The sequence below is a fragment of the Gordionus sp. m RMFG-2023 genome, chromosome 1, assembly GCF_954871325.1.
Source record: "Gordionus sp. m RMFG-2023 chromosome 1, tfGorSpeb1-WG-v2, whole genome shotgun sequence".
Lineage (NCBI taxonomy): Eukaryota > Metazoa > Nematomorpha > Gordioida > Chordodea > Parachordodidae > Gordionus > Gordionus sp. m RMFG-2023.
In genome coordinates, this window is record NC_088775.1 from 34,730,229 (window position 1) to 34,874,407 (window position 144,179).

At 26.7% G+C, this 144,179-nt stretch overlaps 8 protein-coding genes and 2 long non-coding RNA genes across 15 annotated transcripts; 7 read left to right on the forward strand and 3 right to left on the reverse strand.

The window, feature by feature from the left end:
- Window positions 1-8,477: 8,477 nt before the first annotated feature.
- LOC135931736 (selenoprotein F-like) lies at window positions 8,478-26,668 on the reverse strand. The gene is made up of 5 exons (XM_065469013.1): window positions 26,574-26,668; window positions 26,335-26,529; window positions 15,800-15,863; window positions 14,431-14,658; window positions 8,478-8,791 (listed from the first exon to the last, which is right to left on the reverse strand). The coding sequence occupies exons 1-4, from the start codon at window positions 26,607-26,609 to the stop codon at window positions 14,435-14,437; spliced, it is 519 nt and encodes a 172-aa protein (XP_065325085.1). The 5' UTR covers window positions 26,610-26,668; the 3' UTR covers window positions 8,478-8,791; window positions 14,431-14,434.
- On the forward strand, window positions 11,164-11,583 carry LOC135924611 (uncharacterized). The gene has a single exon (XM_065459705.1). The coding sequence runs from the start codon at window positions 11,164-11,166 to the stop codon at window positions 11,581-11,583; it is 420 nt and encodes a 139-aa protein (XP_065315777.1).
- On the forward strand, window positions 11,588-12,703 carry LOC135924621 (uncharacterized). Its single transcript, XM_065459713.1, has one exon. The coding sequence runs from the start codon at window positions 11,588-11,590 to the stop codon at window positions 12,701-12,703; it is 1,116 nt and encodes a 371-aa protein (XP_065315785.1).
- LOC135924631 (uncharacterized) lies at window positions 12,708-14,042 on the forward strand. Its single transcript, XM_065459724.1, has one exon. The coding sequence runs from the start codon at window positions 12,708-12,710 to the stop codon at window positions 14,040-14,042; it is 1,335 nt and encodes a 444-aa protein (XP_065315796.1).
- A 684-nt stretch (window positions 26,669-27,352) lies between the features above and the next one.
- LOC135931006 (uncharacterized) lies at window positions 27,353-27,633 on the forward strand. Its single transcript, XR_010572907.1, has 3 exons — window positions 27,353-27,417; window positions 27,458-27,520; window positions 27,564-27,633. It is a non-coding gene; the product is annotated as an uncharacterized LOC135931006 (long non-coding RNA).
- An 860-nt stretch (window positions 27,634-28,493) lies between these two features.
- LOC135922222 (uncharacterized) lies at window positions 28,494-29,127 on the reverse strand. Of its 2 annotated transcripts, none has more exons than XM_065456634.1 (5): window positions 29,045-29,127; window positions 28,797-28,937; window positions 28,687-28,752; window positions 28,598-28,646; window positions 28,494-28,555 (listed from the first exon to the last, which is right to left on the reverse strand). In XM_065456634.1, coding segments are annotated over exons 1-5 (330 nt in total). In that variant the 5' UTR covers window positions 29,118-29,127; the 3' UTR covers window positions 28,494-28,554. The 2 variants fall into 2 exon arrangements, 1 of the variants encoding a protein (XP_065312706.1); XR_010570791.1 differs by having other exon boundaries at window positions 28,495-28,555; window positions 28,797-29,000; window positions 29,045-29,115.
- Window positions 29,128-29,180: 53 nt separating this feature from the next.
- Window positions 29,181-85,291, forward strand: LOC135931175 (conserved oligomeric Golgi complex subunit 7-like). Of its 4 annotated transcripts, none has more exons than XM_065468089.1 (16): window positions 29,181-29,334; window positions 29,375-29,419; window positions 29,459-29,599; window positions 30,271-30,486; window positions 30,531-30,663; window positions 32,580-32,674; window positions 33,368-33,508; window positions 33,842-34,031; window positions 36,546-36,682; window positions 36,844-37,002; window positions 37,474-37,679; window positions 38,124-38,340; window positions 57,199-57,393; window positions 60,328-60,469; window positions 65,068-65,214; window positions 71,084-71,667. In XM_065468089.1, the coding sequence occupies exons 1-16, from the start codon at window positions 29,251-29,253 to the stop codon at window positions 71,260-71,262; spliced, it is 2,427 nt and encodes an 808-aa protein (XP_065324161.1). In that variant the 5' UTR covers window positions 29,181-29,250; the 3' UTR covers window positions 71,263-71,667. The 4 variants fall into 4 exon arrangements, with proteins under 4 accessions (XP_065324161.1, XP_065324162.1, XP_065324163.1 ...); XM_065468090.1 differs by lacking the exon at window positions 71,084-71,667 and adding an exon at window positions 85,204-85,291 and having other exon boundaries at window positions 29,182-29,334; XM_065468091.1 differs by lacking the exons at window positions 29,181-29,334; window positions 29,375-29,419; window positions 29,459-29,599 and adding an exon at window positions 30,176-30,226.
- Window positions 65,873-86,919, reverse strand: LOC135931176 (syntaxin-6-like). 2 transcript variants are annotated; one of them, XM_065468094.1, is made up of 4 exons: window positions 86,707-86,919; window positions 86,552-86,658; window positions 73,015-73,109; window positions 72,495-72,813 (listed from the first exon to the last, which is right to left on the reverse strand). In XM_065468094.1, the coding sequence occupies exons 1-4, from the start codon at window positions 86,860-86,862 to the stop codon at window positions 72,740-72,742; spliced, it is 432 nt and encodes a 143-aa protein (XP_065324166.1). In that variant the 5' UTR covers window positions 86,863-86,919; the 3' UTR covers window positions 72,495-72,739. The 2 variants fall into 2 exon arrangements, with proteins under 2 accessions (XP_065324167.1, XP_065324166.1); XM_065468095.1 differs by lacking the exons at window positions 72,495-72,813; window positions 73,015-73,109 and adding an exon at window positions 65,873-66,122.
- Window positions 86,920-102,026: 15,107 nt separating this feature from the next.
- Window positions 102,027-113,525, forward strand: LOC135931756 (small ribosomal subunit protein uS2m-like). The gene is made up of 4 exons (XM_065469044.1): window positions 102,027-102,168; window positions 102,210-102,404; window positions 104,371-104,531; window positions 113,067-113,525. Exons 1-4 carry the CDS (start codon window positions 102,099-102,101, stop codon window positions 113,316-113,318), a joined length of 678 nt encoding a protein of 225 aa, XP_065325116.1. The 5' UTR covers window positions 102,027-102,098; the 3' UTR covers window positions 113,319-113,525.
- LOC135931757 (uncharacterized) lies at window positions 110,004-110,349 on the forward strand. The gene is made up of 3 exons (XR_010573147.1): window positions 110,004-110,066; window positions 110,113-110,172; window positions 110,216-110,349. It is a non-coding gene; the product is annotated as an uncharacterized LOC135931757 (long non-coding RNA).
- Window positions 113,526-144,179: the final 30,654 nt, after the last annotated feature.

A 144,179-nucleotide genomic window follows, 5' to 3' on the forward strand; every position in this document is an offset into this window, starting at 1 on the left:
AACTTTTGATTGATAAGTGTCGGTCATAATTTTTATGAACTTTAGTATATTGTCATTTTACAACATTTTTATAAAATATTTAAAGCTTATAAATTGAAAAATTAAATCCAAAATATTATTATAAATGACACATCAAATCTGATATCATATTGGCAGTGCCGGCTACCCAAGTTAGTATGGAAAGATGTTTTTTAACAATTAAATTTATACTATCTCCTTATAGATGTAATTTGAGTGAGACGAATTTTGAAAATATATTAATTGTGCAGCTAAATAAAAAAAATTTAAGTAAAAAAAGGTAAAATATTGTTCATATTAAAATTAATCATTGATATTTATTTTTATCAGAGTTGTTAAACGCTATTTTTAAAAGTAGCGCGCTACCGCTATAGCTATTTGTCAAAAAAAGTAGCCGCTACTTTTAAGCTACTTTTTAAAAAAAAAATTTAGAAACAAATGAAACAAATTTTTTTTATGACCAGTTTAGTAAAATTTTATAAATTTTTTAGCTTTAAACATTAAGTTAGAATAAATCTTCAGTCAAAATCAAAACAATATAAATTTTATTTACCTTCTCTCAATGCCTTTTAACAGAGAGTCTACTAGGGGCTGGCATAAGATTAGATTATTCAATCTCTTTAATTTGGTATTTAGGATACTTAAAGTGGGAACATAATACCCCATCTCCATATTATCCTCACCTTCCAAAATTTCAAGGGAAACAGCAACATATTGCATAACCTAAAAAATTAAAATGATATGGAAATGAATCATTATTAATTAGAATTACTTCTGTATACTCTTTTATAAAATATGCTCTTCATCGTTAATACATTCAATTTCAACAAGATCACAGAGATAATTAATCTCTAATCTTCTTTCCTCCAGAAAAAAAGCGATTAGTTTTATTGCTTGGTATACAGAATTCCATCTTGTACGATTAGGGGTTAATAAATACCTCCCTAATTTTTTTTTAAACATTTCAGAACTTTTAGGAGATTTGTTCTGCTTATTCCATAAAGTTTGACATTTATAAAATGTCGTTCTTGATACCCTTTTAACATCTTCATCATTTAAAGCTCCTTCAGCATCTACTGTTACTATCAAATTTAAATTATGACAGGAGCATCTCTATGGCTGGGTAACATTGTGGAGTTAGTTGAAGATCCTATAGAATATTGATTAGATTAACATGTATTATAAAATAATTTAAACCTTCTTCTAAGATCTCATTAATATCATTGGCATCAACACCTATTTCCTCCTCTTCCAATACATGTTGACTTTCATTCTGTATCTCATCTTCAGCATTATCCTCACCAAATATTCTATATTCATATTAAATAGGACAAATTAAATTATTCATCAGTAAATGTCTAGTAATATTTATCAAAAATGGAGTGGAAAAATCAATTCTTAGTATTCTAAATTTTGAACATCAGGAATTATAATGTAACTAAGCAAAAATATTTTATCAAATGAATACATTGAATGAATTCCCTGTACTGATGGCAATTAATCAATAAGAAATAAATATAGTAAAAATTTAATCATCCATGAAATATTCAATAACCATTTCTTATTAAATGTTAGATTAGCTCAATGACACTGTACAATAAAAATTAATGAAATAATCCACCTCTGTTTTATATTTTATTAGTTAATTTCACTAATTTTATTTATAATTTGATATAAATTATGATAATCATAATATTACCAAAATATGTGTGTATTTAGTTAATAAAAATTCTATAAATAACGTGAAATATTAAAATACTAAATATTTAATAGATTAAATAATAACCATTCCATTATGATTAATTTACTGCCCAAAAAATCATAACTTAAAATAAATATTTAAATAAATTTGTGATATAACCTAAATGCCTTCAGGTAGTTAGACCAATTATCAGTAACCATCTTGCAAACTTTATTATGAATCCTAAAACTTGTGGATGTCAATAATTTTATTTGCAAGTACGTCATATGTCTGGCATCTAGTGTTGTTAATCGGCTTAGCCGAGTCGGCTCGAACAGAGCTCACCCAAATTTTGGGTCGTTTTTTTCGACTCTAACTCAAAGTTTTGGTCGTTTTTTACGACTTCGACCCGAGTTTAAGCCGAAAAAAACGACTTCGACCCAAAATATGGGTCGTTTTTTTCGACTCCGACCCAAGTCCAAGCCGAAAAAAACGACCTCGACCCAAAATATGGGTCGTTTTTTACAACTCCGACTAAAAATTTGGGTCGTTTTTACGACTCCGACTAAAAATTTGGGTCGTTTTTTTCGACTTCGACCCAAAATATGGGTCGTTTTTTACGACTCAAACTTGAAGTTTGGGTCATATTTTTCGACTCAAACTTGAAGTTTGGGTCGTATTTTTCGACTCCAACTCAAAGTTTGGGTCGTTTTTCTGACTCAGACTCAAACATCGGGTCGTTTTATTCAATCCGACCCAAAATATGGATCTTTTTTTTTAAAGTCGACTTAAAGTTAGGGTTGCTTTTTTTCACCCTTAACCCAATATCTAGATCATTTTTTTTGACCAAAAGTCAAATAACATTTAGTATATATTAATATTATAGGCGGGAAAGTTACTTAAAGCTTCTTTAAATTATAATACTCTGGATTAACTATTCATCATAGTTTTTTAAATTTTTAAGTGAAAATGCACCATAGAAAAGAGCCATTTGTTATGATGGTTATTTTTGAACTTTTTTAAATGAAATAGATAAAAATATATATTGTAGACATGTTAAATCAAAATTTCAGTGAAGATGTACCATAGATAAGTGACAATTGTCATAATCGCCATTTTTGAGCCTTTATCCTATAATCCTTTTAAGGTCTAAGGCTACAGATCTTCTTTTTAAAGTCCTAGGATCTAACCAATGGCCTGTGATTCCCAAATAAGCTCTAAAAATATTTAATCAGATCAATTTATAAATATAAATAAGTTTTTACCTTCTGTTATGTGTCCAACTATCTGCCGTGGTACATACATAAGATATATCTGATAACTCTACTATTAGAGCATCTTTCATCACTTTGAAGTTGTCGGCTATTTTATTCTAAGTGTCTGGCGACATAAAACTGTTGTGCCAGGGGATAAAGTTTTAATCATCATAGTAAATGATGGATTATCAACCAAGGACAATGGCTGAACTGTTTCAATAATAAAATCAACAATTACTTTATCAGCCAATTTTTGTGAAATATTGGCATGTTTATTATCTGCTAATTTGGTTTGGATAGTATTTGATTTTTTGAATGAAGATTCTCCGATACCAAAATTTTTTATATGTTTCTCTATTTCCTTATAGCAATTGGCGTGAACAGTCTAATAAAATAAATAATATTCTAATGTAAAAATAACAATTTACCTTTAGGTGTTTCTTCAGGTTATAGCTACTCGATTGATTTGATGATATATTTTTTTTACATTTTAAGCACAGGAATTTGAATCCAGATTTTGTTTTAATATTTATTTAAAAAAATTTTTCAAATCTAGGGAATGGGAAATCGTTATTAGAAAGTACATTTTCTTCCAATGAATCTTCCATGTCTGAATCACTTTCAAGGATTTGGATATCCATGGGCGATGCCATTTTAGATTATTAACACAGATTGAAAATATAAATTAAAAATATATTTAAATTTCAAAATTAAATAATAAATTATAATTAATTATGATATTATATTTAAATTTTCATGTTTATACTTACATTCATTATATTTTTTAAAAGTAGCGAAGTAGCGCGCTACTCAGGGGCGTCGCTAGCCTTTACAATCTCAGGGGGCTCAACTAAAAAAATTTTATGGGGGCTTCGCCCTCCATGCCCCCTAATTTGCGGGCCTTCGGTCCGCTTTTGCCCGGCCTTCGGCCGGGTTATATATTAATATATTTTTAAAAATTACTAAACTCTTGAAGGATTATTCTTATTTTCATATTTTGTTTTTTATTATATTATACTACAAAATAAACTAGAATATAAATAATTAAGACTAGAATATAAATATCATTAAGACTAGAATATAAATATCATTAAGACTAGAATATAAATAATTAAGACTAGAATATAAATAATTAAAACTAGAATATAAATAATTAAAACAATACATTTCTACAAATTTTTCAATACAAAATCGATTTACTACAGTATAAAGTATTTTAAATTGCTGATATAAAAAATTTCACGTCTAAAGAATTACAAGTGATAAAACCGATTAATTAATTCATACATATGCCTCAATTGTTAATGTTTTTAAAAACCCATAAGGCAATATAATTCTAAGCAACTAACATTAACAAAAGGTCATGAAACTAATATAACTCTCTCTTACCATTTTAGACAAAGTTTTATAGAATGGACTAATAAGAAAAAATTTATAGGCCTAACCAAATCACAATTCTTGAAGAAGAGAATATAAACGACCAATCCAAATCATAAAACTATATGGTGGTTAGAGCTTCCTCTTAGATGACATGATGGAAGCTAGATAAGTAATCGAGAAAATTATTGTGAGATATTAAATTTCTAAAAGATTATCTTCCATTTTTAATCCTATATAAACTACTGGACAGTTGATCATTGTTGCTCATCTTAATTATGCAATCATATGCTCTCAGCAGCTGTAGTAATAATCTTAAATTACATAGCCACACAAATAATAGATGCTGGTTAATTTGCAGTCATAGCCATGACATACACGATGTTAACTCATATCAAAATCTAGTATGTTAGATATATTGATAAAGCAAAAACACCTAAAATCTTGGAAAATTATGCAAATATATTGAAGCCTTGAGTTATTTACAATTTAAGTGTGCCAAATTAGAAATAAATAATTTGGGAGCTAGAAAATAAGTACCATAGTGATATGATGAAAGCAATTAAGATCTTATATATTATTGTATTGTCAATGTATTCAAATATTTTTAATTAAATTTTTCAGAAACTTTGGTCATATCAAAAGAAAGAATTTACTGCTTTTTTCTGATTTTTTCCTATCTCAAAAAGAATTTTTTTATAAGCACCATGTCTTTTAGCTAATTTTGGATATGAAAAAAAAATTTATAAAATAAATATTAAAATTTCTTTTCAGTGTATTTATTTTTGTAAATATAATATATAAAAAGTAATATTCCATATTATAGTGTCCATTTTTCAAAAATATATATAAATAAGCAAACTATTCTAAATTTATTTAGCATTTTTATTAAAATATAGTTTATTATTAAGTTAGGATAAACAAATAAATATATAATTATCAAATTATGAAAGAATGATTGAGTAAACAATTTAGCCAATATTATCTTTATTAATGTAAAAAGAACAATAGTGTATGATTTTTTAAGATATTGACTATTTATATAGAAAATATTTACTATGTTTTATTTAGCTAATATTTTGACATCACCTTATGTGATTATAATAGAAAAACTTAAAAAAAATTCTCCATTTCTAGTGTCCTGCTCCTGAAAGGTGAAAATATATTGTAAAGCAATTTTTGCTTAACTTGAAAACTAAAGAAATCAATATTGTTTAATACTCTGGTGAAAATGACTTAAATAGAAATTCTATAGAAATTAGGCAAATTTGGGAGGAAATAGGAAAAACATATAACTTCAATTATGATCAAGTGAAAAAGAAACCTTCCATTAAAATAGATAATTAACTAATAAATTTTTATTTTTTAAAACTTAAATATCCAAAGTGTTTTGTTATTAATTTGTGAAAATTTTAAGGATTTTTTCAAAACATTTTGGACAGACTTATATATAAATTTATTTAACTATTTTCTTTCTTTTAACATTTTTGTCTTCAATATTTATATCTTTTAAAACTACAATTAATCGTCTTTCAACTATCAAAGTTTGAATTTTAAAAACTGTATAAAATATACTTTGTTCATCACCAGCTTTATTATTGAATCCTCTTCTTTGGTCCTCAAGATTATTGCTACTTTTATCTTTAGTTTTTTTCATAAAGTCTTTAATGCTTAAATTTTTAAATCGCAAAGTCATTTTATTTAAATAGTGATTTTAAACTCGGCTTACAATATTAAATTTGTTAATTTTCAATTAATAAATCTTTATATTTATTTAATTAGGGTTATATAATAATTTAATTAATAAAAATCAATTAAATTTCAACTGTTAATGCTAAATTGATATTTAAACATTATGCATGGTATTGATATTTTATTTTTAACAAAGAATTTGATTGCAAGCTGACATAGTGAAAATATAATTTATATGTATTAATCTAATCTAATAAAATTTAGATAGTCTTATTAATTTTTAAATAATAAAATTAAATCTATATATTACTTAATAGAATTATAATAAATAGGGGACAATCAAAAAAAGTTCTTTTTAGTTTAAGGGATATTAAGGAACCATTAAAAAAAATAATTTTTTTTGCTTCAGGGGGCTATTCAAATTTTTCAGGGGGTTTGAGCCCCTGCGCCCCCCCCCTAGTGACGCCACTGGCGCTACTTAGCTACTTTTAAAAAGTAGCGCGCTAAAAAATTAAATAATTTTAAAATAAGTAGCGGCTATTGGCTATAGCTACCAAAAAAGTAGCGCGCTACTTTAACAACTCTGATTTTTATATTTATAAATTAAATATTATTTTCTAATGTGCAATTAATAAAAAAGAAGGTTTTATACATGCGTTTTTTAAATTAATGATAAAATAAAAAAATATTTTCCCTATATATAATTCGAATGTAGGTTTGGATACAAAAGTTTTCAAATCGGTTCTTAGAGATTCGAACCGAACTGATATTTTAATTTTTTACGAATCGAACCTGAACCTTGAAACGTTATTTTTATCTGAACCTGAAGCGATATTCGTTTCGGTTTAGATCCCTGGGTTAGAGTTTAAAATTAATTCATCTATCAGAGGATTTTACTAAAGCTGACCTCATGCTACGAATTATCACACTTTAACTTTAGAAAATAATTGAGATATAGCGAGCGTGCCCTGCTTTATTGATTATCCATTTAGCCACATGAAATTTGATTTTAATTGTTTTAAAATATAGTTGAGAACTAAAATTAAAAATTCCTTATATATTTCTCATTGACATACTCCTCCCACTAATTATTTAAACTAGAGATCAGTAATGGGCGGTTTCTTTATAAAAATTTAACGTAACCACACATAATTTTTAAAAAATGGTCCACCCATTTATTTTGCTAAGCCCACTCGTTGGCTTTAAGAATTTTTTAATTGGGTAGTTTTGTTCAAATATTTTCACTAACTTATAAAATATTAGAAATAAAAAATTAATATAAGCCCGCCCTGCTCATTTTGCCCGTAAAAATTTAAAAATGCAATATAATTTATCTTTTCTATTTTTTTCAATACCTTTTAATTGTCATGTTTTTAAGCTGAAATTGAATTATTTTATTCATTTGAGAATCACTGTTCTTTTAATAGAATAAATATTATGCTATCTATCTTGTAGAAATAATTATTTCGGATTTCAGTAGTAGTAGTATATAAATTAGTTAGAATAAAAAAATAATTTTCTAGGGAAGGGAAGATGAGAGGGTATGGGTAAAAAAATTAAGGAAGGGGGGGGGTCGTCAACGGCTTAGAGGGGGTAGAAAACATTAATGAATAATGATTCTCATGTTATCGCTGAAATTATTTGATTTAATTATAATTGGCACAAAAAAATAAAAAAATTTTGACAAAAATGACTCATTCATTTTGTATTGCAGGTTCATATTATACCTCGAAGCGAATTTTTTTAAATCTATTTTTATTTAACTTAAATTACCAGCAAATTCACGAAATAGACTCATCTATCACGATTATTAGCCTCTTTTTTCTGCGTGATCATATTTAGTTCATACTACCTTTGTTTTGATTGTGAAAACATATTCAGGTATATTATAATCGCTGTTATGTGTTGTTTTTGTCGTAACCAATTTGGATTCAAAAGATTAAGAGCATGAACGTTTCAATGTTTTCAAATCGTTTTTATACATTAATATAAAAATGCTCATATGATTCAGTTAGGGAAATCTTTATTTCCTATTACATCTGTATTCAACTCAATATCTTAATATATATCGTCTCAAAGCTATTCCTATCTTTCCTTATAGCATATCTGATAGACATAACAAATATTATGTATATGCTTTAGTATTAATTAAGAATTAGGATCGGCACAAATAAATGTTGCCCTAAATAGGATTTAAAAAAATATATAATTTAAATTGGTTTCGATTTTGACATTTTACAAAAATAACTTGGTGCTAAAACATTTAACTCTGGCTAACCCAAAAAAAATGATGTAGTCAAATCTCTTTATCCTAAATAATTAGTCCCCATTATCATATCATGCTATCTGTTTCCTATGCGATTTTAAAACTTAGTAAATATTTAATTTTCGCTTATCTCAATCTCAAGGTTTGACGTTGAATATAATAGAATTTTTATTTCGAATAACAAAAAACATTAATTATTAACAAAATATATGCATATAGAATGTTAAATAAACTGTTAGGTATTTTATAAATCAAATCAATGCTTCTAGGATAAAATATAATTCATAAATTTTTATATAATAAATAATATCCATTATCATTCAATTCAAGAAAAAAAAAGTGGATTGGGTCAGATGGAGGACCGTTTCTCTGATTTTCTAACAAGTAGGAAAAAAAGAAGAAAATAAAATAAATTTTTGTACGGTCTTCATATCGTCATAAGTTTTTTTCTCTCTCGAATTTGAATCAAGCATGTTTTATAATTTTCCTCGTTAAGAATACCTATTAAAGAAAATAAGATATAATTCAGAATAAACAATGCTTCGAAGATAATTAAATCAAGACGAAGATTTAATTAGCCATATAAATCAATTCGAAAAACACTGTTCCACAAAATAACCATAAAAACATTTAATTTTTAAATTCTTCATAAATATTCGTTATTATTGGATCAAGACAAATTTCAAGTTTTTAATATATCGAATATTTATTTAAAAAATAAAAATTAACTATATAATCTCATCACCATAAATTGTGAAAATAAAACAATTAAAACATTCAAAACTCTACCAAATTTTTAATGAAATGCAAGGCATATATTTTAAAAGTTTCCCTCTTTCTTAATTCTGTCACATCCAACCCCCCCCCCCCCCCTTGTCATCTCTTTATCATATAAAAAGATTAACACATAAATTAAATTACTATAATTATTCAATTCCTCCCTTTTTTAATTCTATTTAATTTATCGATCTAACAAATTACTTATTTATTCTTTAGATTTTTTGTTCTTACTTCGTTTCTCGCCTTTAGCCGTGCCTTTTTTAATTATCTATTATCGCAGAATCATTCACGATATATATATACTCTTTTATGATTGGTTTTTAAATCAACCCGAAAATTCGCTTAAATATATAAATAACTTGATCCATTTCTTAAAATCTCACTATATCTATAAGTCCTATCATTCTGACTAAATTGGTAGAAAATTTTCTACTATGCATTTGCATATTCTGTTCTACAATCATTAATCATGTATTACCCCATCTCATTGATATTAGACCACCCTTAATTTTGTGATTACATTAATTTTCAAAATTAAAAATTAAATTTTCAAGGAAAATATAAATGTTTTAAAAATTGTCATGCATAGATTATCCAAATGCTAAGCTAAGATCACCAAAATGTTCACCCATGTTAATTTATACGTCTCATTTTTATTAACTATCGTCTGCTCATTTTTTTCAAATATAACATAATTTATAAAATTTTGACCTTTTAAAATTTTTTTATATCCAAATTCGTGAGATCGTTATTAATTCATTTAAGAGAGTAAATTTTTGCAAAAATTTGGCAAACCAATTAGCAATAAGTGGATATATCAGTAGATTTATATTACGTAAATATAAAATAATTATCAAGCTTACTCAAAATGGAGGATGTCTAAGGCTAATTAATTCGAAAGAGAGTATTTCAGAAAAATTGTTCTTAAAATATAATTTGATGAGATTTCTGCAATTGAGAGTCGAAAAATAATTATTTTATATAGTCTAAGAAGAAACTATTTTTAACAACATTGCAAAGGGAGAACCGATTAAATTGGACTTTTAAAATAAGTAGATTAGACAAAAGAGCAATAGGAGAACAGAATACAGCAATGAATCATAATTAAAAGTATTTTTTGTACGGTACAGGGTTCCCAAGCAGAGAAGGCTTCCATATTGATGGTGAATGGTTATGCTACCTGGTATGGGAATGCCAGAGGTCTAAAATGTATTTCTTATAAGTAATATAATAAATGGTGTTAAATATCAGATATTCTAAACGAAGTACTGATCCCATCAATCCAATTATTAGGATATGCAAATTTAATTCTCCTTCATATGCTGAATCTATAAAGATATACTTTATCCTTGTATTACCCTTCTCCAGATTTTAATCCCATTTAAAATATATGTGGTTTACTCAGACGAGAGCTGAGAAAGTCGCGACATAAAACAAAGGACTTAAAGAATAAATTAGTTTATATGGATATCGATATCCCAGAATATGTGCCAAATTTTAGGGTTAGGGTAAGGTAAAGGTAGATATACCACAATTTTAATATAAACGAGCTAAAATTATAATATTTTAGCATAGTAGAGCCATACTCTCCCAAAATCCTACCTTCAGCCTCATCGTGGCGGGGGAGTGGCAACGTCTTTTGGCGGCAAATGGAGGTCTAAAAGGTTCCCTGTGATCTGGGTCTAGAATAGGATCACCGTCTCCTCGACGGGGTGTAAAAACCACTTAAAGAGGTTGATGTCAGGAAGGGCATCCGATTGTAAAAACCATGCTAGAAAAATTTCCCTATGGTTACAACAAAGCATGGGCGGGGTACAGCCCAAAGTACCCCGTGGGCCTCCTCATCCGCCTACGACAAAAAGAAGGATGGGAAACCTGGTGGAACCACTATTCATGAAAATGAAACCTATGACGGCCATAAACGACCTAATAAAAAGTGGAGAAACCAGTTTGCGGGTGATCGAGTTAGGGTCGCGACATGGAATGTTGGGAGTATGACGGGAAGAGCGGGAGAAGTCGTCGATGTATTGCACAGAAGACATATAGATGTGTGCTGCATACAGGAGACTAGATGGAAATGAAATGGGACCAGAATGATTGGCAAGACTAGCGAAAAGTATAAATTCTTTTGGCAAGGAGGTAATGATGGTAAGGCTGGAGTTGGGGTATTGGTTGCGGAGAAATTGGTAGACAAAGTAGTCGAAGTGAGAAGGCTAGACAACCAGATAATGGTTATCAAGATGATTATTGGTAGAAAGCTATATAATATGATCTCGGCATATGTTCCTCAGGTTGGAAGAAGTGAAGAAGAGAAAGATGTATTTTGGGACAGTCTATTGGGGGTGACATCGAGACTGGCAAATGAAGAGGGGATTATCCTGGCTGGCGATCTGAATGGACATGTGGGAGCGAGTAGTGAGGGTTATGAAAGAGTACATGGAGGGTTCAGTTACGGCATGAGAAATTTGGAAGGAGAGAGGATTTTAGAATTTAGTGATGCTATTTGTTTGTAATACAATGTTTAAGAAAGAATCAGAGAAGCTGGTGACTTATAAGTCGGGTAGTACCAAAAGTGTTGTGGATTACTTGTTATTAAGGAGATGTGATCGATGTATAATAAAAAATGTGAAAGTGATACCGGGAGAGGAATGTATAAATCAGCATCGACTAGTTGTAGGAGATCTCACTCTTAAAGGTGCCAGGGTCACTAAAAGAAAGTTTGTCCCAAGGCTGAAGGTTTGGAAATTGAAGGAGGAGAATGCTAGACGTCAATTCAATATGGCATTGGCGATTAGGGAGGCGGAGGTGGCACAAGCATCTGGGGTGAATGACAAGTGGGAAGCCATGAAGAAAGCTTGGGTAATGACAACTGAGGAGGTATGTGGATGGACAAAAGGGCCGCCTAGACATAAGGAGACTTGGTGGTGGAGCCCAGAGGTAGCGAAAGCCGTGGATGAGAAACGGAGGTGTTTCAAAGTATGGTATAATAGCAAAGAAAATAATGATATTTACAAGATGGCTAAAAGAAATGCTAAGAAATTAATAGCGAAGGCTCAAGAAGAAAAAAGACACGAGTTTGCTAAAGAAATGAAATGCGCTGATGGAATTGGAAATATGGTTAGAATGGCAAAACAGATGTCAAAAAAGAGGCAGGATGTGATAGGTGTAAAGTGTTTGAAAAATATGGAAGGAAAAATGACGATTGATAGTAGTGGTATTAAGAACACCTGGAAGATTTACATGAAAGGACTTTTGAATGAAGAAAATGAATGGAATAATAATATTAGTTGTGCAAAGGTAGAAGGTCCAGGGTGTAAATTTGGCAAGGACGAGATAAGGAGAGCAGTGAAAAAGATGAAGAAAGGGAAGGCATCGGGTTTAACGATGGTGGTATCAGAGATGTTTAAAGGTTCTGATGATTTAGGGATTGAATGGTTAATGAATTTAGCAAATCAGATTGTCACAGAAGGTACTATTCCCGAGGACTGGCGAAGAAGTATAATTATCCCAGTATACAAGGGGAAAGGTGATCCTTTAGATTGTGGGTCTTACAGAGCTATTAAACTCTTGGAACATGCAATGAAAGTATTTGAGAGTGTTAGAAAAGCGGATAAGGGAACAAATCAAAATTGATGAAATGCAGTTTGGTTTTACATCGGGAAAAGGCACGACAGATGCAATTTTTGTGGTGAGACAAATTCAGGAGAAGTATCCGAAGGAAAAGAAACTCTATTATGCGTTTGTTGATTTGGAGAAAGCATTTGATAGGGTGCCGCGTGAGATTACAAGATGGGCCTTGAGAAAATCCGGTGTGGAGGAATGGTTAGTTACCGCAGTGATGGCAATGTATGTTGGAGCACAAACAGCAGTACGGACGGATCATGGTGATAGTGACAGCTTTGAGGTGAAGGTAGGACTTCATCAAGGATCCGTGCTGAGTCCATTATTATTTATCTTAGTAATGGATGTGGTGGCTAGAGAAATGCGTGAAGGACTTCCCTGGGAGATATTATATGCAGATGACCTTGTATTAATGGCAAACAGTGAGGGAGAATTGAGGGATAAAGTTAGTAAATGGAAGATGACTATGAAAGCAAAGGGCCTGAAAATGAATGCATCAAAAACAAAGGTGATGATTGGTGGGGAAAATCTAAAGATAGAAGAATCAGGTAAGTGGCCTTGTGGTGTATGTGGGAAAGGAGTTGCTAGAAATTCTATCCAATGCACCAGATGCCAGAAATGGGTACATAAAAGATGTAGTGGGAAAAAAGGCAGTTTGATGTTAGAAAGAATGACCTTTATTTGTAAAACATGCATGAAAGGGATACATAATAATGATAACCTAAAAAATGGTGGTCTGGATATTGGCAATGGGTTAACCCTAGAAAAAGTGGATAAGTTTTGTTATTTAGGTGATATGCTAAACGCAGATGGTGGTGTAGATTCTGCTGTTGTTGCAAGGATCAGACAAGCTTGGAAGAAGTTCAGAGAGATGTCATCTATTCTTACAAATAAAAAAGTTTCTCTGAAGTTAAAGGGGAAAGTTTATGTAAACTGCGTGAGGAGTTGTTTAGTTTATGGCGGTGAAACATGGGCAATGAAAGCAATTCACGAAGCCAAATTAGAAAGAACAGAGATGAGGATGGTTAGATGGATGTGTGGGGTATCTCTGAGAGAGAGAAAAACTAGCAAGGAATTGCGAGCAAGATTAGGTATAGAAATGATTGGTATGGTAATGCGACGAAATAGACTAAGATGGTTTGGGCATGTGGAACGTATGACAAGAGATGACTGGGTAAAGAGATGCACAATGATGGAAGTAGGAGGATCAAGACCTAGAGGAAGACCCAAGATGACGTGGACAAATGTGATAGCGGCGGATATGAGAAGCTTGAATCTTACAAGTATTGATGCTCAGGACCGTCAAAAATGGAAAAGAAAAATCAGAGGGAAAACTGGCCTACCCGGGTAAACCTGGAAATCGCCATAAAACGGAGAAGAAGAAGTAGAGCCATAATTTTATTTTACAAATTTTATATAATATATATTTTATTTTAATAACTTCTTAAATATAATAATTTATATTAATTTTTGTTCATTATAAATTAAACCTTTATAATAACAAAGGCTTAAAAAAATGAGTGATCATGATTATTTAAATTTAATAAAGATTTTTTAAAAAAATAAGAGTGGGGTAATGTATCAATGAGATGTGGTAGTACATATAACTTTTTTAGTCGCATCATAGCCTTTTTCAGTCGCACAGTGCCCTTCTCTCGTCTAATAAACATTGAAAAAGAACATAATGTGGCAGAAAATGGTTACGATGTGACTAAAAAAGGTATAGAAGGATTATATACCTATTTACAGTTCCGTCTTCTCTTCAGTCTCTTCCGCCGAATCAAGTATATTACCTGCACCAATGTGGGCGAGCAAAAAGGTTTCGAGTTTATCGGTGGTCCAGGCCTCAATGCCAAAACTTTTGACAGTTCCGTCCATTTCAACTAACTTCAGGGTAGGGTCGGCCCCTCTCTCGTAGATTATTTCAAGGGAAGGATATTTTTGGACCGGGTCACTTTGTATGAAGGCTAAGAAAAAGTATATGGATTAATGTTCTTCGTGGAAGCAATCGAGATTTTAAAAAATCGGGAAATATTAATCAACTTTTTATATTTTATCCCTCAACTTGTGAAATATTTTTGATGCAAATATTTGAAAATATATCAAACATTATGCAATTAGAAACCGTAGCAAGCAACAGTTAGTACAAATTTTACAAATTATTTTTAGTATTTCATAAAAATAATGTTATAAATAAAATATATAAATATTTATTTCAAAGTTAATCAAATTAACCCATTAATTGTTAGCGTAAATGTACCATTACAAAAATGATTAAAATAAAATATTTAGAAAAATTAAGTAACGAAGAAGCTAGCTAATAAATATTTTCACATTTTTGCCCAAACAAATTATTAAATAATGAATTATAATAATTTAAATCATATTATAAAATTTCTATCAACAAGATATTAAAACACTATGTTTATCTAATAAATTGATTTTATTTAGTATTTTAAAAAAAATATCGGACCGCCCATATTTTTTAATTAAATTTTTTTATTATTTTATGATGAACCTAAATTGAATTGTTTAAAAAAACCAACTTATTTCAAAAGATAGAGTAGCTTAAAATTGGATATAATTTTTTGTTATATTATCTATAACAAGAAAGGGATTTTAGATCTAACGAGTCACATTTAGTTAGTGTGGTAAAACGGACACAGTTGATTTTTAAAAACTAGTAACTAAAGATTTTAGCCAAAACTATACCCAAGATTAGAAAATTTTCCCGTAGATTACAGAAAGGTCTGAAGATTCATTGAAAAAATTTCGACGCTTAGGTAATGTTTTGGCTAAAATTTCGCCTTTTTTTAATCGGTTAATTAGAACCGGCGGTTTAAGCGATAAACATTGCCCATATTTTAAATGAGATGATTAATTTTTGGAAAATAAAAAAACAAAATGAATTTAATCATTCAATATAAATATCAGATAGGTTTGGTAGTAATATCGAAAAAAATCAGATCAGATCGGTGAAAATTTATGGATCGGCTTAGCCCTTAGTTAATATCAAAATAACATCTATTTAAAATTGATAAAAAACCAAATATATATTGTATTGTAAAATTAGTTATTTTCCAAACATTCATTTTGTAAAACATATACCTTGAATCTGAGGAAAACTTCGAATTTTTCATCCACAAATGACTAATTGAGCGGATCGATATAACTAAATTGTTTGTTAATAAAAAGTGTATATATATATATATATTAAGATCTAATCTTGTAAGTGTAACCCGGGGGCATCATCGCAAATGACCCTCCAAATAAACCCTGGAGAGGAATTCATTTAGAATTTGCAAGACCCATTAATGGAGAGATATATTTAGCGATAATAGAAAGTTTCAGCAAGTGGCCAGAAATACAAAAACTTTCTACAAATGTTACGGAAGTAGGAATTGTATTATACATTTAGCCACTTTGCACACCCAAATACTATTGTTATAATAGTCGATAAATAATAATGTTTGCAAACAATTATTAGTATAGTGATGTGTATCCCCGAGATCAAATTGAGAGGTGAAGCGCTTAGTACAAACTTTGAAAAGTTTTTGAAAAAACAAAGATGTAATATTTTTGATATTATCTGAACACTCCTTAAATAACGCATAAACAATTTCCATGTTAAATTATGCTTAAAAATACCATTATAATTACTAAAACCTATTTACTTACATCCCTGCATACCATTACCAGGAATTTCAAAATGTGAATGGGAAAATATAAGTGAAAGATTTAAAAATAACTGGGGAACAGGTATGGTCGTTAAAGAACAGAACCAATGAAGTTTTTTGCGAAAACAAATTAATAGTTATGGAGAAGACATTACCAATATTAAATATCGGTACAAAGGGCCGACATTGAACTTTTAGAAAATATATCAGATCGGCCAATATTTTAAAAAAATTTGACCTATACCGAATTTATACACATTTTTATTTATTTTTGAACTAATCTTTAAAACTATAAAAAGTGTGAAGGGGCGCCACTTATAAAATAGAGTTTTTTTTTAAATTTTTTAACGATAAAGTATATTAATATACAAATATAAAAGAAGATTACCCAAAATATTTGTGCATTTTGTTATTCCAATGTTTTTATAAAGAACTTATAGTAAATAAAAATCAATTTTTTATTATTAGCTGTGGTATAACTTTATTAATTATAATATATTATTATATTTTTATCTATATCAGAGATCTGGAATAATTTTATTCTCTTATGTTTATAAAGAAAAATATCTAATATATAATTTTATTAATTGATATTGAATTTTTTAAAATAAAGATATTATAAGTTTGTTATATATAAAATTTAATATGAATATATATAAATGTATATGGTGTACTAGCATCTAAATTTATACTTATTTGCATTAAGGCTAATATATAAGTGAAAATTCTGATCATCATCAAAAAAAATAATAAAATAAAAACTAGGGATGTACCGATATTTTTTATCGGATCGGGCCGATATTTTACCCATTTTAAAATATCGGTTATCGGCAAATATTATAAAATTTTCCGATCATATCCAATAAAAAATGGCGTTTTTAACAAAATAAAATATTATAAAATTTTTAAAAAAAGTTATATATCTAAAATACCATTTATTTTTATAAATAAAATCGAAATTCATTTGTTTAATTTTTTAATAATAATAATTAATTAACATTCTGCTATATTGTTATTTTTTTTGCCCATTCTGTGTATAAAAGTGTGCGATAATCTCTTCAGAATCTATTTTTAGTGAAATTGACAGTCCGCATCGCCGCAGACTGACCTCTGATAAATTGGAAATTTTGGTATTTCTAAATAAAAATCTTCGATATACTTACTATGTTAATAGATTAATGTTATTACCTATTATATAAATAAGTGATTTATAAAAATATTTTATATACTTTTAGAATTGCAATTGAATTGAATATAAACTATAACTGATCATTATAATATATTTAAATGACATGTTATGGTATAGTTAGATGTTATACTAATAAAAAGTATATTAAAAATTAAAACCATTGGTATCTTTACAGAATACAAAATTAGATATGATATCGGATCGGCAATCGGCCGATATCCATTTAATATCGGATCGGCTTTTAAAAAGCGGTATTGGTACACCACTAATAAAAACCTTTATCTACAAATTTGAAAATCAGAAATAAACGCTTTTTTAAAAAATTTATACAGAGATTTTTATTTTTTCCTTATCCTATATTATATAAAATAATGAGAAAAATGTAGATATTGGTATGAGGGCTGTTTGAAATATATATTGACAAATATTGGATCGAATTGGTGAAAAAATTATGGATTGATGCAGCCCTAATATTAATCATTGGTACATAGATTCAACAATTATGAAATAATTATTCAGGAGAGGAAGTACCAATTGAAACAATGCAAAACAGACCTTCAATAAAGTATCATCAAACAATGAAATTATTCATACTCAAATCTAAATAGCCAAAGACATTTCATACATTACAATAACTGAAGAAGAAACAATAAATCAATACAAATTTACCTATAGTAGTAGAAAACGAAAGTAGATGTTGTTATTCAAAAAAGATAAGAAAACAATTTATCTCATTTCAAATTGAGAAATAAAAGAAGAGGAAAAAAGAATGTATGTAATAGATTGAAATGAATTAAATTAATTGATTAATTTACATTGTCTAGATTAGATAAATAATCTTTTATATGATTAAATAAGTAATTAGTTGTAATGTAACAAAATATATACATATACACTTATGTCAAATTGAAATATAAAACAATCAAAATAGCAAAATTAGTAAATATTAGATGATAATTATATAAATCTGTAAAAATGGGAATAACTATAATAAAAAAGATCCTTATTTTGTATTGTAAAGATATCATTTGGTTTAAAAAATAATTATGAAGGAAACAAGTTAATTTTGAATTTTAAATTAATTTTATTTCTTCTTTTAAAAAATCAAATAATAATAATAATATGTAAAACAATCAACTGGTATATATAATAAAACATTTCAATAGATATTCAAATTAATACTCAATTAACATTAAAATAAATTATTTCAACTGATCACAAATTTAAATTAACTATTGACAAACAAAATTAGCTCCCATAAAAATACTAGTTTCCCTTTCATATCTATGCTAAGAATGGACAAATACTAATATTAAAATGCCTTATTATAATTAACTATACATATATATATTATGTAATTATTTTTACTTAGAACAATTAAAATAAATTATTAACTGGCTATATAGTTATACATATTATATAATATAAAATAATTAATGTTACAATCAGATGTCTTTTTAAATTGGAGCTTGAAGATGTTGACACTGATATAATACTTTTTGGTCACATTTTACATTTGGTAACTATTGAATTACCTTTTGATAAAACAGTGAAATATTTTTGATATTTGGGCCATGGTAATTCTAATTCATCTAATATTGAATTTTGATTTTCAGAATCTGATGATGAAATATTTATATCCATGCAAATGCTAATCTATTAAATTAAAATATAAAATATTCAAATTAATAAACTTTAATCTTATCTTCTCTAGCAGTAGCACGTTATGGTACGTTAATTGCAATATGAAAGAGGAAAAAGTAAAAACAGCTGATTAAAAAATATAAGACTTTTTTGTTAAAAAATTGGATTAAATATTAATTTTTCAAATAAATAAAAATATAAGACTTTTTTGTTAAAAAATGCGGATTAATATTAATTTTTCAAATAAATAAAAATAAAAGTGTTTTTAAAATTTAACGAACGTAAAATTGAACGCGTTCATCAAAGAAAAGGAACGCCGTTCATCACCTTTTTTCAAAAAAACGAACTTCACAACACTACATATTATTATTATTATTATTTGATTTTTTAAAAGAAGAAATAAAATTGATTTAAAACTCAATTTAACTTGTTTCCTTCATGGTGCCCCGGCACGTTTTTGTAAAAATAAAATAAAATTTTCCTTAAATTAAAAAAAAAGTAAAAAGAAAATTAAATTCGAAGGATATTTTTTTTTTTTAAAAAAATAGTCAAATATTATTCTGATATATACATATTCAAAAGGTAAAAAAGTTTGAATTTAAGGCGATTAATTTGCCGGACACTATTTTCATCGCACAATGCTCGTGATATGTGTGGTTGTGATGCTACGCACTTATATGTTAATGAATGGGAGACCGCATATTATTCAAGATAAGAACTTTATGTTCATAGATTGCGTGATCACAAAATGTTAAAACTTACAATTTTACGCCAATTTATATTTTGATACGCTTATTATGCTACAAATTATAGTATATAAATTGAATACGAATTACACATTTTTTCATGTTATAGTATTTTCTGATCTATTTTGATAATTTAAATATAAAGACATATTATCTGATTTTCTTTTATAACTTAAAATTAGAGATTTAGAATAATCTAGTTTTCTTTAAAAACTTAAATTTAAAGAATTATCCAATTTCCTTTGACGACTTAAATTCGATGGGATTGAATTATCTAATTTCCTTTGACGACTCAAAATTAAAGCATAGGATTTTTTTTGATTTGCTTTGACGATATAAAATTTAAAGACATAGAATTATTTAATTCCGTTTAACGATGAACATAATTTTTTTGTTCGATATGAAATTCATAACTTAAAACATATAGTATTTTCTTAAAGTAAAATTTTTATTATGGACAAACTTAATGCTAATTATGGACAATAAACTTACTGCTATATGCGATCCGTATCTCAGATTTCCACAACTTTTTGAAGAGACGGACACATGATATGGTTGAGACATACTTTGAGGATTACATTGCATCTGACGCATCTAAGGCTAGGACCTTATTAGGTAACTTATCAATTGACATTTATGACAAAATTACATCCGTGTGTTCAAAGGCACAATTAAAAGATTATAAGGTTGTTTTTAATAAACTCAAGTTATTAATTCCGAGGGAAGATATAAATTTAAGTATAAAAAATTTTAACTTAGCGATACAACGTGACGACGAGTCTTTTTATACATTTTTCTATAGAATACATAAATTACATAAGAAGTGCAATTTCCTAGATGACAGTAGAATTAAGGAGAAATTGATAATGTGTACTTTAAACGATCATATCAGAAGGAAGTTGAATAAGCATAAGGACTGGACTGTAGATGAGATGATGAAATTAGGAGTTGAGTTAGATAGTAGCAATATTTAACCAGACGTTAGCGATACAAATTATGTAGACAATGATAAAAAATTGGATAAAAATAAAAAAATTTCTAATTCAAATATTGAATGCAAAAGTACTTTTAGTAATAATGAGAATAATTCTAATGATAATGAACGTAATAATTTTAGAGAAAATAATTTTAATTGTAATGGGCGTAACACTCATAGGGAAAATTTTGATTTTAGGCCTAATGATAATGCTAGCCGAAACTATCAAAACAATAATTTTCGAGACAGTGAGGGTAACTCTAGTTCGTAATAACCAATCTTCGAACAACAATTCAAACTATAACGGAAGAAACTCCATGTGGCACAATAACAATAATGCAAACAATTATGATAGAAACAATGCCTGGCAAAACAACAACAATTCAAACTATAACGGAAGAAACTCCAGGTGGCACGATAATATCAATTCAAACAATTATGGTAGAAAGAATGCCTGGCAAAACAATAATAACTTTAGGAGAAATATCTCCTGGTCTTACAACAACCAAAGAAATCAGAATCAATATGATGATCGAAATGGTAACCGATATGAATCCTACAATTATAACAATAATAGTGATGGAGGAAACAATACATGGAAAAACTATAATCTAAGAAAACAAATAATATCATGATCAGAGCCAAAGTAATAGCAACAATTGCAATATGAACATTGAAGAGATTGTGGAAAATAAAAATGACGCTATACAAAATAATAATGATAGTGATTTTAATGTCAACAATTTAACCGAGCATAAACTTAATGACAATTCATTTATGACTTCTTTAAAAGTAAATGATGTTACCGTTACTATGCAAGTCGATACAGGATCTAAATTTACGATTATACCTCATGAAATGGCTAAACAAATAGGTATTAAAGATCTTAAAAAGTCCACTCTACAACTCTCAGCTTATGATGGAAACTTAATTGAAATTATCGGCGTAACTCAAGTTAAAGTAAGCTACGATGGTATCGCCAAACACTTGCAAGCAGTGATCGTAAAGTCTAATAAAAATGCATTATTGGGACGAATGTGGATCAATGCCTTTAGTAATATTTTGAACAAGTTTATAGCAAACATCGATATCAATTATGAAGATGGAATAAATAAATTAATAAAAGATTGTGAATTTAAACTGACTACCAAACCAATCAACAAAGTTAACGTCAAGATACATTTACGAAATGATGCCAAACCTAAGATAATACCACCAAGGCGTATACCTTATTCAAAAATAGATGCTGTAACTAAAGAACTTATGAGATGGATAGACGAGGGAGTCATTGAGCCAGTGACGGATGTTCGATGGGCAAGTTCTATAACCGCTGTCTACAAAGAAAATGGGAGCGTTAGGGTTTGCGCCCCTGCTCTTGAAAATTTCAGATACCCACTTCCAAGAATAAACGATCTTATAGCTAAGCTCAAGGAGGGGAAGAAATTCAGCAAGATCGATTTCAAAGACGCGTTTTTACAAATCCCCATCGACAAAAACTGCAGAAACATATTAACCATATCTACACACAGGGGATACTACAGGTTTACTAGACTTCCTTTTGGGTTAAGGACTTCTGCAGTTTTTCAACAGATTATGGATCAAATTTTCGGTGACATGAAAGATGTCATCTTTTATATTGATGACCTATTAATAACGGGAAATAGTGACGAAACTCATTTCAACAACATAAAAAGAGTTTTTGAAAGAATATTATCTTATAGCTTAGTGCCTAATTTTGCAAAAAAGTCTGAGGTTCTTAGGACACGATATCGAAGCCAATGGGATCCACGCCAACCATGACAAGATCGAGGCGATCGTTAGAATGCCGGAACCAAAATCAGCTGCTGAATTGTCAACGTTTCTGGGTATGGCGGGCTACTACAGAAAATTTTTGAACAACTTTGCTGAAATAGCTGATCCTTTATACAAGATTGTCAACAAGGAAAAATGGGAGTGGAATTTAGAACACTCCAAAAGTTTTGATGATCTTAAGACGTTGATTAGTCTTCCTCCAGCTTTGACGTACTTTAATCCTGAATTACGTATCGGAATTGCGACTGATGCATCTAAAAGAGGTTTAGGAGGTGTTTTGTTTCACACCGAAAAAGATGGCAAAAAACCCAATAGCTTTTGCGTCGAGAACTTTAGCAAAGTCCGAGATAAATTATACCAATATTGAGCGTGAAGCTCTGGCCATTATGTTTGCTATCAAGAGATTTCAAGAATACTTGATAGGGACTAAGTTTACTATTGTAACGGACCACAAGCCGTTAATCCATATTTTCACCAAAGGGCTCAAAGATAATATTACCATGTCCTTAAGATTACAGAAGTGGAATATAATTTTGGGGGGTTACGACTTTAGCATCAGTTATAAAGCTGGTAAATACAATGTTGTTCCTGATTGCCTCTCAAGATTACCACAAGTAATTGATGATGACGTTATTGATGATGTCGCAATTATAAATGACTTTGGCGATATACCTCTTAGTTTTGACCGAATACGTGATGAAACGTCCAAAGATTTTGAATTATCTCAAGTTATTAATGATATAAGAAATAATGTGCCTATTAAAAACAAAACTTATGAAAATATTGAATATGAACTTAGTATTATTAAAAATTGTCTGTACAAAAGCAACAAAATAATAATTCCAGTCTAAGAAAGAACATATTAAAGGCATTACATGAAGGTCACATGGGAGCAGGTAAAATTAAATCCTTAGCCAAAGATCGCATGTGGTATTTGGAAGTTACAAGTTGCGACGATTGTAATATTTTTCACGACAATCCAAAGAAAATACAAAATCCATGGGTATTGGCGACTAAACCTTTTGAAAGGATTCACGTAGACTATGCGGGTCCATTTTTTACAAAAATTAAATAATCGTCGATGCCTATAGTAAATTTCCAATCATAGTTCATGTAAAAAACATCACGACTGAATTCACGTTGAAAGAAATTTATAAAACTATTTCGCTTTTTGGCATACCTGAAACCATTGTCACAGATAACGGTACCAACTTTACAAGCAAAGACTTTGAGATATTTTGTAGTAACTATGGAATAAAACATGTACTAACATTCGCCTACCATCAGCAATCTAATGGACAAGCTGAACGTATGGTGAGAACATTCAAAGCTCACATGAAAAGAAACATAAAAATTGACTTAGAAACTGCACTGGACAGATTCTTGTTTAACTACAGAAACACACCGAATGATACTACAGGTGTCACACCATCCAAAAGAGTGTTTAACCGAGATATTAGAATAAAGTGGGACTTATTGAAATCATTGGAGGATAAAATTGATAAAGTCAACATATCGCTACCAAGAAATCGAACCTTTAATATAGGAGACTTCGTTTGGTACAAGAAACAGAGTGATGACACGTGGTGCAAAGGCAACATCACGCACAAAGAGTGACACCATGTTCCAAGTTAATACGGATAAAGGTGTAGTAAGGAGACATATAGACCAGTTACGAAAAAGGGAATGTTATAATAGATTTAAATATTATGAAAGTGACCTTAAGAATTCTTGTAAAGAGGGAAGTGTAGACATAAGTAAAAATAGTAAGATACCTTTCAGACCATCAAGAAATAAACAAAAACCTTCTTATTTAAAAGATTTTATAACTTAAATTATTAAAATAAAATATTAAAACGTAACTTAAATTATTAAAATAAAATATTAAAACGCAACTTAAATTATCAAAATAAAATATATAAAACGCAAAATTTGAAAAAACGCGAAATATTATATAATAATCTTTTTTTGATTTATCATTCTTACGGAATTCTACATATTTATCATTCCATATTCCAAAATTTTTATTCCAAATCGCAAAATATTATATAATAATCTTTTTGATTTATCATTCTTGCGGAATTCTACATATTTATCATTCCATATTCCAAAATTTTTATTCCAAATTCTTTTTTCCAAATTTAAAATTTTATTCCGTATTTGATCAATTATTCCTTATGATAATGATAACGTACAACAATTTTATCAAACTACGAAAACGTATGGACTCACGCAACTTAAACATAGACTTATGCGCTCACCGAGCAGCAACTTGATACTTTGTCGAAGAGGGGAATGTTAATTGCGTTCAATTAACATAATTTATTGTAATGTTAATTTAAATTTGTGATCAGTTGAAATAATCAAGTTAATTTTGAATTTTAAATTAATTTTATTTCTTCTTTTAAAAAATCAAATAATAATAATAATATGTATAACAATCAACTGGTATATATAATAAAACATTTCAATAGATATTCAAATTAATACTCAATTAACATTAAAATAAATTATTTCAACTGATCACAAATTTAAATTAACATTACAATAAATTATGTTAATTGAACACAATTAACAAATTATATAATTCATTAGAGGATAATTTTATAGTTAAATTTTAAAGCTATAAAAAAATCTTCAAAGATTTTAATTTCCAAAATTTTGAGCAAAGTAAAATTTGATGAAAATTCCTGTTTGAGCATTCTCAAAAATCTTCATTTTAAAAAAAGATCAAATATCTTTAAGAGCATTTTAAGCTTTGTTTAATTTTATATAAATTTAAAAAGTTCATGTGATATTAGAATAATTTTAACATAAAGGGGAATATAAAATTGATTGTGCAAATAGTATACACTAGTTTTATTACATTAAAAAAAGATCAAATTTATAGCCATTTTTCAGAGACGTCAAAAGATCAAATTGAGCAATTCAAAAATTTACAAATATCAGGTTTAGATTAGATAAAAATTGTTTCATGGTCCACACTTGTAAAAAAAAAATAATATCTGCTGTTTGAATCTTTTCACACATAAGCTTATTAAAATCCTGTGCACTATTCTCAAAAAAATAATAATATTGTGCCATATGTACAATTAAAATTATTAGATTCTCTTGTCAAATTAAATATATTTGAAGAGAGAACAAAATCTATAGTTCAGAACATTTCTATATCCTAACTTACCTAGCTGGCACAATTGAATAGCAAATTATAAAAATATCTAAAAAGTTACTGATATGTATGCTAATCTATCAATCAAAACTTTTATTAATATAATTATTAAAAAGTAGAATATTTAAATTTTTTATGGTTTAATATGTAGATAATAATGACTAATACCATTTTCCAGAGCTCATTTATTTTTTATATTTTACTGCTATCATGGAATTTTCACAATTTCATTATATTGTAAAATGTTTTATAAGGAAACTAAAAATATGTAGTAAATAAATATAAAAGGCTTTTTATATGATTTCCCATATTTTGTGTAAAAATAATATTTCTAAAGAAAGCCTGATTTTTTTTTAAATTTATGGTCTTATCCATTTGCTTGGACTGTGGATAGGTCCAGGCCTGCTGGTATGCAAGTTTTATAATTTACCTTAATTGAAGAATCTTCTTTGATATCACTTAGACAACATTCTTTGCACCTTATATAAGGTAAATCTGTTACATTCAGAGAAGATAATTTTTCACAATCTCGACAATTAGGTGCGATAAATCCATCAAATGAGCAGCTTTTTTGTTTAGAGGCTGTAGCTTTGTATAAACCAGTGGTTAAAGTTTTCAACAATATCTTTATATAATGAAAAATATATTATATATATATAAATTTATTACAATATTAAAGAAAGTGAGAATGCTATGTGGCAGCATAATATAAAATTATTATTGCCCGAAAATAGAACGATTGAAAGGTAATAACAGTTGATAACTTGATGTATTTTAAACTAAATGGGCGAATTTATGCATTGATTATTTTTAAGACATTTATATGCAGATCTAACTGCATTGACATCCACGGCTCCTTTTTTTGACCAACTCACACCCAACATACAATTTATTATACTTATTTTTTTTATTATACAGTTTTTATATTTATTTTATTTTAGAAATAGTTTACATGATATTTTTAATATATATTTTTAAATTACGTATATATGTTTATTTTAGCGTTCAATTTGACTAATAAAAATGTTATATACCATAAAAAAAAATTTAAAAAAAATTAATATATTAATTATTGTTATTGTATAAACCTCGCTCATATAGACTATCCTATAACAATTTTTATGGCTATCATCAGGTTACTTTAAAGAAAAAAATTCATAATGAATCTATACACATATACTAGCACTATAAAAATTTGCATATAAATGCAGTGTGTTTTTCCACTCTCTTTGTTACTTCCACTGATTAGAAGCACGGTGTAGGCCTAAACAAACATTCCTGTCATGCGAAATGTCTCATATATCAATTTTTCAAAATATCTGACTTGGATACATAACATTTTTGGCAGGGGTGCCTTTGATCGTAAGACACTTCATCGTATTTTTCGTCCAACTCGTCCAATTCGTTCAAAATGGAGATTAATAATTTTGAAATGGTAAAATTTAATTTTTTACCATAATCTTACGTTAAATGTTAATAATTCTTTTGGAATGTTAATATTTCTTTTGGAATGGTAAAATTTAATATATATTATTCAAATATAGAATATTTAGCAGGTTTCAAATGGCAAAATATAATTGCTACAGCAAATTAAGAAGATTAATAGGTTTAAAATGGTAAAATTTAATATATATTATTATTCAAATATAGAATATTTAGCAGGTTTCAAATGGTAACAATACAACCTAGGATATAATTTATAATTAAGAAGATTAATAGGTTTAAAATGGTAAAATTTAATATATATTATTATTCAAATATAGAATATTTAGCAGGTTTCAAATGGTAGCAATACAACCTAGGATATAATTTCTATAGCAAATAAAGAAGATTAATAGGTTTAAAATGGTAAAATTTAATATATATTATTATTCAAATATAGAATATTTAGCAGATTTCAAATGGTAACTAGCTCTTACACAATATCAAAAGAACAACCTAGGATATAATTTCTATAACAAATTAAGAAGATTAATAGGTTTAAAATGGTAAAATTTAATATATATTATTATTCAAATATAGAATATTTAGCAGATTTCAAATGGTAACAATTTATCTTAGCTCTTACACAATATCAAAAGAACAACCTAGGATATAATTTCTACAGCAAATTAAGAAGATTAATAGGTTTAAAATGGTAAAATTTAATATATATTATTATTCAAATATAGAATATTTAGCAGATTTCAAATGGTAACAATTTATCTTAGCTCTTACACAATATCAAAAGAACAACCTAGGATATAATTTCTATAGCAAATTAAGAAGATTAATAGGTTTAAAATGGTAAAATTTAATATATATTATTATTCAAATATAGAATATTTAGCAGATTTCAAATGGTAACAATTTATCTTAGCTCTTATACAATATCAAAAGAACAACCTAGGATACAATTTTTACAGCAAATTAAGAAGCTTATTTTATTATTCAAATTTATAATGTATATGACATATGTTAATTATTTCAAATGTATAAATCGAATACAAAAATATAAACAACTAATATTTATTTAGCATGTATAAAACAAATATAAATTATTTACAATAAAAATTATATATTATCAAATAAATTTGAATTATATATTAATTTAATATAAGCTGATGCTTTATCAGCAAATTCTAAGGGTTGACATGGAGTAAACATATTGCCTAAAAATAAACTGTTTATAAAAATAAAATAATTGATGAAACTAGTTATAGTAGTTTGCTACAGAGAGTTGAGATGGGGCACATATATTGCCTAAAATTATATTGATTATAGAAATTTTAATTTGTGAAACTTGATATGGCATTAACAGGTTGCATGTTCTGTGTTACTAAGGGTTGACATGGAGTAAACATATTGCCTAAAAATAAATTGATTTAGTGATTTATTTATAAAAATATTTACCAATATGTGATTTACACTGTTCTATGGTATGATCCTGCATCTCTGTGAACCTACCTGATTGTAAAATACCCCGTCCTAAGCAACTCCTTTGTCTACACCTGTAATACGATGTGGCATTTATTACTCTATGGATGGTATATTCTAAATCATTAAAACATAAAATATCACGTCCTCTTTTGGATTTTTTATTAGTAATTTTGTTTTCTAAAATTAAAACTAAATTATTTATATATAATTAGATTGCTAACTTTGAATTATAGTGGGATTAATTCTTCTCTCAAGAAGAAGTTTGATATTGTTTGACACCGTTTTAATTTCCATTATTATGATTAAAATTAAAAATCTGTTAACACTTTTGTATTTCCCGTACTTTAATGGACCAATCACAGAATTGGACGAAACTTTACGATAAAGTGTCCATACGATCATAGGCACGGAAATCACATTATTCGATATGGATTGCATTAATTTCTCTGAAGAAAATTTTGATCCATGTGTATGGATTAATAATTTATTTAAAATGGAACCTAACAAAGAGGTTAGCCAATATAAATTTATTAAATATTTAAATTTCATAGGGCCAGATATCTTCACAACTTTTTGAATTGCAACAAACAATTCAGGTGAATATATTTATAATATATATCATTAATTATGAGCAGGAAAGAAATTTATTAATGGAGGATTCTTGTTGCAAATTATTGTATACCATTTCTAAAATCTTGAAGGATATCAACACTTTAAATTTAGAAAACAATTTTTTAGCTGATAGATTAAACATAAATCAAACATCTATAAAACAAGTAATTAATTATATGTTTATGATAGAGCCATGGAAATTCAATTTTTTTAATTATACCTTTCCCTATCTAAAATTTATAAAATCAATAAAGTTTAAAAATATTTATTATTTATCCTAACTACAATAAAAATCTTTTTATCCCAATAGTTATTTCCACCAATGGGATCTTAGGCTATCATTTTTTAAGATTAAATTTTTTAATAAAATTAAAAAATAATAATCATGAATTCTCTTTTAAAATGTTATAAGTAATAGGCAACAAGTTTCCTTGGATTGCTATGAGAATTTTTTTGCCCCCCCCCTCTTATATGTTCTTTTGTGTATATTTTTATAATGTTTACATAATTTTTTTATATGTTATTTTATAAAATTAAATAAATTATTTAATCTCAAAAAAAATTGTAATTTATATGAATATTATTCAATCTAATTATTTATATTTTTTATATATAAATGCAATAAAAATAAATGACTGCTTTAATATCACTTAAATTCATTTTTATACCTTCTTTTCAATTAAGCAGGATTTGGTTACCCTGAGCCTAACCATTTTTTAGGTCTAAATGATTGGACTGACTTTCAGGATAAATTAATGATCTCTATCAGAAATATTCTGAGATATAATATTGTTAATTTATTTTTTAATTTAAATTTATGATATTTGACATTCAGAAAGATGATGCTAATAGCAATTTAATAAACTCTCTCGAAGATATGGATAAAATGAGAAATAGATTAAGAGATGTCAATTGTGCTATTTTGGAAGCTCAAAATTGGAATGGACTAGTTTATGAGAGTGAAAAGGCAATAGCATTTGCCCTAACTCAAGACAACCAAGAACCCCTTCAAAATGCTTTAGATTATGTTAAAAGAACTCAGAATAGTTTTGTAAAGATTTTTTTATTAAAATTTTTTTGTTACACTTTCAAAAGCAAATTCTATCGTGCTTTCCTGAACATGAATCAAAATTGGAAAAACTTAGAACTTTACAAGAAGATTTAGAAAACTGTATTAGCACAATCTTAATCACAAATTTGAATAAAAAATTAAACACCACTACTAAAGGTTTATATATATTATTATTATATTTTTTATAAAGATTTTCATAATATTATACAACAATTATTTTTCAGTTTTTTTAGTTAATAAATTTCAATTTGAATATGGATTGGCCAATTTAAAAAAATTGTAAAAACCTGATTTTTATTGTATATATTAGTATATACTGGTTCATGCCTAAATTCTCCCCCCCCTCTTATATGTTCTTTGTTTTTTATATTGTTTACATAATTTTTTTTAAGTCAGATCTATAATGGTTATAAACAAATTAGTTACAACATAAAAAAATTATCTATGTATGAATGGAAGTCATTCAAATAATTTTTTTATGGATATTATAAATTTTAACATTCATTAAAAGTTCATATTTAATTATTTATTAATTATTGGTGATATACCATCCACCTGAAATGTTCATTATCGAAATTGAATGTTATTAAATTATAAATAATATTTAAACCAGAGACCTGCAAAAGTACCATTTGCATGGCCCGGCTTGGATTTTTTTTCAAAATTTTTTTACGGCCCAGCCCAGGTTTAAAAATTTTAGGCTGGCTCGGAATTTTTTAAAATTATATTCGACCTGGTATATACAAAAAATTCACCTATTCGGTATTTTATCATATTTTTTGGCAAATATTATCATTTAATAAGCAAGCATATTAGCTACTGTTGTTAAACAGCTCGTTTTGAGCCGATTTTTAAAAACGGCTGACTCAATATTTTGCCAGAAAAAATTGACGACGCCTCGAAATTTCGATACATGAACAAAATTTTCAGGCTTGCGTAATATTTTTCTGGATAAAATACTGTGTTAGTCGTTTTTAAAAATCGGGTCAAAACGAGCCGTTTAACAACCCTACATATTTTATTTTATTTTAATTCTAAACAGATATTTAGTATATTATAAATTGATACTATAAAAAATTTGTGTAAATAATATTCTGAGAATATACTATATTAATTGTATTAAAAAAAATAAAACTGATATTTTAATTAATATAACATATATTATATAATAATGTATTTATTACCTATTATCCTTTGCCTATTTATTCCATGGCTGGAAAACTATAATTATATTATGTAATAGATACTATGAGTGTTAGCTAGTGTTAACTTTCACTCAACAACATTATATTAATCATAACTATATATAATCATTATAATCATATCTAATTGACGAATATAATAATTCATGTTATATAAATTTTAAAAAAAAAATTTTATGGCCCGGGTATTTTAAAAAAAAATTTTTACGGCCCGGCTCGACCCGGATATTTTACAAATAATTTTTTATATTTTAAAAATTTGAAATACGGCCCAGGCTTAGGACCGGGCCTGCAGGTTTCTGATTTAAACCTTGGACAAAATGTTTAAATCCTTAAAAATTTAATGTACTGAATCAGGTTTTTGCCCATATTTTGCATGGCTAGATTCTATTAAAACATTTTTAAGTATAAATTTGACAAAAATTTAGAATTATGAATTTAATATTTTTTTAATGGTGAATTTTTTTATGAAGCAAAGAATATTATACACAACCATTATTTTTCAAACATTATATAATTTTAGATTATAATGATATATTCATTATATTTATAATGAATAATTCTATTTATACATGTACTTATGCAAACTAAATTAAAATGGAAAAATAAATTGGTCAATTAGTTTTTCTAAAATGATTATTAATACTTTTTTATATTTAGTAAATATAATATTAAAATTATTCATTTAAATCATTAAATTTTTTTTAAAAATAAGGAGACTATTTAAATCTACTTAATGCCAATACTATTTTTAATATGGTTATAATGAAAAAAGGTTTAAATGACATGGAACTTTTTAATTCTTACACTTAATAACCCTTTTCTTAAATATAATTTGGTTTAATATTGGTTTATTTAATTTTTTTATAGATGTTGATCTAAATGATATAAATAGCTTGATAAGCATGTATAGTGAAATTGATCTTAGGGACCAAGCTATTCAATATTGTGAAAAATGTTTTGTGGTAAAAAAAACTATTTTAATTGTAATATATAATATTGGAGATGTATACATTGCAAGATTTTATACTGTCTATTTTTCCATGTCCTTATTGTGTTATTAAGTCAATATGGAAAAGTTTTGAGCTCGCTAAATTATTTTGCCCAGCTCATTAAATAATTTTGTACAAGTTGTCCAGTCTGGCCTAATAATTTTTTATCAATGAAAAAGTTATCATTTTGCCTAAAGTCTACAAAATCTTTAATTTCTAAACTAGAGGTCTGTAATGGTCAAGTTCTTAACCACTCATGGTTTTTGAAAATTTTGCCTGTAAATTTTTTTTAGTCTCCTAGAACATTTTTTGAAATTATTTAATTGGTTGGCTTGAGATTACATTTTCAATAACTTATAAAATATGTAATAAAAAAATAACATTCCTCCTGCAATTTAAAATTCTCCCAATATTTAATAGTTTTTAACTGGTCCATTGCAGGTTATTGATAATGGTTAAGATTGAAAATTAACTAGTTACCTTTTACATTCTTAAAAGGTAACTAACTACAGTTACTAGAGCTGTGTTTTTAAAAGGTACTTGTAACTAGTTACAGCTATATTTCCAAGTAGCGATTTACATTTCAATTTATAAATTTAATATAGAAATAATTGCAGGTGCATTTATATTTAATTTGGTTAATATATATTACTGGATAAAATGCAGATATGGATAAATAATAGGTGGATATCCATGATGATCAATAACTCCGCCAAGAAAAATAATTCACCCGATGACAGGATTGTAGCTTTTGTAAACTCGTTAAATGAATATTATATTGACCTTTCTGAAAATTGGACAAAATTGGTTTTTAATTTTCTTTGAATATTTAAAACAATATTTGCTCTGTTAAAGTTTTACCGGAAAATTACATTTGGTTTTACAAGCTTTTAAACGAGTTTATAATAGAATCTTTTTTAATCATTTATTTAGAAGGTTAATTTTTGATAAATATACAACAAATATATTTGATGGTAAGGCTTGGTTCAATTTATTATCTAGTATTTTATAAAAATTTACTAATCAAGATATTTCATATTATTTTTTTTATCATGATCAAGAGGTTGAAACGTCTTTTTTATGGTTTATCTAAAATAACACCATGCGTTTTCTTTATTTATACACATATCTATTATTTAGTTGACATGGAATCAGCAACTTTTTCCTGATTGCTATGTGCAAGTCTCCAATCGCGTTGTAATATCATGTTTGAGTAAAATGTCACCTACTTTTGCGAATTTTTTGGATTGTACCATTCCATCTACACCATTCGAAACATTTGATCCTATTAAACGTAGCATGGATACCTTTATTATGACAAATTTGACGAGTAATATAATAAACATATGCTGATATTGTGTACTTAGGTTATAATAGAAGAGAAATAGATATGTGTAAAGGAATATGTTATTTAAAACTAAATTTAGTAAATATAATCGGGTTATTATGTTAAAAATAGATATAATAAAAAATAAAAGCCACGATTTTTCAAAAATATATTTAAGTTGTTATCTTGTATACTTTGGTTAATCGTGTTTGAATTATTTCTAAATTTTAATGATATAAATAAATATTAGCTATATTTTTATCCAAACTCCGTTTTTGTGCCACTCTAGGATCATTGCACGTCAAATCGACCAAAAAAACGAAATTTTCAGCGACTATTTTTAAAATGAATGAAACTTGGCATGATAGTTTCTATGGTGTATATTTTAGTAAACTCAAAATTTTACAGTGCTAGCTCAACCAGATCCAAAGATATAGCCTTCAAAGTCGGAAATTGCGCAATGCGTGATTTTATTAAATCTTGTTTTTTAAAAAAATATTTAAGATAGAGTAATAAATTTAATATCATTTTATAGCCCTTAAAATTTAACATTGGGAAAAATCGAAATAAATTAAAAAATTCCAAGTGGTTTCTAATTCCCGATAAAATTACAAAATTAACATTGTTGAAAGGGAATTTTTAGTGTGATATTCTCTAAAAATGTTTATTACCTTTATATAAACTATTTAATAAAAAATCATAATATAATATTTTTAATAAAAATATGAATTGTATTGGGATAAAAACTAAAAAATTCATTGAGTATAACCAATATGATAACCTGGGGCGATATGTAAACAAGCAGTCCATACCTATATGATTATTATTAAGACGCTATTTTGTAAATTAAACATATTTTAAAATTTTATATACAAACTATTATAAAAACATATCTCTTATTTTTATCATATTCCATTTTGCGTTTATTAATAGAAATTCGTAAGACCATAATTTGTAGACATATTCTGTCATTGTTATAGATCCTACTATCGTTATTATTTGATGTCACTGGGGTAAAAGAAAGATGTGGTGGCCATTCTCATGGAAAAGGTCCATGCGAAGGCCTTGTATGAGCATTAAAGATCAGCACGTTCAAGTCTTCAGCGCACCAGTTCTGGACACATTTTAACACCAGTTGATTCTTATCAGTTAAAACAAAACATGCCATCGGTAAATCATATATAACCAACTATTAATACAATTTAGAAAAGGCTTAACTTCGAAAAACAATCAATTAAGCTTGCACCATTCCAGGAACTCTGGAAATACATGCTGTATTTCCTTTGATTTAAGAAGAGGACTTTTTAAAATTAACAATATCTCAAATGCCAATAATTTGTCTTTTGTTGATATCAAAAGATTCATAACATATGTTTATGACAATTTCTGGTGGTTAGCCACAATATTAAAGAAGAATGAAATTACTGAGGTGATATGTATTTTTTTTTTGATCCCCATGGACGATCACCATCCTTTTATTACCCACAATTGTGGAAAAGATAATGTTGCCCATTAATCAAATAATAACGATATTAGATCCCATTACAGATACAGGATTTACCTACAAATTATGCCTCAAAAAGCCTATAAATTGGCGGAAAATGGAATAAGAATAAAACAAGAGATATTTTTTATATAATAGTTTGTATATAAAATTTTTAAATATATTTATTTTAAAATATAGCATCTAAATAATTATATGGTATAAGCGTGCTTACATATTGCCCGAGGACATCTTATTTACTCAATCGATTTTTTTAATATTAATACAATATATATTTTATTAAATATATTATATTATATTGATTTTTAAGTATAACGCCATCTATATTATCTTTTTTTAGTTATAAATATTAAAAATGGCTATAAAGATTTTTTTTATTAAATAGTTTAATATAAGGTAATAAACATTTTTAGAGAATATCAACCCCAAAAAAGTCCCTTCCTAAATGTTAATTTTTATAATTTTACTATAAATTTTAAAACATTAATTGTTTTGATTTTTTCCATATTTTCCAATGTAAAATTTTAAAATAAAATGATATATAATTTATAACTCTATCTTAAGTATTTTTTTTAAAAAAAAACAATTTAATGAAATCACGCATAGCGCGATTTTCGACTTTGATGGCATATATCTTTGGATTTAGTTGAGCTAGCGCTCTAAGATTTTTATTTTATTAATTTAAAGCATAAATAACTAACATGCAAAGTTTCATTCATTTTTGAGATTGTCGGCTGAATTACTGGTCAATTTGTCGTGGAATTATCCACTAATTTGTTAAAAAAATATATATTGTTTTTCCATTGTTAAGAAAAAAATTGTTTTTTTGTACTTTGAATCCTTTTTTAATTGATTTTTCCGTATATCATAGAGTTAAGTTAAATTATCTATCAACCCTCTCTTATTTAAATATCATATTATGCAAAAGAGGCTAATAATATAAATATCGTTGAAACCAAACCAATCTATAACTATCATCAAACATGTACAATTACATCTATGATTTTTTTTAGAGGTAGACGCAATACCCAATATCCATGACACACTGAAATTTTTGGATGCATTATATTATCCTCTTTACAAAGTTTTGGTTCCATCATACCTCTCAATGCAGAAAAATCTTTTTAATAAAACTTTGTCTCAAATAATGGTATATAATACAAGCATTTTAATTCAGAATACCCTTTTTAAATCAGTTTAAAATTATGTGTTGTCTTGTAACTTTTTTTTTATTATCATAAAAACATTTATTTAACAAGATAACCTTAACAATAACCCTTCTTAACTTCATTTTCCACTCTTATATCTTAGATTGAAAACTCTTCTACCCAATCAAACGATTTGGCCTGCTTGTTAAAAAAGTTTCAAGACGCCTTCACAATTCTCGTCGGAGAATTTGCTGTGGCAATAGATATTTGTGCCTTGTTAGTGAACGGCACCTTGTTTCCTGAATTATTAGTACTTGTGAAAGTAAAACAATATTTCATGCCATTTACTTAGGAAGGATCCAAATTTATATATTCTCGGAAAGGGGTTCATTTCTAGATCCATTCATTGTGTTTGTTTAAAATAAAATAGAAAATTTACTAAATCATTATCATCTAAACCTAACACTTCATGCCAGTTAATTATTACACTTGCTTCTTTCTTATATTACTATGTCGCTCATTTTTAAATACGCTCTTATATTTCCCAAGTAAAGACATATTTCAGGATATATATTCTCTTCTAAAGGGATTTTTAGCATTTCTTCTATGTCAACGTCTGGGATGTGGTTGAGACCTCTATGTATTTAGTTTATAAGTTGAGCTAATACATCAGCCTTAATTAAATAGAAAAACTATTGGTATATCTTGTTAAACGAACGTCAAAATTATTAGCTAGATATTATGTTTATATTTCATTCATGTTTTAAATTTTGTTAACCCTCATTCTCATTAGCTGACGTTAAGCACTTTTTTGGAATTTAATCTAGCCTCTATCAAAAACAAAATCATCCAAATTAATCTTCAACCCTGGCAAACTGCCTTGGATCCTCTTATGAAGATATGCCACTTCCTTGGCCTCCTAATCGTGGAATTTAGCACTCATTTCCAACAGAAGGAACTTTTGATACCCTCTAAATTCAAAGCCTTTAAGCTTTACAGGTAAAATTATAATTTAAAAACATTAGCCACCTCCCGCTTTATATATGTTTCAGCCTTCTAATTAAGTATTTAAGGAGTTCATACAATATTAAATAGTTTCAGATAATTATATTACATTTCCAATATTTATTTTATTAAAATAACTGATCAAAATCAAGCCTACATCATTATTTGATATAATTACAATTTATAGGGATTCAGGATAAAATATATAAAGAAATAAATTAATAAATGGAAAAAACAAACATTTCATAATTCCAATCTTGTTTTTCATCACACAACCTTTTTCCTGCATTTTTGAGTGTTGGCACTTTGATTTTCACATAGACTGATTTAAAGTTAAACAAAATTTTCTTTTTCAGGCCATTTATATTCTTGCACACATCTAAATCAGCGCCTTTTTGATATTTTATACCATTTATTTTAAAAAAAAATCAAAATAAGCTCCCTTAATATATTGCATAATTCCGAACAGCTTTTAAGTATCGATCCACTTTCCCTGAAGTTATTGGTCCAGCTTTTAACTCCTATCCTAAAGACTCACGATTTTGTGCTGGATACTCCTTTAAATAATTATTTTGATCCCGAAAAAATCGGAAGGTTAAAATTATGGTGGGAAGATTTATATTCGCATAATCAAGCTATGACCATTGCATATGAGGTTTTTTTAAAATATAATTTAAGTTTTAAATTTCCCTTTTTAAGCCCTTTGAGGGGCACAATGATTTATTGAAACCATCATTTTAAAATCAAATTTATCATTAGTGCGAGCTATTTCATCTGAAACCAACAAAATAATAAAATCAAATATAATTTCAACCATTCCAATTTATTACGCAAGTTATATAATATATTAAAAATCATATATGACATTTATTATTTTTTAAATATATCAATGGTAAAAAAAAGATAAGATTAAAAAATTTTAAAGCTAAAAAGTTATTAATTTTGATGATCATAACATAACATATTTAATAAGATGAAGATGCAATTATTGCAACATTCCCCGTGTTAAGAATAATATATATTAAAACAGTTCAGAACCATAACCGGTTTTTGAAAAATTACATTTTCAATTTCAACATGCTTATTATCTTGGGAAATTTAGTCAGATTTGAATGACATTGTGATTTGGATTGTAAACATTCAATCTTATTAATTCTATAGATGGTGGCAACAATATTTGCCCTTCATAAGTTATAATAAGAATAAATTTACTATGATGGACCTATCTCATTTAATTGACAAGGTTTTCATGGCTCCATAATAAATATTCCACTCTCAATATTATTAAACTAATTCCAATTATTACAAGTAATAATTAATATACTGCCATGGTGGCAATGTTATTTTTCCTTTAATTTTATAACACTCATGTGATTATTGATTGAAGAATATTTACTTTCTAAACCATGTCTATATCCAGCTGACACTTTTGGGCAAGTATTTTTATCACATATAATTCCACTCCATGTATATGCTAAAATATAATATCAATGATTTTGAATTATTGATTATAATAATAGATATAAAATTCAGATTGGTTTTTAGATATTATACCTAGTTTAATTTAGATTTTAAAAAAGCAAAACTATCATGTTTACAAATTTTAAGAAAAATGATATTAACGGGATTTGAATCATTATGAGCTAGTGTTGTTAAACGGCTCGATCTGAGCCGATTTTTTAAAATGGCTAATTCATTAAAATATTACCAAGCGTGAAGATTTTGCTTATAGATGGCATAGGTATGGACATCTATCAACGAAATCTCGGGAGTTAGGAAATATTTTCTGGCTAAAATATTGAGTTCGCTGTTTTTAAAAATCGGCTCAAATTGAACTATTTAGCAACACTACTATACGTTAATACCCTAACCCACTACGGCACCTATGAACTAATTTCGATTTAAAATTAATATTTTAATTTATATTCATTTTTTTAATCTACATTAAAAAATGAAGGGATATAAAAATCGAATTAAACAAACTTTTATTAGATTTATGTAAAATAAATTTAAAGTAAAATGATTGATTTTTTATAAATAATGTATGGGCCATTCCATGTCAAATCGATCAAAAAAGGCGCTTTTTCGGCCGACTCCTTTTAAAATTGTTAAAAATTTCTGGTAGGTAAAAAAAATGAGAAAGCCGTTTATTTTAGCTCTCTAGCACACCTGGTTCTTGAGATATAGGGGCTCAAAGGTACAAAAAAGAGCCACTTTGGAATCTGTAAAATTTTTAAAATGCTTATATCTCAAAAACTATTTATAGTAAAAAAAATTATAATATATCATTTTGTAGGTAAAGGAATTCTCTAATGGGCTAACAAAGAATAATAAATATTGGCGCCATTATAGACTTTTAACATCCAGTTTACTTAAATTGCTTTACCTGTATTTTTAAGCAAAATGGTGAGTTTGTTTTCGAATTTTTTTTTTGCTTTTTATTTAGACACCTTTTATAAATATATATACGATGTCAAAACCTTGGCGATGCTATCGACTTTTCCATAATATACATTTTACTAAAAATTGAAGAAAAGAGTAGATGGCGCTAATGGTTGAAAAATATTATTCTTAAGGAAAATGGAAATATTGATACGTTTATAAGAATTATGATAAAATTTTCCAGTTCTGCCCTCCCCCCCCCTCCCACTATCATTAAAATGTTTTACATTTTTTAGATCTCTACTTTGCTACTATAGCGAGCGAATGACTTATTAGCTCGATAATATATAACAGCTGCAGTAAAAATATTAGGCATATATTAGATTATATTTTACAAAATAAATTGTTTAAAACGATCTCTCTTCTGAGAAATAATTTTAACCTGTCCGTTCAGATTAATTTTATCGTCTGTCTACCAATAATGATCTGGATTTGGAGAGTGCAAAAACATGTATTCTAGGTGTAGATCATTAAAATTTTATTCTATATCACAGATGGACGTACCAAATATTAAAACGTTGCAACCCATTTAATCTACAGAGACATGATTATTATCGCGAGAATCTAAGAAAGATTCTACCCTGGATGACCCAAAAAAATTTACCATTCAATTTAGGTATGTTAATATGCTCTTCATAGCGACAAAAAATATTAAACATTCCTTATACTTCAAATGACAATGTAGATATTGATTCTCCCCTTCATATAATTAATCAAGAAGCTATTGATAACATTAATATATCCCTACAATCAAATGGGGAATCTCTCATTAAAAGAAAACGCTTATGTGAAAAGAAATATTCGAAGAAAAAAATATCTAAAGTAAAAAAAAAGTTTTAACGACTGAAATTATACCATTATCTTTCTTCATCAAATGATGAAAAATTCGATGAAATTGTAGATACCTTAAAAATTAAAAAAATTATATGAAAGATATTTATTATTGGAAATTTGTTACATTATTAAGTGTCTAATGGGCATATGCCCACTCTGCTTTTCAGTTAATTAGTATATTTAATAGAAAATCAAAATTTTTTAATATAAAAAGTGAAAATATCTGGTTATTGATAAGTTAGCAGCAAAATTTTAACCATAATCCGTAATTTCATAAAGCGCCATCTATTTTTTTGTCAATTTTTGGAGTCGATAGCGTCGCCAAGGTTTTAATATTGTATATATATTTAGCAAAGGTGTCTAAATAAAAAACAATAAAAATAATTCGAAAACAAACTCACTATTTTGCTTAAAAATACAGGTAAAGCAATTTAGGCAAACCGGATGTTAAAAGCCTATAATGACGCCAATATTTATTATTCTTTGTTAGCCCATTAGAGAATTTCTTTACCTACAAAATGATATATTATAATATTTTTTACTTTAAATAGTTTTTGAGATATAAGCATTTTAAAAATTTTACAGATTCCAAAGTGGCTCTTTTTTGTACCTTTGAGCCCCTATATCTCGAGAACCAGGTGTGCTGGAGAGCTAAAATAAACGGCTTTCTCACTCTCTTACCTATCTAAATAATTCCAGAAATTTTTAACAATTTTAAAAGGGGTCGGCCGAATCGTGATCGATTTGACTTAGAATGGCCCGTATATCTTTATATAAGAAAAGATATTCAATTAATTATGGTAAAAAATTTCTATTATTAAATAAAATATATAAAACAATTAACAAACACTATTATTATAAAATAAACAATTTAAAGATAATTATATTATTAACGAAAATTCAAAAAGCTTGCATATATATAAATTAAAATCAAAATTCCAAAAAATCAGATTTTAATTATTAAAAAAAAATTATATATATCGGGAATTCTGGGACAAATCAACACGAGTTACAACCCGACCCCATTTTTCTAGAATTTTTACGAGAGTTTTCATATATTATAACCAGGGATTCAAACCGAAACAAATATCGGTTCAGATTCACTTCGTAGAAAATAAAAATATAGGTTCGGTTCGAAGCCCTAAAAACCGGTTTAAACACTTATATTCAATATTAATTTGTAAATGTAACAAATAAATATCAATGATTTATTTTAAAACAATATTTAACTTTATATACTTAAAAATTTTTTATTAATCCGCACATATATTTTTAAGATTCGTCTCATTCAAAATACATCTATGAGGAGATAGTATAAATTTAATTTATGAAAAACATCTTTCCACACTAACTTGGGTAGCTGGCACTGTCAGTATGATATCATACAATTTGTATTTGTTCTTCTTCATCATTTTCAGACATTTGATTGTCATCATCACTATCCTCCATAAATAATTTTACCATCTTAATATAATTTGCCCCATTGTCAGTTGTTATAGAACATATTTGTGATGTTTTGATTTAATAATCATTTAATACATTTATTAAAAAGAGTTTTAAATTTTCTGCAGTGGGTCGTTCAAAAATTTCTTTCATTGCTAGTGTTCTCAGAACAATTCTTGTTTATTGAATATTTTGAAGATTAATACCAATAATGGACATGTCTATACGTAACATAGTCAATTTAGAGATAATAACTTACCATTTATTTTTTGATTATATTTTGCCGAATACTTAAGGCTAATTCTGCAACATTAGACTGAAGATTTTGAGAATTAGTTTTAATCCATGCCTTCTAATATATGGAATTTTTTTAAAACCTCTATCATCGATTAATTTGAATGGTCTGCCATTAAAAGTTACCAACTCAGTACAAGCAACGATTATTATTTTTTTTATTTAGTTTTACTGATATTGTTTGTTCTTTTAATGCTTTTTCTATCTTCTGTTGTCTTGATGACATAACAACTGACAATGGGGCAAATTTTATTAAGATGGTAAAATTATTTATGGTGGATAGCAGAGTTGTTAAAGTATCTAGATATAAAAATGTCGTATCTGTATCTAGATAGATTTTTGATTAAAGTATCTGTATCTAGATATTATTTTAGAGGTATCTGTATCTGTTTTTAGATACTTTTTAAGATACATTTTGATATACTTCTATACGCTTTTTTATATTATAAATAAAAATACTTGAATGTAAAATTTAATTTATTTCATATGAGCATATAACTTAATATTAATATATATATATATTAAAAAATTTTATATATGTATGTAAAATATTAAAACTTATATATAAAAAAGAATATATAAATATTAATTAAATATTATGTCCGAGTTAGCAATAACAAGCAAATTCTGATATTACAAGGAATTTGCCATTTTTAATTGCAATGGGTATTTTATTCTATTATATTAATTATTATATTAATTTTTAAGATTAATATTAGTGCTGTAAACATTTTTAAAAAAATCGAACGCGTTCGACGTTCATTGACAAAAATCGAACACGTTCAAATTCAAAAAAAGGAACGCGTTCATGCGTTCAAAATTTTATGATAAATTTTTTTTTTAATTTAATTTAATATAAATAAATGCCTTATATTTTTCAACACAATATATTAGCCATGATAAAAAAATAATAGTTTTATTGATATGCTATAATCATTTTGATTGGACTTTAGATAAAGTGATGTGATCTTTGAAAACTACAATCTTATCAGCAGCTATTTTCTCTTTCCTATAACCATAACCAAATTTTTATTTTACAAAATTTAATAATTTTTACAAATTTAGGCAAAAATTTTGATAAATTTATTATAATTTTTTGATAAATTTAAATTTGAATCAAAATAAGCCATATTTAATGCTTCGATAAACCCATTAAAAAAAATATTATTATGAAACATACACAACATGCAATTATCAATTATTTTTTAAATGTAAATAACTATGGAAGAAAAATGATCTGTGGATATTTTAAAATATAGTTATTAAGGTTAATATTTTTAAATATAAATCATTCAAAATTCCAAAAACCAATGTATACTTTCAGAAAAGTATTGTAAAGCTACTACTAAATTATTATCATCTTAGTATTCCAAATCTTTCAGTTACTTATCAAATTCTAATTATTACCATGATATTCAAAACATCATATTCTAAGTATTACATCAAAACATCAAATTTTAATAATGTGTATAATAATTATTGCCATTCAGCCTGACTCTTTATAAACAATACTGGGTTTTGTCAACTTTACAATCTATACTCACATACCCTCAAACTTCAATGTCAACAATTTGCAACATCTGTGCAAAACTAATTAAAGTGACAAAGGGTAATCTATTATACAAACATAGTTACAAAGGGTCAACATGTCCTTCCTCTCAAAAATCTCCAACCAATGAAATTTTAACAATACCCAAACCCTTATTCAATATTATTGAGCCTCATCCTCCCCCTATCAACACAGATTTTCTTGAAAGATTTTTTGAATGGAAAAAAAGACCCACTTTAACACATCTACCAAATAAATCTAGAAACCTAATTTCAAATTTTGTTATTAAACTTATCACAAAAGTTAATGATAACTTAAATTGCTTAAAATCATGGGAAGATTTATTAACCTTCTCTCATAAATGTCTTATACGTCCTGCTAACAAAGAGACCCCATTACATGAACAAATAAAATCGAACATTGATAATTTTGACAATATTCAAATGATTAACTACAATCATAATGTTAAAAAGCAAGTAGATGATATAACACACAAATGCAAAATTATATCAAATAAAATAGATCAAGGTGACATAGGTGGTGCAATTAAACTCATATCCTCAGATAACCATCTTTCTCCTATCAATGAAGAAACATTACAACTATTGAAACAACTACATCCTGAAGCTTCTACAGATAATCTACCCATCTCTCCAATCCACCAGACTGTCATTTTTACCAGTGATGAAATTGTCAATGCTATCAATTCTTTCAATAAAAACTCAGCAGGTGGTCTTAATGGTTTCAGACCCTCCTATTTTCAATACTTAATTAATCCAAAAAATCCTTCCCATAGTTCTGTCATCAAGGTTTTAACAACTTTTTGTAATAACATAATAAATAATGATATTCCAATACAAACTCACCAAATCCTTTTTGGTGCACGTCTAATTGCTTTATCTAAGCCAGATGGTGGTACCCGTCCTATTGCAGTAGGCTCCTTTTTCAGAAGATTAATAGCCAAAATCATAATTGAACACATCAAACATGATGCTGTCAACATATTAAATTCTTATCAACTAGGTTTTGGGATCAAGGGTGGCTGTGAAATAGTGGCTCATACATTAAGAATTTACTTAGAAAACCCACCACCTGATTCTGTAATATGTAAACTAGATTTTAAAAATGCCTTCAATAGCCTACATCGTACCTCATTTTTAAAATTCTTCTATGAAACATTTCCCTGTTATTCTAAATTTATTGAATCCTCATATGGTTTTCAGACGCCTTTGACATATGGATCTTATCAGATTTTATCCCAAGAGGGCATCCAACAAGGGGATCCATTAGGACCTCTTCTTTTTTGTTTTGGAATCCATCATCTCATCTACCAAATTAAACAAAATTTTAACCTAGATCTTAATCTATGGTATTTAGACGATGGGACCATATGTGGCCCTTCAGCTAATGTACTAAGCGCCTTAAAACACCTGGAAATCGATTCCCAAGCTATCGGCCTGGTACTCAACATAAATAAAACAGAATTATGTTTCTTAAACAATAAGCCACAAAAGTTGGAAGGCTACAAAATCATTGCTCCTGACAGCTTAACCTTACTTGGGTCCCCATTAGCTAATGCGACCAAATCGGAAGATTTTCTCAACAAGATTTTTAAAAGCTTTTACAGTATGGAGCACATTCTTAGTCTCCTACCAGCTCATCAATCTTTATTTTTAATTCGCAAATGCCTGTACATACCTAAATTTATGCATATTTTCCGATCATCATCTTTTTTCAAAAACAATGAATTCATATCTAAAATTCAGGATAAATTTAAAATATTTCTGGAAAAAATTTTAAACATAAATTTAAACTCATTCAATTGGTCACTTGCTCAGCTACCTTCTAAACTAGGAGGTTTAGATTTTTTTCCGCTCAATCTTTTATCCTTATCATCATTCGTATCATCTAGATTATCTAACAATTCTATTATTTCTGGCTTCATATGCCCTACCGATCGTTTATTAGACGACTCTATTGACAAATGGAAGGCAAACACACCCATTAACACCGTATTACCATCAATCATCACACACAAAAATTTTTTCACACCTTTAATCTCTAAATACCAGACAGATATATCAGTCAATCCACCTTTAGATTGCATTCAACTCCTTCAATTATCTGACAGACTTGGTGGTCATGAATGGTTAGAATCACTCCCTAGTCGCAACCTTGGTAATCTCTTATCAGATGAACAACTGAGAGTAACCATTGGTCTACGTCTAGGTTGCGATATAGTACAGCCTCATGCCTGCGTCAAATGCAAATCACCCGTTGATTCAAAGGGTAGACATGTCTTAAATTGCATTTTTAGTCAAGGGCGACATCAACGCCACTCAGCTGTAAACCATATAATAAATAGAAGCTTAACAGCTGCACACATTCCTAACAATCTCGAACCATCAAATTTATCTCAAGTAGATGGTTTAAGACCTGATGGTATGACAACCATACCTTGGGCCCTCGGCAAATCACTCATATGGGACTACACGTGTGTTTCATCATTCCCTTCAAACATAAATTTCAATTTAATAACACAGGCTGAAATTAAAAAGATAAACAAATACAAAAATTTTAAAAACTTTTTATTCACTCCAGTTGTGACTTCTACTAACGGGCATTTTTCGCCTTCAACATTTTTGTTTTTAAAAAATCTTGCTAATAAAATACGACTTTTCACAAATGAACCAAGAGAATTCCTTTTTATTCGACAAAAAATTCAAATAGAAATTTTTAGACACAATTATGGTTCCTTTTTGGGGACTCAATTTTAGAATTTTATTTTTAATTATATAATTATAATTTATAAATTATAATATTTTTAATTAGGTGTTATGTGAAATAAATAAATAGAAATTAATAAAGGTAAAAAAAAATAATAATATTTAAAAGAAAAAAAAAAAAATTATAAATACAATTTAATAGAGCGATAAAAAAATAAATTTATAAAAATTTTTTCTTAAATACTAATATTAAAATGCCTTATTATAATTAACTATATATATATTATGTAATTATTTTTACTTAGAACAATTAAAATAAATTATTAACTGGCTATATAGTTATACATATTATATAATATAAAATAATTAATGTTACAATCAGATGTCTTTTTAAATTGGAGCTTGAAGATGTTGACACTGATATAATACTTTTTGGACACATTTTACATTTGGCAACTATTGAATTACCTTTTGATTTTAAAACAGTGAAATATTTTTGATATTTGGGCCATGGTAATTCTAATTCATCTAATATGAATTTTGATTTTTAGAATCTGATGATGAAATATTTATATCCACGCAAATAGTGTTGCGTAATCGGCTAATTTTAGCCGACTAAAAACGGCTTAGCCGAGATTTTAGGTGGAAAAATCGGCTAAGCCTAATTAGGTATAGCCTAAAAATCGGCTAAGCTTAATTAGGTATAGCCTAAAAATCGGCTAAGCCTAATTAGGTATAGCCTAAAAATCGGCTAAGCCTAATTAGGAGCCTAAAAATGGGCTAAGCCTAAAAATTGACTAAAATAAATTAGTCAAAATTCTGCATCGATGCTTAGCATTAATTATTATTTATTTATTTTAGTAAAATAATTTATTTTATTTATATTTAATGTAATTATTTTATTATTATCAACAAATAAACATGATATGATTTAATATTTTTTATTTATATTATTATATTTTGAAATGAAAATAAATTTATTTATTTGATGTTTTTTTAATAAAAAAAAATAATATGCTGCTATATTGTAAAAATGTAATATTCTTTAAATATAATTTATTAGTGATTTTCACAATCTTCTTTGTAAATACATCTTTTATTGAGGAATTATATTGTAAATTTTATTAGATAAATAAACAATCTTTTAGGTGAAATCTTTTATCATTTTTTTAAAATTATCTATTTAATTATTAAATGAGGTGGATTTTATGAAACTTTTTTGATGTTATTTTATATGATCTTTTTAAGGATAATATTTTAATGTGACAATTGTCATAATCGTTCTTTTATAAGTTTTGAATTTTTTGAAGAAAGTATGTTAAAATAAGTATTAATAACATGTGTAAATACAAATTTAGTGAAGATGTACCAATGAAAAGTGACAATTGTCATAATGGTTAATTTTAAAGTTTTTCGAATTTTTTTGACGAAAATTTGTTAAAATAAGTATTAATAACATGTGTAAATATAAATTTAGTGAAGATTTACCATAGAAAAGTGACAATTGTCATAATCGTTATTTTTAAAGTTTTTCGAATTTTTTTGACGAAAATATGTTAAAATAAGAATTAATAACATGTGTAAATATAAATTTAGTGAAGATGTACCAATGAAAGTGACAATTGTCATAATGGTTAATTTTAAAGTTTTTGATTTTTTTTGACGAAAATTTGTTAAAATAAGTATTAATAACATGTGTAAATATAAATTTAGTGAAGATTTACCATAGAAAAGTGACAATTGTCATAATCGTTATTTTTAAAGTTTTTCGAATTTTTTTGACGAAAATATGTTAAAATAAGAATTAATAACATGTGTAAATATAAATTTAGTAAAGATGTACCAATGAAAAGTGACAATTGTCATAATGGTTAATTTTAAAGTTTTTGATTTTTTTTGACGAAAATTTGTTAAAATAAGAATTAATAACATGTGTAAATATAAATTTAGTAAAGATGTACCAATGAAAAGGGACAATTGTCATAATGGTTAATTTTAAAGTTTTTGATTTTTTTTGACGAAAATTTGTTAAAATAAGTATTAATAACATGTGTAAATATAAATTTAGTGAAGATGTACCAATGAAAAGTGACAATTGGCATAATGGTTAATTTTTCGAATTTTTTTGACGAAAATTTGTTAAAATAAGTATTAATAACATGTGTAAATATAAATTTAGTGAAGATGTACCATAGAAAAGTGACAATTATCATAATCGTTATTTTTAAAGTTTTTCGAATTTTTTTGACGAAAATATGTTAAAATAAGAATTAATAACATGTGTAAATATAAATTTAGTGAAGATGTACCAATGAAAAGTGACAATTGTCATAATGGTTAATTTTAAAGTTTTTGAATTTTTTTGACGAAGTTAAAATAAGTATTAATAACATGTGTAAATATAAATTTAGTGAAGATGTACCAATGAAAAGTGACAATTGTCATAATCGCTATTTTTAAAGTTTTTTGAATTTTTTTGACGAAAATATGTTAAAATAAGTATTAATAACATGTGTAAATATAAATTTAGTGAAGATGTACCATAGAAAAGTGACAATTGTCATAATCGTTATTTTTAAAGTTTTTTGAATTTTTTTGACGAAAATATGTTAAAATAAGTATTAATAACATGTGTAAATATAAATTTAGTGAAGATGTACCAATGAAAAGTGAAAATTGTCATAATCGCTATTTTTGAATTTTTTTGACGAAAATATGTTAAAATAAGTATTAATAACCTATGTAAATATAAATTTAGTGAAGATAGTGACATTTGTCATAATCGTTAATTTTAAAGTTTTTTGATTTTTTTTGAAAAAAATATGTTAAAATAAGTATTAATAACATGTGTAAATATAAATTTAGTGAAGACCAATGAAAAGTGACATTTGTCATAATTGTTATTTTTAAAGTTTTTTGAATTTTTTTGAAGAAAATATGTTAAAATAAGTATTAATAACATGTGTAAATATAAATTTAGTGAAGATGTATCAATGAAAAGTGACAATTGTCATAATCGTTATTTTTTGAATTTTATTGACAAAGATATTTTAAAATAAGTATTGATAACATGTTTAAATAAAAATTTAGTGAAGATGTACTCTAGATAAGCGACAATTGTGATAATCGTTATTTTTAAAGTTTTTTGATTTTTTTTGACGAAAATAGTTAACTTGCATCGATATTGATTTTAAAATAGAAAAAAAAGTTTACCCAAATTTTAAACAAGATTGTCTGATGAAAATTGGTAAAAAAAATAATAATTTTTAACTTAGGATTAGATATTATGATATAAATTTTGCATATTAATTTCTGACCCGATAAACAAATGTAATAAAATGCCAATTTGCTCCTGTTTTTGGGGAAGAATTTATTATTACCATATGTTTTTCTATGGCATATACTCAGGCAATTTTAATTTTACAATCTATATTTTTACCCATTTACATCAAAGAAATTTTAAAAATAACGATTATGACAATTGTCACTTTTCTATAGTACATCTTCACTAAATTTTTATTTAAACATGTTATTATTTCGTCAACAAAAATCAAAAAATTTAAAAAATAATGATTATGACAATTGTCGCTTATCTAGAGTACATCTTCACTAAATTTATATTTACACATGTTATTAATACTTATTTTAACATATTTTCGTCAAAAAATTCAAAAAACTTTAAAAATAACCATTATGACAATGTCAATTTTCTATGGTACATCTTCACTAAATTTTATTTAAACATGTTATCAATACTTATTTTAACATATTTTCTTCAAAAAAATTCAAAAAACTTATAAAATAACGATTATGACAATTGTCACTTTTCTATGGCACATCTTCACTAAATTTATATTTACACATGTTATTAATATTTATTTTAACAAATTTTCTTCAAAAAAAATCCAAAAACTTATAAAATAACGATTATGATAATTGTCACTTTTCTATGGTACATCTTCACTAAATTTTTATTTAAACATGTTTTTACTACTTATTTTAACATATTTTTTTCAAAAAACTTTAAAAATAACGATTATGACAAATGTCACTTTTCATTGGTACATCTTCACTAAATTTATATTTACACATGTTATTAATACTTATTTTAACCTATTTTCTTCAAAAAAATTTAAAAAACTTATAAAATAACGATTATGACAAATGTCACTTTTCATTGGTACATCTTCACTAAATTTATATTTACACATGTTATTAATACTTATTTTAACCTATTTTCTTCAAAAAAATTCAAAAAACGTATAAAATAACGATTATGACAATTGTCACTTTTTTATGGTACATCTTCACTAAATTTTTTATTTAAACATGTTTTTAATACTTATTTTAACATATTTTCTTCAAAAAACTTTAAAAATAACGATTATGACAATTGTCAATTTTCTATGGTACATCTTCACTAAATTTTTATTTAAACATGTTATTAATACTTATTTTAACATATTGTCGTCAAAAAAAATCAAAAAACTTTAAAAATAGCGATTATGACAATTGTCACTTTTCTTTGGTACATCTTCACTAAATTTATATTTTCACATGTTATTAATACTTATTTTAACCTATTTTCTTCAAAAAACTTATAAAATAACGATTATGACAATTGTCACATTAAAATATTATCCTTAAAAAGATCATATAAAATCATCAAAAAAGTTTTATAAAATCCACCTCATTTAATAAAAAATAGATAATTTTAAAAAAATTATAAAAGATTTCACCTAAAAGATTGTTTATTTATCTAATAAAACTTACAATATAATTCCTCAATAAAAGATGTATTTATAAAGAAGATTGTGAAAATCACTAATAAATTATATTAAAAAGAATATTACAATTTTACAATATAACAGCATATTATTTTTTTTATTAAAATAACATCAAATAAATAAATTTATTTTCATTTCAAAATATAATAATATAAATAAAAAATATTAAATCATATCATGTTTATTTGTTGATAATAATAAAATATTAAATAAAATAAATAAATAATAATTAATACTCAGCATCGATGCAGAATTTTGACTAATTTAATTTTAGCAGATTTATATAGGCTTAGCCGATTTTTAGTTTTAGCCGATTTTTAGGCTTACCTAATTAGGCTTAGCCTAATAGACTTAGCCGATTTTTAGGCTTAGCCTAATAGACTTAGCCGATTTTTAGGCTTAGGCGTAGTTTTTAGCCGATTACGCAACACTACATGCAAATGCTAATCTATAAAATTAAAATATAAAATATTCAAATTAATAAACTTTAATCTTATCTTCTCTAGCAGTAGCACGTTATGGTACGTTAATTGCAATATGAACGAGGAAAAAGTAAAAACAGCTGATTAAAAAATATAAGACTTTTTTGTTAAAAAATTGGATTAAATATTAATTTTTCAAATAAATAAAAATATAAGACTTTTTTGTTAAAAAATGCGGATTAATATTAATTTTTCAAATAAATAAATATAAAAAGTGTTTTTAAAATTGAACGAACGTAAAATTGAACGCGTTCATCAAAGAAAAGGAACGCCGTTCATCACCTTTTTTCAAAAAAACGAACTTCGTTCACGAACGCGTTCATTTTGAACGCGTTCGCTTACAACACTATAATATTGATGACAAAAATGACGACATTCTTCCATGGCCAATTTATAGATCATATTTTAAAATAATATCTCAAAATAAAGAAAACAAATATCTGTTAGTAAAATATTTGCCATGTCTACCAAAAAATATGCAAATTTCAGTTATCATTACTTCAACTTGCAACATTGTAAAACATTTAAGGGTATAGATACTAAATAAATGTTTACAATTTTAAATTTTAAGAGAAAACATCAAACACTCTTAATCCAAATAAAAATGGGGAAGGAGAAAAAATCTATTAAAGAAAATATTGGACTAGGCTCATCGTTCATTGATTTTTTTTCCTAGAGACCTCAGACTTTAACCCAAACCACTTTAGATGATTTAATAACTTATTTTATTATAGATAGCATTCAGCCATTTTCAATTGTTGAAAATCCATCATTTATAAAAATGATCAAAACATTAGCACCACAAAAAAATATAATTTGTCGACAGACAGTGGTTGTTACTGAAATCTAATAATTATTTATAATCAAATCATATATTATATTATTTTATTAATGATATATAATAATTATTTATATTAATCATATATTATATTAATATCTAAAAATCATTATTTTAGTTATATTTTGATAAATGTGATATCGAGTCAATAAATTTTTTAGTCATTTCATGAATTTTCACAATATAATCCTAATTTAGGTTTATTCAAACCTTATCTAAGAGTATAATAAAAAATGTATCTCTACATAGATACATTTTTAATTGTATCTGTATCAAGATAACTTTTTAGAAGCTGTATCTGTATATAGATAAATTTTTAGGCGATGTATCTATATCTAGATCCATTTAAAAAGTATCTTTTAACAACTCTGGAGGATAGCGATGATGACAATCAAATGTCTGAAAATGATGAAGAAGAACAAATACAAATTGTCTGATATCATACTGGCAGTGCCGGCTACCCAAGTTAGTGTGGAAAGATGTTTTTACAAATTAAATTTATACTATATCCTTATAGATGTATTTTGAATGAGACGAATCTTAAAAATATATTCATTGTACATGTTAGGCTTTTGTTGTGATTTATTGTTTATTTTATCGAATTCTATGTGACGCTCAATATTTGCTCCATGATGGCTTTTCATATTTATTTAACAATAAGTAATATTACATTTTGATGTGTCATTTATAATACTATATGTAAATAATTTATATATTGAATTTAATTTTTCTTAAAGCATTATTTATAATTTATAAGCTTAAAATATTTAAAAATAAAATGGCAATATACTAAGGTTTATAAAAAATTATGACTGACAGTTAATAATCAAATGTGATTGATAATAATCTATAAAAAAAAATTTGCAATATACTAGTAATAACCTACATATGATTTTATAAGCATAAAATCATGAGTCTCGAACCGGTTCAGAGACATTTTATCGGTTCAGGTTCGGCTATATTTTTAACGGTTTAGGTTTGGTTTAAGTTAGATAAAAAATATCGGTTTTTATTTAATGGTTCAGGTTCGTTTTGGATCCCTATAAATAATAAAAATAAAATTTAGCTTCCAACTCCAACCAACAGCTGAGATATAGGCCTCTAAAGATGGAAAAATAGGGCATTTTGAGCAAAATGCACTCTTGACATAGAAGCATCTTTTAAATTTTTTATATAGCCTAATGGTAGTCTTTAAAGTAATATAAATGTTAAATATTGTTTAAAAATTTAAATGTCAAAACCCGAAATTGATCATAAAATCAATTTTTTTTTCTCTCGATTTTTTTTAGGTATAACTATAGGATTGAATAATAAATATACAAAATTTCAAGTTTGGCCGAACACAGGTTTTAGGAGATATGGCATTTTAATCATTAATCAATTTTAAAAATTTGTAATAAATATTTTATTATATTATGTATTTTTATAAAAGATTAATGGTGGGGGGGGGGGCTATTCCTAATTTATTTTATATATTTACTTGGTTCTTACAATCCATTTAATTTGGATAAACATATACTTTGCTAAGGCCTAAGAAATGTACTTCTTGGATGATTAGCCAGAATAAATCACTAACAAAACGGTAAAATTTGCAGTATCTTATGTAAGATTACATGCTTCTTTTAGTAACATTTTACATCTATATTTCACGAGAAATATATTAATGATTCAGCCTTTGAAGATCTAAAAGATTCATTACCATTAATGGGTGAAGCATCAATTAAAAAGAGATAATTAAGCGAAAAAGATATCTTATTATAAAAAAAAATTTAAGAAAAAAATAAGAAAGATTGTTTTGATAATTTTTTCAGAATGTAATTTTATTATTAGGAATGAATTTGTAATCATAAACAATTGAAAAATAAATTTAAAACATTACATTCTCGAGAAAAATTGATATATTTACGATTTTACCAAATTATTCTTGGACCCTAATAACAAAAATTTTCTACGACTGAATTAATGGCAAAGGTAGCAAAAAATAAGTCATGGAAAATGGTGTTTTATCTAATCCAAATATTATAAACAGGAAGTGTTTTGAGACTATATTATAGATGTTATTGGAAAATTTAATAAATTCCGATTATAAGAGTTGTATAATGCCTGGTACAAACCGTTTTTTAACAATAAAGGTTAATAGAGAGAACCAATTGAAGAAAATGCTCATTTTATGCAATCTTAAGAAATTCTATTCTAATTTTAAAGAATTGATATAAAAGATCTTTGATTTATTTACAGATTTGAGACCAATTTTTTTAAATTTGTATTAAACTTTTTCTTAAATCGAAATTTATCAAAAATATTTTTTCTTCTTATGGTGTAGTAATTCAATTTAAGAATAATGATAATCTAAGCTATCATGAACTTGTTTTTGGTATCAAGGCGGAATGACAATTTTTTGTAATAGCCCATGGCAATCTTACCAAAAGGTTAAGAGAAAGAGTAACCCTCCGCGTCCATATTAAAATAAATTATTAAACACCTTAGAGTTATTTAATTTTTGTACAAATATCACTGGCATTAATCACGCATATGTAAAAGATGATTAATATGAAAAAATATATTGTTCAAAAGACCCCGGAATACAAAAGTTTAATGCTTTGCCTCTTAAGGAAAATAAAATTAGTTATATTATATATTTGTATTGTGAAAATTAATTACATATTCAATAAATTTATATGATTAGCATTTTTTTTAGATATTTTTATGAGGAAAGAAATTCTATTCGGCAAAAAAATTAACCAATCCCCCCCCCTCTCCCAAAAAAAAATAAAATAAAATAAAAATACTTTTCCAGATCTTAAATAACTATATTTTTAAATATAAAACATAAAATATTTGATAGCTTCTGACTTATATAACAATTATTGATTGATAGGATATCAAATATTTATTTAGAATATTTGTCATAGACTAATGATTAAAATACCATATCTCCTAAATTTGTGCTCTATCCAACTTGTAATTTTGCATATATATTAATAAATCCTATAGCCATGCATAAAAAAATTGAGAGAAAAATAAAAGCCCATATTTAATTCTAGCTTATTTCCTGTTGACATTAATTTTTAAAACATATTTATTATATTAAAACCACTAAGCTGTATGAGGAATTTAAATGAAGCTTCTAGCTCAATTATATCCAAAGATATCTAAATTATAAGGAGGGCATTTTGTCCAAAAGACCCCATTTTTCGATATTTAAGAGCCCGTATTTCCGCCGCTTTTTGGAGTTGGGTGCTAAACTTTTTTTTCCATAGTTATAATAAATACTATATCTTGTAAAAATTTTAGAAAAATCTGAGGAGGTAGAGTTGAAATCTAGTTTTTCATTGATTTGTTATGGAATTCACCATATATTAGATTAGAAATTATATCCTTTACCTTTTGCTTATATCTCCCATTATTTGAACTAAATAATCTATAAATATAAGGATGAGCTCTTAATATGTAACAAAATATCTCTTGCAAAGCATTAAAAGCTAGGTTATATATCAGTAATGTTTCTATATTTTAATATTAATAATTTTAATTCATGACATGAAAAATTTTATTTTAAATTTAACGTTTCAAAAACATTGGGAGCTATTATATCATTGGTGTGATCTTGATGTGTTAGATGATGAAATCTCTTATATCCGGATCACACCTTACACCTAGACAAAATCTATAAATCCGACCCTGAATTCTTTTTATCGAATTTATAAGAATACGAGCCCAATTTCCACGAACCTATTTTAACAAAAGCGACAATAATTTATATATATTGTTTAACTTTTTTAAAAAAAAATATGATTGCCTTATTAGAATTTGGCACCAAAACCAACTTTTTAGATTTTAGGAACCTGAACTTATTAAAATAATATTCAGAACTGGAACCAGAAATTTTTACTCCAGGTTCCTACCTAATTTAAATTACAAGTAAAATATTGTTAAAATATTTTTTTTTAATTTTTAGACTTTATCAGATTATTGCTCAGCCTAAACGCTGGGCTTGCTTTTTTGCAAAATACTTTAACGGTTCAGGCTCTATTAATTCTTTTTATTTTAAACCGGTCGATTCGGGTCTTGCATGTTTCTAGCTTATATTTATTTTTATTTTATATATAAATTTATAGGAAGCATTCCGCCCACTCTGTATTTTTAGCATAAAAGCTCTTAAATCAACTTTGAGTGAACCTATACAAACTCACTTAAGAAATGTTCATACTCAAAATTTGTGGTTTTCTGACCAACATACTTTAACCAAGTTGAGAGATGGTGATGCACCTGCTCTACACATGGCATATATACCTTCTGAATATATTACCGAAGTTATCGCATGAAATGGATTATAAAATAAAACCAAAAAATTGAATTAATATATTATATTTTAGTTTAATAGAATTTTTTGCCCTAAATTTTTATGTATATTCTATCCTCAGATGATGAATAATTAAAATATTTTATAGTTGATTTTTTAGATATGGGGTCCATTCCATGACAAATCGACCAAAAAATATAATTTTAGGAAGACTTTTTTGGAATAAAGGGAACACAGTATGTTGGTTATATAGTAAATGTATAAATATTTATAGTTCTATCTCAAATATATTCTTAGTTATAGACCTTCAAAGCCCAATGTGGGCTTTTTCTTCCTTTAGCAAATCTCAAAATACCCACTCAAAAAATATTTAGTTTAGTGACAAATTATATATTATCTTTTAGCACTAAAAATTTTCATTTAGAAATTTTTTTTTAAAGGCTGCATTCATCTTGTAAATTGATCCGATTTTGTATCCGTTCCCTCAAAAGTCTATCTCATAAAATTATATAAATGTTCTAATAGCTTCCGTTCCCATACATTCTGTCTTAAGCGGATTCAGCAAATTTTGAGGTTTTATATTTTGACTTTTTAATCCGGCAAAGTTTAAAGGTCATCTAAAACAGTATATAACTATTTACTTAATTTTTATAAAATAAATTAGTCGACTTCATTTTTAACCCGATTTTTAATATAGTAGACGCAAGTATTTAGGCTGCAATCATAGCGGAGACAGATCCGAACGTCAAAGTATCATCTGATTGACGGAGTCCTACAAAGCATTCATAGTTATTTTTTTAAGACATTATTTAATATTTTTAAATGAACAAATATTCATTAGTTAAATTATATATGATCTATTATTCAAGAAGGAAAAAAATAGAGTAAACACTAAAAGTCGTAAAGAGGGCATTTTTTTATTTCGCTAACTAAATTACTTTAAAATGATGTCATGGTTTATAACTATATGCGTATGAAAAAAGTGAGTATATTATCAAATAATTTGACGTTTGAATCGGATCCATCTCCACTATGAGCCTAAAAAAATATTATTAGTATTCACAAGTGCCGTAAACATTTCCAAAAATATCGAACTCACGTTTGTTCAAAACTTTACGATTAATTTTTTTTTAAATTTATTTAATATAAATTTTAACACAATATATTCGCCATGTTTAAAAATTGATAGTTTTAAGTCAATAAAAAAAATATATAATTTATTATCTATAAGATATATTGTGCTCAACTATCAAAATAAAACTTATAAATAATAGCGAAATTTCAAATAATCACACGAAAAATAAATAAATTCTATAAGATATTAACTATTTTATACCTATGTATATAATAATATTTAATGATTTTTCTTTAGGTATCTATTTTAATAATTTAATAAGCATATAAAATACAACAATTTAAAATAAATTATGGATACTTATAATAATAAATATTACAATTATGTATCCCTTTAAATTAGAACTTGAAGATTTTCAAACTGATATACTTTTTGGCACATTCTACATTTGGTAAGGATAGAATTAGTTTATTGAATATAGAATGTTACTATTAAGTATTTATTATATTTGGGTCATAATGTTATTTCATCTGCTTCTGAACAAAACCAGATGATGATAAAAACTGATGCTTACGCTAATCTATAAATTATAAATTAATAAACTACACTATAGGAAAGAAATAGTGGCTGGTTAAAAAAAAGTCAAATGTGATAAAGGAACAGCCGCTTAAAAAATAAACCTTTTTTCTTAAAAAATTTTTATTAATATTTTTAATAAATAAAATAAGAAGATTTTCCAAAATTGAATTAACGTAAAAATCAAGGAACGCGTTCACGTTCAAAATTCGTCAAAAATAAAAGGAACGTCGTTCATCCTTTTTTCTCAAAAATACTTCATTCATTGAACACGTTCGTTTACAACATTAGTATTGTCGCATCTTTAGAATAATAATTAGAATAGAAGATGTAAACATTTAAAAATTATCTCGTTTATCATAATATTGAAAATAAGAAAACTAAATATAGAGAGCGCTATCTTTTTAAATATTTTTTTTTGATGCAATTACTAAATAATATTAGATTTGTGTAAATATACCCAGAGATAGACATTTTTAAGCCCCCGCTCCAAATTCAAAAAACCTTTTTTAAGCCTGGCTAAGCCCGGATTTAAAAAAAAAATTTTTGATGTTACACTTGCAACAAGAAATTTTAATAGTATTTAAAAAATTTATGGAAGGTTTTAAAGTTTTTTTATTTAAAAATCTTATTTTTATGATTAATTATTTTTGAAAATAGTGTTCAATAGATAACCTTAGTAGCTGTCATATATCGGGTGTACATACAAATTTTCTCATGAAGTTATAATAAGTGTTTACAGTATTGAATTATGTTTAAAGGGGTTAATTATTGATGTTTTAATATATAAAATAATTATTTAAAATATAAAAGATCTATTTTTATAATAAAAAAATTTACATATTAATTATTATTTAACGATAGCGTTTTCTAGGCTCTATTTTTTATTCAAAAAATTAAATTCCTATTTTAATTATAAATATATTAGTGATAAGCATTTGGATCATAGCTTGAAATTGTTTTTATTTTACCGGATAACAATGCTAAAATATTTTTTTAATTAATATTTTCTTAGCGAAATTTCAAGGGCTACAAAATAATACATAATTTTGATTTTATTTTGAGTAATTTGAAATCCAACAAAAGAAAAATTAACCCACATTTGACTTTAAAAGCTCATAACATCGGTTATATTGGAACCAGAGCTTTAAAATTTTGAATTATATATAAATTTATAACTATAACCATCATGCCAAGTTTCTTTTGTTTAAAAGGCTGTACCAATTTTGATTTGACATTAAATATTCTAAAACTTTTTATAAAAATTTTTATTTATTTGGCGTTATTTCACAGATTGGGCAATATCTATTACTTTTACCCCAATATTTGGAAAGTTATTCTTTCGAAAATGATTCTCCTTACAAAATCGCATTTGAATATTTCGGATCCCACTTGGCTAACGGAACAGATGAAATAAATACAGATCCTCACATAAGTACATATTATTTGGAAGGCATTATTTTTAAATGTTATTTGAGTTTTAAAATCTATATTTAACTGATAAAATACTATTCGGTCTATATACCAATCAGAATCAAATAAAGGCATTTAACTTTAAAACAATATTTATTTTATATGGTTATATTTATTATGCTTAAATCATAAATGAATATTATAATTTTGACATTTTCCTTCATTTTTATATTAATATTTCGTTTTCTGTTCTAAAATCATATGATTTTACGAGTTAATATTATTTCCTTTTCATTGATCCTTGGTTATGGTATGGCCTAACTAATTGAAGTTTTTAAAATAAATATTATAAGTAAAGATTATAATTTTATCAGCCTTTACAAATATTATCATAATTTTGCAATTCCTTTATTAACGATATTTGATTCACCTGATAATAAAATTTTGTAAACCAATAAAATTCATAGATTAAACTGGGATAAAATTTTATTTTCCTGGATTTTATATTTGCAGATATCTGTCAAGGGCAATGGGGAAAATGACGAAATTTTACGTTTGTCATTAAAGTTAATAAAAACGGCATAAAATTTAATTTATAACACATTCTATAAAGAATTTACAGAGCGATTAGGAGTTCATAGAGCAAAATTTTTATTTGTATACTATATAAACAGTGTATATCTTTAATTTTTTATAATAGATAAGCAACATTCAAAATACTCAATTCTAAATAATAAATTGAATACCAAAATAAAACGAATACATTGTATTATTAAATGCAGTTTTTAAATTATTTTAACAGTTTTTAAAATAAAGGCTTCAGTTTTATAATTTTAAGATTAATCGTTTTGATAGTATGCAGCAATAGGCCTATTCAAAAACGTATTCGAATCAAATAGTGCATTATTCGTATTCGATTCGTTTAAACGCATCGAATAATTTAATTCGTACGAATAATAAAATCTACTATTTGTATTCGATTCGAATAATTGAAATGAATTTTCTTAATAAAATAAATCATACTCAAATATATTGACAAATTTTTTTATTGCAAATTTGATTTCAAACAGAAAAAAATATAATAATCCGATGACAAATAAATATAATCAAGTTATAAACAAAATTAAAATATTATATTATTCATTTAATTTATAATTTTAAGCCAATTTTTAAGGCAAAGGGTTTTTCTTATATTTTCTTCTTTATACGACATGCGGTTTTTTGACAACAAATTAGTGCCAACTGAGAAAAGTCTTTCACACGCAGTTGATGTTCCTTGTATAGATAAATAATCTCTTGCCATTTTTGAGAGTATGGGGATCCTTTGTGCTTTTGTCTTCCACCACATTAATGGATCAGTATCACTCTGATCTTGGTTCACTCAGGTAAAAATCGATTTCACATAGTTGAACATAATTTTGTTTAAAAACAATGTCAAGCTTGTTTTGTTGACTTACATCCTTATTTTGGCAGTTGTAATTATCAGCAGCTTATAAAATAAAATGATATGTATTTAAATGGGGGTAAATTAAATACCTGTATATCTGCTGTAAATCTCTTTAAACTTGTCTGTTAACCTGGATATATCAATATCATAATCAAGAGATATTGATTTAAAATATTCTATTTTGAGCCTGGGATTCAATATTGTAGCTATTATTGCATCATCTGCAGTTAAATTGTAATAGCCCAACAATTTATCATATGCCACTTTGAAATCATTGTTAGAGGTTTTATGAAAACAAGGTTTCTCATTTTTTAAGTGTTCAAGAATTAGAATATAATAGGGTATAACCAAATTATAAGTAGGATAATTTTCCCCACAAACCATTTTTGTAGTCTCATACAAAGGCAATAGGATAGATTTAATTTTTACAAGATCGTCCCATTCCTCCTGTATGTTATGTTAATAAAGTATTATTTACCTATTTATAAATTTTAGTTTACCTCTGATAATTGTTTTTATTGAAGAACTATAATATTAGTTATAACTTCATTAACTAATTTTTTTATAGCAGGCTTTAACAATAAGCCCCTTTCAATCATTTGGTAGGTGCTATTCCACCTTGTTTCACAATCCAATTTGGGTTTTAAAAAATTTATAGGAGGACGTAGTTAACTACATATATTTTTTAATAAATTTAATTTTTTAGGAGAATTACGTATCATCCTAATGTTTGTAGTTTTAAAATTTCTTTGGATTTTAAATTAATAACATGAGCAAAGCATCGAATGTGCCCTATTTTTATTGATGGATATTTTAAAGAAAATGTAATAAATGTTTTATTATTAGTAGCATTATCTAGAGTTATATAAAAAAATTTATTCTCCAAATTATAATTTTTAATTATTTTAATAAAGGCTTTAAATATGTTTTCACCTGAATGTTGTTCATTTATTGGAGCAACATCCAAAATTATGTTATTTATTTTAAAATTATCATCAATAAAATGGGCTGTTAACCCTAAAAAAAGGAACCTGAGTTGGGCTAGTCCAAATATCAGATGAAAAATTAATCTGACTTTTATTTTTGGATATTATATCCTTTACCAACTGTTCTTTTTCTGCAAATGTATTATACATATGCAATTTAAGAGTATTGGAGCATATCGATTTTATAGAAGAATCAAGATCATTTTAAAATTTTTAAAATCAGGTGAATTAACAATTTTAAAAGATAAATTATTATTAATAAATAATTGTAGTAAGTTATCTTTATAATTAATTTTTTTAGATAAAGAAAAAGGTGATATAGGCTTTAAAAAAGTGTCAATTTTATTACTGTTTTTACAGAGATGTGAATGAAATCTATTATAATGATTAATAAGAGGCGATGTTGTTTTGCCTTTGAATTTAATAATGCTCTTGCAATGATTGCAAGCAGCAGCTAACAATATTTTATTATAAAGATATAATATATTTTTATATACCTTTGGTTTGTATATATTTTTATTAGTGATGTTAAGGTAACTAGTTACCTAGTTACTTGAACTAGTTACATTTTGGCTAAAAAATAACTGTAACTAGTTATATTTTTAAAATTGTAACTGTAACTAGTTATAATTTTTGAAATGTAACTGCCAAAAGTAACTAGTTACTTTTAAAGATATATTCATATAATTAATTTTATTTTTATCATGTTGTGATAAATTAATTTTAAATTAAATTTATTAATTTAAAATTTTGTGAAATTGTTATAATTTCCCGTTCAAATTTACCTTAATACCTCAAAGTGAATCCCAGACGAATGAATCATGCTTAAAACCAACATCACTTGATGTAGTTGGATTTTTTGACCTAAAGCGCCAAAATATTCTGGATAATGAACTTATAGAAAACTTTATCAAATCTAATAACAACACTTTTTCTTTATATAACGATTTTCCAAAGTTAAAATTACTCTTTATTAAATATAATGTTGTTTCTAACATCAAGTGCTCCCGTAGAGCGCTTGTTCAGTCTAGGTAAGCTCATTTTTGGAGATAAACGAGCACGTCTCCTAGATAATAACTTTGAAATTAATTTGTTGTTAAAAGCAAATAAACATTTATTAGATTCTAATTTTTATGAAAAATAAATGTTTTTTTTTCAATGCAAATATATATTTTTATATTCGATGTAAATATTCAATTTTGCGATATTTTTTTATATAAATAAATTGTATATTATTTTAAATAACTGATTATACTTTGTTTATCCTAATTTTTTTTTACATTAAATAAATGCATTCAATAAATTAATAATGCGCATAAGAATGATGTATAAAGTAAGTAACTAATTACTTTTGAAAATAACTGTAACTAATAACTAGTTACTTTTGTAAAAATGTAACTAGTAACTGTAACTAGTTATGTTTTTGCCAATGTAACTAGTAACTGTAACTAGTTATGTTTCAAAAGTAACTTTTAACATCACTAATTTTTATATACTTTTGGTTTGTGTAATTTTTAATATAATTAATTTTGAAAAAATACGGGAAATTAAAATTTTTGCTAATCTTTTTATTAACACATCACCTGTCAGATTGGCAGGTTATCAAATAGAAATGACAAATGTTAGTTTATTTTTAAAAAAAGCAATTTATTAAATATTACGAATAATTCGTTTTATTCGAATCGAATAAATGATTATTCGTATTCGGATAAAACAAATAATTTATTATTCGTTTCTATTCGAATCGAATATTCGAATTTTTTTTGAATAGGCCTAGATGGCAGTAGGCAAGTTTAAAATCAGGCTGTTTTCTTTATTTTGACCTGTGATCTGCAAAAATAGAAGACTAAAATTAATTTACCCAAGTCAATCTATGGGAGTATTTATATTAAATAACTACTAATGCAAATATATATTTAACCATTATAAAAGATATCTTTAATAACAAATAACATTTTAGAGTTTCCGATCAAATATACTATTGACTAGTTGCCAACCATGTGAAATTATAATTTTTTGCACATTTTGTATTATCATTAGTCAAAAACAATATAGCCTAGATTTCGATACAATTTTAAAATTTGATTATGATCTTAAATATTAAACTTGTTTATTCAAAACAATTTTCCTTCTAATCCTAAAACTTTAGTTTATTACATTTTTTAATTTTTTTACCAATTTTTTAAGTCACGGGAACATCCAAATACGATAATGCTGCTGAATATTGGCTGCAATACCTTATCGATTATACTTGCCAAGCTCTTGTGAAAGATGTCTTACTTAAGATCAATCGCTTAAATACAAATGGTTGTCATCAATTGATTTGCGACATAGGTAAAATTTATTTAACCATTACTACTTAGTTTAATTTATTTTAGTTACTTATATATTTATAACTATGTTTGAAATTTATGATAAATCTTGTGCTTTTACGAATGTTGTAATTTTTAAAATGTTAATATTTACATATTTTTATGCAATTTGGCCGACAATCGTGATATTTTTTAAATTTTAATCACTATTATGTTTATTTACTAGTTTCATCTGTTGTATAAATATATACATTATTATTATTTCCAGATAGTTATAAACTAAAGAACTAAAAAATATTGTTAATTACAAGCAGAGATATACCCATTAAAGCCGGCCTCCTATACTAAAGGCGGGCGAATTTAAATATCTAGACATTGAGCAGGTAAGCCGCCGATTTTAAAATATTTTTAAATGGGCATGCAAGTGAATTTGAAATATTTTTCGGGCAAATAAGCAGAACGATCTTATACGGATTAAGAAATATTTTTATCTAGGCTGTGACCTAAATATCAAAAATATAATTAAATTTAACGAAAAAAGAGTAATGATTAAATCAATACGAAAAACAAATAAGTAATATTAATTTTTAAATATAATTAGAAATCAAATTGACAAGTATAAAAATAATTTGGTAGGAATTATAAATATCAAATAAAAGATTTTTGTTATGTTTCACAATTTTATAAATTTTGAGGTTTTTTAAAAATATAAAATAAAAAACTAAGCCAACCATTAAAATAATTTTTAAACATTTAGGCCAAATTTTTAGATACATGAGCGGGCGGGTGAATTTAAAAAAAACTTGGGTGGGCGTTTAAACTTTTTAAAACAATGGGCGAGCGTTCGGCTTAAAATCCCGCGCATAGCATATTGAAATCTCTTTTGATGCCGATACGGCTGGATATCGGACAAATACCTGGCTCCAATACCTATATATATAAATTAAAAACATGGACATAACTTAATCATTTTTTTAATTCATCAATTTATTTTTTAGCTATAACATTATAAAGTGCTATTTACCTGATGAGGACTAATTCTTGCAAATTAAGTACTGTACTATTGGTTGATTTTTTTCATATATTTTGAAATATTGGTAAATAATATTAAATAAATTATAATTTGTTATAAGAATTTTTTGAAAATTTTGAATTCGAGATTATTTCTTTTCGGATCATAGTTTGTTTTTTTAGAAAGGTACAGTGAGTTGTAAACGATTAATGTAAATATTCATTTCTTATAAGTTAGAAGGAAATAAAAATTAATAGAAGAATTTTTCAAAATTATCTCTCAATTAGAGAAGCACTAAAGATACATATATAAAATGATTTAAAATTAACAATTTCTCGATAAATTTTAAAAATATTAAATATAAAATAAATTATTCCATGACAAATCAGCAAGAAACTCGACCCACTCAGATTTTTTTTAGATTTTTACTAGTTTGCATATATTATGACTCAAAAAAAATTTTGCCTCCAATTTCAAAATGCGGCTAAGATCTAGGACTCTAAATGTCGAAAACTGTGGCATTTTGGACAAAATACATTCCCTTTAATTTTAGATATCTGTTTATGATTGAGCTAGAGGCGTCATTTAAATTTCTTTATATCTGGCATAATGATCATAAAATTAAATCGGAATTTTTCTCTCTCATTTTTTTATTCATAGCTATATTAATTAATAAATTTACAAAATTACAAGCTGGGCTAAGCACAAGTTTAGGAGTTATGGCTATTTAACCATTATAAAATTGTAAAAATTCTTAATAAATCATTAATTGTAATATATTTAGGTAAGTTTTTAAATATTTATCTATTTAAATAGGGTTGGTATTGTTAATGTATTAAATATATTTATTTACTTTATTTCTGAATTGGCTAATTTTTTATTTTTTTTATAAACAGTATATTAAAATCCATTCAATTTGGATAAACATATACGTTGTGAAGCATAAGAAATCTACTTCCTTGGATGATTAAACAGAATAAATCATTAACGATGAAATTTGTTAGATGCTTTGAAAATTTCTTCAGAAGATAATTATAATATTAGCGGTGAACATAAAATAATTAAGCAATTAAAAGATTAACTTTAAACCATTCTCGAAATTAAAACATGATATTGACTTTACCTAATTATTAAACCTTTAAAAACTAGAAGAATTTTCTACGACTGAATTCATGGCAAAGATATCAAAAAAATGATGTTTTATCCAATCCAAATATAAAGCCTAGGAGTGTTTCGAAATTATATTATAGAAATTATTGGGAAATTTTATAATTCCGCTTAAAAGAGTCGTATAATTCCTGATAAAACCCATTTTATTGCAATCTTAAGGAAATATAATCTAATTTAAAAGAAACACTTATTAATTTTACATTTTTAACAAAATTTATCAAAGATATTTTTTTCCTTATAGTGCAGTATCTCTAAGAATTTTTAAAAAGTCATAATCTACGCTAGAGATCTGCAAATAAATTATTTTTTAATTTCGGGCCAAAAATTACCCAGATTACTAATCTATAAGCTATCGCGAACTTATTTTGAAATCAAAGCAGAATGGCTTTCTTCGTAATACCCCATGGCAAACATTGGCAAAGGTTAGCAGCAAGAGCTAGCCTTCAGCATCCATATATGAATCAGATATCATTGAAATATATTCGCATATGGATGATGAATATGAAAAAATATCTTATTCCATTCCCGGAATATAAAAGTTCCATGCTTTTATGCCTAGGGAAAATTAAAGTTAAATTATCATATTATGAAAATTATTCAATTTACAATATATAAAAATTTAATTTTTTCTTCAATAAAATTGTACTCAAAAATTGATTTGTATTTTTTTAGCTATTTTTAATTACTTTTCCAGATCTTAAATATAACAATTCTTTTAAATATTAAACATAAAATATTTTGGCTTGTATTTACAATTATTGATTAATGCCAAATATTTAAGAATGCAATATAATAATGATTCTCCTAAATTTGAGCTCGACCAATTTTTACATTTGATTTCTTGATCATTTCCGGTTTTTGACATTCAAAATTTATAAACATTATATAATTAGGCTCTAAAGAAATTTAAATGACGCTAGCACAATTATTTCCAAAAATATCTAAAATTAAAAGGAGTTGATTTTCCCCAAATATTCCATTTTTTTGAAATTTAGAAACCCATATCATAGTATTATTTTCATATTTATAATGTATACAAACTTAAAAAAAAATTTCGAAACATCATAAGTGGTCAGGTAGCCTATTAGAAGGTTGAATTCTTTGGTATAGGCTAATAATAAAATCGCTTAGATTACAATTCTTATTTGGGGCTCATTATTTTTGTAAAAATCTAATCCTGAACCGACCTTATACCTTTTCCATTTTTTCTTCATAGAATCTTAACCATCCGAGCCTATATAAGGTTCGATACTATCCAGATTCGTTTAAATATTCATCAAGGCTAATATATTATTTAAAATATTTAATTGATATACTAGTGATGTAAAGTAACGGCGTTACCCTTTTTAGTAGGGGTGTACCGATACCACTTTTTGGAGGCCGATCCGATATTAAATTGATATCGGCCGATTATCTATCCGATATCATATCTAATTTTGTATTCTGTAAAGATACCAATGTTTAATTTTTAATATTAATTTTTAATATACTTTTTATTAGTATAACATCAAAAATTCAACTATACCATAACTTATGTCATTTAAATATATTATAATGATTAGTTATAGTTTATATTCAATTAAATTGCAATTCTAAAAGTATATAAAATATTTTTTATTGTTAAATTACTTTTATATAATAAGTAATAACATTAATCTATATATAATAATAAGTAATAAACAAATATATTATGAAATTTAAAATAATGTTTAACATTAATATATCGAAGATTTCTTTTTAGAAATAACAAAATTTCCAATTTATCAGAGGTCAGCCTGTGGGGATGGTAACTGTCCATATCACCTGCTTCACTAAAATCAGATTCTGAAGAGATTATCGCACACTTTTATAAACAGAATGCGCAAAAAAATAGCAATATGGCAGATGTTTATTAATTTATTATTATTAAAAAAATATACATAAAATTAATGATTTTAGATATAACTTTTTTATAACATTTTATTTTTGTTTAAGACTCCATTTTATCGGATAGGGTGGGAAAATTTAATAATATTGGCCAATAACCGATATTTTAAAATGGGTGAAATATCGGCCCGATCCGCTAAATAATATCGGTACATCCCTACTTTTTAGAAAAAGGAACTCATTTCATTACTTGATTATAAGGGTATCGAGTTTCTATATTTTTAGTAACGGTAACGCAATAGGGAAAAAAAATTATTTTTTCATATAATTTTAAACCGAGTTCATAATTCAGATAAACCACCAAAGTTTTTCATATTTATTTTATTCCAATTAATCTTGAATCAATCAGGTTATCGTCTATCTAGAATTGAAGTGCTCTACTTGACATTTTTGAATAAGTATTGGATTTTGATTGATTCATTTTCATAAATATATAAATAGAAACTAAATTTAATATTAACTTTTGGACATGTTAGAGCACTGTTAATTTTGAGCTTATTTCATAATTTTTTTATATACTTTATGATATTATCATATTTTATAATCACCCGTTGTGTACATTTTTTAAATTATATAATAATTATTCTAAAATATCTAAGTAGAAAATTATCAGTTAAATATTGGCATATTTTTTTATTCAGCTAAATTATTATTTCTATTAATAAATTAAATAACGATTGTGTGTCTATACTCTATATCATATAATTTGATGATATAGTAGTTACCATTATTCTAAAATATCTAAGTAGAAAATTATCAGTTAATTATTGCCATATTTTTTTATTCAGCTAAATTATTATTTCTATTAATAAATTAAATAACGATTGTGTGTCTATACTCTATATCATATAATTTGATGATTTATCGTAGTTACCTATGTTTATTTTGCTTTTGAACAAAAATAATTTATAAAATATGTATTTGCTCTACGTAAAATTTTTGATTATTTGAATAAAGTTATCACAAAAAGTTTTTAGTTAAAATTTTTTTTAGCCTATCATTTAGAAACAGTATTATAAATTACCTCTCCATTTTTTATTTATAATCTATAAATTCAATTCTTAACAATTTTGTAAGTAGAGCACCCCAATTTTAGACTAAAATTCCCTTAATTATAATTAATTTTATAACGAATATATGTCAATATTACTTTTTTCAGATGAAAACGATTTAACTCTGCCATGGCCCCCAGTATGAAATATTTTTACACAAATAAAGAAAACATATTCTATACTTTGTAAGTGTAGATTATGCCCTAATTTTAACCTCGATATCCAGCAGCCCAAATCTAAAAAATAAGGTTAAAATATGTTCTGATTAAGATTGATGAGGATCTGAAATGCAAATTCTTGTGAAGATGGACCAATAAGTTTTTTTTTAAATAAAGACTGCGCCAGATTACCCTGTTTAGCACAAGCTATATTGAGTATAAGAACTCTTGTTTATCTGATCAAAATTTTGAAACTCAATTGTTAAAAATTATTAATATATTATTTTTATATAATTTTATTTTTAGTATTTTTTAAGTAACTTATAACTTTTTTAAATAACGAGTAGCGCGTTTCTTTTTTCGAACATAACGAATAACTCATTTTTTTGGAAGTAACGTTTATAACACTAATAAATACAAGCATTGGTTAAATCTATTTTATTTATATATATTAAATCAAATTATACAAAAAAATTAAACCCTGAAAAAATGACAGTATGGGTTTAATCATTAACTCTAAGTTCGTTTTTGAATTTTTTATATGATGATTTTATCCCATGTATCATAATTTAGATTATTTCATCAATCTTTCAGAGGACTTGGGATTTTTTGCTTCGGATCTATTAAGAATGGTACGCCATTTTTTGGTTATCGAGGATAGACAAAGTTTTGAAAAAGATGCCCTCTTAGACGCTTACATCGATCACAAACATTTAATTGATAAATTATGTCGTATTCGTCTATGGGAATAGGATTAAAATTGTAGTTATACCATATCTTTTGATAATTTTGGGCTACATTAAGACGGGTTATTCATTACAAATTTTAATAAAATTTAGGGTTACGGGCATATTTTTATGGATGACGGGGGTCGCATATAATATTGTTATATATAATATAATACACAGGTTGTTTTATTTATTTGATATCTGATTTAATATATTGTAATTGTTGTTATACCATATCTTTTGATAATTTTGGGCTACATTAAGACGGGTTATTTATTACAAATTTTAATAAAATTTAGGGTTACGGGCATTTTTTGTGGATGACGGGGGTCGCATATAATATTGTTATATATAATTTAATATAATACATGAGCTGTTCAACAGGTTGTTTTATTTATTTGATATCTGATTTAATATATTGTTTGATGGCTTCAGCACATTTTTAAATAAATATCACTAATTGCTTTGTCTTAATTCTAAGAATATTCTAATTACTTTTTATTAGAAACAAAGATACTATTTTATTTTTACGCTTGTATTTTCCAGCCCGAAGATTGACCTTATTTTTATAAAATAAATTGCTTTGTCCTTAATCCTAGAACTTTTAATTCTTGTTTTTTTTAATAAATGTCATTTTTTAAATTTTTCCGTCCTATTTTTTTTAACTAAGCTCGGAACGGTTTTAAAAAAATTAAGCTGGAACCCAGCATTGGATTAATAATCCTAATTCCCTCGTTATTTTAATAGATTTTAATGACGATAACGTTTTTACCATTCCTTATTCCCTTAAATTTTAAAAAATAAAACTACCCCAAAAATAGATTAGAAATCTTGTATTGTTTGCTGGTAAATTCAGCAGGTAGAATTTTTAAATCGGGTGGAAAATAAGATTATTATATGTTTTTCATAATGTTGATCTTGCGTCATACCCATTGTAGTAGATGCCTGTGCAGGTGGAAGGAGGGAGAAAAATATTTTATAGACAACTGGCTGACTGACGAATTATTTTAAAATATTTCACAAACAAATTTCAACAAAAACTTAGGCCTATTTTTATAAGTTGTTGATAAAAAAAGCCTTATTTTCACAATCTGCATTAAATTTGGCAAAACCTTCAATTGCAAATATAGTTTAATTTTTATTTACTTTAAATTTTTTGTATGATCTTTTGTGCATTTATTTTCCCAAAAATTTTAGTCAAAATATTTTAAAATTTAATAATAATATATTTTTCATCAGTAACAATTAAAATTTAACAATGGCAATATTGTATATAATAAAATAATAATTGAATCATGCTAATAAATATATATTAAAAACATTTAAATATTTTTCCCCACAAATAAAATCATTGCTAGAATGGAGAGCAGAAAGATAGTTATTCATCATATTTACGAAAGTATGTTAAAGAAAATGATGGAAAGAGTGACGATCTTCAACTGTGTTACAAATAAATTTTACTCGAAAAATCTTACATGTGTATGAATAAATTTGAGTTTCATCATAAAAAAAATAAGATAAAAAGTATGAAGAGGACGAGTGATAAGATGGCAATGGCCCACCATTGTTTCTTGTCTGAAATTTAAAAAAAACAATATTTTCAATTATTAAATATAAATCAAATTATCTATTGTATGGTATTTTAATTAATCTTAATATATAAAATAATACCTTATTTGCCAAGAAAATATAAAATTAGCCCAACCATCCATTAAAAATAAAACAATAAATGCGCGATATATAATCAGTTATTTTGGTTATGCTTGAATGATAAACCTGAAGAGATTTTCATAGTTTTTGCCATTTTTTTCATAACCATATCCATCCGTGATTCGGTGTGATCAAGATCTTTAGAAAACTCATCAAGTATCCTATAATTTTAAATCGTATAAAAAGTCATTAAATTAATATATAAATATTTTAAAATTTTAATACCTTAAAAAATAATGAGTTTCCGATTTTTATATTTTGAAGATTTATCATTAACACTATTAAACTGTATAAAAAATGGAAATTATAAATTCGCTGACTGAAACATGATTGGCGATATATGTCAAACCTTTAACAGATTGGGATGCCTCACGTTTCGTAATATCTTGGCCAAATCATCAATTCACAGCCAAAAATCTCAATGAAATTTACCAAAAAGGAGTTAACAACGAACGGAAACATTTTGATTAAATATTTGGAAACAGAGTGAATTTATCTCATGATGGAAAATTTAAATTATATAAAAATACTTGCATAAATTATTATAAATTAAAAATTTATTTATAAATTATTTAGCCTTAATAAATTTAAAATTCAGTAATACAAGAACGTACAATAATGATACTTTTTTAGAAAAAATGACGGTTTGTAAAGCTTTTAACCCAAATCAATTTGAAAATAAACTTTTCTTAAAATATTACATGTTTTGAGTATTTTTAATATTTTTGTTTTTTTATATTTTAAATATTAAAAGGATAATTTTTGTTATGCTTTTCATTTAAATTTTTATAACAAATATAATAGTCCCTACCTTTTTATATAATCTAGAAACCAATAGAAGGGGGTTTGTATATATTGTTCTTGAAGGTGCTTCATGGTTTGCAGCAACATTTATAAAAGGTAGTTTAAATGCTGGAAGGGATTTATCATGGATAAGGCATTTCTGTTGTAAAATTTAATGATGACCACATGCACAAAATATAAGACTGTGCCTGAACGCAAAATATTTTTTTATTCATGTATGCCTCTGCATTAAATTTAAATATTCATAATAACTGATAAGTATATTAGTAATTGTGTGAATATATAGTGTGAAAAGATGTTGTATTTAATACATTGGTTGTATTATTAATGGCTTAGTGTTTAAAAAAATTACATTTAACTAGACATGTGCGCCGCCGATGATTTTGACCACGCCGACGCCGCGCGCCAAAAAATTGTCGGTGCTCAACACGCCGCCGCCGATGTAAAAATTCGGCGGCGTGACACATATTTTTTATTATTTATTTTATATATTATTTATGAATATTAGAAAAATATTAAATATTTTTTGAATTATTAAAAAATGCGATTTTATTTTTTAAAATTAATAAATACTATTTTCTATTAATTTGATTTGTAACAATCCTTATTCGCTCACTTTGGGCAGGTTTGTGACCAACGTGCTAGATAAAATAAGATTAGGACATTAAATTTGAAAAGGTAAATCTATATTTTATTCTTTTATTTTGATTCAAATAATTTACAACTCGTTAAATAAAATTTATTTTTTATCATAATAGAAATTTTATTTAATGATTTTTATTTTGTTGCCATTATAACATATATAAAAATACCAGGACTAAAACAATTATAATGGATCCTTCTTTTGCATGGAAACATTTTGGATCCTTAATATTAAAAACTGACACAAATAATAAGAGAACCAGTGTTGCTACAGATAAAGTCTTTTGTAATACATGCTTGCAAATAGCACTTGATAAAGATGGTGAGTAGTGTTGTTAAACGGCTCGTTTTGAGCCGATTTTTTAAAACGGCTAACTCTATTTTTTAGGCAGAAAAATATTACCTAAGCCTCGAGATTTCGATAATATATGCCTAGACCGTTGTTCCTTCTACGAGCAAAATCTTCAGGCTTGCGTAATATGTTTCTAGATTAATTGAGTTAGCCGTTTTTAAAAATCGGCTCAAAACGAGCCGTTTAACAACACTAATGGTGAGGATGAAAATGATTCTTCATTTTCAGAGTAAATTTTTTGATTATTTTATAAATATTAGTAAATTTTTTAATTAGTTATCCAATCAAATCTTTTTCAAAAAATATCAGCACATCAAATATAATAAAACATTTACTTGACAAACATGATTTATCATGTAAAGAAGAAATATCTAAACAAAATTTAAAGTTATTTTTCAAACCCATTGTAAAAGATACAACTGACCCTATAAAAGATAAAAAAATGGATTCTGGAAAGGAATTATGTTCTCATGTGTTGCAAGGATTTAATGCCATTCTCTTCTATAAATAATACTGGAATGCAAGATTTTCTAAAGGTTATTTGTAAAATCATTATAATTTTTTATAGGGCAATCTTAATTTTTATTTGTTAAGATATTTAATTATTTTATAACATCCCACATTTAGAATTTTTTATGGCATAATATTTTATTATTAACTTTTTAATATGTAGAAATATGGCATTATTTCAGATGCAAAGAATTACCTGACAGAACTACACTTAGCCGGAGTGGATTAGATGATGTTTATTTATCAATGAAAGCATACTATGCCAACAAATTAATGTAGGTCCTAAATTTTGTGCTATAACTTTTGATATGTGGACAGACAAATATAGACGGCGAAATTATATCACCTTTACTTTTCACGAAATAGATAATAATTTTAATATTGTATTTTATACATTGGCGACACATCATGTCACCCAAAAACATACCGCTGAAACTATTCTTTCCGAAATAGAAAAAGTTGAAAATGAATTTGACTTAGGGTCCAAGAAAATTCAAATGGTTATGGATGCAGGACCCAATGTAAAGAAAAGTGTTCGTCTAGGAGAATATGACCATCATTTATGTTTGGGGCATGGATTACATAATCTAGTGACAGTCGATGGAATAAAAAAAGTTAATAAAATTGAAAATCTCATTAAAAAAGTTAGAGAAGTTATAGTTGCCTTAAGATTCAAAACAGCGGATTTGGAAAATATAAACGATATAGAAAATAGAAAATGTTTTGAATCGATATCATATACATCGGATATTTAAGATTTGGATGATAATGATCCTTTTTATGAAGATCGTTTGGGGTATTATGATGATAGTGAAAATCAAAAATCATATTAGAAAAAACATAAAACCTTAAAATTAAATGTGCCTACACGTTGGCATAGTATTTTAATAATGCTGGAAAGTGTGACTGGCAATAACAAAAATCCTATAAATATTCTATTAAATAGAATGGAGAAACCGGATCTCAAATATTTAACTCCGATTGGGACTTGGTGTATGAACTTTTAAATTTTCTTAAAACCTTCAAACAAACTGTTGAATTTTTATCTGTCCAAAAAGGAGTTACTATAAATTTAGCCTTATTATTCGTTGTGAAATTAAAAATCATTTAATTGTAAAAGAAAATGATAGTCCACCCATAGCATCCCTTAAACAAAATATGCTTACTAAATTTGATCATAGATTTCTAGTATTTTAAAATACATAAATTATTTTTTATACATTATTCATTCTTTTATTTTTTTACTTAGGTGTTAGGAGCACTTTTGGATCCTCGTTTTCAATCAATAAACATAGTAAATGAATATTTAAAGGAAAAAAATATTACTCCGGTTGAATTTTTATGTCAACACGCTACCTCTCTACGATCTTACACGGACGAATTAAACGAATGTAAAACGACGGAAGTTGCTTCAAAACTCGATTATCTTAAGTCATTGGCTACGAAGCATTCATCTATTTAAAACAATAACCTGGAACAACAACACTATTTAACTAGTTTAGAAAAATAGTGTTATTCATTATTTTCGCCTTATAATTTGGAGATAAAAGATGTCTTAGATTTTTGGAAGATAAGAGCATTGGATCTTCCTAAACTTTCAATATTAGCTAGAAAGGTCCTGTGCGTTCCAGCTACAAGCACACCCAGCGAGCGTGTATTTTCTATAGCTGGGCTCAATCTGAACTCTAAAAGATCATTATTATGTCCTTTAAATCTTAATAAAATAATATTTATTCATGATAATTATAACTTAATAAAATCATTAAATTATAGTTATAAACATAATAAAGTATAAATTTTATTTTAAAAGTGTTTCCAATGAATTTATAAATTTACTTTAAAAAATTTAAGTTAGAAAAATATTTGACGCCGCAGCGCCGCGCCGCCGCCGATTTTTGTGGCGGCGTCTAAATCGATTCGCCGCCGCCAGCCGATCATTTTAAAAAAAGAAACGCCGCCGCCGAAAATGCTGTCGGCGCACATGTCTACATTTAACAGAAATTATAATTCAGTATCGCACATATAATATGAAATAAGATGGGGAGTACCTATGTATGATGGATAGAAAATTTAAAAATCTACTTGTTAATGAAGTAAGTTTTAGAGCTTAAAATGAAATCACAAAGTCATTCTGTAATTCCAATAATAATCAACAGATAGAAGCCTATATTTCATTTAAATTACCAGAAATCAAATGTTAGCCAAAAAAATGAAATAGATTTTAGGAGATCCTTCATATGTGTAGTGTTGTAAAAGTCCGTTCTTTTGAAAAAACATGGCGAAGAACGATGTTTCTTTAATTTTTGATGTACTCATTTTTTGACGAACGCATTCGTTTTTTATGTTTATTTAATTAAAATATATATTATTAAAAGATTTTATTATATTATTCAGCTGTTTCCTTCAAATATTTTTCAGTATGCCTTTAGTTTTCACTAGTATGTGGTTTATATTTTATTATATTTCGGTTTAAAAATTATTATATAAAGCATCTGATAGTTAAGTTATATATAATATTTCATAGTCTAATTCCCCTAAGAATTCTAATTTTTAAAAGAAATTAATAAAAGAATTAGTAGATCATGGAGCTAATAGCCATGACAATTTCCAATTAGAAATAAAGGAATTTGGACCATTCGACTTAGTCCCGATCATATCCGATATTACCTGCTCAGCCCAACTAATATATAATATAAGAAACTCGTAGAAAACCAAGAAATGTAGAAGTTTTAAGTCAATTCTGAAATATTTAGTGAAAAATTGGGATAATGTTTGCCCATCGAAATTTTTTGAACAAAGGATAAACATTAAATTTTTTAAATAACCTTCCAGAAATAAAATCTTTATTAAGCAAATATACAATACCATACTTGGCTTTGGTGGAAGCAGTCTTTAGCGTAAAATATTCAGCTTTACAAAATGTTCTTCCTTATCATTTTTACCTTATATTCTATAACAAAATTAAAATATTAAATTCAACGACTAACATGATGTTTGTGAATGAATTTGAACGTTCTTTTTTGCACGTGAATTTTGAACGTGAATGTATTCGATTTTATGTCATGATCGATGAATGCAAACAAAACAGTGCTTTCAACTTCTGTCATGCAGGTTACCATGTCTCCCTCATCAGCGGGAGACTCCTGCAATTTTTTAATTTACAAGCAGACATCTCACTACTGCAATTGAAAATCTCTCGCATTAATCTACCGCAATTTTTTTAAATACATTTTAACGTTTTCTCTATCTAAATAATAATTTTGAGAACAGTAATTGATATTTTTAATATAAATTTTAAATATTTATTCGAAAAACATGTCTAGTTTGTAAATTTCTTTTTATCCTGTTTTATTTTTATCCAATAATAAATCAACATCATTTATTTTATTCATATTTTATTATTTTCAGTGTGTTTGTGTATAACTTTATAGGGCTTGGCGCTTAATTATCACGTTCAGGTTAAATAAATACATATAAAATAATATTATACTTATCTCAATGTTAATGGTAATTATTTTATTTATTATAGTTCAATCATATTATTAATAATACAGATTAAACTACAGTTGCGGAAATCGTATGCATCACAGAGCTATCTATCATCACAATGTGTATCGAATCTTTTCCCCATAATATTTGACTACAATATAAGTGCAATTTTTACTTGTGATAGAACAAAAATGAGCAATGCTATCACAAATGTTTTATGACCTGAATCTAAGAGGTCAATTCTAGGCGATTTGAAAGGTCGACATCCATAATTTTAACAGATGCGTCTAATATGAGAAATTTTAAAACTTTTCCCTAGATCCTTCGCAATTTCAACAAGAATAAGGCATTTCAATAAAACTGTTAAAAATATTTTCCTCGGATAGTGAAAAATACATCCATATCTAAAGATGTGCGCCGACAGCATTTTCGGCGGCGGCGTTTCTTTTTTTAAAATGATCGACTGGCGGCGGCGAATCGATTTAGATGCCGCCACAAAAATCGGCGGTGGCGGCAAATATTTTTTTAACTTAAATTTTTTTAAATTAAATTTATAAATTCATTGGAAACACTTTTAAAATAAAATTTATACTTTATTATGTTTATAACATTAATTTAATGATTTTATTAAGTTATAATCATGAATAAATATTATTTTATTTAGATTTAAAGGACATAATAATAATCTTTTAGAGTTCAGAAGCCCAGCTATAGAAAATACATGCTCGCTGGGTGTGTTCGTAGCTGGAACGCACAGGACCTTTCTAGCTTATATTGAAAGTTTAGGAAGATCCATTGCTCTTATCTTCCAAAAATCGAAGACATCTTTTATCTCCAAATTATAAGGCGAAAATAATAAATAACACTCTTTTTCTAAACTGGTTAAATATTCTTGTTGTTCCAGGTTATTGTTTTGAATAGATGAATGTTTCGTAGCCAATGACTTAAGATAATCGAGTTTTGAAGCAACTTCCGTCGTTTCACATTCGTTTAATTCGTCCGTGTAAGGCCGTAGAGAGGTAGCGTGTTGACATAAAAATTCAACCCGAGTAATATTTTTTTCCTTTAAATATTCATTTACTATGTTTATTGATTGAAAACGAGGATCCAAAAGTGCTCCTAACACATAAGTAAAAAAAATAAAAGAAAGAGAAATAATATATAAAAAATAATTTATGTATTTTAAAATACTACTTGAAGATCGGTTATTGGAAATCTATGATCAAATTTAGTAAGCATATTTTGTTTAAGGGATGCTATAGGAGGACTATCATATTCTTTTGCAATTATATGATTTTTAATTTCACTACGAAATAATAAGGCTAAATTTATATTAACTCCTTTTTGGACAGATAAAAATTCAAGTTTTTTTGAAGGTTTTAAGAAATTAAAAGTTCATGCACCAAATCCCAATCGGAGTTAAATAATTTGAGATCCGATTTCTTCATTCTATTTAATAGAATATTTATAGGATTTTTGTTATTGCCAGTCACAGTTTTCAGCATTATTAAAATACTATGCTAACTTGTAGGCACATTTAATTTTAAGGTTTTATGCTTTTTCTCATAAGATTTTTGATTTTCACTATCATCATCAAACCCCAAGCAATCTTCATAAAAAGGATTATTATCATCCAAATCTAGAATATTCGATGTATATGATATCGATTCAAAACATTTTCTATTTTCTATATGTTTATATTTCAAAATCCGCTGTTTTGAATCCTAAGGCAACTATAACTTCTCACTTTTTTAATGAGATTTTCTATTTAATTAACTTTTTTTATTCCATAGATTGTCACTAGATTATGTAATCCATGCCCCAAACATAAATGATGGTCATATTCTCCTAGACGAACACTTTCTTTACATTGGGTCCTGCATCCGTAACCATTTGAATTTTCTTGGACCCTAAATCAAATTCATTTTTAACCTTTCCATCTCAGAAAGAATAGTTTCAGCGGTATGTTTTTGAGTGACATGATGTGTCGCCAATGTATAATATACAATATTAAAATTAGTATCTATTTCGTGAAATGTAAAGGTAATATAATTTCGCCGTCTATATTTGTCGGTCCACATATCAAAATTTAGGACCTATATTAATTTGTTGACATATGTATGCTTTCATTGATAACTACACATCATCTAATCCACTCCGGCTAAGTGTAGTTCTATCTGGTAATTTTTTTATCTGAAATAATGTCATATTTCTACATAATAAAAAGTTAATAATAAAAATATTATGCCATAAAAAAATTGTAAATGTGAGATGTTATAAAATAATTAAATATCTTAACAGTTAAAATAAAAATTAAGATTGCCCTATAAAAAATTATAATGATTTTACAAATAGCCTTTAGAAAATCTTCCATTCCAGTATTATTTATAGAAGAGAATGGCATTAAATCCTTCTAACATATGAGAACATAATTCCTTACCAGAATCCATTTTTTTATCTTTTATAGGGTCAGTTGTATCTTTTACAATGGGTTTGAAAAATAACTTTAAATTTTGTTTAGATATTTCTTCTTTACATGATAAATCATGTTTGTCAAGTAAATGTTTTATTATGTTTGATATGCTGATATTTTTTGAAAAAGATTTGATTGGATAACTAATTCAAAAATTTACAAATATTTTTAAAATAATCTAAAAGTTTACACTGAAAATGAATAATTATTTTTATTCTCATTATCTTTATCAAGTGCTATTTGCAAGTATATATTACAACAGACTATCTGTAGCAACACTGGTTCTCTTATTATTTGTGTCAGTTTTTAATATTAAGGATCCAAAATGTTTCCATGCAAAAGAAGGCTTTGCTTGCAAGGATACATTATATTTTGTTACAGGGTATTACAATGCTGCATCCATTATAATTGTTTTAGTCCTGCTATTTTTATATATGTTATAATGGCAACAAAATAAAAATCATTAATTAAAATTTCCTATTATGATAAAAAATAAATTTTATATGACGAGTTGTAGATTATTTGAAGCATCAAAAATTAAAAGAAAAATATAGAATAATATAAATACCTTTTCTAATTTAATGTCCTAATCTTATTTTATCTAGCACGTTGGTCACAGACATGCCCAAAGTGAGCGAATATGGATTGTCACAAATCAAATTTATAGCAAATAATATTTATTAATTTTAAAAAATAAAATCGCATTTTTTAATAATTCAAAAAATATTTAATATTTTTCTTCTAATTACAATTCATAAATAATATATAAAATAAATATTATACATAATAATAAAAAATATGTATCATGCCGCCACGCCGCCAAATTTTTATCGGCGGCGGCGGCGTGTTGAACGCCGACATTTTTTTGGCGGCGGCGTCGGCGTGGTCAAAATTACTGGCGGCGCACATGTCTAACCATATCGCTAACCACATAATGGTAAATATAGCTGATCAGGGTTATCAATACATGTCAACTTTCTGCGCTGATAATGCCTCTGTGAATTTTGGCAAAAATCAAAGTATATTTACCAAATTGAGGCAGCACAATAATAACTTAATATCAATTGGCTGCATATGCCAACATAATTCTTGCAAGAAGGCAATGAATGTATTATCTGTGGATGTCGAAGTAATTGTGATAAAATGTTATAACAAATTTAGTTCATCAACTAAGAGTTAATGAATTAAAAGAGTTGGTGGAGTGGTCTGATCTGGAATTGTGAGTTGTTGTGACATGCCCCTATCAGATGGCTATCATTAATACCTGTCATCGTTAGAATTTTAAAATTTTACGAACCTTTTAAAAAAATACTTCTTAAATAAAGCTTATAAATGCTGTCATAAAATTTTGAAAAATTTTTTCGAGGATGAAATGGTAGAAGAATATTTAGGAATGGTTTTACATGTAGGAAATCTACTGTATGCTGTTAATATTCATCTGCAATCAGAATAATCTTTATTAATAAAGATTCACAAAATTATGTTGCAGCTGTGTTCATCTTTACAGTTAAAAATTAATAATAAATTTTATGTGGCTATTGCTAAAAATATCATATTAAAATGTTCAAATATTACTCTAATTAATGTATTTTTAAATGAAGCAAATATTTTTATTAAGATAATTTTAGAATATTTGATATCAAAATTTGATTTCAATAACTCGATTTACAAATGTATAGATATTATGACCATAGAACAGAACCATCAATTGATGGTTTTTGTAAATTTAATAAATATATTAAAAATATCGATAGACAGTTGTTTTGTTTGAGGAGATTGTAATTCTCTCTATTTTTTATAGTGCTGTAAACGTTACCACAAAAAAGAAACGGGTTACCGTTACTCGTTACATCTGAAAAAAGGAACGCGTTACCGTTACTCGTTACCTTTTCATAAAAGGAACGCGCGTTACCGACTTTTCAAAAAAGAAACGGGCTACTCGTTACTTAAAAAAATTAAATATATACAAAAATAATATTATTTTTTCTGACAATATATAATAAAATAAAACTATACAAAAAGAATATATAAGATCGTTTTATAAAAAAATATATTATTTAATTATAATATAAATAAAATTATAATTTTTTCGCAACAATTGATTTCAAAATTTTGATCAGACAAACAAGAGCGCTTAGTGCTCAACACAGCTGGTTAAATAAAGAGATGTTATATATAGTATTTTAATAATAAATAAAATCTATAATGAAATTCTCTGTCAAATTTTGTTATTGGATAAATTCTGGTTACGCCACTATTTCATATATATATATTATTTAAACAAAGTTTTTTAAAATCACTATTTTTTATTCTTTAAATTTATTAACAATTATAATCAAACCAATAGCAATACTAAAACAAGAAATAGAAGATATAAAAAACTCAATATAATACTTTGAACCAAAACCAATATTTTGTTAATCTAGGGTTTTTAATGTTGGTCCCCAGCCCAGTACAGTATAATTTAATTGCCTATATTTAGGGCTGTGCCAATCCACATATTTTTCACCGATCCGATATTGCTTCAAACCCGATCCGATATTTATATTAATTTTTCACCACCCCCTTTGAACCAAATGTAATTATGAAATCAATATTTTTTATGCAAAAAATCAAATTATGCATTTAATTTAATTTTTTTTATTTCTACAATTAAGACTATAAATTAAAAAACATATATTTGATAATATATCCATTTTAGGTTGGTATGAATTATAAAATTGTATTTAATATATTAAATTATAATATATTAAATTGTTTTAATAAAGACGAGAGCCTCTAAATTTTTTGGTAATAAGCTTCTACGATATGGAGTATCTATATCCCTTGCCGTACTGAAGGTAATACAGATGATTCCTCAGATAACGCATTTTGCAAAATTATCTTTGTCTTTTGTAAAATATTTCCATAATTCAGATACCATATTTAAAAATATTCTTTTATTTAAAGTATAAATAATAAAATTGGAGTTATTATTTAAAAAGATTTAAAATAATTAAAACTTTGGGTGTTCCTTTCAATTTTAATAAAAAAAAAATTTTAAATACTATAAATCTAATTTAAAAAGAATAAAATTTAGAGGGTGTTGTGCATTTGCATTGTTAAAAAAAATTATTTATAAAATATAATAATGTAAAATAAATATACATAACATAAAATATCAAAAAGAAGAAAATAAAAAGATCGGATCGGTTTTTACAGGTATCGGCCCTTTTTGGAAAACGCTAAATATCGGTGTTGATCCGATTCGATATTTAATATCGATACAACCCTACTTATATTTTAATTCCATGATTAAGCTTTTCAAAATATAAGAATATTATTCTATTATTAAAGTAATGTTTAAAATAATGATATATTAATTTATCTTTTTACCTAAAATGCTTTTTTAAGTTTGAACTGCTGGACATTGAAGTTGAAATATTTGTGTTGGGATATAATTTACATTTACAAAGTGTAGACTTGGTACCATTAATTGTCTTTATTGGTTTAAAATATATTTCAAATTAGGGTCAGGGAAGGGTTAAATCATCTTCATCTGAAGAAGTAAGTACTATGGACATAATATTCTTAAAATAAATTATAAGAATATTAATATCATTATTAACATTTACTTTGAATTTTGATTGAATATTAATTTCGACAGAAAATTTAACAACGAGAATTTAAAATAAAAATGAAGGAAGTGATTGATATGAATTAAAACTCGGCTTAAATTATTTATATTAAGAATTAAAAAATAAATAAAAAAAATTTTATAATGCAATAAAATATGTTTTTTTTTTGTATTAAGTCTCAAAAAAAGAAACGCGTTACCATTATGTTACTCACCTCTAGAAGGAGGTAACGTAACGACGTTACTTCACAGCACTAATTTTTTATGATTCGCCAGAATACTTAAAGTTAGATGGTCTAAAAATAATTCCCCGTGCTTGGGAAAAATATGCATGTTTTAACCTTACTTCATTTTAATGCCTCATCATAGCGCATTTCTAGCCTGATGAGGACTGCCTGGAGAAAGAAGAGAAATCGGATTGCTCAAACAATCTTATAGGCTGAGCTAATGGTTAAACAAAATTAGAATATGTCATGCCAGGAATTTTATAAATATCTTAATAACGGCGGTAAACATTTAGTTCCATTTAATATATAATTAACATTATAACTCTATTTAATTTTCCATATTTTTTTATATATTATAAACTTATTTATACATTCACATAAAATAAATATAATTTTTACATTGTAAAATTAAAATCGTTTTTTAAATTTTATTACATCCTTATATTTAAAAAAGATCATTGGTTTTTTTTATAAAATTATATTTTAATAAATCAAGATGTTATTTTAATAATAAAGATAGTATTTAAAAAAATTTTGTCTCATTTGAAAAATAGCTACTTATTACCGACTTTGTATTTATAAAGTAATTATAAAAAATAATAGGTGAATAACTAAGACCCGAAAAAAAAAATTTTTATGCAATTTTATATTTCCACTGCAAATTTCATATTTCCCCCGCAAAATACCAAATTTCTCCTGCAATTTGAAAATTTTGGCTTGGCAACCCTGGTTATAATTAAGAGATTATTTTCATTTGTAGTTAATAAAAAAAACCAAATAGGTTGTTTTAATTAATATTAACCTATATTGATTATTTCATTTATTAAAAATGTAGATATAAAGTCTGCTATAATAAATGTCATTGGCTGTAAAGGATGCTATTGGAAAGCATTTTTTTAAATGCCATATTTATTGGTAAGTAATGATAAACAATTTAAAAATTGATTTAAAAATTGTTTATTTTAATTTTTTACCATTAATTCACATTTTAATATTCATGTAATGTCATTGGTTTACACTATCTTTATAAAAAATTTACTGATTAAATAAACATTCTAGAAATAGTTTGTATGTTATTGTATTGAACATACATTCCAATTATATTCTGTATAAACTTGTTATAATAAAATATAAATCATAAATATCCTTCACTATCAGGTATATTTTCATTCAATTATTATTTTATATGACCTAAATACCTTATATTAGCTTTTTGATAAACTTTTTATAGATTTCATGAAAGTTTTAAAAAAATTAAAATATTTTGGGCTTGATTTAATAAAAAAAAAGTGACTTTATGTCTTACTTTTGATAATATATATAATAAATTGTATCCCCCCCCTCCCCCAAGTTTTTAAGCAATAAACCACTAGTTGTATTATATTAAATTAGAGTCATTTAACCACCCCTGAATATAAGTCTTTGTGAAATATAAATAAAATTAGCCTTCTCCTCCAAGCTATAATTAACTATATTAAAAAATATTTTACACAGATTGATGATCCAATTCACCACTTATCTGGTGGCTCATGTCTTTTAAAACTTTGATACTGCCTCCAATTTTTTCAAGTTGTTCATTTTGGGCGTTAATTTTATGCTATGTTATAATATTAACAATTTTGGTGGATGGATTTATAAATATAACCTGTTGTATTTGTCTATGATTCATATCATTAAAAAAATTAATATCATTTGCTTGATTTAAAGAAAATTCTTTTGCAGGTATAACATCAGGAATGTTCTCATCTTCCTGAGTTATTTTTTGGTATTTGTGATAATAATTAGTTATTAATCCATTCATTATTTTAGTTTACAACATAATAACACTCATTACAGCTGTGTGCAAATTGGAATTATATCTTACCCATTAAGAGTTTTAAAAAAATCTATAAATTTACTAAACAATGACTGTCCTAGCAAATCACATTATAGCATTCTCAAAATATTATAACCAATTAAGAGTTTAAAAATATGTATAGCAATTTATTAAACAATAACAAAATTTACCTATGAGCGGTAACGAAGTGGGAAAGTGTTAAATTTGCTACCCTATCTGTATGCTTGTTCTCATAGATATTATTCTACGTTAGTAAAAATTAAACTCCAACACACTCCCCTCCTCCTAAGAAAATGTAAAATATATATCACTATTAATAATTTGAAAGAAAATAGTTAAAAGTTAACATTTTTAAAATATGATTATAATTCAAAACTTTTAGAAAAGGCGCATTTTTAAAAAAATAAATGAAATCCTAAAAATATTTATAAAAATCAGCAGCCAAAGTTCAGTTCCCCTAATGATCTCCAGAAAAATTTATAGAGGAACACTACGCTCCCCCTCCCTATAGGAAAATGCCTGAGATTTTTAAATTCTTTGATCTTGGGTTTTTGGGTAACCTCCTATTTTATGTTAACTATGTTTATGTGTTTCATACAATTCTACAATATTTTTATACTAAATAGCTACTTTTTTTAATAGCGGTAGCTTTAGCGTTTTACTTTTTTAAATAATATAAATTATCGGAATATATAATTCTAAAATCGTAATCTTGTTATTTTATTTAATCTTGAAATTAATATTTAAGAATCTGATTATAAATCTAATTTTCGAAATTAAAATGTTCATGATAGAGATAGTTTTAAAAGTTATATCTTTTCTTAAAAATTTAATATAAAAAATTATATATATTCTTAAAAATTCTCCAAAACTAAAATACACTTTATTTTTTTTAATAATCAAAAACTTCAATAAACTTTATTTTATTTAATATATATATATATAAATTATATACATGATATCTTTTTCATAAAACAAATTCAAATTATAATCAATTTTTTTTCAAAATTATTGCCCAAACTATATTAGGACATGTCACCCCTTTATGGGCCAATGACATTCCTTATATTAAATATAATATCTAATATATATTTAAATAATATTATAAGAAAATATTACAAATTATTTTGAATAACTAAAATAAGATTTTTCCCATTAATATGCACTTGATTATTATTGATACTAGATGAAAGCCCGTCAAAAATGACGGGGAATGAGATTTTTATTCATTTTTTACGATAGATGTCATGCCAGGTCCAAGCTCACAATATTAGGAAGCATATAATTATTAACCAGCCCAGCTCAACCCTTAATAATTTGTTAAAGATATTCCCATGTCAGGTGCAAGCTAATATAAATTTTGAGGTTCCAAGCCCAGTCGTATCCAATATAATTTTGAAAATTTTTTCCAACGGAGATAGTTAAATTTTTAATTGAATTATAACCACATGAAGGGGATATATCTGATTTACCAATTAGTTCAAGATTTTAAAAAAAAACATGTGAATTCGTATTAAGGGAAACTGGGAAAGCCTGGGAAAACCACTTATTAGAGAATCATGACAAATAAAATAAAAATAACCGACTCTTATACTTTTTGGTAATATGATCAATTATAGTTATATATAAAAAATAAATTGTTGTTTATTATATAGGGTTATTGTAGCTTTTCGGATAAATTTAATGTATGTCTTGCATTTCCCAAATTATTTGTCTATATTTTATGTTAAGTAAAAAAAATGCTATCTATTTAAATAACAAAAATGCCATTAAACACTAATGAAACTTATATGCTAATTATATATATATATTTTTTAAGAAAATATTTTTTAAGAAAATATTTTTTATTGACATATAAATTTAGGCTAATTTTTTTTAAAAATAATGAGGAATAATTATTATGTTGTGTATTTGATAAAATTAAGAGCAAATCCTTGTTGACATTTTAATTTTTGATGGAAATGCGACAAAATAAATATGGAAGGTTGTCTGGAAAGGAAATAATTAATGTACAATTTCATATCATTTGGGGTTGTAGATGAAAGTAATAACGGATGCCTTGGGATACTAGTAAAAGAAGAACGCAAAATGTCTGTTTATGTCAGAATTGGTAGCCCCCTCTTAAATAGAATCATGAACGACAATGTTAACTCAACCATAAAAAGGTAGTAAGAATTGTTATAAAGGCCACGACAGAACTACTGCATATTTGTCCATTAATAAAGTTGATGAAAATGGCCGTACTACACATTCAAGTTTGAACATTCCTCTAAATAATCATGAAAGTTTCTCAGAGAATCGGATAAAGTAATATTTATAATTAGTGAAGTGAATGATAGTACGGAATTTAATGCTTATATTTGTTTAAAAAATAGGCAGAGGTGGCATAGGGATTGTGGTAGTGGTGATGGAAATATCATTTGGAGGCAACTGGGTGAAAATAAAATAAACATATAAATATAAAACATAAGATAAAAAAAAATAAATAAACCTCCAGAGGAGTTAATTTCAAGCGTAGTTTTTTATTATTTTGGCTACCAGTAACTCTAGAACGGGCAAGGCGTTTGTTTATTCCATTATTTTTTTTGCTTATCTTTAATAGATTCATCATGTTTTGTAGCAATGTGAGGGATTAAGGTTGGGTTAACCTAGACAAATAAAGAAATCAGGCAAAAATATAAATAAACATTATTATTGAAATAAAACGAACATTAAAATTCTGTAAACCAGTAGATGGGTCAATATTAGATGCATATATATAGTAGTTGGAGGGATATCATCAAAAAAATAAATTTTTGGAGGGGGAGGGGGGGGGGGACTTATCATGCCTATTATGATATTAAAGGTATTTGTGCATTATTAATGGCTATGGGTTAACCTAGACAAATAAAGAAATCAGTCAAAAATATAAATAAGCATTATTATTGAAATAAAACGAACATTAAAATTCTGTAAACCAGTAGATGGGTCAATATTAGATACATATATCTAGTAATTGGAGGGATATCATCAAAAAAAAAAAAATTTTTTTTTGGGGGTGGGGGCTTATCAAGCCTATTATAATATTCTAAAGGTTTATTTTGCATTTGTGCATTATTAATGGCTGATATATCAATATTTGAACAATTCTAAAGAGGAAATAAGATGGGGATAGTTTTATAAAGTAAAAATAAAATAATTCTCAAGTTAAATTTATAAGGTAGGAATAAAATAAAATACCATTTGGAGAGATCAATTGGCAAATTTAAAAATAAAAAATAGGATCCTTGTGAATAAATATAGAATAATTTAAATAATATATAAATACCGTAATATGTATTTTTTTTTGGAATAAATATAAAATCATAAAAATAGAAAACCCCGTTTATTATTTTTTATTGAAAGAATAAAAAGAAGTATTGTTAAAAAAGGTAGGAACCTTAAGAATAAATATATAATTTTAATTGAATAAAAATAAATATTGTCATATATAATGATTTTTTAGAATAGATATAAAATCATATATAATAATATACTATGTATATTTTTTTGAGCATTATACAAAATAATCAGCAGGAATAATAGACAAAATGGTAAGCTTTTAAAAAAGTAGGATCCTTAAAAATTGTTATATTAATTTAGTTAAATTTTAAAAATGTATTTTGTATAATTTTTAGTTAGACAAAATATTCATCAGAGATAAAAGGGTATATTGTGCGGCCCGAGAAAATGGATAGCCTTAAAAATACGTAGGATGCTTAAAATAATATAAATTTATTTAAATTATAAAAAAATATTCGATTTTTTGGAATAGATATAAAATCATATATAAAACTATTTATAATAAAAATAATGTACTATGTATATTTTTTTATGCGTTACAAAATAATCAGCAGGGATGGTTAACCTCTCTAAAAATAGTGGGAATATCATCCATAAGAAGCTAAAATAGATTCTAAAATGAAAAGTATAAGAATTTTTAGTATATATAGATGAATAACTTTATTTTGCATTTGGTAGATTTTATTAAGCTTCACGTCATATGACCCAGTATAATTTTTTTGCTTGAATATGAGTTGAATTAAGAATTGAATGATATATATTTTTTGACAAGCCCAGCCTTCGGCTGGAGTATGTAGCCTGAGGTAGGGATTTAAGAGAAAATTATAAAGAAAATAGGGAAATTAAAAGGGAAAGGAAGGTAAAGATAAAGAAAAAGGAAATTAAAAAGTCAAGATAGGAAAGGGAAATGATGAGAAATGGGAAGATAGTAAAAGAAATTAAAAGGGAAAAAAGGAAAAGAGAATTTTAGTATTTTATTTTGATTTTTTTCATATTATTTGACTGTTGTTAAAATAATGAATGTTAGTGAAATCTTTAGTAGGGATACATATGTTGTCGGCATAGCAAAGTCAGTCTTCATTTTGTATGTTACTGAAAACTATTCTTTGAGTTAAAATATATATCTTTATAAAAATATTAACATAAGACTAACATTTAACATTAAAAAATCCCAATCTAGGTTCAAGCCTACAATATCTGGAAAAAATATCCAAGCATCCAAGATCTTAATAATTTAAAAGGATTTTCTCAAGCCCACCTCAATCCCTAATAATTTTGTAACCAAGCCTAGCGATATTAAATTTATAATTAATAAAGGAGAAATCTCTGATTTACCAATTAGTCTACGGGTAAAATATAATACTTTATAAAAATATTAACATAAGACTAACATTTAACATTAAAAAATCCCAATATAGGTACAAGCCTACCATATTTGGAAAAAATTTCCAAGCATCCAAGATCTTAATAATTTAAAAAGATTTTCTCAAGCCCATTTCAATCCCTTTTTGAAAACCAAGCCAATATTAATTTTGAGAAATATTTTTTAAGCCTAGTCTAACCCATAATAATTTTGAAAAAATTTTCCCAAGCCTAGAGATATTAAATTTATTGAATTAACTCAGTTATGAATTTCTATATAAAATATTAATAATTTTTAATATTTAGTATACTTTGACAATTGGTTTTAATATGGCTTCCTACAGTTGCACTAATTTTGAAAAAATCATGTGAATTGGTAATAAGGGAAACTGAGAAAGCCTGAACAAAGCACTTATTAGAGAATCATGACAAAATAAGCTCTGTCCTAATATTATTTATGTTTTTTTTACATTTTAAACTAACAGGTAAATCAGATATTTACCCTTCATGTGATGATAAATCAATTAAAAATTTAACTATCTCCGAGTTGGGAAAAATTTTCAAAATTATATTGGATACGACTGGGCATGGAACCTCAAAATTAATATTAGCTTGCAACTGACATGGGAATATCTTTTACAAATTATTAAGGGTTGAGCTGGGCTTGATAAACTTTTTTATAATTATATGCTTCCCTAATATTGTGAGCTTGGACCTGGCATGACACTATCGTAAAAAATGAATAAAAATCTCATTCCCCGTCATTTTTGATGGGCTTTTTTAATAATTTGATATATTTAATAAATAATGTATTACTTTCCTATGTTTAAACATTGGTATAAACTCAAGACTTGATCAATGGACATGGGAATATCATTTACAAATTATTAAGGGTTGAGTTGGGCTTGATAAACTTTTTTATAATTATATGCTTCCTTAATTATATGCTTCCTAATATTGTGCCTCCTACAATTTTGAAAATTTCCCAAGCCTAGAGATATAAAATATTAATAATTTGTAATATTTAGTAAATAATGTATTACTTTTTGGTTTTAATATGGCCTCCTACAGTTGCATAGAAAATTTAAGTTATAGGATCATCTGTTTGTATAAAATAAATAAATAAATAAATAAATACGTAGCGATGACATGACGTAGCGATGACATGACGTAGCGATGACATGACGTAGCGATGACATGACGTCACGATGACTTAGTTAGGACATCGGAAAATTATAATATAGATTAAGAGAATATGATATTATTCCACAGATGTATGCTATATTGAGATCATCGTGTAACTTGTAAAGACGGTCATCAGCTAATAAGAATTTCCCATATCATATTCATAGCGATCATATTGATAAAATTAGAATAATTGTTATGTTATTTTTCAGGATCACTGACACAGTTGTCTACGTTTACGCCATATTTATGTAATCGTGAGCTTGATCACTAGTTTTACCTATAGTCATCATCGCTGGCTTGATTTGTTTAACGATAGTCAACAGGTAATCGTTGGCTTGATCCCTCGCTTGTAAAAACGATCATTATCTAATAAGAATTTACCTAGATCATATTCATGGTGAGTAGTATTGAATTGACATTATCAACTAATGGTTATGGTATCTTCGTTGTACATCCAGTAAATATTTGTTGAGTCCCAAACTGTCTGATTAAGCGGTTAAGTTATATGATAGTATTGGCTGCATTTATATTCCGACTGAGAGTTGATGTGAGATTAAGACAAAAAAAAAATTTTTTTTTAAACTACTGACGATTTATTTCATAAATTACAGTATTTTCATCATATTAATTTAAATTACTTAAAGAAAAATTGACCATATATAAAAAAAAATTTATCATTATTATTTAAAAAAAAAAATCAATTATTACAATTAATAAATTTGTTATAAAAAACTTTGTTTAAATATAAATGACCCAGGGTCAATCATACAAATAATAAAAAAATTTCTTTTATCAACACATTTCAATACTCATTTAACAATATACACTGATAAGATAAACACAAAAAAATTTCTAGCACATATTCAATAACAAAGTCAAAATGTCATTAATGTCCCAACATTTTATTTTAATTTTTTTTATCACATATTAAAATAAATTTTTATTTTACATTGTTCATCAATGTTTCTTAATATTAAAAGAAAAATTTATTTTAAACTTATTTACACAAAAGATTGTCTTTTACTGAACCTTCTAATACCAAAACCGTGGTATTATTCTGTTTTATCCTTTAGGAAAAAAAATTTTCGAACCAATTTTAATACCTAATTGATTTTTATCACAATGATTAATCATATTCATCAATTTAGATATATCAATATATATACCTTTAATTGAGTCTTTTATTTCTTTTAATTCCTGGAGTACTACCACTGATCTCTCCGCACATTCTTGAATATTACTATAATTATCTGACACCACAGTGTCTTTCTTCAAATTAATATACCTTTGTCAGTACAAATGTACATTTCTTTAGTAAAATTTTTACTACAATAAATAACCCATATATTTAGACCAATAATAATATTGTCACTAACGAATTATTTATATCAAATTTATCAACATTTTGTACAACATTTGATAATAATATCCTTATACTCGGAAATTTTATCAAATAGGCAAGGCTCAATATAAATTAAAAAGCCCATTTCATCATATAAAAATTTTTCTTACTTTAAAATTTGCCGTGTTACAAAAATTTTTTTTTTAAATATTAAAAAAATTTTTGTTTTTACTTTATACAACCGAATTAATCTAAATATTTTGTCTTACAAAATTATAAATTACTTTACAGATTAATTCCAAAAATATTTACAAAGAAAAAATTGCGTTGTGTATACATTAAATTAAATATAAGACAAAATTTTTTTACCTTTATGTCCTAATTAAAATAATTTTATAGGACTCTTTCACAATTAAAAAGTTATATCTTTTCTTAAAAATATCAAAAACTTTAAACTTAATTTTATTTAATAATCAAAATTTTCAATAAACTTTATTTTATTTAATAATCAAAATTTTCAATAAACTTTATTTTATTTAATAATCAAAATTTTCAATAAACTTTATTTTATTTAATATATATATATATATATACATATATATAAGCTATATACATGATATCTTTTTCATAAAACAAATTCAAATTATCATCAAATTATTTTCAAAATTATTGCCAAAAACTATATGATCTTTTTTTTATAATTGTTGATTGACATTTCTATACAAAAACATTTTAATTTTAATAATTAAACCAGTAGTAATTATAAATTATACAATCATTAATAATAAATGTATTATTTTTTCATAGATTTAAAAATATAATTTTAAAAAAATATATTTATAGAAGAATTCATAAAATATCTGTATTATTATAAATGTAAATATGTTATATTTTATATTTAATTATATTTATTTATTACATGTATTTTAATTAGATAGACTTATTCATAGGCGTAGCCAGGAGAGGGGACAAGGGGAAATTCCCCCCCCCCTTCAGAAATTTATCACTTTTTGTAAATATCATTTTTAGCTAATAAAAAATATCCCCCTTAGTCCTCCTCCCACTCCTTGACCCTCAAATATGTATGCATATATCTTAAATAATAATTTAAAAGAAAGAATGTAAAAGTTGATATTTTTTTTATAAAACTATTCATCATAATTTATAGATTTTTGGGAAAATAAATTTTTAAATAAATAAAATGAACCAAAAATGTTTTTTAATAAATGAAATATAAGCCAAAAATAAGTCTTAAGACAGAAGTGAAATGTATTATAATTATTAATAATAGATCCATAAAATTAATAAATAATATAATAGACCCATAAAATTAATAAATAATATAATATATCAAATATAATTTTTTATAAAGTGTGTAATTTTAATTTATTAATCTTAATAAAAGTTAAATATAATTTTAAAACTATTGATAAAATTAAATCATAAATTAAAAAAATATTAAAGCACAATACAAACAGTGGAATATTATATGTCGTAGATTTACAGTATATCTAATTATCAAATGACAATCAAGTAATTTTTACCTATATAGCGAATAATCTATTTTACAGATAACTATAAAATATTGATAAGGACATCAGAAAATACCTTTTAAAGACATTGTGGGATAAATAATATAAAAATTAAATTTAAATATCATTTTCTTAAAATAAATAGATGGCGTTAAATAATTGAATGCAAATTGTTGCGTATTTAATATCAAGTGCCTTGATTAGTAAAATTTGTTAAATTATTAACTGTAATATATTCTCTAACTGTCAAATATGTCTGTAAAAGTGGAATTTTACCTAGTATTTTATAACTAATTCTATATAATAGAGTAAAATCAACTATATGTCTACTTACTTTTTATAAATAAATTACTTATAATTGTTTGGAATAAATTATTACCATGCTTTTATATTAAGGTATATACAATACAAATAATTTATTATATTTTTATTTTATATAAACTAATAAAAATATATTTCATATTTGTTCCAGGCTTATATATTAAAATTTGTAAAAATATTTATGACTATAGACTAAAGTAACCCGGCCGAAGGCCCGCCCAAAAGGGGGTCTGGGGGCGAAGCCCCCAGTAATTTTTTAATTCCACCCCCCCCCCCCCCCCCTTATGAAAATCCTGGCTACGCCTATGGACTTATTGTTCGTCATTTTAAGCTTAAAAATTATGTTTTATAGAATATAGTTATTACATTACTAATACCCATTAGAACATTAGATAAACTTTGCAAATATAATGTAAAATATAATATAATTTAACAAACAACGACTTCATGATACAAAGTATAATAAAAGATATAATGGAAATTAAATTAATGCAAATGATAATATGAGGAAGAAGGGGGGGGGGATTTTAAATAATTTAGGGAAGAAGAAGAAAATCTAGATTAATCGTGCTCCTCGGTGAATGAACCTATGAAGCATGTGAAATTAGATTTTATAATCTGAATTCCTATGCATTGACGTAAGTAGAAGCCATCTTTTGGGTCTCCTGATTTAGTTCTTAAGGCTCTGCCAATCTTTTTAATTAGGCAAAGAGCCTGACTTCCAAAGGATGTTAGAGTTGTCGTGACAACTGGTACGAATTTATACTCATCTAGAATATCCACATATTTATTTGTTTTAAAATCTTCGGTGTATTTTAAAATGTCTTTATTGATGTTAAAGGGTGAGAGGGGGTCAACGCAGGAGAACGTTAGAAATTGTCCATTCTCCCAAGAAATTTGTGTAATTCCATCAGGTCGTCTCCCATCCGTAAAGAGACCTGGGGGTTTTAAAATGGCAGGAAAAGCTGCGGACTGTAAAGCTCGTTTTATGAGAGCATAGCATCTGTTATGCCGGATTAAGCGTCCACTGATAAAGATGCATTGGAGGCACTGACGACCAGTTTGACTTACTGGATTTTGCACTTGACGCACTTGTATGAAACTGAGGCTGTTATATTTGAATGGCTACAGCAAAACTGAATTCTTGATTTGAAAGTTCGAGATCAAGATTTTTAGAGGGGATGGCATCTCATGTCCTGAACCTTGGTTGAGGGAAGCTAATAGGGCATGATCTTCAGATTGCAGAGTCGAAAAGAGGTAATCAACGGACCTTGCAATCATCGGATTATCCCAATCCTTTTGTTTATGGGAGGCTGGTGGATGGCATTCATCTCCGACTGAGGCTTTCCATATGACATAGGCTTCGTCAAGCAGTGCATCTGGCAAGGACAGGTGATCAGTTATTATTTTGGAGCTTGCCAATCTGGACGAGATGAAACCACTAATTGATAAGGCTATGGGTGATCGTAACCCTAAGCCTCCTTTATTGCAGGGGAGAGTGGCTTGATGCCACGAATTGGAGTTAAATTTGAGATTAGTTATTTTTTAATGATGTTTTTAATTATGGATTCATATGCTCTTAAGGGTTTCGGATGTTTAAAAATAGCAGTTGACCATAGAGCATATAGGATCTTTGGTATATCGAAGAAATTTTTAATTAAGAAGAAAGATTTATGGGTGGGAAGTTGCATAATTAGTCCCTCCATATTGTTTAAATTATTCGAAGTAGCCTGGAAAAAGGCTTCAACTACTAAATAGCCTCCAACTGGTGAGCCAAAATGTGTTAGTTCTTCAGCCATAACCTCTTTAAAGGCGTGGCAGTTGGGAGATTGAGAGGTGAGCTGACAGAATTCTGTTTTGTCAACGTTTAAGAGAAGGCCTATGTCTGACCCATCCTTTTGCAAAATTTCTAGGGCTTTGTCTATCTCTTCTAGGTTTCCACTTATAATCCCGTCATCTATGTACCAGATATGAAGATCTAACAGGCAGCTGCTTTTTTTTTTAACTAGATTATCTATTCCTAGACAGAATAATATCCACCCTAGGGGATGTCCCTGTTGAATTTTTTCTGAAGAAGAAAGCCTGTATTCACCATATTATAAGATGGAGGGATTCGCATAGCAGCTTGTAGCATGGGAAGCTATTAATGAAGGATTTTAGGAAGACAGATCATTTTATTGTGTTGTATGCATAGTTGAAGTCAATTTTAATCAGGTGTTTATTTAGAGGATTATTTTGAAGATAGATGCGGGTTATATGAGCGGCAGACTCACAGCCGCCTTCGACACCAACCCTTAGTTGAGTTGAAATGAGAATTGTGGAGTCTTTCTCATTGATTCGAGCCGAAATTAATTTTGATATTAATCTCTTAAAGAGGGTGCCTATGGCAATTGGGCGTAGGTCTTTGTTGGGTTTTGTAAGAGCGATTAGTTTTACTCTAAACATAATTGGCTGGGCAAAGATAGGAACGTCACAATGTAAGATCACAAAGGAGTGTTATACTGTTGAGTAGGGTAGTTTGAGAATTTGGAAGAGGGATAATTAGGTCTTGAAGATATATTGGTCTCATGCCTTCAAAACCATGTGCAAAATCTTTTTGGAAGGTTGAGATTGCTTTTCTCACTTCCTCTGGGGAAAATTCTAGTGGATAAGATATGGGATTTACACCAGATAATTCAGCTGTAGATGCCTGTTATGGGGGGGGGGTGCTTCATAGCCAATCGGGTATAAGTTTGAAAATTAATGGGGCTAGTGTGTCTGATGAAGAGGTCAGACGAAGTGCCCCTTTAATATCTAAATTATCGATTTTTTCCCCACTAAATTTACTTTTATCTAAAAAGTATTTACGGATAACTTAAGTGTTAAGGTTATGTCCATTGAAATGTTGTCTAGATCATTTAACATGTTCTTAATTTGTTGAGTGAGGGACAGTTTGCTTTTGTCAGTTGGAACCTAAAAGGCATGGAAGCCAAATAAGAAAAACATTTTCCAGTGCTGTGGGGAGTTAAAATTGGTTAGAAGGTTATTAATAGTTTTACTATATGATTTAGCAGGAAGCCTGGCTCCCCGGGGGATTCTTGAGATAATATGAGATTTAGGTAAATTTGTAAATTCATCGGATGGTAACTCATTGGAAGTACAGGGTGAGTCCTCATTAACAGATAAATTATTAATTGTGGTAAGAGCTGGGATATGCGATGGGGATGTTGATGTTAATTGCATAGAGAAAATAGAGGGGGGATAGGATCTGTGAAAGTGACGGATGTGATAAATGACATATTTTACCACTTTTATTGTGCTTCCTTAGGGTTCCATTTTTGTTGATTAAGGTATGTAGCACACAGTTTGGACATTTTTTCTAATTGGGATATGTGTAGAAGGGAACATTTATATTTATATGGGGTGGGGCAAGGTGGGAAAGGGAATTAAAATTTTTTGTGTTATTGTTTTCCTTAGAAGAGGGGGAATAAGATGGATATATAAAAAAAATTTAAAAATAAGAAGAAAAAAAAGGACTCGAAATAAAACTGTTTAATAAAATGTATTTTTTTTAAGATAGTTTTTTTTATTATGTTTTTAATGTAATACATTTAGAATAAATCTTTTTATTACTTTTTTAAAATTTTTTTTAGATTTTTGGGATTTAGAAAAAAAATTTTTTTTGACTCATTTGTAAACTAACTTATATAAACATAAAATGAAAAAAATTTTAAGGTTTCGTCATTATATCTGGAGTTATGATGTCAATTCTCAATTTAGTCAATTTTTTTTAGATTTTTGGGATTATAAAAAATATTTTATTCTTTAGACTCATTTTGTGTAAAATAACTTATATAAACATAAAATGAAAAAAATTTTAAGGTTCCGTCATTATATTTGGAGTTATGATGTCAATTCTCAGTTTAGTCAATTTTTTTTAGATTTTTAGGATTATAAAAATATTTTATTTTTTCGACTCATTTTGTGTAAACTAATTTATATATAAACATAAAATGGAAAATTTTTTAATTATTTTTGGTGTTATGTTGTCAATTCTCAGTTTAGTCAATTTTTTTTAGATTTTTGGGATTTTAAAAATATTTTATTCTTTTGACTCATTTTGTGTCAACTAACTTATATAAACATAAAATGAAAAAAATTCTAAGTTTCCTTCATTATTTTTAGAGTTATGTTGTCAATTCTCAGTCCTATTATTTATTCATATATAATATTCTCAATTTATAAGGTAAAAATTTTTATTTTTCTAATTTAATGCTATGTTGGGATATTTTAAAATTTATCAATTTTATATTGAATTTTTTACGTAAATAATTGAATTTATTTATAGCAATAGATGCCATATAAGATCTATCTTTTATTTTGCATATTTATAAAAATTAATTTCTTTATTTAAAAATTCGAGCCGTGCTGTCAAAACTTTCACACTATTAATATCAAGACATCTTTGCCCATTATAAGATGATAAATGTGATAAATATAGCTATCTTAAATGCCTTATTAAAATAAATTTATACAACTTTTAAGGGCCCCTAAATTTTAATAGAAGTAAACTAGTTTTAAAAAAATTGATTAAACTGAGAATTTACATTATAACTCCAAATATAATGACGGAAACTTAAAATTTTTTTGATTTTATATTTATATAAATTAGTTTACACAAAATGAGTCAAAAAATAAAATATTTTTAAAATCCCAAAAATCTAAAAAAATTGACTAAACTGAGAATTGACATCATAACTTAAAAAATAATGAAGGAAACTTAAAATTTTTTTCATTTTATGATTATATTAGTTTGTACCAAATAAATTAATCCAAAGTAAAGAATTATGCTTCTATAATTCATTTTATTTTTTATTAAAATATAATTTTTTTTAAAATCTATTACGCCATCTTCCGGAAATATATTTATGATATGTAAAATATATTATGGATTTTATATTTTCTATGTAATATATCTTGTTAATACATTTGAAATTTACTTTGAAGACAAATAAAAGTATCATAAAGAGAAGTTATGTAAAAACTAAACGTCTTCATTTTAGAAAAATATTTAAAGATGTGATGAGGAGATCATTTTCTAATTTAGGCTTAAGAAATTATTTTTTACTAAAAGCAATCTTATGAAGAATTATTATTTTAAAACACTTTTTAAATAAAAAAACAAGTGTGTTAAATTCAAAATTTTTTTAAAGAGATGGAAATGTGCATAATATTCATTTGCATATCCTTATGGATTGAGAATATTAATATATATATATATAAATAAAAATCGATATACATACATGAAAGTTATATAAACGCAAAATATAAAAATAATTTTAAACACTAAACTAAAACGCAAAATGTAAAAAAATGTAAACATAAACGCTAAACCAAAACGCGAATCACATATCAATTATTCTATTTGAATATTATTCTATTATTCCAATTTTATCAATCTTATTCAATAATTCCTATTCAATTCAATATTCTATTAATACATTCTAAATTCCAATTCCATTATTCTTATTTGACATTCAATAAATTATTCTATACTAAACGACGAATTAATGATAACGATTTGAACAGTATGGGATTGAGGATAGAAGAGATAGGAGAACTTACAAAAACAGCAAAGGATTGGAAGCGAGTTCCACGACGACTAGAAAGATTGAAGAAAGAGCTAGGAATGTTAATACATTTGAAATTTATTTTAAATTATATAAACCTACGGACTTGTAATATTATTTCTTTCACTTAACATAATATTAATCTAATAGTTACATTGATTGTTATTAAATTTGAAAAGTATATATATAGAATTTATTAGGTTAATAGTCAGTTAGTATAATTTATAATAAATAAATTAAATATAAAGTAATTTAGTATCGATATCTTTATAATTTTTTTTACACCATATTAACATATCTGTTCTATACATATTATAAATTTATGGACTACTCTTTCTTCCATATTCTATTTTATTTATTTAGATAATTTTAATTTTGGATAAATTTGATTTACATAATACAAATATTTAATTTATATTTTTAAAATATAATTGATAGGATATAAATAAATTTTTCCTGTCTATTCTCAGTTTACCTGACCATTCGCAGTTTACCTGTCAATTCTCAGTTTAGTTACACCCTAAAATGCAGAAGCTCTCATTAAATTATTTAAAAAAATGTTATTCAATTTTGTCTGATGTCTCTAAACAAAAAGGTATATATTTTTATTATTTTAAAAATATTTGGAATTTAAAGAATCTGTTGACGTTTCAATTGAAGCTTTGTTTAATGCCCGTGTACATTTAGGGCATAAAGTGGGTTCCTTAAATGAAAAAATGAAACCATATATATATGGAGAACGATTAGGCCATCTCATTATAGACCTTAATCATACATCAATTTTACTTAAACAAGCTCTTAACGTTATATCTGAGATATCATATAACAAAGGTAATATTATTAACATTTTTATTGGATTAATTAAATTTAAGGGTGCACCATCTAAATTGATGGATTAATTAAATAATTTTTTTAAATTAATTATTTGCATGTCTTATTTTTAAATTTGGCGATGGGATATAGATTTATATTTATAATGGATTCATCTAATCTTAAATTTTTTAAATTCAAATGCCCCTAAAGTTTTGGGGTTTAAAATTATTATAGAAAGTGAATTTATTATTAGTTAACATTTAAACAGTTTTTTCAACCTAAGTTATTCATGTGAAAATTTTTTAAAGGTCTTTTAAATGAAATTATTAATCGTTTTCAAAATATTTTAGAAATATATTAGAAAATAATTTAAATATTAAATTGAAAAATTTTAATTGGGGTTTTTCACAATTATTCTTGAAAATGGGAGGTTTTAAATCTTATATCTCTTTCTTTATTTTTGGCATCATGTTTGATGAATTACCCCATGATATCTTCTTTTATCACTCCTAAAGATAACCTTTTAATTTGGCCTTGACTGCTTAAATATCTTTAGCTTGTTTTGCCCACAATTTTAACATATCAATCAATATTTTTACCTTTAATTAAATAAATTTTAAAAATACTCTCATCAAATTCCCCTTTGGCATATATTCAAATATTAAAAAAATTCTTAATGTACTAGTGGTTATGAATGATTGGATTATCAATTTGTAACCTCTTAAACAATTGAGTTGCATACACTCTATTGGATTCATTTAACCATACATACATAAAATATAAGTTGATCCCAAAGGGGGTCATGTTCTTAATTGTATATATAGCCAAGGCAGACATGCAGTAATTAATTATTTATGCTGTTCTCTTACAAGGGCCCAAATACCAAACATTCTGGACCCTGCTAAATTATCATCAGGTGTGGCCTAAAGCCATATCATTTAACCTCTATATATTGGTCAGGTAATTAATTTGTGGCTTTAAATGCTTTTCTTCATTTCCAAAATATGTAAATTCTAATTTGGTTGATAGCTGAGGAAAAAAATATTTTGAATTAACAAATTAAGTGTTTTACCAATCTTTTTGAACATATGTCAAGCTGAACCTTAAATTTTAAAAAATATAGGTGACAAAATAGAACCCTACATCAAAACCCAAGGAATTTATTTTTATACAAAAAATTCAAATTCACTATTTTAGAATATAATTATTTGTGTTTTTTAGGAACTGGTTAACTCTGTTTTTATAGAATGAACGTTTTTATTTTTATTGCATTATAGTTTATGATTGGAATGTAGTTATATATTATTTTTTTATTATTATGATAATAGATATTTTTACGGTGAATAGCTGAAATTAAATAGTAATACAATGTGTTTATTGATTTCTTAATATTTTATATAAGAAATGAGATATGTTTTATCTAATTGACCATCATATTTATATATAAATACATCTTGAAATAATATTTGTTTAATATTAATTTCATAAAAAGATCTGTGAAATTTTTAAAAGATTATTTTGAAAATACTTTCATGTTTGATCAAATCTTACTTATAATTCCAGTTCATTTTTGTACAAAATTTTGGTAATTTTTATGCACAAAAAATCTCTTATGATTGCAATCATAAATTAAAAAAAAAAGATTTTGACCTTTAAAAAAAAATTTTTCTGTTTAAAATATCCTTTCCAAACTCGGATTAATTTTATATAAGGCATATAATAATCTAGTAATGATTTAAACTGAAAAATTATAAACAAATGTTCTATAACATGAAATCAATATTCTTAATTAAGAAACCTTAAAATATTCTATATTACTATTTTTGAGAAAATTATAAAATTATAGAATGAAAACTTGTATTTTTTAAAAAAATCTTTATAATAGTGACTTATTTTGTGGTTTATAAATTATTAAAATTATTTTTGAATATTTTATTTTTTATATCAAACATTTTTATTTATAATTCATAAATACTATAAAAAGGGATTGTGCTATTTTTGTGCAGAAATTACCAACACATTCATACAATTGAAAAGGCAGCAAAATCATGTGGAGCATATTCCCATTGTCGTTTCTGGTCAGGTGGTATATTCACTAATGCTGATATGCTATTCTCCACTCTTGACACTCAAAGCCAATCAAAGGTTCTCCCTCTATAAATCTTATTTATTTTCCTTCTATATTTTAACTTTATTTTATTCTCCTAGCTCTGCTGCTGAACTATGAAATGGGAATGAACTATTATGTTTTCTAAACAATAGAACCATTAACATTATAAGAAAATATAAAATGGAGAAAACTAAACATAATAACTTAATTTTATTCTCCTAGCTCTGCTGAACTGAACTATGAAATCGGAATAAACGATTATATTTTCTAAACAATAGAAGCATTAACATTATAAGAAAATATAAAATGGAGAAAACTAAACATCTTAACTATATTTGAATTTAGTTAAACCCGTTTTATTTTAAATATATCAAAACCCATCCAAAATTCCGAACGAAGCATAACCTTTATAAATTTTACTTGAACCATAAGGGTTAATCCATTACAAATCAACCAGTATTTTAAGCATCTCAAAAAAGAATGAAACTTGGCATGTAAGTTATTTAGGTTGTAAATTTAATAAAATCAAAATTTTAGAATGCTATAGTATAATCAAATCTAATTAAATATTATTTTTTTTAAAAAAATACTTAAGATAGAGTTGCAAATATAATATTAGCCCTTAAAATTCTACATTGGATAATATGAATTTTTTAAAAAATATTTTAAAATGTTTTCTTATCTCCGGTGAAAATGAAACAAATTAACATTATTTAATAGGGAATTTTTTGAATGCTAATATTCTCCAGGAATGTTTATTTCCTTTATATTTAATTGTTTAATCAAAAAAATTTTTTTTTTAAATTTTATTAAAATTTTTGTAAAAAATATAGATGGCGTTATATTTAAAAAATCATGAAAAACATAATAATACTATTTAAAAAAATAATATATGATATATATAAAAAATTATGTATTGTATTTGTATTAAAATAAGAAAATACATTGAATCTAACTAATATGATGTCTTGAGGCGATATGTAAGCAGTAGTGTTGTTAATCGGCTTAGCCAAGTCGGCTCGAACAGAGCTAACTCAAATTTTGGGTTGTTTTTTTGACCTCGACCTGAGTTCAAGCCGAAAAAACGACCTCGACCCAAAATATGGGTCGTTTTTTTCGACCTCGACTCGAGTTCAAGCCGAAAAAAACGACCTCGACCAAAAATATGGGTCGTTTTTTTCGACTCAGACTTGAAATTTGGTTGTTTTTTTTCAACTCAGACTTGAAGCTTGATTGTAATTTTCGACTTAGACTTGAAGTTTATTTTTTTAAGGCCAATGTCATATATTTTGTAAACATGTTAAATTAAAATTTCATTGAAGATGTACCTTAGGAAAGTGCCAATTGTCATAATCGTCATTTTTAAACTTTTTTGAATTTTTTTTAGACAAATGGGTAAAAATATATTTTGTAAACATGTTAAGTTTAAATTTCAGTGAAGATGTACCATAGGAAAGTGACAATTGTCATAATCGTCATTTTTGAACTTTTTCAATTTTTTAAGGCAAATGGGTAAAAATATATTTTGTAAACATGTTAAATTTCAGTAAAGATGTACCATAGGAAAGTGACAAGTGCCATAATCGTCATTTTTGAACTTTTTGGAATTTTTTTTAGACAAATGGGTAAAAATATATTTTGTAAACATGTTAAATTAAAATTTCTATGAAGATGTACCTTGAAAGTGACAATTGTCATAATCGTCATTTATGAACTTTTTTGAATTTTTTATAGACAAATGGATAAAAATATATTTTGTAAACATGTTAAATTTAAATTTTAGTGAAGATGTACCATAGGAAAGTGACAATTGTCATAATCGTCATTTTTGAACTTTTTTCAAATTTTTTTAGACAAATGGGTAAAAAAATATTTTGTAAACATGTTAAATCAATTTTTCAGTGATGAAAAACCTTGAAAAAATTAAAATAGTCATGTTGATAATTTATTTGGAATATTTTGAAGAAAATGGTTGAAATATAAATTATAAACTAGTTAATTAAAATTTCAATAAAAGCCATAGAAAAGTGATAAAAGTCATAATTATTTTTAAACTCTATTTAATCAAATAGTAAAAATCTTATTATTTTTACCCATTTGCCTTAAAAAAATTGAAAAAAGTTCAAAAATGACGATTATGACAATTGTCACTTTCAAGGTACATCTTCAATGAAATCTTAATTTAACATGTTTACAAAATATATTTTTACCCATTTGTCTATAAAAAATTCAAAAATGACGATTATGACAATTGTCACTTTCCTATGGTACATCTCCACTGAAATTTAAATTTAACATGTTTACAAAATATATTTTTACCCATTTGTCTAAAAAAAATTGAAAAAAGTTCAAAAATGACGATTATGACAATTGTCACTTTCAAGGTACATCTTCAATGAAATTTTAATTTAACATGTTTACAAAATATATTTTTTACCCATTTGTCTAAAAAAAATTCCAAAAAGTTTAAAAATGACGATTATGACAATTGTCACTTTCCTATGGTACATCTTCACTGAAATTTAAATTTAACATGTCTACAAAATATATTTTTACCCATTTGTCTAAAAAAAATTCAAAAAAGTTCAAAAATGATGATTATGACAATTGTCACTTTCCTATGGTACATCTTTACTGAAATTTAAATTCAACATATTTACAAAATATATTTTTACCCATTTGTCTAAAAAAAATTCAAAAAAGTTCAAAAATGACGATTATGACAATTGTCACTTTTCTATGGTACATCTTCGCTGAAATTTTAATTTAACATGTTTGCAAAATATATTTTTACATATTTGCCTTAAAAAATAAACTTAAAGTCTGAGTCGAAAAAAACGACCCATATTTTGGGTCGAGATCGTTTTTTTCGGCTTGAACTCGGGTCGAGGTCGAAAAAAACGACCCGAACTTTGGGTCGGGGTCGCGACTCCCGGCGTTTTAACAACACTAGTAAGCAGGCAGCCTATTCGAATATGATTAATATTAGATGGCTATATTTTAAAATGTTATATATATGTCGTATTGGGATACTATGAGATTCGGAATCCCAACATGGGGTTTCGAGATCTTGAATCCCCACGTTTTATTCGGAAACTTTTTTTAAAAAATATTCCGATTCTCATGTATATTTTATTTTTTTCTTCCTTTTTTTGTCGTCTGGCACCAGAAAATTTCCTTTTTTAGAGATATTTTTGTTTTTGTAAATTTATATAAAATAAAATCATAAATATTTTCACTTGAATATATATTTTTAAAAATCCGAATTATAAATAATTATTTATTGCAATTCATTTTTCAATTGCATAACGATGTTTTCCCAAAAGTTTGTGACATTCCGAAGCTCCTAAATATTTTTAGCAGTTTAAATAAAAAATTAATATATTTTATGTACATGAATTAATTTGAGGAGTATATGTGGTTACTATAAAAATAACTTAAATTACCTAATATCTTTGTTGGGAACTTAAAAGATTAGAGGCAATAAATGGTGTTGAAATTCTTCCAGCAAACATTCCTACCCATATTTTATTTTGTTCAATTTTTAATACTTTCCCTTCTAAATTTACAGATATTAGTTCTATCTGTCCTATTGGATAGGTAATAACACGTGATCACCTAATAAAGTTATTTTGTCCAATTATTTGAGAATAAATTAATTAGTAGAAACAGTAAGAGCACACCTTACCAGGTATTTTATGCTCATAATGATAACCTAGAAAAATATTTAGTTCAAATGAAATGGATTTAATATTTTAGGTTTGCATTGGGCGGGTTTTTGGACCAAAAGCCCGCCCATCTAATGTTTTAAAAAAAATTTAAACCTCCCGCCCAGCCCGGCCATAGTTTTCAAAAATATATATACCCACCCGCCTAGTCTAAAAATTTTTTTAACCCAAGCCCGCTTATAAAATTTAATTATGGTCATTCTTTCATTTTTTAAGCATCTGATAAAAATATTTCATTACTCCTCTACAGAAAGTTTATAATTTAGGAAATTTATATGAGTATAAAAATAATTAATGTAAATTATGGACAATTTATTTGATCAAATTGAATATTTATGAAAAAAATATAAATATCTGATTTTACCCCTTTCCCCAAATGCAAAGAGAATCAAATTAAAGGGTATTAATAAATTATAAAATTGCTTAACTCTATTAAATGCAATGTTTGAAATAAATAGCATCCGCTTCAAAATTAAACCCCAACGTATGGGAGGATGAGGTTGTTATATTGTACCTAATGACAACAAAATATTTAAATCTTAAAGTAACCAGTTTTGATATGTATAATTTAGCAAAATTTTAAGTTGCATATTACAATTAATTTAAATTTTAAATTACTTTATTAAATTTATTATTGGTTTCACTTTTATTTAAAGATCTCAATTGAGGAAGAGGATATACTTCAAACGAATATCCTACTTTGATGGAAACGACAAGAAATAGATTTGCCAAAGCTATCAAGATAAGCAAGAAAAATATTGGCAATTCCTGCAACTAGTGCTTCTTCCGAACGCGGATTTAGCATTGCTGGAAGATTTTTAGAACAAAGATGAACGTGTTTGAATCCAGAAAATTTTTTGTCATATTCATCGAGAATGATTTTAAATTGTTTCCACATATAAGATTTTAGTTTATAATTATCTGAATTTTCTTTTAATTTATATAAATTATTTTTTATTTTTTTAGATATATTTTCTTTATTCATAATAAAATAAAAATTAAATTAAAATATATTTTTTTATTAAAAATTATGTTATAAAAAATAAAATTTATACATTATATAATAAAATATAATGAAAAGGGCAATTATAAAGATAAACAATTATTACTAAAATAAAAAACTACAATGCAGATTGCAAACCCAAAAAAAGGAAATTTTAAGAGAAAAGTTTTATTACATTCCCGTAAAAGGATATTTTTAATAGACAAAAATGTTTAATTCTAAGAAAAAAGATTTATTATTGTGTTTATTACATAATATAGTTAGGTAAATGTTCCTTAAAAAAACGATTGGTACAATAAAAAAAGAAATATTGTTATTATAGTTCATTTAAACAATTATATTTTTTTTAGTTTGTTTTTGAACAAAAATTTTAAATTTCCTTAACCCGCCCGCCCATTGTTCAAATTTCTTAACCCGCCCGCCCAGCCCACCCATAGTTTCAAATTTTTTTAACCCGCCCGCCTGCTCATTTTCGAAAAATTTTTCATCCGCCTATCGGGCGGGCCGAAATCCCGCCCAATGCAGACCTTTATTTAATATCATGTTCTGATAATTGTATTGCTTTTTTATATTTTGATTACTTATTTTTTGTCTCCTTCATATTCATATAGGACTATCCAACACAAGGGGGCCAATAGTAAAAAAATAATGTCATTCATTCTTAATTTTTTTTTTCGATTCTAACGAATCCTCAACATCTAATGATGGTATTAAAGAAAATTTTAATGCATAAATTGAATAATTTTTAAAAATATCAGATATGTGGGTGATTGATACACCTTAGTTTCCAGACAACGCATCTTCCGATTCCGATAGTACTTATTCGATAATTAAAATTGGTGATATAAACATTGTGCTTCCACTAATTATTTGTCTAAATTTTAGATTCTATAAAAGAGAAATATGCCTATGCGTTTGATAAGGAGGACTCGATCGATAGCAATGGTAAAAATTACTCAAATATTTGTTTATGAACAAAATAAATTAGATTTAGCCATTATTGATCATATTCCTGGCAATTCTCTCCTTACCGAGCTTACAGAATTAGATAAACTATAAAAATAGTTTCATTAAATTTATTCTACATGAAATGTTAGATATAAAAATCTAAAGGAGAAGAAGATTCAAATAGTAATAGTAGCGATCAAATTACCATTGGATAAGAAATATTATGATAAAAAAGAATGAAATTGATAGTAGATTCGGGTATCATCTATATGTATTTTCTCATTTGTTTTGTCGTATTTCTTAAATAATATTGTTTAGATTTAGAATATATTGAACATGTTGGTACAACTCGTTCAATCAAAGAATATACCGACATGGGTAAGATATAAGATAAAAACATTTCCATTAAATATTTGTCCAAATCTTAGATATGGTAGCAGTGGTGTATTTACTTGTGAATCAGAAGAGCCGAATTGCAACGGTAAAAATTATTCACTATATTTTAAAACAAATGGCACTAGATTTAACAATTATTGAGCCTTTTGATATTCTTTGCCTTAAGTTAAAGAACATAAGGAAATAGGTAAGATATATAAATGATATTCATCATAAAATTATTAGATATTAAATATATTGTATTCTAATACATTATACTAGTCCTGTGTAGGGCTGTGAAATGATAAAATTTTAAATATTTAAACTTTTTAATTACCAATAAATTCCTTTTAAACTATTCACAAAAATCCAAAGTATATCATAAAATAATAAAAATTAACAAATTAATACTGGGTCAGGCTGGAAAAATATTAAATCCATTTTAAAAGTAAGATTTTCTAGCTAAATAATTTTAATATTATTAAATATCGATAGCGATTTTCCTTAATAATAAGGAAATGCAGATTATACTTTTAACGATTAGGGAAAGAGGGGATATTAAATAAAAATATATATTTATATATTCATAGATAAGCCGTCACTCTTTATTGTTTACCAATGAGGACAATTATGTGAACACGATACATCGCTACTAATAAAATAGCAAAGGTTTCAAACAAAGATTCGCGCTTTTAAATTGTCCATAATATTACTAATAGTCCTTGTTCAAAAAATGTTGGCTATAAAATTACATGGAAAAATAGTTGTGCTACTTATAATATTGAGAAGTATTTTTAATATTTTAATAAGAGCCCATTCTTTTATTTATATTTAAATAATCGTGGGTCGAAACTTAATTTATTCTCAAATAATTGGACCAAATAACTTTGTATTAGGTGATCACATGTTATTACATATTCAGAGGACAGTTAGAACTAATATCTGTCCTAAAAATTTAGAAGGGAAAGTAATAAAAATTGAACAAAATAAAATATGGGTAGGAACGTGTGCTGGAAGAATTTCAACACCATTTATTGCCTCTAACTATAAAAATAAATTATTTTTAAGTTCCCAATATAGATTTATCAATCATAGATAATTTAAGTTATTTTTATAGTAACCACATATACTACTCAAATTAATTCATGTACATAAAATTTATTAATTTTTCATTTAAACTGTTAAAAATATTTAGGAGCTTCCGGAATGTCACAAACTTTGGGAAAACATCGTTATGCAATTGCAAAATGAGTTGCAATAAAAAAAAATTTATAATTCGAATCGGATTTTTAAAAATATATATTCAGGTGAAAATATTTATGATTTTATTTTATATAAATTTACAAAAACAGAAAATAAAATATCTCTAAAAAAGGAAATTTTCTGGTAGCCAGACGGCAAAAAAAAGAAAAAAAATATACATGGGGATTCGGAATATTTTTTAAAAATATTAAAAAAAAAAGATTCCGAAATAAAACGTGGGGATTCAAGATCTCGAAACCCCACGTTGGGATTCCGAACCCCACATGATTCCGTATCCCATTACGACATATATACTATTATTTCAAAAATGTCTCTTGTCATTATTTGTTTCCATTTGCGCTTATTAATAGAATTTCCTGAGGCGATAATTGGTAGGTACATCCTGTCGCTCTTATGGGATCTATGATTATTATTTGATTAATATGGAGCCATATCTTTTCCTCAATTGTGGGATAAAAGAATGATGGGGATGTAAATAAAGAAATATATATCCTCAAATTTCATTCTTAGTTATTTGGCTAACCCTCCAAAATTATCATAAACACATGTTACGAATCCTTCGATATTGAAAAGAAGCAAATTATTGGCATTTGAGAATTGTTAATTTTAAAGTTGTCCTCTGCATATGAATATATTTTTAAATTAAGTTACTGGAGGTTTGGACGTGCTGCTAACGTTTCCGTGGCAGCTGAAAAATGTCATTCAGCTGCTACGCCAAAATATTATAAATGATAACACTTATTTATATAAAAAAATCTCTTTTTATATTGCGCTAAGCTGATCATTCAGAGCAATAATATATTTTATTTGATTTTTGTTCAATACTTTTCAATCATTGATTGATAATTAAATTTCCTGTTAATCGATTCAAAAATACCAGAGTTGTTAAGTAACTTTTTAAATAGACCTAGATATAGATGCATTGTTTAGAAATGTATCTAGATATAGATACTATTTTAAAATATATCTTATACAGATACAATATTTGTCTTACTATACAAGGTTTGCCGTAAGACGTATATTTTGGATATGATTTAACTAACGCTCTAAAATTCTGATTTTACTAAAATATACAACATAAATATCTATCTTGATAAGTTTTGTTCATTTTAGAGATGGTCGTCTAAAAATCTCATTTTTTTGTAGATTTGGATATTAGCAGATAACAGTTAGATAACATGATTCTCTAACATCTTTTTCATCACGATGCTTTATTTTTTATCCATATCTTATGAATATTTAATTATCTAAAGAATTCCCATCACTTCCGTAATACCCGCCTACCTGATGCCTGTATATTTTTTGGTTCCCAAAACACGTTATTTTTGCAACACAGAGCCATTCGTGATTCGGCAAAAGTTAACATTCCTACTATCGCCATATTAGACACTGATTCGGACCCAACAAATGTCACTTATCCTGTACCCGGAAACGACGATTCTCCAGCTTCAATCGATCTTTACGTTTCCTTGTTCTCACGCGCTATTTTGAAGGCTCGAAAATGAATCATTATTCTTTTATAAACAGAAAAATTACTTGGTACCAAATATTTTGTGGGAACTTTTCATTCAATATAATAAATTTATTTACTTATTTTTGCAAAGACTTTATACAAAAATATTTAATAACAATATTGAAGAGATATTTTTATTCAAAATGAATGAAGACAATATTTGTTCATAACCCATTGTAATTCTGTGGTTCTACATTTCCGCTATTATTAAATTGTAATATAATTCTTGGTATATAGAATCGAATATATTGATACTACTTATACTTTTGTATATTGTTAATATAATATTTTGTATTGTTTTGCAATTTTTCTTTACATAATAAAGTTTATATTTAACCTTTTTTATGGCGTTAAAACTAGTTTTTAACCAAATAATTATGGAAATGATTCATAAAAATGTAAAAAACAACAAATATCTTAATTAATAATAACATTACCTGTGCGCCGATGAAACTATCAGCGGCCGGCGCAATTTTCAAAAATCTAATCGATGGCCGGCGGAGCGCCAATTTTTAGCCGCCGTCAACAAAATCGGCGCAGTTATAAATTTTTATAACATATATTTTTAATTTTTTTAAAAAAAATCACAAATATATACTACTCTACAGATATCTCGGCATATTTTTTAATATTTATATAATAGAATACTCATAATTCCAAAATCGATTTCGTAATTTTATAATTATCATGTATAAAAATTATTTTATTTAAATTTTCGGGACATAATGATGATCTCCTTGAATTTAACGTCAACCCAGCGGTAGAAAAAACTCTTTCACTTTGCAAAGAATATTTTGACGAGCCTGGAAAGATTGAGAAGTTCACTCTTCTTTTCTTTCCAAAAATTTAGAACGTCCACATCTTGTGAATGTCGCTTTCCACGAAAACTGTGGCATTCTTGTTCTAAGTCACCTAACTTGGAATCACAATTTATATTTGTTGAATGTTTATGTGCCAATTTTGTCAAATAATTTGAATTTAATAATTCCTCTTGATCCTCATTAGCTATATTTACTACATGATTATCATCATTCTCTATAAGTTTAAAATGTTTTATTATAAATTCTGAAGCTGAGCAATTTTGCTCTATTAAATACGTTGACACAATTGTCAATTTTTGAAATCTTGGATCTAAAAGAGAAGCTAATACCTAGATAATTTTAAATAAAAAATAAAAGGATATACTTATATATTATTACTTGCAGATTACAAACCGGAAATCGTAACGCAAGTTTATTTAGCATATTTTCCTTAAGTGAAATGATTTAAGAACTATAACTATCATTTACTATTAAATGTGTTTCAATTTTACTTCTAAAAAGTAACTCCAAGTTTAAAGTGAGCCCTTTTTGTACAAAAAATTCGACAGTTTAAATTTTGAAAGAAATGATAATAGTTCTACCTGATCAGATTCATAGTTTGAGAAAGTGCTTCCCATTTCTTTTCAAAACCTTATTAATTAAATTCTTATTTAATCCAGATATGTTTTTTAGCATAATTAATATACTATGCCAACGTGTTGGGACATTTAATTTTAAGGTTTTCATATGTGTGGAATTGCCAATTTGAAAACGAGTATCTGGGTATGGATCAGTGCTATCAAGATCTAACATGTCTGATGTTAAATCTATTGTACTTAGCATTTTCTTTGATCTTCCTCGAATTAAATTCATCCTCTGCAGTTTTATATCTTAGAGCAGTAATAATATCTTTAATTCTTTTGATGAGATTTTCAACAAAGGGTACCTTTATTATACTATCTACTGTAACCAGATTGTGTAAACCATGACCCAAACATAAGTGGTGTTCATATTCACCTAATCGAACGCCTTTTCTAACATTAGGCCCAGCATCTGTGACCATTTGTATTTTTTTTAAAAATTAAATTCCTCTTCTATTTTATCAATCTCAGTTAGAATAATCTCCGCTATGTGATTTTGGGTTATATAATGAGTTGCTAAACAAAAAATCAATTCAAAATTATTATTTATTAAATGAAGTGTAAATGTAATATAGTTTCTTCTTCTGTATTGATCTGTCCACATATCAAATGTAATTGAGCAAAATTTAAGCCATGAGTTAATTTGTTCTTGTACATGTGCTTTCATTGATAGGTAAACATCATTAAGAGCAGTACGGCTTAGTGTTGTCCTGTCTGGCAAATCGATAACTTGATATTTCTAAAATAGGTATTTTGAAATTTATAGCAGAAAATCATTATATCTTTAATTTATATTAGACAACAAATTAGGGAGAATTTATCAAGAAGAAATAAATTTGTTAAAAATTTATTCTGGGTTGCCAAGCTACACAAAAACAGAGATGATTAAAAAAAATGAATCAATTATTCAATATTATTTAAATCATGTATGTCTATGTGTATCATATTGTTAGCATGGCTATAAAATTCAACTATTGTAAATCTCCCTCAGTAGGCTATGCTATTTCAATAGAAAAAGACATAAAGGTAGATCTATTATTATAATAGATAATATATCTATAAATTTGATACCTTCAAAAAATCTTTTATTCCTATATTATCAATTGATTGAAAAGTTAATAAGTCAACACAACATAATAACACATAATTTCTTGCTAGAAGCCATTTTTTAAAGGTTTTAGAATTTGTCTGGAATTTTGGTTTGGATATAAAATATTTTTTTTAAATCTTGCGATTTTAATGAATTATCTGCTTTAATATTATGTCCAGAAGTCAAGTGTATTAACAAATTTCCTGTGCTAATGTTTAATGAAAGTTTTGTTACAAAAAATATATTTTAATTTATTAAAGATTTTGATGAGAAAATAATATTTAAAAAAAATATACTGTGAAAATGGCTTATTTGAATCATCATCGTCTCCAATAGCCTTTTCTAAGCAACAATTGCAGTAAAATTTGTCAGAATTTATGGAAATTGTTTTATTATCTCTTTTTAAGTGTAAGTAACCAAGAAATTTCCAGACTATGGATTTTTTATTATCCAGAGTTAGAATACTAAAATTATTTATAGAATTATTAAGTGTAGATGCATCCATTTTAAAAATTGATTGATTGAATTCTATAATGACGTCAATGTAATTATAATTTTAAAATATTAGAAAATAAATATTCATCAAAATCCTGATTCACATTAAAAAATTACAACAGTGATGTTGACCAATTATTAGAATAAAAAAGTATAATATATGAAATTAATTTCTGCGCCGGCGTGATTTTTTTAAACGACGGCGTTTTCGGCGTAATCAAAAGGTCTTTTAATAAATAATTTGAAATATTGGTCCTCTAATCGACTCAAGTTGACGACTCAAATTCATAAAACTATTCGTCCTCTAGTCGAAAGTTGACGAGAAGTTCATAACTATTCCTCGTTCGCGAAATTTTTGCTAAGTATTATTTTAAATTTTCCAACCCTCCTCCCCCCACCCCACCCTAATTTCTCTTGTTTTCTTGTTCTTTAATATTATTATTTTTTAAAATTTACCAACCCCCCTAATTTCGTAACTCAAGTCAGTTTGGGTATTTTTTCGACCCAAAACTTGGCTCAGTTTTTGACTGTCTACTCGATAGTCGATTAACAACACTAGAAATGATCTTCCAAGTAACAAAATATATATCGGATTTGGTCGTCTCTTAGGCCTGATCATTGTTTATTTCTATCCTTGCAATCAGTATAACTTTAGGTTCCAAACAGCTAAGGCAGTTATAATGTATTTTTGCTTGTGAACTACATCCTAATTCTTTTTCTTTTTAGAATTTTAAACAGCTATCTGAATAGAATGTGTTTTATAGACTAAAAAAATAGAAATAAGTACATATTTAACAGTATTTTAAGCAGGGATCCAAACCGAACCGAACCTGAACCGAACCGTTAAACCACTAAAAACCGGTATTTTTATCGAACCTAAACGTCTAAAATAATTTCTAGCCGAACCTGAACCGAACCGCTAAAATGCCTCTTAGTTCGAAAGTTATTACTAATATATAGCAAAAATTTTAATTATATGCGAATTGTTTTAAAGATAACAATCACAATTGATTGATAAGTGTCAGTCATAATTTTTATAAACTTTAATATATTGCCATTTTACAGCATTTTTTAAATATTTTAAGCTTATAAATTATAATGCCTAGAGAAAATTAAATCCAATATATAAATTATTTATATATAGTATTATAAATGACACATCAAAATGTAATATCACTGATTGTTAAATAAATATGAAAGGCCATCATAAATCTTGAGCGTCATAAAAAAAACCACCATCTAAAATTTGATAAAATTAACAAAATATCACAACAAAAGCTCAATAAAATAAAAAAAGTTTAAGATGCCATCAGGCCAACAGACGATAGAAGAAGCATTTAAAAGAACAAACAATATCAGTAAAACTAAATAAAAAAAATAATAATAGATGATTGTACTGAGTTGGTCACTTTTAATGGCATACCATTCAAATTAATCGATGATAGCGGTTTTAAAAAAATTCTTGATCCTTATTAGAAGCCGTGGGTAAAATTAAAATTAATAATCAAAATATTTAATCTAATGTTGCAGAATTTAAGTATTTATTAAAATATAATCAAAGAAATAAATTTTATAGTTATTTTTCTAAAGAACCTAGGTTAAATAAAACTATGACTATTTTAAACTATTAGAGAAATCAGAGTAATCGATGCCCAGAATTATGTAAATTGTTTGATATCATACTCGCAGTGCCAGCTACCCAAGCTAGTGTGGAAAGATGTTTTAATTTATTATATCTCTTTATAGATGTAATCTGAGTGAGACGAATCTTGAAAATATTTTAATTGTGAAGTCTACTAAAAAAAAATTTAAGTAAATAAAATTAAATATTGTTCATATTAAAATTAATCATTGATATTTATTTGTATGATTTATAATTTAAATATTATTTTATAATCTGCAATTAATAAAAATTATGTTTTTTATTTTAATGATGAAATAAAAAAAATATACCTCCCTATATTTGAATACAAAAATGTTCAAACCGGTTTTTAGAGGTTCGAACCGAACCAATATATTTATTTTTTACGAACCGAATCTAAACCTTGAACCATTATTTTTATCCGAACCTGAACCTGAACCGAACCGATATTTATTTCGGTTTGGATCCCTGATTTTAAGGTATTATCTCACCTTATGTCAAAATCTAATATTAAAAAACAAAAAAGGGTGTCCTAGATTTGAATGGAATACTCTATTCAAAATTGCAAACAAAAATTAGGATGCAGGAATATTAATAAAATTAAACTTAATTATGATATTTAGGAATAATGATATATCTTTGCAATATGAATATTTTAATTATAAGATTTAAATTTATTATTATGTAAATAATCTATATTATAGGCTTACCAATATCGTATTAGGCCAATCTATTTTTCCTTTATCAATGTTTTGGGCTAATAACCAATATCACCAACATATTTTATTTTCATTGTATATTTAATTTTTTTTAACAATATAATTTTTCATCATACCCATTGGCGTTATGGTAAAGATGTAATAATGTGGGAAAACAATCCGTGGTTTGGCCTGATTATGGAGATAGCAAAAGCCTTGAAGAAAAGGTAGGGCTTCATCAATGCTGAGTCCATTATCATTTACCTTAGTATGGGATGTGGTCGCTAAAGAGATGCATGAATGACTTCCGGGGGAGATATTAAATGTGGATGACCATGAATAAACGGCCAACAGTGAGGAAGAACGGAAGGATTATATTATTGAATGTAAGATGTTTATATAAGCAAAGGCATTTAAAATGAATGCAGAAAAGATAAAGGTAATGATTGGGATATATCTTGCATGCGGAGGAATTCGACACCTGCTTTCTTATGTGAAAAAGAAGTTACTATAATTTCAATCCAATGTATAAGCTGCTAGAAATGGGCGTATAAAAGATGTTAAAAGCCGTATCAGATCAATTCAGCAAAACTTTTCGCGAATGTCGTTTATTGTGAAGCAATTTTATAGCGAAGGTAATATCGTGAAACCCACAGCCAAACATTTATAGCGAATACAATATTGTAAATTTATTTCCGCGAATATATTTTAATGAAACTCTTATAGCGAATTTTCTACCATGAATGTATTTACGCGAAGTCATTATCGCCACCACATTACAGCGAAACAGTGAATATATTGCGAATGCATTTATTTAAGAGAAAACAAAATTATCATTATTAATTTACCCACAAAAGTTCCTTAAATCATTAACGCATATCATAACACCCCCCCCCCCCCCCCCCCCACCTCCCAGTTCCATGCTAAGATATAGGTTTAAAAAAACGTTTAAATAATTGATCTTGCTAATGATTTGCAGGGGTGGATATGATCAACAAAACATTCGAAAGATATTTTTATTTGAGATTCATGTCGATATATTGTTACAATTTTTATCCATCCCCCTTCCCCAGATTTACCTAAAAACATAAAGATCGTAACAATGTAAACATCCTTTTATTAGCGTTCATTTGACATCCATATGGAAATATATGTTATAAATATCTACCCCCCCCCCCCCCCCCCCCCCCAGGCTCAGAGTTGAAAAAAAAGTGACTGTAACTAAGAATTATATATTTTTTACTTTATTCGCTTTCATTTAATATTCTTAGGGAGATTTATTTTAAAGTGGGTTTTTACACCCCCCCCCCCCCCCCCCCCCCACCTCCTATTCGCATTCATTTGATGTCCTTGTCGGATATTTCTTGTAAAAGATAAATCTCTCCAAACCTTGATAGGATGGCCTATATAGAATGAATTATAATTTTAATAGTACTCAAAATCGTTTTATTTCCATTTGATACCTTTGTCTACATATTTTCTTAGAAAATGTTTACCCCTACCCCTTCATGATATAAACCAAAAGATATAGGGTAATGATTAGTTTTAAAACTAAAAAAAATCATGCTTATGCACTTAAAAATAAAAATAATAGTAAAAATCTCTAAACGATATATTATATTTTCTAAGAAATTCAATTCTGAGAAAATTAAAATTTTTACTTAGCAAAATCATCTTTTGGAAATTCAGTGAAAATTTTAACTAGTTTTAATTCTAAGTAATTAAAGAGGGAAAAAATAATATAATTTTGAAGCCCTAAAGCATTACATATGGGCTTAATCTTTAGAATTAATGCTTACTAAACTTTGTGCAAAAATCTTAATATTAGATTCAGATTCCTATCAATTTTTGAAAATATAACTAATATTTTATAACTAAATAAAGAAAAGATAAAAAAATATCTATAAAGATCGTAAAATCATAAGGTTCAAAAATACTTTGAAGCTGGAAAGATCCCTTATTTCACTTATATGTAATTTATTTTTGAATCGCCATTCAAAATTCTATAAATACTAATGAGTAATGCATTTTTTATTTTGTTTTTGGTTAGTGACTGGCAAAACTGATTGACCAATTTACAAATATTAAGTACTCATTAAACAATAAATACTGACTCAACAGATATCAATTTCGCCAGTAAGGATCAAGGTTTAACGAATGAACTCAATGATCTATATATTAATAAGGCCTAAGTTCCTTGTCGCGTTTCTTAATAAGACTTCGGAAAAGCATAGGAAAGCTAAAAAATATTATTCCAATAAAAAAATTTATAAAACAAATCGGAGTTCATTAACCATATAATCGATTAAGGTTAAAAGAAAATTAAAAGCTATATCATTGAATCTATCTTGTACCTATTTTTAAACAAATATTATTCAATTAATATCATCATAAAAATAAAATAGCAACTATTATCAAATATCGCAATATTGACTTTGCCATAATATTTTCGAGATTATGTTTCGCGAAATAGTTTTCGCTATATTACCTTTGCGATGGTTTCGCGATAATGACTTCGCTATAAAACTTTCGCGATTGATTCGCGATAAAAGTTTTGCTGTTGTATTCGCTTTAGGTGTTTCATTATAAAATATTCGCTATATTGTATTCGCAGAATAGAATTCGCTAATATGGAATTGCGATAAAAATTTCACGATAAACGACACTCTATATGAAAATTTCGCGCGCCTCCCCAAAAAATTCCCCCCCCCCCCCATAAGAAAATCCTGGTTACGCCACTGTGATTAGTCAATTTAGAGCTAACGGGACTTGCTAAACCATACACGTCAATTATGGCAATTGATAATGAAAAAAAAATTTTAATCTTGAAAAGGCAATTTCATGGCTGTTTATGATTCGTATTTAGGATTTATGCTAAGAAATCATAATCTCTCTTTAAGATCCTTATTTTTTATATCCAAAATGTTAATTAAATTAACCAATATTAAGTTGAATTTTTATATATAATTAGCTTCATTTTATACGTATATTTTGAACAATAAAACAATAATATTAATATATACATATTTAATAAATAAAAGCATTTAAATTTATTATTGCCTAAAAAACCAATGGTTTAGTAAGTCTCTTGAAGTGGTTTGCCTCACCTCGTTATTGGGGCTTGTTGGACAAAATTTTCACTTTTTCAAAAAATAAAATTTAAAAAAATGATTATATTCTTAAAATCTTTTATATAAGGCACCTTTATAGAGTATAGTGTTAGGTATCTAATGATATATTGTTTTTTACAATATCTCACCAGGAGCTATAGCCAATTGTATAAATCGGTTCGACTAAACCCAGTCTCCCCTATTATTACTTATTTCAAAAATATCATCTATAGTAGCTGGCGTTTTTGATCTGGCTAGGGTCATAAAATCATAATAATAATAGTTAGAATAAAAATTTAGGGGGTAAGTGGCATGTTCGATGACTGGCCAGGCCACCGCCCTTTAACTTTTTATTTATTGAACCAATTTCTCTCAAAATTGGTTAAAACGTGATAGCATTGAAATAAGTATTTAACATGTTTGGATAAAATTTATAAATATATAAATAGATAGTAGTTAATTTTATGCAAATATGCAAATAATAATTTATAAAATATTATCACTAAATAGATGAGTCTGATGATAAAATGTGATATTAATATCAATTATTTATTGTAATTTTTAATTTATAATTTATTTCTTGAATAATATATTATAGTCAGTTGAAACAATGTTTGGACTGGGCCAAAAAATCGACTTTCACATAAACTCATCTAGCTCAAAAATAGATACAGCTTTAATTCCAATTTTATTTTAAAGATTAAGAATTAGACTACACATTGTTATTAAATTTGTTTGATATATTACTTTTAAATATTTCCTCGAAGACGCTACTAGTCTTGTTTGATGATAAAACCTTCTGGCACATCTTACAATGAAATTTATTTTAATGTCTATCTTAGTTTGATCGGCTTAGCCGCCTTTCGAATCTAGGAGTTTCTAGTCGAAAAATTCATTGAGCCGACTCTTGAGCCAACTATTTTTAGAATAAAAATGTATTTTGTTTGTACTAGTATATAATATTTTTTTTTTTTACCAAATATAGAAATATAATAAAATTATACAAGAATTCATAAAATAATTATATTAGTAAGTGTAGGTATGTAATGTAGACTGTAGTGTAGATGATATTTTATATAATTAGTTATTTATATTTTTTGGTAAGTCATTGAAACTCGGGGAAATTTTTAATATTATTATTAAAAAATGATAAATATGAGATCGTGTGTATATGGGTAGAAATTTTTTGATGTAATAATAATTCAAAGTTTCATTACTCAAAAGTTTTAAGAATTTCATATTTTTTTCTTGTGAAAATTTTCACAATTCTTTAATTTTACATTAAAAATGGAAAAGGCGTTGACTAAATGCTACTAAGTTAGGGCTATAATTTTTTTTGTGAAAATTTTCGCAATTCTTTAATTTTACATTAAAAATTGTATATTATTTAAAAATTTTAAAGGGGCGTGTGCTATATTGGATGCTACTAAGTTAGGACTATTAAATCAAATACTAGGTAATTAAGGAATTTATTTGAATAAACATAATATATAAACAATGATGAGGAAAAATAGTTCTATATAAATTTATATCATAAATTTGACATATTTTTAATATTATGAAAATAAGAATATTTACATTTATATAAATGAGAGGAAAATTTTATTCCAATTCTGGGGATGCTCGTCTTTAGATCCCTCCATAAACGCACAACGTTGAGTATGGGTGGATATATCATTTATGGGGGTAGGGGCCTATATAGTTTCTGCTGAATGATCATATCCATTTTCATTAAGATTGTTATAACTTGAAAAAAATTAAATTTTAAGATTTGTGCGATCGCATATTTATTATTTTTTAATGATAAAAAATATTAAAAATTTTACCGAGTTTCAGTGACTTATACCTGGACCTGTGCGCCAACGAAATATCGGCGGTTGGCACAATTTAAAAAAACGACGGCCGGCGTCGCGCCGATTTTTAGCCGCCGTCAATAAAATCGGCGTAAATCGGCGCATATATAAATTTTTATAAGATAAATTTTTTTTAATTGCTTATTAATTTTAAAAAAAACAAATAAATATACACTATTCAATAGATATCTCGGCATATTTTTTAATATTCATTTAATAGAAAACTTATTATATCCAAAATCGATTTCGTAATTTAATTATCATGTATAAAAATTATTTTATTGATGATCTCCTTGAATTTAACGTCAATCCAGAGGTAGAGAAAACTCTTTCACTAGGTGTGCTAGTTGCCGGAATGCAAAGAATTTTTTTGGCGAGCCTGGAAAGATTGGGAAGTTCACTCTTTTTTTCTCTCCAAAAATTTAGACCGTCCATATCTTGTGAATGAGGTTTTCCAAGAAAACTGTGGCATTCTTGTTCTAAGCCACCTAACTTGGAATCATAATTTATATTTGTTGCATGTTTATTTGACAATTTTGTCAAATAACTTGAATTTAATAATTCATCTTCATCCTCATTAGCTATATTTACTACCTGATTATCATCATTCTCTATAAGTTTAAGATGTTTTATTATAAATTCTGAAGCTGAGCAATTTTGCTCTATTAAATACTTTGACACAATTGTCAATTTTTAAAATCTTGGATCTAAAAGAGTACTCAAACCTAGATAATTTTAAATAAAAAATAAAAGAATATACTTTTATAATATTACTTGCAGATTACAAACCGGAAATCGTAACACAAGTTTTTTTAGCATATTTTCCTTAAGTAAAATATTTTAAGAACTAACACCATCATTTACTATTAATTGTGTTTCAATTTCCCTTCTAAAAAGTAACGCCAAGTTTAAAGTAGGCCCTTTTAGTACTGAAAGAAATTCAACAGTTTCTTTAAATTTTGAAAGAAATGCTAATAGTTCTTCTACCAGATCAGATTCATAATTTGATAATTTGAGAAAGTGCTTCCCAATTCTTTTCAAAACATTATTAATTAAATTCTTATTTAATCCAGATATGCTTTTTAGCATAATTAATATAATATGCCAACGTGTTGGGATATTTAATTTTAATAATTTCATATGCGTGGAATTATTGTTATTATTATCATTGGAATTGCCAATTTGAAACCGGATATCCCGGTATGGATCAATGCTGTTAAGATCTAACATGTCTGATGTTAATTGTACTTAGGCATTTTCTTTGATATTCCTCGAATTCAAATTCAACCTCTGCAGTTTTATATCTTAGAGCAGTAATAATTTCTCTAATTCTTTTGCAAAAAATTTCCAGACCATGGATTTTTTAATATCCAGAGTTAGGATACTAAAATTATTTAAATTATTAAAGTAGATGCATCCATTATAAAAATATGTAAAATTATGGTAACTTTTGGAATTTGATTGATTGAATTCTATATGACGTCAATATAACTAAGATTTTAAAATAGTAGAAAATAAAAATCATCAAAATCCTGGTTGACATTAAAAAATTACAAGAGTGATGTTGACCAATTATTAGAATAAAAAGGTAGAAAGAAATTTCTGCGCCGGCCGGGCGCCGACGTGATTTTCTTAACGGCGGCATTTTTGGCGTAACCAAAAAAGGTCGGCGTCCAGGTCTACTTATACCTAATTTTTTACATGTATTTAATTTTTTGATATTTATTTATTTTAATATTAATATTTTGCCTTTTATATGATATTAAATTTTTTGATGTTTATTTTTAGGTATTTGTTTAAGGTGATTTTATATTTATTTTTACAGTTATTTTTTAATAAATTGCGTAACATAAATTTTATTGAATTATGTTAGTCTTCCTCTTTGAGGTTTCTGGGCGTATTATATATTTAATTTTATTCGGTTTTATTTCTTTTTTAAAACTCTTAACAAATTTTACTTATAGTCGTTACTTTTAGTATTAATTTATCTTACTATATATTTTATGACATCATATCCTCATTTTTAATTTTTGGTAAATTGGATATTATCTTGAAATAATATTTACCAAACCTGGAAAATTTGCTAAAAGGGAATGGGGTTTCATCTTCCACCTTGATTACTCTGGAAGATAAATTACAATACCTTTTACGGTTTAAATAGTGCTAAAGTAATTTATATCCTTTTGTATTGTGAGCTAACACCTTTACAATGGAAATCTAAGCAATTGCACTAATTTTTTATTAAGTTTTCTGTATTGGGGATTAAATTTCTATATACATCTAGCAGAGTTGGTCCATTGGATGTCGTAATTTATTTTTATTCTCCGTAACGAAGAAAAGTTCCTTGTATATTGTTGACAAAATATACAGTAATCTTAATATATTTAGATAAGGTTATAATATTTTAAAGCATTCAATGCTTCCGTAGGTCTGGAGGATATTAATCTTTTGAACCATAATTTTAATTCTGAAATTGGGCTCAGATATATGAATATTCCTTGAATAAAATTATACTAAATATTAAATTTTTCAATATCAATATTTATTCCTTAGACGGATTTTTAAGTCTAATAGTAATCGTAAATTGGATAGAGCCATTGCTGAATCACGAATCGTTGATAAATTTGAATAAGGTATATAAAAGTGGAATAATACGGTTATAGTAAACCTCAATTGAGTCTACATTAATACTGAAACAATTTGTTTATCTAGGTGCAAATCGAGGCTGGTGAATCTTAAAATCATATAATTTAACTTTCGGCTCAACAATCATACAAATCTCATAAAAGTTGATCGAGAATATCTCTTAGTTTTCTAAGTTGTAATATTATAATATTTGAATATTTATGACTAAAGTAAAGTTTAAAACAGAGTAACTTTATTTGTTAACTCATCACGAATCACATTATAATACAATCCAAATAAACTGTAATATAAAATGTATGAAATATAATAATATCTTATATAGCATTCACCACATTTCCCCACACATAAAATTTTAAAACTCCTCAATCAGACGATGTGTAGGCTTCCTCGATCGTTGTGATTTCCGCCTCATTGTTGTTTCTAGTTCTCGAGGTACTAAAGACATATCCTGTAGACCCAATTTTCAACAGTCTTTTCCATTTCTCGTTTTCTCCCTCTATTGGTGGTCCTTCTATATTTTCCAAATTGAACTATTTCCGACTCCATATTTTCTTCCTCTCTCCCTCGCTACATCCCGTTTTCGTAGTTGATCAGCATGCCTTCGTGTCGTCCTATCTTTACTTTCTACCAAATAGGAATATCTACCAGTTCTAGATTTTATAATTATTTTTCTTCACTCTGAATTGATTAAAACCTCGAATTCCCTCATTTAAATGTGTTCATCATGAGCCTCTTGTGCATATTAGATCGTTCCATCTCATCCTTAGCATTTGGATGTAACCAATCTAATTCAGTTTTTAGATTACGCCCCAACAGAAGTTTGTAAACATCCAGTTGATTGATGCTCGCCCATTCTGTATACTGTCAAAACTTCTCCAATAGCTTCCTCTGGCTCCTTCTAGTAGCAAAATATCGACTCTTAGCTGCTCGTATTGTTCTTTCTTAATCCATTCGTTTTGGGATAGTAAGGTGTTGAATGTATCAATTTAATATTTTTCTTTAAACAGAATCTTCGAAATTTTTCAGAAATAAACTGAGGGCCATTATCTGACACAATTAGTCTTGGCGTTTCAAATCGTGCGAACCATTTTCTTAACACCCTGATCATTGTTGTAGATGTGGTCTCTCTCATTAACTCCTCATCCCATTTAAAATGTGCATCAACTCCAACTGACTATAAATATGAATCGATAGGTCCCGGGAAATCAAGATGAATGCGTTCCTATGGCGTACTAGAAATGTTCCACAAATATAAAGGAACCTAAATTATATTCGACCGGTTGCTTTGACATGGCATACATTGAGGAACATGTTTTTCTATGTCTTTATCGCAATTCGGCCACCAACAATACATTCTAAAAATTGATATCATAGCATTTATTCCTGGATGCCCCCTGTGTAAGAGGTTGGAATTACCAACTTTCCATTCTATTCAATGACATCTTGATCTACTGATAATTCCTCCCGACGATTATTATAACAAATAAACTCTGCACCATTTTCCGCATCAAGCCTAATAATCCTCGCTCGATGTTACCTTATTTAGCAATTTAACTTCCTTGTTTCTTTCTGAAGTCCAGCTTGACCTAGATTTATATCGAGCAAATTTATAGCTCTAATTATAATACATGTTTCTGGTCGTTATTCGAATCCATACTTGCTTTTGGAAGTCTAAATTGTCCTAGATTTGTTTATTTTATAAAAGTTATAATAATTTCTTAAAATACATACGTCAATCAATAAAATTGCTTATTTTTGATTGGTCGGAGAAAAAATAATAATAATTATATTATTTTTCAACAAAAAATATGACTTTTATTAATTATTGAATTTTTTATGGAAACTTTTATTAATTATTGGATTTTTATTTTAAACTTGGATTTTGATGGATTCTAAAAATATTATATATATATATTGAAAAAGTATTGAAATAAAAAAATATATGAGATTAATTGTTGAGAAGTGTTAAATTAAGTGTTGAGAGCTGTTAAATTGGAGTTTACTTGTTGAGAATTGTTAAATAAAGTGTTGAGAATTGTTAAATAAATTGTTGAGAACATATAAATTGTGCTCGATAGCGATTTCCAAATTCTGATTAATTCGGTTTAAAAAGGTAAAAAAAAATTTTTTATATATATTTTGAATTTTTTTTAACAATGCAATAAAATTTTTGTAATATGAAATGGGCTTGTACTTTGATTATTATAATAAGTCTCATATTTTTGATAATATAAGGATTTTTTTTATAAAGTTCTGTATAAGAAGCTTAACGAAATTGGATATAATTGATCATTTATTTACGATATTGTTATTTTTAATATATTTACTATTCATTACATTGAAAATTAAGAAAAGGAAATGTACGATATAGTGAGAAAGGTATATAATAATTTTAAAAAAACACTATGGTGTGTGAGATAATTATTTTAACTTGGAAAGTAATTTAAAATAATTTTAAATTAAATCAAGAATAAACCAGAAGTGGTTAATTTAAAGGATTATCTGTATGATCGTCCGGAAAGTTTATATAATAGGATGTAAGAGGCCAGATATGTAGCAAAAATGTTCCAAATGAAATAAATGATTTTTAAAGGGACAAAAAATTTGATGAAAATTTTGATGCTAAGAAGAATATTTTAAATAATATTATTTGTAACCGTTGGGGTTATAAAGGAGACAAAGTTGAAACCTGTATGGTAAAGGAACAAAATTTTAGTGGAGGTAAGAAAATCAATAATGAAAAATTCTAATATGAGAAAAATTTCGGTTACTAAAACAAATAAGTTTGATGTATTACAATCAAATTATGACGATTCTCGCTTGTGTTTTAAGTGTAAAAAAATGGGTAGCCATAGATTGTGGTGAAATGTCAAGTAATTTAAACTGAATATATGATTGTAGATGTAATCATATAGTAGTCAAGATACCAAGAAATCAACATTATTGTAAAGGGTATATAATAATGATAAAATGAAATATAATTCTAAAGGAACGATTGTGATAGAAATTTATATTATCATGGTGATAAAATTAAAAATGTTAACTAAGATTATAATCCAAATAAAAGGGGTTATAATAATTTGAAATGGGAGAAATATCCTATGGGCAATGTCAAATATCTAAATAAAATATATTATAAAAATTTTAAATGGGAAAAATATCCTAGTAATATTGTAAAAAGACATATCAATATTGTTAAAAAACCTTTAAATTCCGAGTTGAATTTATGCTTGAATTTAGATTCTAATGAAATTGATATTTCAGATAGAATGAATGTTAATCTTTAGATTAAAACACGTGAGATTTTAATGACTGAAAAAATAAATGAACAATGTCCTAGTCCTGGTGTTTAATTGAGGATTGATCATAGATACATTGATATGTTATTCGATACTGGTGCTAGCATTTCTATAATGTCTAGAGATAATTTTTATAAATATTGGCCGAATGACTATATTGAAAAAGAAAATATGTCTGTGAAACAATTCGATGGTTCTGAAATTAAAGTTTTGGGTAAAACCAGATGGGATGCTATTTTTATTGATACTACTATAAGTTTGGATTTATGAGAAACTATTATGGGGTGGGATTGGATTATCAAATGTGGACCTCGTAATAATTATTGGGATTTTTTTATCATTGATAGCGAATTGACTAATGATAATGCTGAAAGAAAAATAATTGCGGATAGCATCCGAAATAAACTTCAAGAAAAAGAAATGTTTAATTTATTGAACGAAGGAAAGAGACCTGTCGTTAATATTGTAAAAACACCCCTTACTCTCAACCCTTCCTATACTTAACTGGTAAATTATAAATGTTCCCCTTTGGCGTCAGACTGAATTTACGATACTCTAAACAAAATATTCCTTATTAATAATTTTCAATACTTCCAAAAATATTAAAAAGACGATAAATAATTTCATAATAATATTTTTCTTATAAAAAAATTCCGTAATTTTAAATAATCAAATAATCACATAATTTTTATAATTTTTAAGAATTTAAGAATCCATCATCGAAAATTTTTCATCATCAAAATAAAAATCTTCTTTACAATTTTTTTTTTTAAAAAATATATATAAACATCACGTGTTATTCAAATTTTAAATGCTATCATTGTCAACCTTATTTAAATCGTTTGATTGGCATTCCATAATATTAATATACTAATATATATATATAAAAATACGACAAATATATTCTTGAATATTCCGAGAAATTAATGAAAGAGTCAAGTAGCTCTAAAATCAATAGTGAAATTGTTAAAGATAAAATAATAGATTTTGAAAATAATGAATTAATAATGCTATACCTATTTTAGTTAAAAAATATGGTATAATTTTTGAAGAATTAGGACATTTAAATGATTATAAAGTAGTCGTTAAACTTAAAAAGGGTTTTTTACCCATTTTCTTGGCTTGTCGAAGAGTTCCTTTTGAATAGAAAAAGGAAATAGAAGATGAGTTGGACAAATGGGTAAGAGATGGGATTATTATTCCAATTGAATATAGTTAATGGGCCACATTGGTTCTAGTTAAAATGTCAAATGGAAAATAAAGGCTATGTACTCATTTCCGTGTAACCTTAAATAGATGGGTGGGGTAAAATATTCATTGCCGAGGATTAAATAAATTTTGGCCAATTTAAAAGGTGCCAAATATTTTTCCAAAGTTGATTTTTCTTCTGCTTATTTACAATTACCTTTAAAGAAGAAATTCAAAAATTGTTTACAATAACAATTCCTAAAGGATTTTGCCTTTTGTAGGTTACCATTTGGATTAAGTGCATCAGCGCCGATATTTCAGCCTACTATGGCATTAGTTTTCCATGGAAAAAGGTCTGAGGGCCAGTAAAGAAAAAAGTGTTCTTGAACAGAAGTTAGCTACTTAGGACATCAAATAAATGGAATGGAGGTGAAACCTCTTGAGAAAAATTTAAAAAATATAACAAATATGAATCCGCCAAACAATAAAGTTGGTTGCAATAATTTTTGGGCATGATAAATTATTATCATCGTTTTGAGGAGAATTTTGCAAAAGTGGCATCTCCATTGTATGATTTATTATAAAAAGATGTTCATTTTGAGTGGAATATTGAGCAAAAAAAAGCTTTTAAAATTTTAAAAGAAAAAATTGGTGAGGAACCGAATTTAATATGTTTTAACATTGATTTAGAAATCATATTAGCTGTTGATGCATCCAACAAAGGTGTTGGAGGTGCATTATAACATATAATTGATGGTTTAGAGAGACCTATTATTTTTTTTTCAAGAATTTTTCATTAAGTTGAAACTAGGTATTCTGTTATTGAACATGAAGCCTTAGCGGTTATATTTGGATTATTTTATTGGTAATTCGTGGTTTATAGAGGTCACAAATCATTAATTCAATTGTTATAAGATAACAAAGAATTAATGTTATCTACCGATTACAACGTTGGTTGTTATTAGTGGGAAGTTTCAATGTTGAAATTAGTTATCGTCAAGGCAAAGAAAATTGTTTGCCAGATATTTTATCTAGGTTGGGATCCAGTGACGAAGATTTTGACTTTAAGAAAAATAAAATAGTGAATAATGAAAAGTCATTGATATGTTCTTTATCACATATGTTAAAAGGTGGTCCTACTAATTGGGAAGACCTTAAATTCAATATTTTAAAAGATAAAGAATTGAATCGAATCAAATTATATTTAACCGGGAGAAAACCCTGGAAGAATAATGGCAAATTTTATAAAAAAATTGAAAATGAATTGTCCGTGGTGGATGATTGTCATATGAGAGACAATAGAGCCGTAATTCCTTGTAATTTACTTAGTAAAATTATGGATTTATTACATGCAGGACATCAGGGTCGAGACAAGATGAAATCTTGGGCTCGGGAATATGTATGGTGGCTTGGTATGGGCAATGATATTGAAGGGATTAAAAGGAAATGTGTTCCTTGTAATACCTGTGCACCTATGCCCCATAAGGAGGTAGGTCAAACGTGGCCCCGATCAATGAAATCGTTGGAGCGTATCCACATTGATTTTTTTAATCTTAATAAAAAGTCATACTTTTTAGTGGTAGATTCGTATTCAAAGTGTCTAGAATATGCAGAGGTTCATGGTTATACCACTAAAATAGTTATGAAGAAATCACAGGAATTATATGACTGATTCGGTTTGCCAAACACAATAGTGTCTGATGGGGGCCCAGCATTCGTAAGTGATGAGTTTAAACAGTTTTGTGCTGAGTCGCAAACCGATCATATTATTGCGCCGCCGTATCATCCCAGCTCAAATGGATAAGCTGAGAGGATGGTAGCGATTGTTAAAAGTTAAATGGGATGGTATTTTCCCTTTTTCGAGGTTCAATGTAGACAAGTTTTTATGGTTCAATGTAAACAAGTTTTTATGGTTCAATGTAGACAAGTTTTTTTATGGCTCAATTTAGACAAGTGTTTTGGGAATCAATCTAGACAAGCCTTCTTGGGTTACCAGTGATATATGAATTTTTATATTCAAAACTGACTGTTATTAGCACATTAATTTTATCAATACTTATTCTTTCAATTGTACCACACAAAGAATTTCACTTTTTGTTACCAACAATATCATTTTTTTTCCATATTAGCTGGAAACTTTTATGCAATAGACAATGGTAAGATTGCATTTCTCAAAAAATTATTTCCCGATCAATGGAAAATAATTAAAAATGTATATATAGGTTTGGTAATCACAATACATTTGAACATGGCAAAATATTTCAGTTTGATTCACCAAAGAGGCACATGGTAAATTTAATTTAATTTTTGTAATGTTGATAAAATCTACAATGTGAAAATAAACTTTATTAAGAAAAATCAGTGATCATAGATGATAACAAATTGATAATGGGAACATGTGGGAAGAAAATTCTTATTTATCTTAAACAATTGGTAATCTTCTAAATTTTTGGTCTTTTCTTCTTAATTTTGTAATTAGTTATAAGCTGATTTTTTTTGGGGGGTTAGTTTTATAATTTGTAACTTTTGATAATTTTTGTGTAACTTTTAACTTTTGTTAATTTTTGTGTAACTTTTACAAATTTGTTAGTAACCATGAATCATGGTTAAAGCGGAGATTAAGGATCTCTTCAGCAAGAGATTTGACCGAGATTTCGAATGATTTTAATGAGTCGGGGAATTTGAAAATTGAGGTGGATCGAAGGACATAAAGATTTTTTTTTTTTAAAATTTTTTTTAATAAAATAAATAATTTTTTTAAATTAAATTATTAGTTTATAAATTTTTATAAAATAAATTTGGTCTTGTATATCATTCAAACTCCGTCCCAATTGGATTAATTTAAATTAATATTATGCAACTTGATTCCAAAGAATGCCAATATGAAAATTCCATAATTTTGGAAATAAATCGTCAATAGTTAAAAAAATGTCCTAATTTTATATCAATTGTCAGTTTGAATGTCCATGCCAAATAATACTACAATATAACATAACAGCTCAGCCAGACAGCTTGAGAAAAATATACTATGATCAATGACCTATTCACTTGACTTTATTGATGATAGCTCAACAAATATTTCATTGACGCCGAAGGATGCCTTAGCATACTCTGCTAATATCAATACTACTCACCATGAACATATATATGATCAAGAAAAAACCACTAAGTTTAATTATTTAAAATATTTTGTAATATCTTATATGTATCATACGTCTTTATTGTTTAAATATTTAATAGATATTATAATTTCTGGGTGAATGCCTAGTGTCAGGCGCGTACGCAGGAATTTAGTTAAGGGGGGGGGGGTGGGAGATAATAAAAATTTAGAAATATTATTATTATTTAAAAATATCAAGCATAAATTTATTAGGACTAATAACTATTTCTAATACAGAATTTTAAATTAATGTGAATTATAAAAAAATTATATATATATAAACCGGCACATAAAAATAAAATAAATATGAATTAAAAAATATTAAGCGGATATAACTGGCGGCATATGAAAAATAATAAAATAAATGTGAATTATAAAATATAAAGTGAATATAATCACCATATGAATCACTTAAATGGCCCAAAATAGAAATTATAATTTTTTGAGCCTTTAAAATTTATATATTATGAAAAATTTAAATGTTAGAAATATAAATTAATATACAAAAAGTTAATTGTATTTTGTATGTTATATATATTTACAATGTAAAATCCAATCTTCATTGGGATTGAGCTAATTTTTCAATTATCTCATCCTTGCTTGGCGTCAAATGCATATGAATATTCAAAAGATCCAAACCATTCAATCTACTTTCAGAAGTTGTACTTCTTAGGTATGTTTTTCAAAGACCTGCAGGCCCGGCCCCCAGGCCTGACCGTATTTTATATTTTTTTTAAAAACACCCGGTACGGGCCTGAATTTTTTTTTAAAAAGAATATCTAAGCCAGGCTATATATTTTAAGACCAAATATTTGAAATCGCCATTATTAGCTATAACAATCAAAAATAAATATAATTTTAAAAAAATCCGAGTCGGGCCTGAAAATTTTTTTAAAAAAAAATCCGGGACTAGGCTGGAAAAAATTTTGAAAAAAAAATGCGCCGTGTTCTGCAAATGGTACCTCTGCAGGCTCTGTTATTCTTCTTAAAAAAGAGAATGTTCTCTCATTAGTTTACTAATGGGAAGAGTTGTTAATATATATATAACCACATTGGAAATATAATCTAAAATATATTTGAAATAATGCAAAGCATCCATAGCAATTTTTGGGACTATATCATAGTTAATCTTTTAAACATAGTTATTCAGCTAATAAGGTATCATAAGATACTTTAACATCTTCATGATAAAAATCTAACAAATATATTTTTTTTCTATCACCATCTGAAGAAGGTTGGGAAGGCTTTTGTGGAAGTAATATCTGCAGATTGGTAAGTGTTGCATAATGAATTAAAAATCATTCATTTATTTAGGTTATGAATGTAACTAAGAGAGGAGACATTTGTTTTATAATACTCTTCTACTGATCCTATATTAATGTTTTGTCGATGAGCTTGCCTTGCTGCAAGTCGAGGGAAACAAATATTAAACACGTATAGCTCTGCTTTTGACTCAACCATAACATATAAAATATGAAATTCTTTATCAAAATTCGCCCTAATTTTCTTGAGTTCTAATAAAATGTTCTCCCCTATTCTCATCTTCTTAATCAAGTCAATGTCATATTTTTGAAAAGTATTACATAAAATAGTTGTATAATTAAATAATACATTCTAATGAGAAAAAAAATTTGGAATAAGTTTTGAATCCAATAATTTTATTGCTTCTAAGGAAATATTTCTTTCAGGCCATTGTTATATTTCAGTAATAGCATTAATAATCGGCTCTTCTAACTCCATAAAAGCTGTTACTGCTAGATGGCGGAGACTCTATCTCGTTGGACAAGCTTGCAATTTCTTTCTCCCTGTTGGACAAGGAGTTTCAAAAATAATTATTATTTGACTAGATATTTGAAAATAGTAGATAAATTTTACGCCACTAGAAATTTGAAAATAATAGGTAAATATTACGCCAAGGAAATCTTGAAATAGAAATTAATTGATAAAATAACTTAGTAGATGAATGTGTATGAGATAAGAATAAATATTAAAAAATATAAATTAATATAAACAATAATATTTTTTAAATTTGTACAGCATGCATTTTTTGGCTTGCCCTCCCCCTCCCCCTCTGCGTATGCGCCTGCCTCGTGCCCATAAAGGGGTGGCATGTCTTTTATAAAAGTTATAATAATTTCTTAAATATATATACGTCAACAATAATGCTTATTGTTGATTGGTCGGTCGGAGAAAAAATAATAATAAATTATATTATTTTTTTTAATAATTTTTGTTGTAAAAACAAAAATTTTGACTTTTATTAATTGTTGAATTTTTTATGAAAACTTTTATTAATTATAGAATTTTCCATTGAAACCTTTATCTTTTGAATATTATTGAATTTTGATGGATTATAAAAATGTATTGAAAAATTATTGAAATAAAAAATTGAAATAAAAAAATTTATGAGTTTAATTGTTGAGAATTGTTAAATTAAGTGTTGAGAACTGTTAAATTGGAGTTTAATTGTTGAGAATGGGTAAATTAAGTGTTTAGAACTTATAAATAGATAATGTATCAGTCATTATGTTTTCTTTTCCTGGACGATATTTTCAAAATCATATGCAGTCATTTTCCATGCCAAACGCGTTAATTGACTATTAGATATTTTTGTTATTTTCTGTTTATCACCAAATAATTTTTACAAAGGTTTCTGATCTGTGCACAATATAAAAAGTATGATAATTTTCCAATGAAATTAGACTGCTTGTGCCTCTTTTTCTATTGGTGCATAATTTTTCTCTAACTCCAATAAAGTTCGAGAAGTAAATGCGATAGGTCTGTTATAACCTTATTTGACTACGTGAAATAGCACAGCTCCAAAACCAGTGTTGGAGGCATCATATTCCAATATGATTGGCAAGTCTGGCGAATAAGGAATTAAAGTTTTATCTGTTAACGAAAGCTATTATTTTATTAAATACATCTTGCTCCTTGCCAGACCAACCCCAGGAACTTTTAATGCTTGTTAATTTATGCAGTGGAGGGCTATAGCTATACCATGTAAGTGCGGTAAAAATCTCTCGTTATAATTCACAATTCCTAAAAAAGATCGCAATTGGTATATATTCTTAGGAGTTGGTATCCTTCAAATAGCATCTATTTTTTCCTTCGCTGGGTGGATGCCATTTTTACTTATTACTAATCCCAGGAAAGTAACTGATTCTTTTAAAAAACATATTTTCACCCATTTTGCCTTCAAACCAGCCTGTTTTATATTCATTATTACTTTCTTCACATTGTTCAAATGTTCTACATCATTTTTTCCCGTTATAATATCATCCAGGTATACTCCTGTCATTTTGCAGTCCTGTAATACATTATTCATATATCGCTGGAAAATAGTCAGTGGACTAGAGAGGCCGAAAGGCATACTTTGATATCGAAAATAATAAATATGGTTTGATATATTTAGGTAGCAGCTGTAAATAAGCATCTTTTAAAAGTAATGAAAGTAAATTTCGAACCCCCTTGTAATTGGCCAAAAGATCATTCACAGTTGATATAATATGGTAAGCATGTAAGATATATGGGTCTATCGTGACCTTAAAATCAGCACAAATCCTGATTTCCCCATTTGTTTTGCATACTATTGTTGGAGTAGCCCCCGTCCTACATGTTTTTGTTGGGTCAATCTCTTTCAATATTCCCGATTTAATCAATCCATCGAGTTCTATTTCAATTGGTTTTCGTAATGGAAAGGGTACTCTACGTGCTGGGAATGACTTCGACCTTGCTGCATCACTAAGATGTATGCTAATTTCAAAATCATTAATTTTATCATAATATTGTCTTACAATTATCGATACCTGTGCACCCGAATCATGATCAAATTCAATCGGTACTTCTTATCCTAACGGATATCTTAGCAGCACTCTTTCTACAAATTTGAAAGATATTGAATCTGATGATTCATTATCATCTTGATGCATAGCATGTAGGTTAAGTCCCCTACAGATTTTGTATAGCGCCCTACCTTTTGTCAGTTGTAACATGTTACCTTTGATATAAAACATTGAAATGAGGTGTGCGTTCTTCCACATCTTGAACAGTCATTGTTCCTATATACATATCATAATTGTTCAATTTACTATTATCTCTGTACTTAAAATTGTTATTATTATTGTAATAATTAAAATTACCTTTTCTTTAATATTATGTGAGTACTTTTGATTAAAAGGATTTCCTTGATTATTCTCCAATTGCTCCTTAGTTTTACTTTTTTACTATCATATTTGTAACTTCATTCTCAATTTCCATTGCCAAAGCCATATTTAAAACTTGTTGAAAGTTCACCCTTTCCCCCAGGTCATTTATTCCATCTGGAAATCTGGTGCGAATATTTTTCTTAAATGCTGCCATTTTTATACCTCCCAACATCTAATCTCTTAATCTCTCATAATCTGATTCACACTTAAACTCTTGTGCCAATTTTTTAAGCCGCCCTGAAAACTCAGCAACTGTTTTATATTCCTCTCTTTCTATTCGAATGAACTTAATTCTAGAACTAAATCGAGTTGTAGTGGGTCTAAAAACGGCCTTACCTATTTCTACTATTTCGTCATAATTTAGTTCCTTCAAAATTCTTGGATATATAAATGCTCATCTCTGCCAAATTACTAATCACCATCTATGTATGCAAATTATTTTTTTCTTGGTTTCCTTATCCGCCAATATTTCTCTTATCACCAAAACATCTTTTACATATTCAATATAGTCTTGAAAATTGCTTTGTTATTCAAAATTATCAAATTTTACTTGAATTATATTTGTAAACAAAAATATATAACATATCATATATTCTAAATATAGTTGCAATGCAAAATATAAATAAAATTAACAAAACAGTTTTTAATATATAATAAATAACTATATTTGATGAACTAGGAGGGAAATGGGAGTGTTTTGAAGAAACATTTTAGTCCCCTTTTAGGATTTCAAATTGGATATTTTGTTTAAAAGATAGGGACTCGTTTTTGACCCCTGTCCTTAACAAAATTCTTCTACCCAATTGATTTAAGAACTTTGGGGATTGGGGACCGGGGTTTCCAAGGACGCTAAAAATTAGGGAATAAATATAAAAGGGGAGGAATATTTATTAAACTTATTGGTTTCTTGTAGTTCCAAGGGATCGGTATTTCTTTTAGCCGGAAAGATGGTAACACATAAGACGTCCCAGACAAATCTTTTGCCGCCGTGCCAAGACGTTAAAGACATGCTGTCGGGGCGCTTACCGTCCGCATTTAGGAGACCTAATGGCTCCAAACTATTGTGGAAACTGGCCGAAATCAAGGCTTTGCCGATTAACCTATTAAGGTTGTCGTGCCTCTGGAAACGGCCACTGACTTTGAGGCACGAGAAACAATGTCTAGAGAAAGGATCCACCTGTTTGTGACAGGCAGCACAGGTGTCCACAGAAGGGATAAGGCAACCAAGCCTATGGCCAATGGCAGTTTGAAACTCATCGTCTGTGAGTAACGTTTCCTTTTTACCACTCGGAATCGCGTCTAGCCATTCATGGCCGTTAGAGTTTTTTTTTTGCGTTTCTGAGCAGTTGAAGGTTAGTTAGATCGGGATACATACAAAGTTTTTCAAACGCGCATTGAAGCATAGGGACCAGGAAGCTCTTTAGATGATTGGAAACTGGCTGCTCGGAGCCTTGGGAGACTAGAGTAAGCATCTCTTGTTTAGCTGAAGATAGAAGGGGATCGTCCAACTCGATAAGCGAGGAAATAGAATCGGTAAAGGATATTCGAGATGAAAGAAAGCACGCAATTGCCATTAGGAAGGGGGGGGGGGTGAAAATCCCAGTCCACCCCGGTAAGCGGGCATAGAGGCGAGGGACCAATTCGGAAAAATTTAAGCCTAAAAGGGATTCGATAAAATGTTTATATATTAATTCGAAGACCTTAAGGAAAGTATTGTACTGGAAAACGGGGAAAGATTTAAATGAATGTAAAAATTTCAGTAGAAAAAGACATTTTTTGATGAGAAAGAAGAACTGATTCTTGGGGAGATGAGGAAGATTCTTGAGTAAATTGGAAAGGGACTGGATCAAATCGTCAAAAGTTTTTTGACAAAAGGAAGTTGAAAAACCGATAGGGGAACCTGAGTTCCTCGTGCGGAATGATTGTAAAATCTAAGGGAGGGATAAAATCCTTATTGTTGAGGGAGGAAATTTCACACTTTTTCCTATTTAGGGAAGGACCAATTTTAGAAGCTCCCATTTCAACGTACTCTGTGGCCGACATAACATTGGATAAAGAACCGCCAAAAAAGCCATCGTCGAGAAACCATAAATTAAGGTCTAATTTGAAATCAGACTTTAAATTTTTGATCAAATCCTGAATCCCTATAGTAAAGAGCAAGGGACATAGTGGATCACCTTGCTGAATCCCCTCTACGGAGGATATGGAAAATTCCCCGAATTTGAGTAACGAAGGGAATCCATAACAGGAATTAAGGAAATTCCAGTATTTTTGGAAATGGTGTAAAAAAAATGTAAAAATGCCTTCCTATGGATGGTATTGAAGGCATTTCTGAAGTCTAACTTGCAGAAAAATTTATCGGCCTCAGTATTTATAAAAATACGCGCAACATGTGAGGCCACTTCACACCCACCTCTCACTCCAAATCCTAACTGTAAAGGAAATAAGAAGGAACTGGCCTTAGGCCGAATCCTATTTACAATAGCCTTGGCGACTAAACGACGAAAGAATGACCCTATGGCTATGGGTCTAATGCTACCATCCGGTTTAGCTAAAAACACAAGACGTAATACAAAGAAGAACTTCGCATACGAGGATATTATTGCAAAGTTCAGTTAATGATTTCAGCAAAGGGTCAATAAAACCACTATCAGAGTATTGAATTGAATCCACAAAAAAACCAGGTCTGAAGCCGTCCACCCCACCTGACGTCCCTTTTTTAAAGGACTTTAAGCACTTAAGTACTTCATCACAGGTAAAAGAAATAGGAAAAGAGGCATGTAGGTGAATGTTAAAGGGGGAAGCTAGTGGATGTTTTTCAAGAAGTTGTTGAAAGATAGTAACTTTGATAGGTTAAATAGTATCATCGGAAGTCAATATTCGGGCAGCACCGCTAATATCTCCAAGATCTAATTTTTCAGAGATCAATTTACAACGGAAGGAGTTGGGATTTAAAGAGTTAGATGGAGATAATTTATCGATAATCGTATTTCCAAAATTGGACACTTTTTCCTTGATTGAGGCAGATAAGTTATTTATTCTATTCTTGGGCTTAACTAAAACTCGAAAGCAGAAACTAATTAAATCTAACCACAAGGGTATTGAGGAGAAATCTGAGTTTAAATTATTCATAAGAAACGTAAGGAACCTTGAGATACTCGAGCGGCTATAGGGATCCTAGAAAGAACTGGGGGCTTATGTGAATTAAGGAATAAATCAACAGAGCTTGAGGAACAACAATCCGGACTGGGGTCATACGAGTGAGGAGCGTTAATAAAAGAATCTGGGCCGTAGGGGAGGGGAAATTTTCCAGAATTGTGGCAAGAGGGTGAACCATGTTTCCTAAACATGCCATTTAAAGCGAATTTATTTTTAAGCATACTTCACAACAAGAGTTTACCATGGGATGGCTTTGAAAGGGAGAAAACAAAAAAAAAATTAACGGATATAACTTTGAATTGGAGATAAAAAAAGAAGATATTAACTAGGGAAATGGGGAAGTATAATCGAGATTAGAGGGGTTGGTAAATTTAAAAAAAATAATTATAATTATAAAATAAGACTAGATACATAAAGTATAAAAAGTATTATTAAGAACAAAAAAAAGGGGGGGGGGGGTATAAACAAAAAAAATGGGGGACAGAAAAAATCAAAAATTGAAAGAAAAAAGAAAGATTCAAGAACTGTAATAAGTATTATTATGAACAATCGAAATTAGGGGGGTTGATATATTTAAAATAATAAAAATTAGATGCATAAAGTATAAGGGGTATTATTAAGAACAAGAAAACAAGATTGAGGGGTGGGGGATTAAAAATTTAAGAAAAATAATAATAAAAAAAAAGATTTAGTTGATGGAGTATAACTTTAAATGATATTATTGCATAACATGGGAACAAAAGAATTAAGTGGATGGGTAGGACGAAGGAATGCAACAATAAAAAATGGAAGTTAACAAAGAAAAAATTTTATAAATGACCGTAATAAAAAATAAAAGGTTTAACGTTTAACTTCATAGGGAAATTTTTCGGGGTATGATCAGGGTTGCCAGGTCAAAATTTTCAAATTGTGGGAGAAATTCGGTATTTTGTGGGAGTAATATAAAAATTGTGGGAGAAATATGAAAATTGATAAAAAAAAAATTTTTTGCGGGCCGGCCGGGATTTAGAATTGACTTAGTTATCCGCTTATTATTTTTTATAAATATAAAATCGAATCTATTTTCAAAATAAAATAGGTAATTATTTTTCAAAATAAAATAGCCAACTATTTTTCAAAATAAAATAGCCAACTATTTAAAATAAAATAGCCAACTATTTAAAATAAAATAGCCAACTATTTTTCAAAATAAAATAGCCAACTATTTTTCAAAATAAAATAGCCAACTATTTTTCAAAATAAAATGGCCAACCATTTTTCAAAATAAAATAGCCAACTATTTTTCAAAATAAAATAGCCAACAATTTTTCAAAATAAAATAGCCAACTATTTTTCAAAATAAAATAGCCAACTATTTAAAATAAAATAGCCAACTATTTTTCAAAATAAAATAGCCAACTATTTTTCAAAATAAAATGGCCAACTATTTTTCAAAATAAAATAGCCAACTATTTTTAAAAATAAAATAGCCAACTATTTTTCAAAATAAAATAGCCAACAATTTTTCAAAATAAAATAGCCAACAATTTTTTAAAATAAAATAGCCAACTATTTTCAAAATAAAATAGCCAACTATTTTTCAAAATAAAATATCCAACTCTTTTTCAAAATAAAATAGGTAACTATTTTCCAAAATAAAATACGCAACTATTTTTCAAAATAGGTAATTATAGTACGACACAAAATTTCTTAAATAATATCTTTATTATTAAAATAACATATTGATTTATTATAATATATAAATTTTGTTTAAAAATAATAACCAACAATCTTTTTTAAATACAAAAGAATGTAAACAAGATAAAATTTTATAAAAAAATATTAATTTTACAATGTAAAAAATATATTTTATGCTAATGTATAAATAAGATTTTATAAAAAAACAAACAATTTTAAATTTACAATGTAAAAAATAATTATAATCAGTGCGGGGAAGTTGTTCTACAGTATTTAGTTAATACAATGGGGGAATGGAATATGATATTTTGAGGCATCAAAAATCTTCAAAGCATAAATCAGTACAGGGCAGTCTATCAACATCTATTGCAAAACAAAAATATTCTTCATAAATAAGAAATAATACAGATGCAACTACAGTTGCGGAACTGGTAAATACCTATCATGCAGTACAACATTCAGAGAGCTAACATCACAATGTTGGTAGAATCTTTCCCCATAATATTTAACGAATAATATAAATGAAAAATATACTTTGTAGAACACAAATGAGCAAGGCTATCATCAATGTTTTAGGATATAAATCCAGAAGGTCAATTCTTGACGTTTTGAAAGATGTACAAACATATGCAATTCTAACAGATGCATCTAATAAGGAGATATCATAACATTTCCCTTGATCCTCCCCTATTTCAAAAAATTAATGTCATTTCAATAAAACTATTAAAAAAATTTTCTCCAGATATGAAATATCCAAAGACATAGCTAACCATATATAATGGTAAATATGGCAGATTTGGCTTTACCAATGAATTGCATGGCAGCTTTCTGATCTGATAATTCCTCAGTGAATTTGGCAATAACCAGAGTGTATTTACAGAATTGAGTCAGCTTAATGTTGGTTGACAGGTTCCTCCTAATACGCGTACAAACCTTTAAAAAATAAATAGATTATAAAAGCTGTCCTAATATTTTGAAATAAATTTTCAAAAATAAATGGCAGAAGTATATTTAGGAATTTTATATATAGGAAATCTACTATATGCTGTTAATATGCAGTTGCAATCAGAAGAATATAATTTAATAAAGGTTCACTAAATTATGCTGCAGAAATACCAGAATAAGAATATTATTACTATTATCGGATAATTATTAATAAGATTTAAAATGATGTCATGTTTGAGGAG

Bases quoted from the DNA above. Each gene is read 5' to 3' on its own strand.
- LOC135922222 (XM_065456634.1), bottom strand. From the start codon at position 29,117: ATGGAAATTAAAACGGTGTCAAACAATATCAAACTTCTTCTTGAGAGA. The intron at 28,938-29,044 runs GTTAGCAATCTA...TTAATGATTTAG, and splicing joins TAATCCCACTATAATTCAAA to AATATACCATCCATAGAGTA. The intron at 28,647-28,686 runs GTTTCACAAATT...ATATAATTTTAG, and splicing joins ACCTGTTAATGCCATATCAA to GCAATATATGTGCCCCATCT.
- LOC135924611 (XM_065459705.1), top strand. From the start codon at position 11,164: ATGATTGGCAAGACTAGCGAAAAGTATAAATTCTTTTGGCAAGGAGGT.
- LOC135924621 (XM_065459713.1), top strand. From the start codon at position 11,588: ATGTTTAAGAAAGAATCAGAGAAGCTGGTGACTTATAAGTCGGGTAGT.
- LOC135931756 (XM_065469044.1), top strand. From the start codon at position 102,099: ATGCAGAAGCTCTCATTAAATTATTTAAAAAAATGTTATTCAATTTTG. The intron at 102,405-104,370 runs GTAATATTATTA...TACTATAAAAAG, and splicing joins TGAGATATCATATAACAAAG to GGATTGTGCTATTTTTGTGC. The intron at 104,532-113,066 runs GTTCTCCCTCTA...AATTATCTAAAG, and splicing joins ACACTCAAAGCCAATCAAAG to AATTCCCATCACTTCCGTAA.
- LOC135924631 (XM_065459724.1), top strand. From the start codon at position 12,708: ATGCAGTTTGGTTTTACATCGGGAAAAGGCACGACAGATGCAATTTTT.
- LOC135931175 (XM_065468089.1), top strand. From the start codon at position 29,251: ATGGATTGCATTAATTTCTCTGAAGAAAATTTTGATCCATGTGTATGG. The intron at 30,664-32,579 runs GTTTATATATAT...ATTTTTTTATAG, and splicing joins ATTAAACACCACTACTAAAG to ATGTTGATCTAAATGATATA. The intron at 34,032-36,545 runs GTAATATAATAA...GATTTTTTTTAG, and splicing joins TATTATGACAAATTTGACGA to AGGTAGACGCAATACCCAAT.
- LOC135931176 (XM_065468094.1), bottom strand. From the start codon at position 86,862: ATGAATGGATTAATAACTAATTATTATCACAAATACCAAAAAATAACT. The intron at 86,659-86,706 runs GTTATATTTATA...ATTATAACATAG, and splicing joins ATCATAGACAAATACAACAG to CATAAAATTAACGCCCAAAA. The intron at 72,814-73,014 runs GTTTATCATTCA...TTTAAATTTCAG, and splicing joins AACTATGAAAATCTCTTCAG to ACAAGAAACAATGGTGGGCC.